General features: G+C 38.4%; 1 protein-coding gene and 1 pseudogene across 4 annotated transcripts; one reads left to right on the top strand and one right to left on the bottom strand.

Annotated features, from left to right (window-relative positions):
- Nucleotides 1-64235: 64235 nt before the first annotated feature.
- Nucleotides 64236-135420, top strand: HECTD2 (HECT domain E3 ubiquitin protein ligase 2; the record flags this gene model as incomplete). 3 transcript variants are annotated; one of them, XM_080823526.1, is made up of 21 exons in its annotated part: nt 64236-64373; nt 83479-83608; nt 100004-100142; nt 100836-100938; nt 101409-101498; nt 103312-103376; nt 107267-107312; nt 109012-109121; nt 110552-110700; nt 111456-111579; nt 113978-114074; nt 117244-117351; nt 118192-118324; nt 119209-119297; nt 122389-122547; nt 125773-125847; nt 126523-126610; nt 126696-126802; nt 128091-128206; nt 129305-129448; nt 132903-135420. In XM_080823526.1, the coding sequence occupies 21 exons, from the start codon at nt 64236-64238 to the stop codon at nt 133021-133023; spliced, it is 2331 nt and encodes a 776-aa protein (XP_080679652.1). In that variant the 3' UTR covers nt 133024-135420. The 3 variants fall into 3 exon arrangements, with proteins under 3 accessions (XP_080679652.1, XP_080679651.1, XP_080679650.1); XM_080823525.1 differs by having other exon boundaries at nt 113975-114074; XM_080823524.1 differs by having other exon boundaries at nt 83479-83632.
- Nucleotides 93844-95875, bottom strand: LOC308355454 (large ribosomal subunit protein eL21-like; annotated as a pseudogene). Its single transcript has 2 exons — nt 95813-95875; nt 93844-94311 (listed from the first exon to the last, which is right to left on the bottom strand). The product of its transcript is annotated as a large ribosomal subunit protein eL21-like (transcript).
- Nucleotides 135421-144179: the final 8759 nt, after the last annotated feature.

Below are 144179 nucleotides of genomic sequence, written 5' to 3'. Positions count from 1 at the left end.
CAGTGGGTTAAAGCCTCTGCCTTTGGTTCAGGTCATGATCTCAGGGCCCTGGGATTGAGTCCTGCATTGGACGCTCTGCTTGGCGGGGAGCCTGCTTCCCTTCCTCTCTCTGCCTGCCTCTCTGCCTGCTTGTGATCTCTGTCTGTCAAATAAATAAGTAAAATCTTAAAAAAAACAAAAAAAAGAAGGAATTTTAAAAGCCTATGTATGTGGAAAGCCCACATGGAGAAGGAACTGGAAACATGCCTCTAGTGAAAAAAGCTGGAAATTTGATAAAGCTATCATGAAAATGAGGCTAGAAAAACCCCTATCCAGCTAGCCTGGGAAAGTGTCGATAGGTGTTGAAGGTAACCAGGAAACGAGGTGGAAAATTTTACGTCATGAGAAATCAAAGTTCATACACATACCTAAGGATATAAGGTCCAAATTTTCACTACATTGCAGGAAACCATGGTTTAACATTACATGTTAATAATAATAATATAAATAATAATATTTGTGAAACCACTGGAACTGAGGCATAAGCAAACTCAAACTCGTTCTGTAGGAAAACTCTTACAATTCAGAGCATTCAGGAATCACCACCTCCAAACAAACTGAGGTAACTTCACAGTAAAGACATTACAAACTATACAAGGAAACAATCTGCCATGAGGGAGAATTGACAGATGTGACTAACTGATTCCAAATCAAGATGGTCAAGGTCTGGAGAACATACAGATCTTCCTCAACTTATGATGAGTTATACCCCAAAAAACCATCGTAAGTTGAAAATATCCAAGTCATAAATGCATTTAGTATGCCTCACCTACCAAACATCATAGCTTAGCTGAACCCACCTTACATGCGTTCAGAACACTTACATTAGCCTACAGTCAGGCAAAATTATCTAACACAAAGCTTATTTCATAATAAAGTGTTGGGTGCCTCATGTGATTTATTGAATTCTATACTGTAAGTGATTTTTTAAAAAGGCTATATGGATGCAGAATGTTTCTAAGCATATCAGTTGTTTACCCTCATGATTGAGAGACTGACTGGAGCTGTTTCCTTTCCCTACCCAGCATCACAAGAATCATACAGCATAGCGCCAGCCCAGGAAAAGATCCAAATTCTGAATTCAAAGTACAGTTTCTACTGAATGCATATCATTTTGTGTCATCACAAAGTCAAAAAATCATTAAGCTAAATGATCTTAAGTTGGAAACCATCTGTAGAGCCATCTATAAGACTAAGATAGAAGTATGTTTAAAACAAAGACATCATAATGAAAGAACACAATAGAATGTGAAAAGAATAGGCAGAGAACTCTTAGAAACAAAAACCTGTTTAAATAGCAGATTAGGCACTGTATAAAGGATTAGCGAATTAGTGGATAGATTTGAACAAATTACTAACAATGCAGCACAAAGAAATAAAGAGGTGGAGATTATGAAATAGATGTAGAAATACAAAGAGATGAGTAAGAACATTAACCCTACATACATTTAACTTATCGAAAACAAAGTGAACTGGAAAATTGGGGTGATGATTTCAAATAGAATGTTGCAATAATGAATGTTCATTGATTGGGGATGTCTCAGTGAAAAGGAAGAAGACCTGAGGATTTAAAGAGGCAGGTAAATAAGAGAGTCATGGAAAGTCTTGTAGGAATCATGGAGATAAGAGAGTCATGGAAAGTCTTGTAGGAATCATCAGGAGGAACAGAGGGGCGCCTGGGTGGCTCAGTGGGTTAAGCCTCTGATCCTGGGATCGAGCCCCGCATCCATCACCCCCCCCACCCCCGCCTGTCTCTCTACTTGTGATCTCTGTCAAATAAGTAAAAAAAAGAAATAAAATCTTTAAAAAAAGGAATCATCAGGAAGAACAGCAACAGGTCTCATATCAGAGGATACAAGGGCAGGGTCGTCCTTCAAGGTTAGCTATTTCCAGAACACAAAAGAACAGGGAAAGGATGGTTCTTAACCATCCTGCTTTCCAGAAACACAGATCTCAGATAAAGTTCAACAATGCCAAAAAGGAGTTTCAGGAGGACAAAGTAGAAAGAATAGAGATAAAGAGGGAATTCGCAAATAAAAATTAAAATAAAGCCCAAGAAGTTTTCAGAATGGAAAAAAGACTTGTAAGTTCTCAGAATCACGAAGCATGGAGTCCCAAATAAAGATAAACAAAACAAAAGCCATACCTAGACACACGGTAGCAAAACTGCAAATATGAAGAAATGCTGTTAATTAGCAACATTTTTCTTGTTCTTTATTTTTTTCCATCTTCCCTCATTTTGGTATGACTGGTTTTATCCAGCGGAAATTATACTTTCTATTATTGCTTTCCAAAGTTGAGAATGCAAGCAAGATCTACATCAGTTATTAAAATAGGAAGATTTTGTGCACCCCAAGACTGTCCTTCTCTGTCACATGGAATTCCTCTTTAGGACTTAGTTCTCCACTGCTTTGGGCCTCTTCCCTTCTCTCCTTACACTCACTTTCCCTCTCAGAGACAGCTCCGGAGAACCCCACAATTTCCTTAATTTATTTTGCAAAGCAGAGGAGACTTCTCACTCTCTCTCTCTCTCTCTCTCTCAGTCTCTTTTTCTCTGCTCTCTCCCTCCTTTCAGACCAAACCCATTCCCAAACAGAGCTTCGATATATTTTCCTAAACAAAACGTCTCCCCTCATACAAATTACATCACTACTCAGGTAGATGGAAGTTGCTGTTTTTGTCTTTTTGTAATAAATAGCAATTCCCCTTGCCCTCAAAATCATTTTCCCCCTTAATTTTCAAGTCCTGTCTGTAGTACATGCCCTAGTCTTTTAAGTCACCTTTGATTCCTAATCTTCCATGCTAGGCCAGGCTTGGAGTGGGACGCAGGAATGGGATAAAGTTCTCATATACACGTGAAAAAAAAAAAAAAAAAAGGTAAGTGTAAATGATTTGTTACTTTTTAATAATGGCCACATGGAAATGGCTAAGCCAAAACAGCTACCTCAAAACTCTTCAGTCAAAATGTCATGTACACACACTATAGTAATATCCCTATCTTACAGATGAGTAAACTGAGGCTCCAAGCCTTCAAACTGACTTCTGCAAACTCACATAGCCGGTAAGTGGTGGAGCTGGGCCTTCAGCCCACATGTTCTAACTCAAAATACCCTTCTCTGTTCATGACACTTAGCAGCCTAGAGAGTTTCCTTCTCGATTTAATAAGTTTCATTTTAGCCCAAGGAAAAAATTGAAGGTTATTGCAACTACATCTACTTTATATTTTCTGCTAAGTATCATGATTAGGGAGCTCAATTCCTCCTCACAATGGAAGCTCCCAGAGGGCGAACAGGGAAAGAACTGATGCAATTCTTCCAGCAGAGCTTTACTTTTTCCCCATATAAATCAGCATGCAAAATCCCAGAGCAGTGTTGTGACTTTAATACTTATGGAAATCAGATTGGCCTCCTCCACTCCAAATAAAGCGGGTATCTTGATGGCTTGTATTATTTCCTGCACGTAGTGTTTCAGCTCTGCTTTCAGCCAACAGCACCACCTTATCAGGAGAGAAGAGTGACTTTCTAAAGCATTGCCTTAAAAGCTGCTGCTATGAGACCCACCATCCCCCAAATCATCAAATCTTCCAATACACCCTGCAGAACTTGGGCAACGGGACAAAGAAGCATTGTCTTCCAGACTCCAGCTGGAGACCAGAAGTTGTATGGAGCCATCAAGTGGAGTCACTCATATGTATATTCATTCATCCAAAAAATATTTGAACACCTATTATGTGCCAACGTTGTGCTAGGCGCTGGGGATATGCCAAGAGGAGACACGATTCCTGTCTTCTTGGAGCTTGTAGATGAAGCAGGGAAACAGGCATTTAAAAAAAAAAATACTATAATTACACAAATAACTCAAATACTGCTGTCCCCAGAAGCAGACTCTCTTTTGGTCTCCTGCTAACCTTGATCCTAGACAGAGCGTTGCTCTCCTTTTTAGTAAATAAGTAGAAAATCCTCTCTGCACTGAAAGCATTACTGAGCAATGTAAATGTTGACCAAGACTCTGTAAGGAGACGAAGGATGAAGGATGGGGTTTGGTTTCTGTGGTTACACACCTCAGTTGAATACTTCAAATTCTCTTAGGAAGTGTCTGATCTCCATCCTGCATTTTTTCCTCTGTTCTTTGCAAAGCAGTTTTCGACCTTGCTGTCTTGTGATCTCTATCTGCCTGTATATTCCCCCTGTGGAACTTCCTTTTCTGCCCCCGACTCCCACCCCCAACACGGTGAGCAATTCAATTCTGCTTCTGAGTTTGCCTCCAGCCTCTCCTATTGGCAGCGTCTCAGGGTACAGCAAAGAAAATGCCCTCCACTGGCTGGAATCCACTTCCTCAAAAGAGAGTATGTGTGTTAGGCTGGGGCGGCTCTAACATCAAAAATAACCGGTCGGGCCACTCTTAAATAGGTAGTACTTCTAATGGGGATAATTGGCTACAGGGAGAAATACAGGTGTGAGGAGACTGAGTAAGAGGCCAGCCTGGCGTGATAGCCAGAAACAGCTGTGCAATAGTGCCCTGCTTCCCAGTCCCCTCTCACCGTCTCAGGACCCTGCCTCCTGAGTCAGTCTGCGTCTAATTGGGAACAGCCACAATCACTGTCTGAATAATTCTCTGGAATAGACTTTCTTCCTGAATGACTGGATTCACACGGGATGAGAAACTGTCTCTCTCCACCAGGAAGTGGAATAAAACAACTGACTCACATTTCACACTTCTGTTTTTGCCAAGCATAGATGATAATGTCTGTTATTCAGATGTGGGCTGGAGCGGAATGTGCTTTGAATAACTGACTGATCTGGCTAGGAAGTTAAAATCCAGGTAGCAGGCAGCCAAGGGAGGCATCTGGGTTAAGTTCCTGGGTCCTAGATTCCAGGCAAGTCCTTGGAGTGTGGCCATTCTTCTGTCTGGTGATCTGGACACGTCTTGCATGGTGGACAAGGCCTGAGGTGATCCTGTCCATTCAGAAGTTTCCCCCCACCAAGCCATCCTCCCTGGATGACTCCTGGAGAAGGTACAAATCCCAGATACTCTTTGAACATGTCTGATATCCTAGACCTAAAGGATGGAGTATCAGGCTTCAGGGACCAATGGTGGATGCCACTTATAGAAACTAGGGAAGTCAGTGTTGAGGACATAAGACAGAGACCAAGCCAAGGGACTAAGCAGGGAGTAAACATGAACCCCATGGCCAAAAACAGGAACAATCCCCAGATTTTTATTTATTTTTTTAATTTCTTTTCAGTGTACCAGGATTCATTGTTTATGTACCACACCCAGTGCTCCATGCAATACGTGCCCTCCATAATACCCACCATCAGGCTCACCCAACCTCCCACCCCCAGCCCCTCCAAAACCCTCAGATTGTTTCTCAGAGTCCACAGTCTCTCATGGTTCGTCTCCCCTTCCAATTTCCCCCAACTCCCTTCTCCTCTCCATCTCCCCATGTCCTCCATGTTATTTCTTATGCTCCACAAGTAAGTGAAACCATATGATAACTGACTCTGCTTGACTTATTTCACTCAGCATAATCTCTTCCAGTCCCGTCCATGTTGCTACAAAAGTTGGGTATTCATCCTTTCTGATGGAGGCATAATACTCCATAGTATATATGGACCACACCTTCCTTATCCATTCGTCCGTTGAAGGGCATCTTGGTTCTTTCCACAGTTTGGCGACTGTGGTCATTGCTGCTATGAACACTGGGGGTACAGATGGCCCTTCTTTTCACTACATCTGTATCTTTGGGGTAAATACCCGGTAGTGCAATTGCAGGGTCGTAGGGAAGCTCTATTTTTAATTTCTTAAGGAATTTCCACACTGTTTTCCAAAGTGGCTGCACCAACTTGCATTCCCACCAACAGTGTAAGAGGGTTCCCCTTTCTCCACATCCTCTCCAACACACGTTATTTATTGTCTTGTTAATTTTGGCCATTCTAACTGGTGTAAGGTGGTATCTCAATGTGGTTTTGATTTGAATCTCCCTGATGGCTAGTGATAATGAACATTTTTTCATGTGTCTGTTAGCCATTTGTATATCTTCATTGGAGAAGTGTCTGTTCATGTCTTCTGCCCATTTTTTAATGTGATTATCTGTTTTGTGTGTGTTGAGTTTGAGGAGTTCTTTATAGATCCTGGATATCAGCCTTTTGTTTGTACTGTCATTTGCGAATATCTTCTCCCATTCCCTGGGTTGCCTCTTTGTTTTGTTGACTATTTCCTTAGCTGTGCAGAAGCTTTTGATCTTGATGAAGTCCCCAAAATTCATTTTCACTTTTGTTACCTTTGCCTTTGGTGACATATCTTGAAAGAAGTTGCTGTGGCCGATATCAAAGAGGTTACTGCCTATGTTCTCCTTTATGATTCTGATGGATTCCTGCCTCACGTTGAGGTCTTTTATCCATTTTGAGTTTATCTTTGTGTATGGTGTAAGAGAATGGTCGAGCTACATATAGCTGTCCAATTTTCCCAGCACCATTTATTGAAGAGACTGTCTTTTTTCCACTGGATATTTTTTCATGCTTTGTCGAAGATTATTTGACCATAGAGTTGAGGGTCCATATCTGGGCTCTCTACTCTGTTCCACTGGTCTATGTGTCTGTTTGTATGCCAGTACCAAGCTGTCTTGGTGATCACAGCTTTGTAGTAAAGCTTGAAATCAGGCAACATGATGCCCCCAGTTTTGTTTTTCTTTTTCAACATTTCCTTAGCAATTCGGGTTCTCTTCTGATTCCATACAAATTTTAGGATTGTTTGCTCCAGTTCTTTGAAAAATGCCGGTGGAATTTTGATCAGAATGGCGTTAAAAGTATAGATTGCTCTAAGCAGTATAGACATTTTAACAATGTTCATTTTTCCAATCCAAGAGCATGGAATGGTCTTCCATCTTTTTGTGTCTTCTTCAATTTCTTTCATGAATGTTCTGTAGTTCCTCAAGTATAGATCCTTTACCTCTTTGGTTAGGTTTATTCCCAGGTATCTTATGGTTCTTGGTGCTATAGTAAATGGAGTTGATTCTCTAATTTCCCTTTCTGTATTTTCATTGTTAGTGTATAAGAAAGCAACTGATTTCTGTACATTGACTTTGTGTCCTGCCACATTACTGAATTGCTATGTGAGTTCTAGTAGTTTGGGGGTGGAGTGTTTTGGGTTTTCCATATAAAGTATCATGTCACCTGTGAAGGGAGAGTATAGTCCCCAGATTTAGAGTAGTGGACAGACACCAGCTCTATAGGCCCAGTGCCCATGGGCTGCACTTTATTTGGAGGGAGGCAGGAGCTCTGACCTGAATTTATGTGCCTCCTGATTACTGTTAGTGATTAAGGGAGTCAGCCACGAGGACCCTGATTTTTCCCTTTTAATATCATTTCTTAATCATTTCCCTATGTAATCATATATTGGAGACATGATAGTTCTACCAACTATTGCAAAAAAAAGGCCTGTGATTTATATACACATAATTATACCACAGTGGGTGTTGCTCATTGTGTTCTGGGATATGTCCACACAATATATAATATCACAGTAAATCCATTGTACTATACTGGGTGCAAAAGTGTCTTCAGCTGTACCCCCATCACCACCAGGGAGTTCATACATTTTCTCCACCCATATGGTTACAAGTCATGATCCTATTGTTTTAAAAACCACCTTGCCAATTAAAGAGCAATCACTTTTGATGCTTTCTCTTGCTACTCAAAAAACTAAGAATTGATCAATTAAGCTCTTTATTGGATAGACTCTGTAAAGTTATAGCCGGGTGACATTTACTGAGCTTGACACACATTAATAAATCTTCACAATAACCATGTGATATAAGCACCTTTGTCATCCCTATTTTTTTAAAAGATTTTATTTATTTATTTCACAGAGAGAGAGAGAGAGATCACAAGCAGGCAGGCAGAGAGAGGGGGGAAGGAGGCTCCCTTCTGAGCAGAGAGCCTGATGCAGGCCCCATCCCAGGACTCTGAGATCATGACCTGAGCCAAAGGCAGAGGCTTAATCCACAGAGCCACTGAGGTGCCCCTGTCATCCCTATTTTATAGAGAAAAAAACTAAGTCTTAAAAAAAAATTAAATAACTTAGCCAATCATTTAATAAATAGATCATTGAAGGTCAGTCAATCAACACGGTCATTCAACAAACCAGGACTCAAATAAAACTCTTCTGGTGCCAAGCCCACGTGTATAACCACTCTGCTCATTCTGGGAATGCATGTCAGATACTTTTAAGAACTTTTTCTTGTGTTTCTTGGGTTCATAGTTGATACTGCTCCTTGGCTATCCCCTCCTCCAAAGGATGTTCTTATCCTGCCTATTGTTCCCATAGTTGAGAGACTCCATCAAACTAATTTCATCATGACTGCTCTCTTCCCTGACCCTTCGGTCCTTGGTCAAGTCAAGCTAGATTACCAAATGGTGGATTCTGATTTTAAATAGATCATTTCCAGAAAGTGCAAAACTACTGATCAGTTTAGATGCTACTTCAGAAAATTCAGTTCTGCCCAAGGCTGACTCAACCTGAACCTGAGATAGGTAGAAGTGTAGCCAGTCAGCTTCCTGAGGTAGAAATCACTAACCGTCACTAAAACACCACTAGAGTCAATCAGAAGTCTGTGTGAGGTTTGCCCCTGAAGTCAAAGTGCCCTCATGTGGGAAAAAAAGAGAAACATTTACCACACAAGAGGTTTGGTTACTTTGTGATATTCTCTGGAACTGAATAATCATAGCAATGCCACCAACGCTGGGATCTGCCAGGAAATAATCCTGAAATTCTTAAACAAAATGGTGGTTTATTTTATTATCTAAATTGTAAACCTTTTATATACAATATAAAACTTTTATATTCCAATAAGTTGTCCCTCCCCTCTCAAAAAAAATTTAAAAATAAAATGGAAAGTAACAATAGAGAAAAGTGGAAAATTTTCTAGGCAACATAAAAGTCCAAAAAAGAAACTTTAAACATAATTTGAAGGGGATCTGTGATTCTGTATATCCATTAGGACTATGAATGACTTATGACACTAAGTTGTAAGTAATGGAAAACAGTGCTAGGAAAGACCATTTCAAATAGGTTAAAATATCATGTTAGATCAGGGAAACCAGATTTCTCAATATTTAAAGAAGGGAGTTAAAAAATTGGAAGGAAAGAAGGCTAGAATCAGCACGGTGGTTCATGAAGTTGAGAAGCAATCTCACTCAAAGTATCCTGCTACAGATGACTTATTCATTACACAGGGGGACACAGTAGCTGGACAGAGGACTCGCATCATCAACAATGAGCTGACTCTGTGCTTCCTGATAAGATACACAGATGAGGACACAATATCACATTTGTGGTGTTTCTGCCCCAAAATGAGTGACTCAAATTGAGTCACAAGGAAACCTCAGACAAAGTAAAATAGAAAAAAATCCTATAAAATAACAAGCTTGTACTTTTCACAATTGTCAAAAACATGAAAGACAAGGGAAGACGAAGGAATGTTCCTGGATTACAAGAGACCAAAGCGACATGACCACTAACTGTCACACGTGCTTCTGGATTGGATCCTGGACCAGGGAAAACAGTCACCACCAGAACAGCGCTGGGGCCACCAGAGCAATGTAGATACGAACTTTAGGTTCTAGTATTACTCCAAAGTTCCAGTTTATTATCTCGAAGTCCCTGCTTTTAGGAAATACACAGTAAAGAACTGATGGATAGAGAATCACAGTATCTGTAAGGTGTTTTCAAATGTTTTTTTAATAGGGAAAGAATGAAAGCAAATAATAAGCAAACGGAGCAAAATATTAACCATAGACAAATCTGGGTAAAGGAAAGACAGGTGTTTCTTATACTAATCTTCTGATTTCTGTGAAAGCTTGAAATTGTATTAAAATAAACATGTTTAAATGCCATATTCTATTTAGAGCATTTAATTATACTTCTTAGAAGCATAGATAAAGAGTGTACCACCTTCCTATGGATTTCCTATTATTTTCCTATTGAAGCAAATTACCACAAGCATAGTGGCTTGAAACCACACTAATTTATCATCTCATATGTCTGTTCTGGCTTCTAGAGGTCCCTGCATTCCACACCATCCCAATCTCTGTTTTCATCATCATGTCTGGTGCTGTTGCCACTTCCTAAAAACCTACTGCCATTATTTTGGGCCCCCTAGATAGTCCAGGATAATCTCCACATCTCAGATCCTTAATCACATCTACAAATTCCTCTTATCATCGATCCCAGGGCTTAGGATGTCTTTGGGGGGGGGGGGGCGTTATTCTGTCCACCACAGAGTAATTCAGTTTTTAATATGAAAAGAAACAATTCTATCCCCCTCCCAAATAAATGTTAAGCAATAATCGAAGACTTTGGTTTGAAGAGGAAAACTCACGCCTAGGAAGGGGAGATACAATAAAAGATGAGAACACAGGGTACCAAAGGCACTCTAATGTTCTAGATCTTAAGTTGGGGAACAGATTTAAGAATGTCTGTCTTGGGTCACCTGGGTGGCTCAGTGGGTTGGGCCTCTGCCTTCACCTCGGGTCATGATCTTGGGGTCCTGGGATCGAGTCCCAGATCGGGCTCTCTGCTTGGCAGGGAGACTGCTTCTCCCTCTCTATCTGCCTGCCTCTCTGCCTACTTGTAATCTCTGTCTGTCAAATAAATAAATAAAATCTTAAAAAAAAAATGTCTGTCTTATCATTCTTATCTAGACTGTGCTTACACATCAATCTATTTATGATTTGGTTCATAGTTGTTTTAAAAAACACACAGAATTAATTAAAATGATAGAATACTTTAAACTGATAAGGTAAGGCTTACCTTTATTAAGGCCTGGAGTATATTGAAAACTATTATACTTAAATGTTTTTGGAAAAAAAAAAACCTTTTTTTAAGTTTATCTTCTCATTAGGGGTAATTGTAGGGAAACATGATCTTAGCAGACCTAGCAACTAATGCCTTGAACCTTTTTATGACAGAGTAGCCATTACTTCGTCAATCAATCAGAATGAACAAACACAAGTTGTTACCATTAAAAATTGTGCAGGAGCAAGTCAGTGGTTGTCAGGTGTTCTGGGTGGGAGGAGGGGAGTAAATATAAAGAGACACCACAACAAAGTTTTTTGGCATGATGGATTGATCTGTATCCTGATTATAGCAGTGATATAGACAAGAATCTTTAAAATTCATAGAACTGTACACCAAAATAAAAATGTCAATTTTACTTTATGATAATGTAACAAGCAAAAGCTTAGTGTATAATGCTCAAGAAAAAAAAATTGTGCTAACCTATTTTGATCCAACAGTTTTAAACCTAGGAATTTAGCCCATGAAACATATCCATACCCTCACTCACATGTTCACAAAAACAATGAGTATATTCATGGCAGCAGTACCAAGAAGCCTGGGCCCTACCCAAATGTTCATCAGCGGAGAACTAGTTAAACACATTATAATGCTTTCATGCATGCAAGTCATTAAAATAGACTCTAAGTAAACTGACATGTAAGAGGATGTTGTTCCAAAATTGGCTAGAGATTGGGATGATAAGCAACCCACATATTAAAGGGAGGCTAAAGTACTTGGAGGTCATGTGCCTCTTCAGGGCAGATAAAAAACAGCTAGATTGGGGCGCCTGGGTGGCTCAGTGGGTTAAAGCCTCTGCCTTCGGCTCAGGTCATGATCCCAGGGTCCTGGGATTGAGCCCCACATCGGGCTCTCTGCTCCGTGGAGAGCCTGCTTCCTCCTCTCTCTCCCTGCCTGCCTCTCTTGCCTACTTGTAATCTGTCTGTCAAATAAATAAATAAAATCTTTAAAAAAAAAAAAAAACAGCTAGATTGGCTGAGCTACTCAGCTGTCAGTACATAATTGCCTCCAATCTATACATATACGTGCAGACCTCTTCGGGAGATGAATTCGAGGAGAATTTTCTGTCTTCAGATGACAGCCTTGTGGTGAGTGTTCTGGTTTCTCTCTTTCCTCATGAGGGGGCTGTCCCTCAAAAGAATTAAGTAAGGGGAACAGAGATTAGAGGTGCAGGCAAGACAGGGATCCTCACATTTACTCTGTGCTCACATATCTCCTTCTTCAGTGGAATTGCTCATCTGTCCTCTGTGTCTATCTGAGAAGGATATAGAAAGAAACAGAGCTGGGCAAAGAGGCCACGGCCACAGGGCAGTCTATCTGTCCATTCTTGGGTGTGACAAAGACATGGGGGCTTCCTGAGAGTGAAATGATCTTTGGAATGTAGCTTCCTGGGTACCCTATCCAAGAGGCTTGGTCACCAGGAGAGAGGACCCCGTTCCCCCACCCCCTTGAACATGGGACTGTCACATGAACTGTTCTGGGTAAGAGCTGAGAGGGAATTGGAGAAAGTTAAACTCCTGTGTACTTTTCATACCACAGAACTGTGCCCTGGGGAGAACTTTCTGGAATCTTCCTGAAGAAGCCACACGTGTGACCCATGAACAAGGCAGTCTTTAGAATACAGTGAGCACCCTCTGAACACCCCAGCAATCATCACCATATTCCCCCGTGTGGGCTACCATAACAAAATACCACAGAAATGTATTTTCTTACAGTTCTGGAGGCTGGAAGTCTGAGATCAAGGTGCCTGAAGGTTTGGTTTCTCTGAGGCCACTCTCCTTGGCTTCACATGGTCATCCCTCTGTGCATGTGAGCCGCTGGTGTCTGTATGTCCAAATTTCCTCTTCTTATAAAGACACCAGTGAGACTAGATCAGGGCCCACCCTAATGGCCTCATTTTAAATTAATCACCTCTCTCAGGGCTTTGTTCTCCAAATACAGTCACATTCTGAGGTATCGGGGTTAGGGCTTCAACATAAGATTTTTGAGGAAGGACACAGTTCAGCCTATAACAATCCTATAAATAAGAGACACTTGCCTCTCTGCTTCTTCCTCCTTCTCATCCCAATGAAAGAAGTAAAAGGGCAGAAACAGTGAAGGGTGACCCACACCCTTCTCTACTCCAAATTCTCTCACTGAGGCCTGCCCTGCACTGACAGCTTTGAGGAAGAGAATGAACATTAAACTGAATGTGAAGGGCAGTCGGGTGAGTGTAGGACTCTTGGTTTCAGGTCAGGTCATGATCCAGGGTCATGAGATCAAGCCCCGTGTCAGGCTCTGTGCTCAGTGGGGAGTCTGTTCAGGATTCTCTCTCTCCCTCTGCTTCTGCCCCTCTTCCCCCACTTGCATACACTCTCTTAAATCTCTCTCTAAAAAAACAATCTTTAAAAAAAAAAATGGATGTGAAAAAAAGTTGGATGTGAAATTTAGTTTCAGACTATTCTAGATATTTTAATAATAAAAAGTGGCCAGAGGGACACCTGGGTGGCTCAGTCAGTTAAGCATCTGCCTTTGACAAATAAATAAATTCTTAAAGAAAAAAAAAAGGTGGCCAGAAAGCTATCAGATCTGCCGAAAATATCATGAAGGGTCAGGAAGGGAGATTTCATGCAATATGATGGAAAGACATGATTGGAAAGAAAACCAAAACAGTTTCCTGTTCCTGGTCTATTGAATGTAGCCTATTTGATAAGCTGATCATAATATACATTGATATGGAAAGAAATCCATGATATATAATTCACTGACTGAAACAGACTGGAGAACAATATGTGTGCTTTGCCCCTACTTGAATTAAGACAAAACATGACAGATGTCCATTGTTCTTGGCTGCCCAGCATCCTTTCCCTTGACTTTTCCAGTAACAGACATTTTGCCCAGCAATGGATTGAGCACGTGACTCCATCTGAGCCTCTCGTAATACCTCATGCCCTGCTTACAGTGACTGAGGAATAACAGATTGAACCAAGTAGAAACATGTCCTGGGATTTTTCAGGCCAGAAGAGCAAGGTCCCTTTCTTCTCTGGTCACAGAGTTGTAAGGCGCAGAGGTGGGAGCTGCTAGTGGTCATGTCGACAGACTCATGGAGAACCCAGTGTGGAAGATTAAGCTAACATGCAGAAAGATGTAGAAATGAAAGACAAAAACAGTGATTCCTGGTGATTTTCAATCATCCTGAAGGCCATTTCTACTCTACAAATACCCCAGATTTTCAAAATCTGGGGTATTTGTGCCAGTTAGGCCTTTCCTCTTGCTTAAGCCAGTTTGCTTTTGTTCTTATCCCTTGAAACCAAAGAATCTCAAAAATAAAAATATGTGTTTATGTAGTATAGTTAATATTCCATGGAATATATCTAGAAAGATATACATAAAACTGTTAACAGTTGTTAATTCTGGTAAGTGGCATACCTCTTCTTTATGCCTTCTTATATTATTTTAATTTCTTTATATCAATTATTTGTTACTTTTGCAATAAAACACATTGGTGGGGGGGGGGGCACCTGTGTGGCTCAGTTGGTTAAATGTCTGCCTTTGGCTTGAGTCCTGATCCCAGGTCCTGGGATCAAGCTCTGGGTCAGACTCCCTGCTCATCAGGGAGTCCGTTTCTCCCTTTCCCTCTTTCTCTGCCCCTCCCCACCTCAGGCGCTTTCACTCTCTCTCTCTCTCTCAAATAAATAAATAAAATCTTTAAAAACTAAAAAAAAAAATTAAACAAATTTTAAAAAATACATTTAGGAGATGGACAACACAAAATAATATAACACTGATGATAACCAAGAAAAATGTATGAATATACGTTGACTAAAATTGGGAGATGGATTTAGAATAACGGACATTTAGTTGAACATTCTCTTTCCATGTAAAGTTGCTTAAACTCTTCATACAATTTTAAAAGGGTAATCCTTTTTAAGGTTCAAGGTAAGATCATAGAGAGAGAGTGTGTGTGCTACATGTGTTCAGGACAACCAAGCAATACATATGGAAAGAACCTAATGCGATGGGTGTGGCTGTGGAAAAGAAAAGAGAAGAAAAACCACAGACACCTTCAGACCTGCCCTGTGGGGTCACATCTGAGTTATGCCTCCTTGCTGAGCAGAGACGACTCCTCACTCACCTGCTTCCCAGAGCAACACCCAATACACAACTTGATACCTTACATAACTAAGACAAGGACATTGCTGGTCCTTGTCTTGGTTACCTCTCAGGACCTAACAAATTACCACAAAGCTTAGCAGCTTCAAAGAACAGCACTTAGTGTCTCAGAGTTTCTGTGGGGTGCAGGAATCTGGGCAAGGCCGAGCTGGGTGCCTCTGACTCAGGGTTACCCACAAAGCCATGGTCCGGGTATCACCTAGCGTCAGCTGAGGTCGATCCTCTTCCGAGTTCACTCACTCGGCTTCAGGCTGGCCTCAGGTTCTTGCTGGCTATTTGCTGGAGACATTAGTTTCTTGCCATGTGGGCTTTTGATGACGGGGCAGTTTCCTTTTCCAAACTGAGAGGGTCAGGGAGCAAAGGAGGGAAGGGGAGAGGAGTGGAGAGGGAGAGAAAGAGAGAAAGGAGAGCAGGATAGAAGTCCCGGTCAACCAAGAGGGTAAGATCCTACTGACATCTAGTTTGTAGAGACAAGGAATCGTGCTAAGCATCCTGAAATTCACCAGACAGCCTCCCACAACAGACGCTTATCTGGCCAAAATACCAATAGTGCTGAGGTTGAGAACCCCTGACCTTGAGTGTTGAATGCTTGCAAAGCATTTTATGTGCATTTCCTCAATCCTCACACAACCCTACGAGGTAAAGAGGTACTATCTTTCTATTTTATTGCTGAAGAGACTGAGGCTTTGAGAAGTTCAGTGGTTTGCCATCTAGCAAGCAAGTAGGGGGGCTGGATTGGAACATAGGTCCATCTCACTCCATCACCAGGCTCCTCTCCTGGGAAATAGGAGCGGGGAGAGGCAGGAAAGAGAAAACGAGGTCTGGGAGTGGGGAGGGGGGCAGCACCCTCTCTGCCAGGAAATGTTCCAGACACTACTCTTAACACCTCGTCTGAAATTTGCAATGAGGTAGGAACATAAACCTGAGCAGACTCTGTTCTCTGAGAAGAGAACAGCTTAGCAAGGTGCTGGTTTGAGTCAGCGTCGAGCTGGAGCTGGGGATATCTGTGGTCTTGAGAACCCACAGTGCTCACACTGACTGCATCCTCTGCTTTCCTGCTCTGGGCCCCAGCTGTGCCTCCAGATGAATCACTGGTGACTGCTCAGGGAGCCACGCCAAGCTCCCCTTCATTCTGCTTTCAATATGGCAGGCCCGGTTTCTTTCGTGCCCAGGGACATGCCACCAATTAGATCACATAATGAAACATCTGATAAATACATTGTACATTTCTTATCACTGCTCTCTGAACATGTTCCCCAACCCAGTCCCCTTTTCAGACTTCGGGATTTATTTCCTCCTGAGCCCCTCAGACGAAGTGGGAACATTTCATTTTCCAAAGGATCATGTCATCATGAGATAGATCCTCTGGCCTTAATTATGCCCTCTCAACACACCTTTCCATTTGGAGAGTCACCCCTTTATCGGTGGTGCTCTTTATTTTAATACGACATGCTCTTTCTGGGATGGAAACACTCAAATCCAGTTTTCAGTGGCTCTCCGACACCACTGAGAGCCTGTGAGTACCGCAAGCCCTTTGGAGTGTTTGAATTAAAAATTTCTAGTTGTGGGGAACCTGGGTGGCTCAGTGGGTTAAAGCCTCTGCTTTCAGCTCAGGTCATGATCCCAAGGTCCTGGGATCGAGTCCCACATTGGGCTCTCTGCTCGGCAGAGAGCCTGCTTCCTCCTCTCTCTCTGCCTGCCTTTCTGCCTACTTGTGATCTCTGTCTGTCAAATAAATAAATAAAATCTTAAAAAAAAAAAAAATTTCTAGTTGTGTGAGCATTATGAAAGCTTGTAGTTCTTCTTGGAAGTTTCTATAAAAGATCAATTTGGCAAGGAGAAGATTGTCTTCTTCATCCTGGGCCTGCAAGAACAGACAAACCTTCATCCGCTGATAATCTGGAGGAGCTGGCCTGCTGGGATTTCAAAGGGCACACATTCTTTGGCTAAATATGGCCTTGGCACACGAGCCAGCCTTGTAGGAGCCTCAATTGTGACCGCTTCAGTCTGTGACTGAGTGACTAATGTCATTTTACCTTGTGCATATCATGGCCTGAACAATTGGGTGGGGGAGGAGAGGAAGGGAATGGAATTCTCCATTTGGTCCCTTGGTAGACCAGCTGCAAGGCTGTATGGCCTTACTCATTGTACTACTTAGCTCTATCATACCAGCTACGGCTGGAGACAAACTCCAGGCTGGAAATGGCAACTACCAAGTAACAAAAATGCGCAGGGCCCTTAAGAATCAATAGAAAAACATAGTAAGCAGAACTAATGAGGGAACAAAAGGCAAGAGAAATCTGGTTTAAATTAAACTTCCTTGGGGTGCCTGGGGGGCTCAGTCAGTTGAGCATCTGACTCTTGGATTCAGCTCAGGTCATGGTCTCAGGGTTGTGAGATCAAGCCCCATAGTGGGGGGCTCTACTCTCAGTGGGGCGTCTGCTTGAGATTCTCTCTCTCTTTCCATCTGCCCATCCCCCTACTCACACTCACTCTCTCTCTCTAATAAATAAATAAATCTTTAAAAAATTTCCTTACAACTTGCAGCCCACTGAGAGATACCTGAAACATGCAGAGTGTGACCATCCACAAGGAACTCAAGGCTGCCGTATGCGTTTGTTATGTTTTATTAAAGACTAAAAGTAACCTTATCTTCATAGAAGCTAGCCCCTCAAGGTCCTGAAAGCCTTGCTTCCAAATTCCTTAGAGATTGAGCTAGCAAGCCCTAATCCCCACTAATTAAATATACAATGAGTCACTCCTCACAATCCCCCAGGGTCTTGTCCCCATGCTATAATAAAATCACCTTTTTGCACCAAAACCATCTCAAGAATTCTTTCTTAGCCGTTTGCTCATGAACCTGAGACTTCAAGTCACATCACTGCATCAGAACCACACAAAAAGAACCACAGATCAGGTGACACTGAGGAGCCTCTTCTTTCTGTTGGGTTATTTCTGATTTTTGGACTGGATGGCAGTTTAGCTTTAGTGATCTGATTCAGGTGACCAGTTATTGGAAATTGATTGGAAAGAAATTTTCATTGAGTGATCTTGTTTTTTCCCCTTGGGTTTTTTTTAAATTATTATTTATATATCATATGTAGAAATTTCATTATCTAGGGGTTTTCAAACTTTTTAAGCAATGGCCACAGTAAGAAATTGTTACGTTGTCGACACAGCGCATACACACACACGCACACACACGCACACACGCACCCACACGCAAAACAAAAAGTTCTACAAGAAAGAGTCACTCTTACTATGTATGATTCCTTTTAATATTTTCATTCTATTCTATTCCAATCTAGTCTAGTCTATTAAAAATTCATTTTGCTGCCCATTAAGTTAATTTCACAATGCATCAAAGGAAGATGACCTGCAGCTTTAAACTATGTATTACTTAAACTGTGCTTTAAAGAACACCAATTTATAGCATTCTGATGAAATACAAACTGTAACTAGAAAGTGAATTTAATTAGCATTTTTCAGGATTGTTTTCTGGACGATCAGTAACATTGCTCATCCAACTCTTTGGTGGAATTGTAATGTACCCATAATTTCACACTTTTCCAATTCTGATGATCTGTAAAAACGACATAATTAAATCACTCTTTTCTACATTGTAAGGCAGGGTCTTTGGGAGCTCCTTTCAAAGTGTTACACCCATGAGGGTTGCTAAGATGGGGGGCCATGGTGTCTGTCACTGAACTCTGGTCATCGTGCGTGTCGACATAAAGGAGTCCATCCTGGAAACAGCATGCCAAGGAAGAGCCAGATTTAACCAGATCCACCTGGATTCAGCACCAGGGGAAGAGGGATCCAGGGAGAAGGCCAAGTAAGATGGAAGCTGTGAAAATTATGGACAGACAGAGAAGGGAGCAGGGCATAAGGCAATCCCAAACTAAAGAGTAAAAACCTGTAGGGTTTCCTTACCCTCTTCTTGTGGCCTTGGTTAGAAGCATTCCAAAGCGGCTTATTTCATTTCATCCATAAATACATCAGTATGTGTTTAAAAGCAAAACCAAATTCCATTATCATGCTTAAATTTTTTAATGATTTCTTAATATTACTCAATATCCAACTACTCACAATTGCTCTAACTGTTACAAATTTTTTTTATTGCTTTTACATTTTGTTCTCTCTCTTCAGGGTCTAAATAATTAGAGTCATACATTTTAATTGGTTGATTCGTCTCATAATTCTTTTCATTTGTAAGTCCCCCCCACTTTTTTTTGAATGGTAACGAAGCAAAATCTAAGACCTCTTTATAATTGAGTCTTCCCAAGAAAATATAAATTGTTTATTTTAACTTGTTTGTTGGCGGAGAAAAGTAGCTGCAGGCTGGGGTGGGGTGGGGGGTAGAAAAGCTTGCTTCAGGTGATATGGTACCAAGGGTGATGAAAACTAATCCCACCTCACTGTCTCCCATCATTGCTGATATCTCCTCCTTTAGGCTCACTCCCTTATATTTCTGAAAGACCTCCTCTAAAACACGACTGCATTAAATCTCCTTGTATGTTACATTCTATAAACAGGAAATCTGTTAACCTCTGATACTCATCTCTGAGTTCTTTGAAAGCACAATGTTTTGAAATCAGGGCCCAGAGGAGGAGAAGCCTAGTGAGCTATCAAAGACCCAACTCTCATTAGCAGAGTTTGAGCACTGAGTACACTTAGAGGCCTCCTAATTTTTAGAAAATTGACAGTCCCTGTACTTACTAGTTTTTGTGTGATGATACATACCGGGATACAATGCTAGTTTTTCCATTTCCAAAATGAGTTTTCTTACACTCACTTGAATAAACTAACTTCTCCACAGCCACTGAATGGCCATTTCCTACCCTTCAAAGATTATAAGACATATCTTTGTATTTTTAAGCTAGCCAGCATTTAGAAACCACAGACTTAATTTTTCTTTTTTTCTTTTTCCTTTGTTGTGTTACTATACCTTTACCTTTGCCTGGATTTGTGGGCGACATGAGTACTAGAGAAATTATCCAAGAGTAGAAGTGCCACGTGACAGCAGCCCACAATACAGTGACCCTGTCAACTGCTAAATCACTCACTACCTTTATTGAGGGAATAATTTACATGACATCAACTGCTTGCATAGTAAGGGCACATTTCAATGAGATCTGTTAAATGCACATGCTTGTGTAACTCCACCCTAGTCAAGACAGATAATAGAACATTTTCATCATCCCCCAAAGTGCCCTTATGTCACTTTGTTGTCATCTTCCCCTTCTCCATTTCCAGGCAAACTCTCTGTTTCCCATCAGTAGAGGTTAATCTATTTCGTATAGATGGAATACGCAGGATACGTCTTTCGGCTTCTTTAGCTTCTTGAGCTCATCCTAAGTTTTCGAGATTCACCCATGTTCTTCCAAACTTCAATGATATGGATACACCATAATTGTTTATCCATTCACCTTTTGATAAACATTTGAATTATTTCCTGTTTTTGGCTATTTCAAATAAAGCTGCTAAAACGAATGTGTACAAGTCTGTGTGGACATATGCTTTCAGTTCTCTTGGTAAATACCTAGAAGAGGAATTGCTGGTAAGTGTAAGAATAACTTTATGAGAAGCTGCCAAAGTGTTTCCCAAGGAGATTGTGTCATCTTATACTCTCACCAGCAATGGGTGAGAATTCTAGTTGCTCCAACTCCTCACCAACATTTGTTGTTGTCAGTCTTCTTAATTATAGTCCTGCCAGTAGTGCATTTGTAAAAGGATCTCACTGTAGCTGTGGTTTGCATTTCCCTCCTAACGGAAAATTTGGAGCATCTTCCCATATGCCTGTTGGCTTATTTGTATATCTTCTTTTGTGAAGTATCCAAATCTTTTGCTCACTTTTATTGAGTTGTTTTCTTATTATTGACCTGTAGGAGTTCTTTCTATAGTCTTTCTATAGTCTCGATATAATCCTTTGCCAGATATACATATTATGAATTATTTCTCTAAGTCTATGACTTGCCTTTTTATTTTCTTAATGGAATCTTTCAAAGGGAGAATTTTTAATTTTTTAATGAAATCCAATGTAGCATTTTCTTAAAATTTTACAATTTATTCTTTTTATATCCTATCTAAGAAATCTTTCTCTATACTAAAATCAGAAAGATAGTCTATGTTTTCTGTGAAAAGCTCCATAGTTTTAGCCTTTATGTTCAGATATGTGATTCATTTAAAATAAATATTTATGTGTGGTATGAAGTAACAGTAGAGGTTCACTTTTGCCCATATGAATACCCCAAATTTTTCAGTATCATTTGTTGAAAAGAATATCCTTTTTTCTACCTTCATTGAAAATCAGTACATGTGTGGGTCTGTTCTTGGGATCTCAATTCTATTCCGTTTATCAAAATGTTTATCTTTGTGCCAATACCATGCTCTCTTGATCACTATAGCTTTGTAAATAAGTTTTGAAATTGAATAATGTAAGTCCTAAAACTTTACCGTCTAAAAAAAATAGACTATTCCAGCTCATTTGCATTTCCATGTAAATTCTAGAGTAGCTGTGCACAATAGAAAGCTTCCCAATAATACAAAGAAATGAAATATTGATACAATGAAATGAGAATATGGGTAACTCTAAATAATTATGCTGAGAGAAACCAAGCAAAAAAGAATACATGCTATTTGAATCCATTTATATGAAATTCTAAAAACTGCAAAAGAATCTATACTGATAGACAGCAGGTAAGTGGTTTTCTGGAGATGAGTCATAGAAGGGAGGTAGCAAAGAGAGACAGAAATGAGAGATGCTACAAGGACAGGACAAAATTTTGTATGTTCCAATCTGATGTACCCAAACCGATAGATACATCCTTGAGTGTGGTGATAGCATCATGAGTATACATAAGTAATAACTTATCAGTTTCTACACCTTTTTTTAAAGATTTTATTTATTTATTAGAGAGAGAGAGAGGTTGTGAGAGAGAACATGAGAGGGGAGAAGCAGACTCCTCATGGAGCTGGGAGACCAATGTGGGACTCGATCCCGCAACTCCAGGATCATGACCTGAGCCGAAGGCAGTCGCTTAACCAACTGAGCCACCCAGGCGCCTAGTTTCTACATTTTTAATTTTTACAGTTCATTGCCTGTCAATTATACTTCAATAAAGCTTGAGGTTTTTTTTTTTAAGTAGATATTGCCAAAAAATGGAGCTTTCAAAAAAAGCTTTCAAAGAATATAAACAGGATGAAAATTAGAAGGGTTAGGAGCTTCTCAACAGCAACACTGGAGACTAGAATACAATAAAGAAATGCCTTCAAAAGTCCAAACAAAAATGACTTCTAACCTAATATTCTATATCCTGCTAAGCAATAAAGCAAGAAGATGCAATAAAATTTACATATATGCACAATGCAAAGAAAGTTACTTATGATTTGTTCTTTCTCAGGAAGACTCTGTAGTGTCCACAACCATCAAAACAACAAAGCAAATGAAGGAAGAGTATTTCACGAGATTTTAATTTCAGAGGATCCAACACACAACAGAGGGAAGAGGAGTTCTCTGGATCATGGGAAAGAGAAAGCCCAGAACAGCAGTAGGGAGTGCAGCATTCTATAGAACAGGAGTTGTAATAAAACAAGTAAAAAATAAATAAATCAGAGCACCTGGGTGGCTCAGTATTTAAGTGTCTGCCTTCAGTTTAGGTCATAATCCTGGGGTCCTGGGATCAAGCCTCACATTGGGCTCCCCACTCAGTGGGAAGCCTGCTTCTTCCTATCCCACTCCCTCCACTTGTGTTCCCTCTATCAAATAAATAAATAAAATCTTTAAATAAATATATATATATATATGTGGATTAAAGTAATAATAATAATAAATAAAAAGCAGGAGTTGCAAATAAATAGAAGCTTCAAGGGAGTTTCCGTTTTTAAAAAACAGGAGACTATCTCCATGTTCTATAATGTAGGAAATTGTTTTGAGAGGCGGGTGGGGCAAGTCAGAAGCATTAGCAATAGATACAAATAAAACAAAACCCATGATTTTCTTTCTGTGCTTCAGATTAGAGAAGTTATGTACTTTTCAATTCTAGAATTTCTATGTGAATATCTATGTATCATTTTCTCTGCTGAAATTCCCTAGCAATTTACTCATTAAGACATAATTTTCTTTAACTCTTCCATATTTTTCACTTTTTCTCTCAAGATATTTATAATAGCTGCTCTAAAGTTTGGTCTGGTAAATCCCACATCTGAGCCATCTTGGAGTTGATAATCATTGGCCTCTTTTGTTCTTAACTATAGACCATGTTTTCCTGTTTCTTGCATATCTGGTAATTTTTTACTGTGTATTAGGTATCATTCATGATACTTTGTAGAGACTCTGGATTTTGTTATCACTCTTAAAAGAGAGTTTGTTTTTGTCCTAGTAGGCAGATCAACTAGTGGCTGATCATCTTGAACTTGTTTAAGTTGGCTTTTCCTTATATTGGAGTGGACCTGTGAATATCTGCTCAACTTAGCTTGTTGTGGAGGATTGGTATTAGGTTTGTGGTTTTTTGTTTGTTTGTTTGTTTGTTTTTAGATCAGGTTGAGAAACTAGGCTTTACTCTAAATTTCAGTGCTTAGCTCTAAGGCATGGCCTTTCTGGTCTTAAAGCTGGATACTTGAAATATTAACAAGATGTTAATGCTGTCTTTCAACTCTTGTAGGATCTCCAACATCCCCCAGTCCTCCTCAACCTTTATTATTTCTGTTTTATTATCAGTTGTGCAGCATATGTTCTCTAATAAGCCTTGTATAGTCTTGCACTCCATATATACAGAGCAGTCCTCAGCCAAAAATTCAGGAAGAACTCCTTCCAAAACCTCCTGCCCACTCTATACAGCTTCTCCTCTCTGGTGTCCTGCTTTACAGATTCCAGCTGCTTCAGATACCCCAAATTCCAATCTGTTTCCTCAGCTCAACAGTACGGCTGTGAGATCTAAGTTTGATTTTGATCCCAGCTTTCTGTACCATAATCGGAAACACATCTCCAGGCAGAAAACTGCAAGGAGGTGAGGCTTACCTCATCCTTTGCAAGGATTGTTTTTCAATGTTTAACAATAGTTGCTTCACATATTTTTTCTAGTTTTATGGTTGTTTACCATGGGAGGCATAACCCAATACCAGTTATTCCTTTATAGCTACCAGCAAAAGCTAACCAGGATTTAAATCAACGACCAAAAATGAAAATGTTTTCTGAATTTCTTGCATATTCTACATCCAGTTTTCCAACTCTATAATACTCATTTTTATGGCCCTTAACATGAATATAAGTTTTTTAGTCCCTTAGGAAATTTAATACATTAAACTTGGAAAACTAAGCCAATTAGACCAACTTGGCCATTGCAAACACTGTACTGCTCTGAGATTGGCCATTAAGGCTGAATAAGTAGTCAAAGCCCTCCTCTACCACCGCTGTTCATACAGCACATTTGACTTTGGACCTTAGCTTACTGGATAGCTAATAGGGTCTGTTTGAACTTTGTATAATGGAGGAGTCTAAATAGAAAAAGAAAATATATCTGAGTCTATAAGAGGATGCACCTAGAATTGCACAGCCTCAAACAGCCTACTATTTGTGTAGAACAGGATAGTTAATGTTCTACCAAAATGTCAAGGAGAATAAACAAAATAAAATATAAATATTTTATATTTATTTATTAATATATATAAATATATTTATATTTTATATAAATATATTTATATTTATGTAAAAAATAAAAAAATACTTCATATTTGAATAGTGAATATCTTAATTGGATCCAACACTAACCCTCTGAAAAAAAGGCAATAAGCTCTTGTCATTTGCATTTTACAAATGAGGAAACTATGACTCAAATAAGTTCATTGGCTTGTCCAACATCACATACGTAGATGATGACAGAATTCAAAAGGGCAAAATTACTGTGAGTAAATTTATTGCTTATGCCCTATCATAAGCACCTTTGGCCAGCCCTGCAAATGGACGGAAATCATAGCCAACTATGAGGTATAATTTGAGAGATGCCAAATCGTTCACCCCCTAATTTATCAGAGCCTAAAATTTTAGCATGAGTCATTAATTTTAGCTTAAGCCATCAACGGCCTGCTAAAATGGAAATCTAATTATCTTGTATTTCTACAGCAATTCACAATTTTCCAAATGTAATTTACCTTCAAAAATAAAACCTAACATTTATTATGAACCCTTTCTCATGGTAGGCACTATTTTAAGTGTTTTGTGCATTTTGACTATTCTTTTAATCTATACAATAATTGTAAGAGAAGAGTACTATAAGTATCTCCATTTTAAATATGAGGAAACTAGAGCTGCCTGGGTGGTTCAGTCAGTTAAGCACCTGACTCTTGGTTTTGGCTCAGATCATCCATTAGGTCATGATCTCATGGTCGTGAGATGGAGCCCTGTGTTGGACTCCATGCTCAGTGAGGAGTTTGCTTGAGATTCTTTCTCTCTCTCTGCCCCTTCCCCTTTAAAATAAATAAATAAACTTAAATAAATAAATAAATATGAAGAAACTAAAGTATAAGGAGATTAAATGTCTTGCCTAAGTTCAGACAATTGGAAAGTAGCAAAGTTAGGATTTGAGTCTAGATTCAGAGTTCTTGCTTTTAACCATTAAACTATTTGTTATGTTATGGCATCCAAGCCAAAGTCTTGCAAGATAAAGGCATTATTAAACCACCTTTTATAGATGAACCAATGGAGACCTAGAAAATTTAAATGATTTACCCAAGTTTTCCTAACCAATTATTATTCTATTCCTGACTAAATTCTGGTAATTCTGGTAATCACTATTCCTAATCAACTCTTAGAGTAAGACAGAGAATTACTGGCCAATTCCTTATCAGCAAAAAGAGAGTTTGGGGCAAAGAAAATTCCATTTTGATGAAATCTAAAGTAAGATATTCTGAGAAGCTAAAAAAAGCAGCCTTGAGAATTTTTGAACCCCCAGATGGTGACGAGAAATATTCCTTTATTCTACAAATACTTAAAGATTCTCTAACTACATTAGGCACTGTTCTTGGTACAGGAGACTACCTATGAACAAAACAAACAAAAATCCCTACTTTCATAGAATTTACATTTTATTGTAATATAAGAAAATATTGATGAGAATACAGAAAAAATTGCTTTGAAAATAAAGAGGAACAATATAAAGCAGAATTTTAAATGAATTCAACTGAATTTTTTTCAAATCTACTCCTTCTTCGGTAACTCATTTATTTCCCACATGCTTCTTCCCAGAAACAGCCCACTGATATGTAAAATTTTGGTAACTTGAGATTTTTCAAAATACAACATCAGCTTGTTGTTGGTATGAATTATAGACAGACTATGAAAGGAAGTGAGAAGCCCACCCCACCCCCCTCCCAAATAATGAGAGGATCAGATGGAGCTGTAAAGACAGATTTTACAGCATATTAGAACATATGAAATCTTTGAGAAAGTTGCCCCACCTTAAAAAAAAAAAAATCTTCTAAGATTCTTTCTTTTTAAAGTCCTCTTTTAGGGATGCCCAGCTGGCTGAGTTGGTACATCACGTGACTCTTGATCTCGGGTTTGTAAATTCAAGCCCCATGTTGAGTATAGAGATTACTTAAATATAAAATCTTTAAAATAAATAAAGTCTTCTTTTAGGTTACTGGGAATTCTTACTACTAAAAAGTGGAACGGTGGCAGCTAGAACAAGTGAGGACCACTGAGGGGGAGGAAGGCTGAGAGACTGACTCTGGTCTTGTACAAACTCTCTTCACTTTAACAGAAGCCTATCTTCTCCAATTCCCTACTTGGGTTTACTTCAACAAACTCATCAGAACTGACGAGGGATGGATTCTGAGTTCAGGGTGGAAAACCCTCTGCTTTGATTCTTTAGCCCTAGTTGCTAGGCAGCGGCTATTCCCACGCTGAGGGAGCCAGCTCTTGCTTTTATCAGTAGTTGTCAATCATGTGCACCAAGCAAGCGCCTCCATGAAAAGCTTATTTTTCTCCTCTCTTTTGCTGGCCACGTCCACCTCAATTTTGTGGGATCTCTTCAGGACCATTTTTAACTTTCAAGGCTCCATGACTACCAAAACCGTATCATTCCTGTAGTTCAGGAAGGTGCTCTCCTCTCCCCAAACAATGCCTCTGCTCCATAAAACAGCTTGAAATTTTCAGAGGTCTTCCCTCTTTGGGGCCAAAGATTCTACTTCACATTGAAATGCAAATCCAGGCCCTGTCATTGACAGGTTTGGGTGAATGAATTTCTCAATTCACTTCCACTGGAAAGGTGAGTGTGGTAGAGGTGAGAGGAGGTGAGCGGAAGAGTAACAGTAAGGGAGGAGCAGGGAGAGGAAGAGGCATTGGCAAAAGGAGCAAAGAATCCAGAAAGGGAAGCTGGGACCACAGACGACAAATCCTGTCAGCTCCTTGGTTTCCCCAAGGGCTGGTCTTGTACTTGGCTGCTAAGCCATAGTATCTCACTAAACAGAGCCTGAGCAGCATCCTTCTGTCCAGCTATGTAAATCAGAAATGGAAACTACTGGTCAAGATGGAAGTGTGTAGGGGAGGTGCTGGGATGTGCTGCCAAGATCTCCAATTACTCCCAGCAGCTGGGACTCTGCCCTCAACCATCAACCCCCCTCAGGGACCTTGGCTGAAGGAAACTGCCTGACCAAGATCACCTCTCCTTCTCAAGGAAGCCTACATCTAGTGACTGATTAACATCCTACATCTAGTGACTGATTAACATGATAAAGACCCCACCCATGACATGTCTGCAGTTTCATTCCATCTTCATAACTCCCCTTTTGGCTGGTTGAGGAGGCATCTGTTAAGACTACATCACAGCTCAACTTCTCCCTGCGCCCAGTCCTATTTCCTTTCCTTCCTTTTCAAAAGAGTAGATTTCAAAAGTATGCCCTAAAAAATTTGCATGCCAATCTCCATCTCAGGGTCTGCTTCCTGGAAACCCCAAACTACAATAACCAGGGTGAGCGGCTTCAATTTCCCAGATGAAGATAACCACATACTACACTGTTACATAAATGAAAAGAGTAGGATGACTTGGGCTGCGGTACATAGCAGCCTACCACACTGTTTCGGCTGAAACTGGGTAATTTGGCTCAGTGACATCAAGTAACCTAAATGGGCCCAGAGAAGTCTTCTCTATTCCCTGAGGGAGGTCCTGGAAGCTTAGCTTCTCAGACATTAGACAACAACAAAAAACAGGTTATCCATTTCATTCAATAAACATTCACTGAGTATGAACTCTTCATGGAGCACAAAATTATTGCTGCCATCTTTGTCACTGTCATCACCATAAGTCATTGTCATCTGTCCTTGTTGTTGTCACTAACTGGTTATTTCGAGTGAATCTCCTGACCTGGTATTTCGGAAACTGGAAAACAAATCACTATCCATTCATGCTCCTATTAGGGCTTCACAGACAAAGATGACACACCCTTTTAGTCTCTATATTTGCTGATAGACGTATACTTTGTTTCCAAGCTGTCCACTTGTAGTCATTTCCCCTCTTCTTGGTCATCCCAATTGCCTTTCTTTAGAATTGCTTCACTTCTGCTGGGAATTTTTGAGTCTTAGTGATTCCATATATTTCCTATGGCTGAACTAGAATTTCGAACCCAGGTAAGATTATTTCTTTCCGTTTGCTTCCAGGGGTCTCTCGGAAGATATCCAGCCAGCCTCCATGGCTATTCACTGAGTCAGAGTGACTTGAGGGCTTCTCTGAGCATATCTGACAGTTCATGGTCCACTCCCATAAGCAAAATTTGAACCATGATATTTTCTCACACACTGCCCTACATTTGTCTTCACTGATACTCAGCTACTCATTTTCTTGTGAGATCTCTATGATTACTTTTGCTGGCCAACACTTCACTCCCTCCAACAATGTGATAGCTCCTGTAAACTTTGAAACTTGACTGCAGATGGTTTTTGCTAGTAATTTTCCTCACCATGGAAAATAACTGCTTCTGCTGTGATCCCTCAGATTCCATTACTTAGACCTCCATTATGTGCGACATTCCTACCTTTTGTTTCTTGCCTTTAATTTGTGTTATTTTTCCTTCACCAAATAATCCCACAGATTCCATGATGATGCATACTGGGGACTGACAGTGCGGTGGCAATCACAGGGCTGCCTTAAGATAGGCACCGAATTGGACATTTCATGGAAGTACATGCCACTCGTTGGTTGGTTGGTCCTTGGCCAAAAGAAGCTGGGAAGGCCTGGGTAATAACATGGCTAAAGCAAAGTTCATGGTCTTTCTGAGTCCAGACTTAGGCTTTGTCCACATCTTCCTTTAGACCTGAGGTGGGTTCTGAAGGCCTTCATTGGTTCTAATCCTGCTTCACTTTCTGGTTGTGGTCTGACCAATTTCAGTGTCCTGGGTATGAACTCTTTAGCCTTCCTCAGGTTGAATTCACTCCCTAGTGATTCCAAATAGACTCAGAATAACCAGACTACAAAGGTTCTTGAGAAATTACCATCTTTGGGATGTGGGTAAGTTCTCTTTGGAACAATGAGATCAATAACTTCCACTGTAGACAGGAATAACACTGCAAAGGTCATCACTGCCTTAAGATGTGATGAGTTAGCAACAGTGTTACTTCTCAAACATACTTTGGACACAATCTTGGAATCTTACTACTTATTAGAGACTGTGTGCAATAATCTGTTCCTTCATATTGATCCATGAAGAACTGGGAAAGGGGGCATTTTAGAAGGTATGAATATAAAATCTCCATTCTTCCTGACTGTGAATCATATCTCTAAATATAGACTTGCATGTATGTGCATGCACACAATTACAGCATCTTCCCCGTTGACTCAAAGGATTTTATTTCCACTTTTCATTTCTGGGATGTCACTGTTCTTTCTTATTCCCACATGCCTGAGTCACACACCTCTCTATTACCCCCTATAAGGTAACAGGGACAAATTTACACAACCAAAGTACAGGGTATTTTTAGGAATAAGCTACTAAAGTTAGCACTCTTGAATCAAAACCAATCATATCATATTTCAGAATGAACCTTCTCATCCAATGACTGCCTATAAGGCAGCTGGCAATTCTGCATCTTGAAGCATAGGTATTGAAAACTGGGATTCAATGCTTTGTTCTTGTAAGTTTCTAGATATATTATAAATTCTTTCAAGCCATTGGGAACAATAAGTAGAGAGGTAGATAGGTAAGTAGATAAATAAATGGACAGATATAGACAGATAAGCTCTTGTGTTTATATGTTTGGGTGCTTTCTCTTCAGTCATTTGACTTGATAATCTACCTGTGATTGAAATAGACTGAGTGTCACCTACTTTTGTTTTTTTAGAGAAAGAGATGGAAAGAGAGCATGCACAAGTGGAAGGGAGGGGTGGAGTAGGAGGGGAAAAGGGAGATGGAGAGAGAGAATCTTAAGCAGGCTCCATGCTCAGTGCGGAGTCCAACTCAGGGCTCAATCTCATGACCCTGAGATTATGACCTGAGCAGAAATAGAGTCAGACACTTAACCGAACTGAACTTAACTGAACCACCCAGGCACCTCCATCTATCTTTATTTTATTGTTGATACTATTCTATAAGACATATAATGTTCCATCACTCAGCCACGTGGTTGCATGGTGAAAAGCTGGCAGTTCAATTACTTGGCACATAGCAATATATATGGTAGTAGTATAATAGTAGTATAATAGGGAAAGTTTTATAAAGTTTAATAGTAGTATAATAGGGAAAGTTTTTAACTTAACAAATCTACAGACAAGGAGCATTTGGATCTATGAGTAAAAAGGACGTCCTGCTGGTCTATGAGATTAACTTCACTACTGAGACTAAGTAATGAACACTTACAAGAACCAGGCATTAACACCCTGTTACAGATGGTAGCACTAAGTCTTCTCTACTCTAGGCAAATCCCGTCCTACTCCACCCACATTCTGGCAAAATAATAAGCAGCACAGACTCATAAGGTTATATTGGTGAGTGAGTGGTAGGATTAAAAAACAGAACTTGGGTCTGGGAATGCTTAATTTTCTATTTAAGTACAGAGGTCATAAGTTTTTCCTTGTTCTTCCCCAGGAAATAAAATTTCAAAGAAATGGCAATGAATTAGGATTGAATCTATGATTATTCACTATCAGTAATATTATAATGGGATTGTGCCATTAATATTCCATTCCACTTCATGCCATTTAGAAGTTCTCAATGATCATTTCTAATATTTTCCAGTGTCTTATCCATGAAATGATGAGTTTTTTTTTTACCTTTTTCTTCCTCCCTTTCTACGGCAACTTAAGTAATTTTTATATGATTTTCATTGCTAATTCTCTATAAGTAAAGAGAGCTACAAAGAGAAAACTTTGTTCCAACATGAACATTTTTGTTACACTCAGAGCTGTTTGTTCTTTTGGCATTTTCTGAATACAGCTGAAGAGACAGTGTGTCTATCAGCATGTGGTCTGTAACCAACTGCCAGACTACAATGTTATTCCAAGCATTTGGAGATTCAAGTGAATGGAAGAGTTTTCCCTTTTTAGTTTCCTGTATTACCTTAATTATGTAGAAGGACGGAAGGAAGGGAGAACGCATTTGCCATACACCGGTCACTTTCACATGCAGTAAGACTCTCTTTATCACCTGTGTCTGCTGTTTGGCTATTTATAGGCTCTTGCTTTGAGAACTGAAAACTGATTTGTGAAAGCCAAATATTATTCAATTATTTCAAACTTCCAAAGTTATCCTAACCATTGAAACAATAATACCCCTAAACACAGTCACAAGAACCTTTTCTCTCACACACAATTTTTGAGACTCATTCTATATATGCAGTTAATTTTTAAAAAGTCACTTAAGTGTCCTGCTTTAGATAGGGGCGGGGGGCTGTGGTACATGTTTCATTGTATAGGTATGAGGAGCTGGGACCAGGAGGGCACTGTGTACCGAGCACATATGCCAGGGAAAGAAATCTGTTTTGTTGAGGCTCAAAGAGCTCAGACCAGTGGTCAAGAGATCTAGGTTCGATGCTTGACTCTGCCGTTCTCTTGTGCAAGTAAATTCCCTGACCAAGTTTCACTTGTTTCATCGTATATTAAAGACTGTTAGATCTACAGTGGTTTTGTAAACTTCTGTTTGTATTCATTCAAATTTGTATTGTAAATATTCATTGAATGTCATTTGGTTCATAAAGACCAATGACTATATCTTCATTGAGGAAATTACATATGATCAAAATAAAAGTACTCAGTGGATTTTTTTCTTACCATTCATTGCACTTTCTCTGGAATTCTACATTAATAATACAATCACTCTTTTCTTTTTCTTAACCATTTTGATTGAGGCTTATTGATGTATTGAGGGTATAAACATGGAACAGCTTTATTATACAAATAACTCTTGTCAGCTAAGCTCAGTAGACTCTTTCTAATATTTCAGTCTGATCTCATAACTTTCATTGTTCACTAGATTAACGAAGTTCCCTAGTCATAATATTAATCTCCTCTCCTCCTCTAGACTCAGGGTAGAGTTGTACTTGTAGTAGGTTGGTGAGAAAGGGTCCATGAAAATGGAAGAAGAAGGAGCGGAGGTCCACAAAACAAGTAATGCTCTCATGCCCTTTTCCTCATTCCTGGGGGTGTTCTTCAGCTGATAGAAGGAGAAAGATATTCTCTTGCGTGACTGTGCAAGAGAAAGTGGAGGCCTCTGATTTGTTGACTGTAAACCTGATTCTCTTTCCTGAGCAACGACCAACCAGTGATGACAAGGCAGCTGACTCTTCATTGTCTGTCACCCTGGCTAAACCAGTTCATTAACTATTGACTTGGTGGGTGTGCCCACTGGTGACAGTTTGGATACCAAGGACCTCCCCTAGGCACAAGTGAGCCCTTGTAGATTCAAATGCACTTTCTCCTAGCCCCCAGAAGGTACCCCACATCCTGTGACACTTTTCTGATGTATGTTTCTCTTTGACCCAAGCTGTGCCGTCTCTAGCAAGCTGCAGCTCCCACACTCATCTGCAGTCTTCACCCCCAGCTCTGGGGATAAGTAGATGTATATTCTGGATTCTTGGGATCTCAAGGGGAGGCCTCCCTGGAGAAACCTCTTGTCCCCTCTCAGTTTGGCTCTTTTACTACCTGAGGCAGGTCAGCAATCACTATAGCTTTCTGGATTTCCACCTGGAGAGCAAAATATATCTCCCTTTCATTCAAAAAAGAGAAATCTCAAACCTTCTAAATAATTCTACCTTGGGCTTCTCTTCTTTGCCTTTGGAAAGAGGAACTAGGTAAGTACGCCCTGCCTTTACAAACACCAGGCACTCCTAAAAGTAAACCTTTTAATACCCCTCCTCCACTTCACAGTCCTTTTTGTTTGGGGTGTGGGTAGGGGATGGGGAAGCTGGAGTGTCAGTTCTAGTGAAATGGAATTTCTCGGCAAGCCTTGTTGGGAGATGGTGGTGCTTTACTGTTGGTGCTCTTACACTAGAATGAGGAGCTATGGGTCCTAGACCTACTTACAAAGAAAACAGGAATTATTATCAAACCCACATGTTTCTTTTAACTTCTTTCTTAAATTTTGTTTTAGAACTGCCTCTAATAAACACACATATATATCTTAATTAATCTGAAAGTGTTTACTATTTAACAAGAGAATTTAACTCTCTTATATTTATTGTCATAATTAGCATGGTTGGTCTCACTTTCACTGTCTTTTTAGAATGGTTCCTTATGGGACACCTGGTTGGCTCAGTTGGTTAAGCATCTGCCTTCAGCTCAGGTCATGATCCCAGGGTCCTGGGATTGAGCCCTGCATGGGACTCCTTGCTCAGCAGGGAGCCTGCTTCTCTCTCTGCCCACCACCCATCTCCACCCCACTTATGCTCTCTCTCTCTGACAAATAAATAAATAAAAGCTTAAAAAATAAACTAAATAAGCCTCTTGCCAGCTTTATAAAAAAAACAGAATGTTTCCTTAGCATTTCCTTTGTTTTCCATGTTTTCTATGGTTTATTTTTGCTTCTTTTATGACCTGAAACACAGATATCATGGCTTTATTTTTTTAATTTTTACTAGTAACTGTCACTATGCTTAATAACACAAGTAGTTAAACCCATATAAAAGTTTTAACTAGTGGTTTGAAATATCAAAACAAAAAGCACCAATCAATAGAAATAGTTGGAAGAATCTAAGATAATTCTGATTTTTTACTCTTTCCTTAATAAACTTGTTGTTTTATCTAGAGAAGTATTGAATTCTTTCTTTATATCTAAATTTTTCAAATGTCACCAGCCTCAACAGGTAAGCAACAAACTGTGGTACATATATACCAGAGAATATTACTCAGTAACAAAAGGGAAGAAATTACTGATACACAACAACTTGGAAGAATCTCTAAGGAATTATGCTGAATGAATAAAGCCACTCCCAAGAGGTTACATACTATATGATTCCATTTATACAACATTCTTGAAAAATTTTTATTTTTTTAAAGATTTTATTTATTTATTTATTTGAGGGAGAGAGAGATAGTGAGAGAAAGCATGAGCAGGGGGGAGAGGGAGAAGCAGGCTCCCCACTGAGCAGGGAGCCCCATTCAGGGCTCGATGCAGGGTCTCGATACAGGACAGATATAGGATCCTGGGATCAGGACCTAAACCAAAGGCAGATGATTAACTGACTGATCCACCCAGGAGCCCCTTGAAAAAATTTTAGACATGGAGAAAGGATTTCCAGGAGTTAGAGATAGAACTAGCAGGATATGGGGGTAGGAAGGATGTTGGTGTGGTTATAATAGGGATAAACCCTTTATTATAAAGGGTTACTAGAGGTGATAGAAATGCTCAACATCTTTACTGTGGTGATAGATATACAAATCTTCACATGTGATAAAATTGTACAAAATAGACACACAAACAAATTGAGCAAAACACATACATATACAAATCATTGCATGTAAAACAGAAGGAATTTGAATAAGATTGGTGGGTTGTACCAATGTCAATACACTGGTTACGGTATTATACTACAATTCTGCACATTGTTACTGCGGGAAAGCTGGGTAAAGGGTATATGGGATCTCTCTGTATTACTTATTGCAACTGCATATGAATTTATAATTTTCTCAGTAAAAATTTCAGTTAAAAAGGATTTGCTAGGATCTGTATAGGTTGTGGTGACTTTACATAACACTTCCCTTACACTACTGTGAATGAGTCACTTTCACTTTCAAATTCTAGTCGAGCTTGAGGTTATATATGTTTGAGATTGTTGTTTCAGTTCCACTAGTTCTTTTTTTTTTTTTTCTTGTCTGTTTTTTCAGATCTCTCTTCTTTACCCTCCACATCTGACATTCTTTTTTTTAAATCATGTTCTTCTCTGAGTATTTTAAGTCCTCCTTATCCTGGAAGACTTTTGACAATGACCCTTTAGTGCCTACAACATGGATTTGATTTTCTGTAGTGCTAACTCTTTGTTATTGATTCTGATTATTTTGTATTTTATATTTATATTTTTACTTCCTTTGGATTTTTTTAAATCCAAGGCCTTTTCTGTTTATTATTCAATCAGCTCCTTTTCCATTTTAATGTTTTAATGTCTCATCTTTGATCTTTGCTTTGTGTAACCCACTGTTTTCACATTTTTAAGAGTATAATATAAATGATGTCTAAAATTAACTAGCTCCTTGAAGTAAATCTTTATCAAAAGTAAGCTCTTTTTCAGAAAGTAGAGGGTTAGGTTATCATCTTTCATGCTAGAGAAACATTTGTTTTGTTTTGTGTTATTTTAACCTTACTCATCCCTAAAAAAGGAGAGTTTCTTTTGAGTCCCAGCATTCATCCATAAACAATGTATGTAGTTTCTCCTTGTCTCTTTTTAGTAAACACCTAGCTACCATCAAAATCATTCCCTTTGTTCATAACCTAGAAGGCCATTTCTATATAACTTTCTAGATTTCTGTGCCTTTTACTTGGTATAAAGTTTACAATCCTTAGGAAATGTCTTTTGATCTTTATGCTTGATTATCTTTCCATGAGGAGTAGAGCTTATTCCAGAATTCTTTGAAACCCTCTATGTTTCGTTTCCTTCCAGAAACCACTCTTTCAGATTCAGTCCCTTGCCACTACTAAATTCACAACCCAAGTGCAAGTGGTCTTGGCCATCTTACATTACCCAAAACTGTAGCTCTGCATTGAGGAGAAAGGGGAATATGTATGAGTCTAGTAATCCTGGAAAGCACCTCTGGTATAATAATCTCTCACTCTCTCACTCTCCACTCCTCCTCCCCATCTTCCTCCTCCTCCATTGTTGAATACTTCTGTCTGTGAGGTAAGAGTTGTAGCACCATGCTTCTGACTCAGAGCTTCTTTCCAAATAATATTAATTGATAAATGTATAGTGCTATTAATTTATCTGAATCACTATGTTTTCCAAAACAGTGGTGAATAATAACCCAGAAATTCCCACTAAGCATTTTAAACAAGGGAATAACATGACTAGATTCATATTTTTAAAAGACTTCTCAGACAACGTTGTGGAAAAGAAGTTTAAAATGAGTTAGAAGTGAAAGCAGGAAGTCAAATCAGGAGGATATTGTAAGAGTCCAAGAGAACAATGGTAACACTTGGGCCAGGGAAGCAGCAGAGACAGCAAGGAAGCAGAGATCCATGAGAGGTTTATGAGGTAGAATTGACCTGAATGACTCCTCTGTCGTATCGTAAGCAAGTTAGTTCAAGGTAAACAATGGTAACTGTGCTAAATGGAGAAATTGGGAGCTCTTATGTGACTTCTGATGAGTACATTAAAATATTAAACTGTTTAATTTATTGGGGAAGAGATACTAATAGAGTAGAAAACCAACAATCCTTCCTGAAGGTGTTTAGGGGGAATTTTCCCATTTGTTATCAATCCCGGAATATTCTGTTTATTTAATTCTGTCTCAGCCAGGTAACTTTTTAGGAAATTTCTGTGTGATACAAAGAGTCAATAGCATTAATTGCCTTATGGGTAATCAAAACCAGAAAAATTGCAGGATCTTTTGGTGCTGTTGTCTGGGGTGCCATCTAGTGACCAAAATTCTACACAGCCGACAATGGGCTCTGAAGAAGTCACAACTAGGAATGATCCTGCTGTGAAATTCATGTGGATTGATATCCTCACATCACCAGTCCGCAAGGACAATGCCTGCCAAATACAACCCAATTAACCAGCTGTGTGATTTTAGGCAAGTCACTTCACCTCAGTTGGTCTCAATTTCCAAACCCATAAAATGTAAGGCAAATGCTAGCTCATTTCTAAGGCACTAAAAAAGTTTAATAGTTCAAAGTCTTGTCTCTTTTTTTTTTTTCAAATAGGTCAAAACAACAATGCAGGATGACACATGTGTCTTTTTGTTTTAACTTAGTCACCAAAGTAACATATTGTATAGTTAGCTGAGAGTCCTCCGAATGACTTCAAATTTTGAGAGCTCATGTTCAGCCATTTCCTCTTATTTCAGGTCCTTCATTGCCTCAAGTATTTGCCCATATTGCTAACCCTAATGATTTTTCTAAGAGCCAAGTCAAATAATAAAATAATAAATCACCATTTGAAACACTCCAATCGGTCTTTGTAAGTCACAGCAATCATCTCCAAGATTTTAATCATTCATCCTTATCTGAAAATAAATGAGCATGCAACTCTTACGTATCATATATATTAGTGAAATAGTACTATCTTTTCATTTGAGTGATAAAGATTATACATGCCTGCTACACTAATATAAACCCAGAGATGTTCAAAGGATAAGATAAAGGTGAAATAAAATGTTATTTATTGATTTCAGAAAAAAACTGTTCTTCTAAAATATCCTGGCACTTTTAATAGAGATTTTTAAATAGGCAAAAAAGCATCTTCTGTATTAGTCAACTTATTTCCCATTTCAGGTGTTCTTCATTCCTTTGCGTAAATCCAGATTTCTATTTGGCTCCATTTCCTTCTACATCAAGGGCTACCTTTGAGATTTCTTGTAGTACTGGTCTGCTGCCGGTGAACTTCTTCAGCTTTCATATGCCTGGAAAAAATCTTTGTGTTGCTTTCATTTTTGAAAGTTATTTTTGCTGGGTATAGAATTCCAAATCCACAGAGGTGTCTTTCTTTCAATAATTAAAAGATGTTGCTCCACTTTGGTTTTGTTTTTTGTTTTTGTTGTTGTTGTTGTTGTTTGCTTTATTTGGTGTGGTTTTTTGTTGTTGTTGCCTTTTTTTTTTCTTTTTTGGTTTTGGGGGTTTTTTTTGGTTGTTTTCTTATTCACATTGTTTCCAACAAGAAGTCTGTTGTCGTTCTTATCTTTGTTCCTCTGTATTTAATTTGTGTTTTTACTCTAGTTCCTTTAAAATATTTTTCCCTTTATCACTTACTTTCCCTTTCATCAGTTTGATTAGACTGTGCCTTGGTGTAGTATTCATTTTTCATCCACTTATAGTTCATTGAGACTCTTGAATCTGTAGATATATAGTTTTTGCCAGATTTGAAAGTTTTTCAAACATTATTTCTTCAAAATTTTTTACCCGCAGCCTTTCACTCCTTTTGAAACTCCAATTATAGGCATATTAAGCCACTTGACATTGTTCCAAAACTTTCTGATATTCTTTAGTGTTTTAATGGAATAATTTCCATACTGTTTTCAAGTTTATTAACTTTTTCTTCTGAAGTATCCAATCCACTATTAATCTCATTTAGTGTATTTTTCATCTTAGACATTGTATTCTTCATCTTCAGAAGTTCAGTATGGGTCTTTTTTATATCATCTCAATCTCTCCTAAAACTGTTCTTGTTATCATGTTCATGGTTGAACATATGGAATATATTAATCATAGCTACTTTAACATTCTTCTCTCTTAATTCTATCATCTGTGCTATTTCTGAATCTGTTTCTAATTGGTTGTTTTCCTCCTCATTGTGGTTTTTCTTTTCTGCTTCTTTACATGTCTGGAATTTTTTTATTGGATGCCAGACATGATGAAATTTATATTTTGGCATGCTAGATTGTTTGTGTTTTCAGTATTCCTAAACTTTCCTCTAGAAAGCAGCAGAGTTTCTTAGAAACAATTTAATCCTTTCGCAGCTTGCTGTGAAGCTCTGTTAAGCAGAACCAGAGCCACTTTTCATCTCAGCAACTGATCTCAACCAGGGATGATTCTGACCTTAAGGGAAGGGCATATTGGGAATGCATGGAGACACTTTTCAGTTGTCACGACTAGAGGAGTAGATGTGTTACTGGTATCTAGCAGGTAGAGGCCAGGGATGCTGCTGAACATCCTATATGATATGATACCAGGACAGCCCTCCATACTAAACAATCATTTGGCCCAAAATATCAATAGTGCCAAGACTGAGAAACCATCATCTAGGCTTTTTGGGCTCCACTACTGAAATAGTACCCTTGACTCTCTATGTGATGCCTCATTTACTAAGAAATTTCTCCATTCTGGCTGTTGGGAAAGTGAACTATTCCAAGTTCTTTGGGATGTCCAAAAATTGTTTTCCCTACTCCTTTCTGGTGGCCTGGTATTGTTTCTCCATATATACATGCCAATCAGTTTTTCAGCTGAGAGTCAGAGGACTCCTGTCTCTATGACTGCTTCTCCTCTCTGGTACTTTGCCTGGTGGCTTCTAGCCACTTTGGCCTCTCTAAATTCCCAGCCCTGTGTCCTTGAACACAGGGACCTGCCAGCATCAGTTTGGGATTGCCTTCCCTGCACTTTGGCCTAGAAACTCTCTGTGAGTAGTAAACGGGGGTAATTATAGGGCTCACTTCATTTCCCTTCTTTCAGGAATCACTGTTCTGCACTGCCTGTCATCCAATACCTAAAAGCCACTCTTTCATATTTTCTGGCTGTTTTTTAGTCAAATGATTTTAAAAAACAGGTGAATTATGTGAAACAGTGGCTTTGATCTTTGAGTAGTGGTTAATATGCTAAGGCATAATATGCAGTTAGATCAGGATTCACCTCTAAACATATTTCAACTTAGAAGATTTTTCCCAGCTTCTTGTCAACTGCAATTAGATTATCATTGTTTTATCTCATTAGATGGTTGATAAAAGGCTCATACCAGGAGGAATATGTCAGCTCTGCTATTTTGCTGTTGGTGTTTGCAGTATTTGTATTCTCTTCAATCTGTTTTATCTGTAAAAATCTATTTCATTCTTATGATAGAAAAATTCAATCATACACAAAGGCAGAGAGGATGGGATAATGAATCTTGACCTGCCCTCCACTCAGCTTCGGCAATTATCAACTGACAGCCAACCTTGTTTCATCTATATTCCCACCCACTTACAACATTCTTCTAACACTGGATTACTTGGAAATGGATCCCAGGTATCATATCATTTTATCTATAATTATTTCAGGGTATGTATCTAAAAAGTAAACCATAGTTTCATTACTGTACCTAAAAACATAACAAGAACTCTTTAATATCATGAATATATAATCCAGACTCAAACTTTCCTGATTATTTCAAACTTCTTGTTTTTTGTGTGTTTGTTTATTTGAATCAGCATCCAAATAAAACTTATACATTGTGACTAGTTATATGTCTCTAAAGTTTCTTTTCATTTATAATCTCTTCTTCATCTTCTTTACCCACTTCCTCAATTCATATGTTAAAGAACAGTCATTTGTCCCGTAGAGTGTCAGGTGTCATTTAACAAACTCCTCAGTTCCCTGTATTTCCCACAAATCGGTAATTATATATAGAGATTTGATCCAATTCAGTTTCAATTTATTTAGCTAAACTACTTCATGGGTGGTGTGTGATTCTACCAAGAAGCACATTTGGGGATGCTAGCTGCCCTGGATAATCACTGCATAAATCCATTAATTCATTAGGGATACAGTATTAGTCTAATTTTATCATTCTTCATTTATTAGCTGGAATATGTGTATATAAGCAATCTTCTCTTCATGGTTATATTTTAATTCTACCATGCCTTCTTCACTTAGTGAAGATACTTCTACAAAGTTAATATTTCTTAATTTCAACCATTTCTTTTCACAAGGAATAGAAATTATATAGGCAAAGAATACATGCTAATCCTTTCCCTTTTTCACTAGTTTTTAAAATAATATTTGCTTCCCTATCATCCTCCAAAGGTCACCAAAGTTTTTTGTATCATTATGAACTCATGGATTTAAACATATTTGATGTATATCAATTCATTGCACTTATTATTCTTGGTAAAGCTTGATTCTCTCATCTTTCACCAATGGGAGCTTATTCAATTTAACTCTTGTGGTCTTTTGACATGACCCCAGTATTTTCCTGGCTTCCTTACTACTTGGCTTCACAAGATATTTCAGGCTTATGTGATTTTGCTAAATAGTATCAAGTCCTCTCCATAGGAATGGTGCCATTTTGCATCTCCCCCACCCTCTTCCTGCAATGTAATCGTGCTGGTTTCCCTACAGTCTCACCAGTTGAGTATTGAATCAAACTTGGATAATCTGATAGGTAACAAATTATATCCCTGTATAGTTTTAATTTCCATTTATTGCCGTGAGTTAGACTGATCATGTTTAACTCGGTTGAAAGCCATTTGCTCCGAATTCCAGTCCATTTTGCAGAAAGCTTCTTAGTATCTATAGTTTCTTTGTAAGACTATCTTAAGCCATGCATCTGTCCATTTTATAAAGTCAGTTTAGTCAAAATGTAATATAATCTATCAGTCAATTTAACCAGGCAATATAAATCGAAATATGTGATACATGCTAAAAGGAAACAAACACTGAAGGCCCAAGTGATAAACTTTGAACTAGAGAGCTCCCATCTCACTCTGTCCTCCTGACACTTCATGTCCCATATGTGACACACTGGATAGATGGACCAAGTGAAGGGACCACGATCATTCCATATATTATAGCTTAGAAACATTTATTTTTAAAATTTACACTAAAAATATAATTCAAGATTCCTCAATAAAGTTAATTTTTTGATGAACATAAAAAGGTCTAGATTTTCTTTTCACCCTTCAGTAGCTTACTTTGTACCTCCTCAGTGAGTGGAGAGAACCCAGTTCGGAGAGCACTGACTGCAAGATAAAGTTTAAACCTTTTGGCTTGGCAGAACACAAAGACCATCAGAATGTGGCCCCTGCCTGCATTTCAGCCTGCCACATGCCTCCCCGGTCCCGTTGCTCTAGGTAGACCTATGTCCTTGTAGTTCCCCGCACTGCTCTCTGTTTCAGGCTCACTGCATCCTTCTCCCCTCTAACCACCAAGCTCCTACCACGGGCTGTCACATAACCTGCACAAATATACCAGGGGCTCTGCTCCTATTCCACTGTGGAGAGAAAGTTCCTCTGTGAGACCATCCTGACTTTCACAGGCTGATTTAGGTCCTATTGTCCTCTAGGCTCACCATGAACACTGTGACAAGACCACAGACATCTTTATGAAGAATCTAGCAAGCAAGCACTACTGGGCCTCTTCCCTTGACTTAAGAATCACCCTCCAACTCTTCTCCATTGGTAAGGCAGCTTCAGAGGAGACATAAAAAGAGGTGACTGAGAACGAGGTGAGCCTGCACCTGACTTCCTCTGCAACTCCCCTAGTTGCTAGTGATCTTCCCAGAGAATTGGCTGAGGGGTCAAAACCTGAGTATAGTGACTTGAAGACAGGCCAGAGGCAGAAATCCTCACTGAACACAAAAGGAGAAATCAAGCTGGAAGGAAAAACTAAGCCAAAAACTGGGCTTGATATGTGAGGTTGAAGTTCATGGAGAGGTCCAGTGGAATCCAATTGAGAGTAGCTCAGGGAAACAGAACATCAGTGTAATTCTGGAAGGGAACTCTTCTATCAGCATCTGCCTTCTTGGGGACAGTAGGGAAGAGAGAGGGACTCACAAGTTCACACCTGTCTACCAGGCAGAGTTACCATTTACCAGCATAGCCCTACCTACCTCTTATCCTCCCGACCTGCCCAATAGTACCTGACCCCTCCCCAGTCTCCACAAATAAAGCCCTCCTTGTCAGGGCCTCCCTGCCATTCTCCAATTCAGGCTTCTAACCACCCCCCCCCCCAATCTAAGATCTAATCGAGAGTTGGTAGGCCCCAGCACATTTGTCCACCTAAGCCTGACCAGAGAGTGCTAAATAAAATCAACACGTAGATCCCCATTTGACTTCTTACTTTGATTATTCATGAATTAGAACCCAGAAGGGAGGTGGGATGAGCTCCTGGCTCCCTAGACATCACACAAGAAGTTCAGCTGGGCAAACCCAATCAACCGAGTGGACTTCACTTGAAGAAAGACTGGGAGGAAAGTGAGTGATCAACCTGAAACTATGTTAGGTTTCAGACATCCTGTGGAGTATTTATAAAATGCAGATTCCAGGGCCCTTCCCTTGTGATCTTGATTCTGAGAAGTCTCAGATGACACCTGAGAATCTGAATATTTACGTTCCCCAGTGAATTTGGAGCCAGGTGGTTTCAGACCAGACCTAGAAAGTGGTCTTGCTGACAACGGGGGGGGGGGGGGGGGGGGCGCGGGAGGCGTGTACTATAAAGCTTCTAAAGTTTCTAGGGCCATCTAAGCGCTGCGGAGGGGCTAGTCACTCCAAATGTCAGCTGCTTCCAGGTCGTGAATGAGGTAGCAAACTACCCTTGTTCGGGGTGTGGGCTCATCTCTAACCTTTTGGCCATAATTCGACCTCCCTAGCCGCGTGCCCGCAGGGAGATAACCTACGGATCTGCGGCCGTGAACATCTCTGTCCACAGCCGTCTTTCTCGTTATAAATCAATACACTGGCATTCGCTTCTATTTTCCTTTCCCGGGTGTTGCTTACTACAGGTCCCTCCTGGAAAGCAGAGCTTTCCTCACGGTGCGGACAGGAAACCACTGTCTGCCAGTCCGGAAGCTGAGCCTGACCGTGCGCGGGCTCAGCAGTCTCACACCCGACACGTCCGGAAGGAGGCTCCGCACACTCACTTCCCGCGGGAGCCATCTGCTCCGCTCCCAGCAGCGACGGCCGCGCTCGGAGCGCCGCCCCCACCCGGCCTTTGTTCGCCACTCCAGGGCCACCCACACCGTCGCTCGGCTCCCAGGGCTCGGGGGAGCCCCCTCCCCCCTTTCCCGAGGGCTTCCAGCTCCCCACCGCCTCTCGTCTTTGAAATCCCTCGGTTCCTGGCTCTCTGATCTTCTCTCTTCCCCTCCTCGGCTTTTGGTCTGTGCTGTCAATCATTCCGTTCCCTCCGCTTTTTGTTCTTTGCTTTCCCCTAGGACGGAGCTGCGGACCTTCCAGTCCCCGCTGGCGGCGGAAGTTCTGGCGCAACAAAAGCCCCCTTTCTGTTGTCTTTGCCGGGTGCACGCACGCCTGACCCCAGAGCCCGGGGCGGGGGCGGGGGGTGGTGCCGCGCCCCAGGCCTAGGGGAAGAGGAGGGGGAAACTCCTCTACCAGCAGGGTTCAACCAGACCCACGGCTGCGCTCGATTCATTAGAGCCAATGTCACCCTGTGCTGGGTGTTGGCAGCCAGCTGGCTTTCCTGGGCGGTACCCCCTGTGAGCTGCCTGAACGGCACCCATTAGCATTCACACTGCATCACCACTCAAGGAAAAGAACAGAAGAAAAGCTCCGCTAGATGAGCCCAATCTTCCTTCCCAGGCACTTCGCGGCTCCTAATAGCGGCCGTGACTGACAGGCTGCCCTCCAAGCTATTTACCTCAAAAGAGGAGGGCCAGCCTCACACAGCTTCTCTCCTTTGGTAACCTGTTATTTAAGCCTCTCCCTGATTCCCTCTATCAAATTTGTCATCATACCCTGCCAATTTCTATTGCCACCATCGTCGTTCTAATCCTCATTCTCTCACATCCTGGCTGCGAAGACGGTCTGATTTCTGTGATGTCTTTCCACACCCCCACCCAAGCGATCTTCAGGACCTTCATCATCTCACTTGGTGGCTCAGAGTCCTACTGGGATAGTTGGATCAGACTCCCCTTCGCAGATCTCTACCCCTCTTCCCAGCACACATTCCCCTCAGCACTCCAGCCACTACTGGTCCAGCATCCCAAGACTTCCCATTCCTGTCTGCCTGCAGTGCCCTCCCCTGTCTTTCTTTGAAATTCTACCACTTTGGGGGGCACCTGGGTGGCTCAGTCAGTTAAGCATCTTCCTTGGGCTGGGGTCATCATCCCAGGGTCCTGGGATAGAGCCCCGCATTGGGCTCCCTGCTCCTGGAGAGTCTGGTTCTCCCCCTCCCTCTGCCTGCCTCTCTGACTACTTGTGCTCTTTCTCTCTGCCAAATAAATAAAATCAGAAAGAAAGAAAGAAAGGGTGCATGGCAGAGGCGGGGGAAGGATTCACCCAAGGCAGAACAAAAGAGAAGTTTATTGAATACATCCCAAGGGAGGAGTGGGCAGGACAGCAAAGAAGAGACCCTCTTCAAGGAGGGTGTGGTGAGGGGCCACAGTTTACAGGGTGGAGTGAGGGAGTATGGGAAATGTATGGAATTTTCCCTTTTTGGTAATCTTAGGAACTGTGCCTGGTTGTAACTGGACAGGGCCTGTGGCTATTTCGAGGTGGGTCCTCCATGAGCCTGTTTGCATTCAGCTCCATGGAAGTCGCTTTGGGCCCTTTAGTCTCGATCAAGTTTCCATGGTTCCAGCCTGTTGCCTAAACCTGGCCTCTGCGGGCAGGTCATTTAATGTCTCTGAACTGCGGCACCATCAGACAATAATCCTACTCCACAGGGGTTTTGTACTCTTTGCTAACCACCTCAGCTTGATGAAGGCTAAACAGGACATGGTTCTCCTCCAGCTTCTTGCCTTCTGCGAGGTTCTATCAGCTCTCCCTTCCTGGTCCTTGACCAACAGGTTTCTGGAAACTTTGGGTTATAAGAGCAAATCTCACTTCCAAATACTAAAAAGTCCAGTCCAATCCAAACACAAACATAAAAGCTTTTCCCTTGCCCCAACTTTCTCCCCTCCCCACCAACTCAGCTTCACTCATGGCTCAGGGACCTGCTGGCATCCACCCTTTTTATTCCTTCTTGCTCTTCCACTCCTCTCCTGCTTCTGGATCTTCCAAGGTCAGGGCAGGAGGAGGCAGAAACCAAAGAAAGGTGGCAGGCTCTCTACTTCGCTGGTGCTGTTTTAACCAAGGATGCCCTCTGTCAGGGCAGAAAACTGAAGCTTGGTTCCTGTGTGTGGATTTCTTGGAGGCCCCCCAAGGACCTGTGCCTTGCATAGCTCGGTGATCTTTTAGGTGGACCATCTAAGCATCTTTTCCATTATGGTAAGCGCAGTGTTATACATCATCGGCACAAGATGTTGAAGGGACTGGAGGAGAAAGAGGCTTCTCTTCCTACTTCCGGTATATTTCCATTTGCTTCTTTTTGATCCTACAGCAAAACTGTAGGCGCTATGCAGCAATGAACATCTGGTGATGCTCCCCAGCAGACTAGCCAAGTGCCCAGACATGCAATGACTTGGAAATTCACACCCCTAGCCTGGTGACAACCTTACTGTGGCCCTCCAGATGGAGTAACATAACGTATGTTTTACACACACTTGCATGTGCACAGAATGTGTGCACCTGTTAGCAACCACCATCTGTCTGCTGTGGGGGAATGGGTTGTTTTTATTTTATTGTTACATAGACATCAAGAATCGAGGCCAAAGAAAAGAGATAGGAATTCTCGAATTTTACAAGATAATCAACTTTCTGTCTTTTAGAAAGAAAAATTTCTCCAAGTGAGACTGGTATTTATCAGGAGCTTAACTTTCCTCATGTAAGTGCACAGAACCATTACCTGGAGCTCTTTTATTGGTTTGGACTCTATAGAAATATGCAGAAATAGAGCAATCACTTCAAGCCTATTTGCCTGCTACCAAAGACAATAGCAGCCCACCTGGGAGGATATTGTACCTAGAAAAATATGTCTTGTATTTCTTTCTTGAAACTTGGGAGGTAGGAGGAGAAATTAAAAAGAATAAGGACTGCAAGCAAATATGAGTAATTATATGTGCAAATGTGTGGTTAGTTATTCATTTGGGGTGTTTCATTTTGCCCTTGCAAAGTGTATATTCGGAAACCACACAGATGAGTAGTACATACCCTGAAACTCTACCTTAATTGCTTTGATTTTTGGTGTTCCATGAAGAAAAGCCCCAGGAAAGACAGGGGGGTGGTATGCTGGGGAGGGGGTTGCATTTGCAATGGTAATTCTGCTGTAATACTTGTGAACCCCAACCTCTCTGCCCTCTTCTCTGTGGGTTAGAAATGTTTGTCTCTAATGTCAAAGTCAATCTTTTCCTTGGCATTTAGAAGAAATACTCAAGTAACATAATCTCAATGTGTTAAATCAATTTCAACTTCTGGGAAGTGAAGTCGTGTGTGTGTGTGTGTGTGTGTGTGTGCGTGTGCGCGTATAAATTCTTTTCCAAGTCTCTTGGATTGTGCTCACACCATTGTTATTTCTTGAGAATAGATCCTTCCTAAGTCACCCACTCGTATTTTGAAATTTGCCAGGATCTGAAATAATTTGATGCATTTTCAGGGCTAAAATTATCCTTGGAGGAAAAGTTCTACACACCAAACATTCACCCAGAAAAAGGGCTCTAAAAATGTTAATTTGGGGTTGTTCATGCCAGGAATCAAGGCTGGAGAAGTGAATTCATCCCTGCCCAAGTTAGGGAGGGAAAAAAAATATCTGCGGTGCCTCTCGAAGTACATCTTTTTCACCATCACGGCTTGGAATCCTGTTCACCATGCTGCTGTGTGTGCTCCCTCATCTCACTGTTGGCATTCTGATTTTTTAGCTCAACAAAATGAGGAGTGAATCCAAGATGTCCACATCTGGTGAGTAGCTGGGGTACAGGGATGGAATGGACAGAGTGAATAAATCATATTGTTGGCTGAGAAACTTTTCCGTCTTTTTAAAGCAGTTGTTGTAGTCTAGAAAATGCAAGAGTTTCTTTGAGGAAAAATAGATCACAGAAATAGTCATGTATATGAAATAAGACTGACACCATGACTTCATGAATAATCATCGCTACTCCGATTAGGATTAGAGATGCTGTGGTTTAACTAATAACTTTGATCTGGCGTTAACTAGCCTCTGGCTGAGTTATTTTAGGTACAGGTAACTGTTTTTCTAAGAAGCTTCTGTTACCTGGGCTGCAAAACCCACTCCTTTCACAACATCACATCTGCCAGGCATGTAAATAAAAGACCAAAATATGGAGATCTAGAAGATTCATTTGATCACAAATATGGATTTTGTCTTCTAGCCTCAATAACCTGTGTTTCCTCTTTCTCGAAAAGTCCTCTTTCTCTATCTTCACCACTCTGCCCCCTACCTCACCTTCCTCCTCTCCCCATCCCCCCAGTCCCCATGCATACTTTCTTTCATTTCCCACAAGAGAAACACTGATCCTTCCTGATTCACTTTCCGTGCCCACTTCACTTCAAAGACCAACTTAAATTAGGTGCCCTTCCTCTGTGCTCCTTCGGCATCACAGCACTTACTAAGCTGAATTGTAGCTGGTTTTCTCATCTGCCTCCTCGCACCTGACTGGAGGGCTTCTGGAGGGCAGTGATTGATGCTTTGATCCCAGCATTTTATTTAGCACAGAGTAGACTCTCAGTAAATGATGGGCAAGCACAATGCCGTGCTTCACAGGGTTGGCTGAAGAGCCAATGAAGTAAGGCAAAGGAGACTGAGTTTCAAGTGGCAAGTCCCTTTTTAGGTGTTAGTTTTGACAAAATGGAATACACAAAAAAACTGTTCTATTGTGCTCATATTTACGTAGAAGTTTAGAACAGCTGTTGCTTGTTACAATGAATAAAAGGTAGTTAGGAAGACAACGAATCTTTACTGATCATTTTCTCTGTGCCAGACTCTTTTCACATATTCTTATTAATCCCTCCAGCAATCCTGGAGGTAGATATTAACATCTCCATTTTAGAGAAGAAGATAGTGGAGCTCAGAAAGGCCCTTGTCAACATCGCACAGCTAGTAAGTGGCAGAGCCAGGATTTGATCCTGATCTGTCTGCCTTCAGAACCCATGTTTGCTCCCCTACCGGATGCTACTTTCGCAAAGCAAAGAATCTTGGGTCATAGATAATTACCTTGCTCATACCTGTTCTGCCCATCCCCCATTCCACAGATCTGGGGTGGTGGGGAGTTGGGGGTGCTCCAGGAGAAATTGCCTATGGCATGCAGCCCAGTGGTGGCTGAGTTGGGGATGGCCCAGGAACCTGCCCTAGTGCTGACCAGATGCCCAGAAGCCAGGAAGGTGCTGCATTTTTTTTTACATAACCAAAGGGAAAGATATTGACCCACAGAGGAAGTCAGCAAACCCACAAACCACTGGAGTCTGATAGTTAACTAAGTGTATTTTTCAAGCTGTTTTTATATCACAAATTAAGCAACATAGGACTTTTAAAAAGGATGGTGAAACAAAGTCAGTATTATACATCCAAGAAGGGGTAGGTGAGAACCAACCATAGCATGTGTTATAAAGTAGTCTGGATTATTATTAAGAACAAAATCATTTACATATTATTATATAAGTTGTATTATATATATGTTATATATACTGTTATAATCATAATAGATAAAATCATGGTAAAACAAAATCTTGACTATGATATGAAGGCCTATTTAATCAGTTTGTCCCAACCTTTCCAATATAAAACCTGCAGGAAGTTTGCAAAGTGTTTTGTGGGTACACCTGGGGAGGTGGGATTATAACATCAGGCTGAAGCACATTTAAATCTCACATGGAAGGCACATAGCCATCACGAGAACACAGTATGTATTTTAAGAGTTAATAAAGGACTAGCTTCCTTTACTCAGGCTGCTCCTTCAGTCGTGAAGCAATACACACATGTGCACGTGCGCGCGCGCACACACACACAGCTGGAAAACTATGCATTTTTCAAGGTGCTGCTCAACCGTGATGCGTTTGGAAAGCCCTTCCAGATATGCTTAGGGAGAATTAATTATTTTCTCCTCTGCATGCTCATTGATCTTTGTACGTACTTCCGCTGTAGTTCCTTTTCACACTATGCTGTGGCTAATGCCTCCACTGCTGGACCAAGAAATCAACAAGGGGAAGAACCAGCTCTTAACATCTCACTATTCTCAGAGGCTATCTCGGTGCTAGACAATAGATGCTCAATAAACCTGAAGACTACCTGAAAGGAAATGTTCACTGCACCTTATACCCTCTTGATACCACTAGAGGGCAATATAATCAAGATTACTGAACACCACTGACGTAGTTCCAGATGAATAAATAGCTTTTAAAAAAAATCTATCTTCTTTTTCAGATGTTCTTTGTATTTTTTTTTTTTTTGGCCATGCCTGTTGATAAATTCTGTAGTTTGGTTTGAGCAAACATCCCACAAATATAAAAAGAACACTTCAAATAGAGACTAAGTGCCAGAGCGCCAAGGCGTCTAGGGATTAAGTCCCTGGACTGGAGAGAAGAAACCAGCCACTACAAATGGGATTAGAGATGCTCCTTATTCCTCTCAGACATGAAGCAGGGATCTGAAACATCGGTGCTCCATCTTTTCATGTTTTAAGAGGCTTGATCCTCCACATTCTTCCAACGGTGAAGTTAAACATCACCGCATTTAAAGACAGGCGGCGGGACGGGCGAATTACATCTCAAGGGCGTGGGCTGCAGGGGCACAAAGCCGGCTCAACTTTCCTCTAAATAGTTTCCGTGTATCTCTCCCTGAGGCGTAGCAGTTCCACAGCTGGTTTTCCTTACTGTTCACATTTCAGGCCCCTGGCAGGACAAGCATTCAGGGGACAAGTTTCTAATGAGACATCTCCTCTGTAAAATGTAATAAACCTCCGAGAAAACGCCCCTCAGGGACCATTGTCTCCATGCCAGGGGGCACCTCCGTGAAACCCTTGCAGCCCTTCCAGGCACAAGGAAGCGCTGTGCCCGTTTAGCTTCCCTAGTTCTTCGTCCCCCCCACCCCCAGTAGCCACTCCCTTTCCCGCTTCTCCTCCCCCTGCCCCTCCCCCCCTTCCACCTCCTGTATTTTTGCAGGTACTTGCCTCTGTTCCCCTCCTAGGTGGTTACTCTTGTGGGGTCGAGGCAGGTTTCTGCATTGTTGTAGTCCAAAGAGTATCTATTAATACCTTTCATATAGCTGGTGCTCCCTAAATTTTGTTTCATGAAACCAAATGGAAAGGAGTTCCTGTTCCACTAATTGTGAATCTAATACCTGCTTTTTAAATTTTTTTTTATTTCTTTAAAGCCTGCTTTTTTTTTTTTAGTCTATTTCCACTTTTTCACACAGCTGATTGAGCAGCAGCACTTACCAGTTTTAAACTTGGATAGACTCTCGTTTGATTAAAAAGCTTTCTATCATAAACATTTAGAACTGTTGCCACGATTTAGCTATCAGTTATCTAATTGTTTAGCCTAACTAGTTCCCTCATCTGTGTCTTTAGAGTGGGGTGTGGACAAAAATAATAGTTTTTTTTAGATTTTTAAAATTTATTTTTGTGAGAGCAAGAAACCACGAGCATGAGTGGGAGTGAGGGGCTGAAGGAGAAGCAGACTCCCCGCTGAGCAGGAAGCCCAATGCAGGACTTGATCCCAAGACCCTGGGATCATGACCTGAGCGGATGGCAGCTGCTTAACAACTGAGCCAAGCAGGCACCCAGTAACAGTTTTTTTTTAAACAAATTAATAACTAATATCTTTTTTGTTACTGTCCCCTGCCCAACGAGCCCGTGTTTTGAATGATTTGGCTGATCTAATTTCATTTCTACATACAAACAAGTTTATTATTATCTAATGAATTCAAAACACAATTGGCAACCGATGAACAGCTGTGGTTATAATACAGGCTTAGTATAATTCTAGCCCAAATCTTTTAGCATTTATCATTTATTTGTTCTACATTCTGTTCTTAATATTGGGCATAATGGGGATAATGTCTGTTCCAGTGGGGCTGAAAACAGAGAAGTGTGATGGTTATCAAGATCAAGTAAATCCATTTAGCAGTATTTAATAATAAATGTATGACTTAATGTAGGGTTTTTAAAGTTGGAAACCGCTTGTAGTTTCTGTTTCCTATGTCTAGAGACCCTCTTTGTCTAGGAAACCAGTGCGCTAGAAGCATTCTGAGGTCTCCCTACCTTAAATATTCTGCTTGCATTTGTCTCAACCATACCTATTTTCTGTTACAATGTAAAAAGTTACCACAAAATTAGTTGCTTAAGATAATACCCACTTATGATCTTACAGTTCTGTAGGTCAGAAGTCCAGGCAGGCTTTGGGTGGGTTCTCGGCTTAGGGTCTCACAAGGCTGGGGTCCAGGTGTCGGCCAGCTGGCTCATGTGGGGAGGTTCTGGAACACTGAACCTGTTGAAGTTACTTGAGCTGTGACTTCCTGGCTGACAGTCACTGAGGCCTCTCTCTCAGATCCTTAAGGCCACTTAACCTTCCTTCTTGTGGCCTCCTCCATCATCAAAGCCATGATGGCACAAGAAGTCCTTCTCACACTTTGAATCTTTCTGATTTCGCTGGCCGGGGGGAAAGCACGCCACTTTTCAGGACTCCTGTGATTAGATGAGACCCACCTGAATAATCGCCCCATCTTAAAGTCAGCTGCGCCACATAACCCAATCACGAGAGAGATCTCATCAGATTCGCAATGGCTGGATATTAGGTCAGGACGTCTTTTAGGATCACTGCAGAAATTCTGTCTCCGATTTTGACCAACGGAATTTCTGCCTCAAGCGGTCAGTCATTAGGAGAACTCTGTTGCCACACAAGAAGATTTCACCCAAACCACAGATAAGGTTTTCAGAATCATATAAGGTTATCTTATTTAATTGAATGGAGGTCTTTTAAAAGTGTATGTTGCGGGGCACCTGGTTGGCTCAGTCAGGTAAGCCTCCGACTTTTTTTTTTTTTTTTTTAAGATTTTATTTATTTATTTGACAGACAGAGACCACAAGTAGGCAGAGAGGCAGAGCGGGGCGGGGGGGGGGGGGAGTGGGTGGGGGGGGCGGGGAAGCAGGCTCCCTGCTGAGCAGAGAGCCTGATGCGGAGCTTGATCCCAGGACCCTGGGATCACGACCTGAGCCGAAGGCAGAGGCTTAACCCACTGAGCCACCCAGGCGCCCCAGCCTCTGACTCTTGATTTCAGCTCAGGTCATCATGATCTCAGGGTTCTGAGATGGAGCCTGGCATGGGGCTCTGCCCTCAGCGCGGAGTCTGAGATTCCCTCTCTGCCCGGACATCCCCATCCCCCACTCAGGCACACACACTCTCCCTCTATGAAGAAATAAAAAGATAGATAAGATAGATAACTAGATAAATAGATAAATAAATAGATGGATAAATAGATAAAAAGATCAATCAATCAATCTTAAAAAAAAAAAAAGCCACAGTGCATGTTGCAATTTTATAGAAAACATTCTAAGATTGTTTTGGTCCACTCTTCTTCCTATCATTTCCTCAGAAAAAGATTATCTTTTTAGGAAAGTAAAAGGTTAACTACAAATACAATGAGCACCTCCAAGTAGAAAGAATATTAATATTAATGAGGTGTCATTTACGGAAATCTTTTTATGCCTAATCTTCTAAGATATGGGTTAATAAACAGTACAATTTTCTTTCGGCTGTTTTAATCTGCCACTCATTAAATTTTAGCATTTCACTATCTTATCAGCGGAGTATAGATATGACGAGCTAATATCTGAAAGAGGAAGATGGCAATAAATGTGTATATCAACTTTATGTAACATTTTTTACTTTTGTGAAGTTGAAGAGTAAAAGAGTTCTCAGTTTTACTTAAATTTTCTGTTCTGACTGTTGACTGTTTGAGGTGACAGTTCAATTTTCACTAAGTAATGATTACATAAAACCCATTTTCTCCACTTCACCACATAAAAGGTATAACAGTTGTCATAATTGTGGTTGCAATGGAATCATTTCTTAGAATAGCAAAGCAGAAAATGTATGATTTTAAGTTTCAAGAGCATTTATCTTTGGCGGATGTATTAGGAACAGATGACTTAAACCTTTAAAATAAAATTCATTAGATATGATTTAGTTAAACTTTTAACATTTAACCTACATATTTTCCTTAGGAGTTTTTCAAACTGTTTATGAGGCAAACACCTCTACTCTCTGAAAATGAGATCTATCTAAACATATTGACTGGGTCATTTGTCACCTACTTCAAAATCACCTGGAGTATCTTTTCTAACACAAAGATTCTGGGGCCCATCTCAAAGTTAGTTTTAATTTTAGAAGGTCTTCCTGGGACCACCATTATCTGGTTTATAAAATCAATAATTCAGTCACCAATTAGCCAACATGATTGATCTGTTACTATACAGCAGGCAACATACTGCCACGGGTGTTTAGGATACAAAAATTACCAAACTATCTCCAGGAAGTTTAGAGTATAGTGAATGGTCTTCCAAACGCAACAGCTAGGACTTATATTGTTGCAAGTAACACACACACACACACACACACACACACCCCAAACAACAAACTTTTTCTCAAAAGAAGCAGGAGTTAATGAGTCAGACGAGTTGAGGGGCTCATCACTGTCATTGGACACACTAAACAACTGGTTCCTTTTATCCCTTTCCTTTCTGCCCTCCATAGTGTCAGGGTAATTCTGAAAAAAAGGTGTTCCTAGCTCCCAGGGAGATTGCTTCCTCTATTACATCTTGGAAGAGAGAGGAGGCTGTTCCTGCAAGTTCTCTGTGTAAGGAAGCATGCTCTCCTAAAAGTTCCCAGAAAACACCTTTTTACCTCTTGTTAATGTGAGTTGGGTCATGTGCCCATTCCTGAGCCAAATACTGTGGTCAAGAGAAGGGATTGTGCTGACTGGCTCTGAGCCATGTGCCTACTCCTTCAACCAGACATAGAGACATAGTCTCCTAAAATACAGTGGGTAAAGATGGGAAGTGCGTATTTACCAAAAGCAAGGGAAACAGATACTGGGAAGACACTACAATGCCCACTGTACATCCCAGACCCTGCAGTCACCCCAGGGGTATGCTCGCATACCAGCAGGTACATTCCCATAGACTCTAACATGAAGACCAAACCTTTCCTCATCTCCCTACCTGATGATTCCTGCAACTTGGCAGCTCTAATCTTGGAGGGAGGCTGAAAGTCTTCATTTTAATAAGTTTCAAGAGAGTCAGTCTACTGCATATAAAAGTTTGAAGACCATTGCACTACACTGTAAACTTCTTGGGGATAGTTTCATAATTCTTGTATCCTAAACATAATTCTTGTATGTTGCCTGCTGTATAGTAACTGATCAATAATGTCAGTTAATTGGTCATTGAATTACTGACTTTATCAACCAGATAAGAATGGTCCAGGAAGGCCTCCTGAAATTAAAACTTTCAAGGGGTGCCTGGGTGGTTCAGTCGGTTAAGCATCCAACTCTTGATTTTGGCTCAGGTCATGATCTAAGGGTTGTGGGCTCAAGTCCCAAGTCAGGCTCTGCACTCAAGAGTCTGCTTGTCCCTCTCTCTCTGCTCCTCCTCTCGCTTGCATTAGCTCTCTTTCTGTCTCTATGTTTAAAATAAATAAATACAATCTTTAAAAAAATTAAAACTTTCAGTGGCACAACATCTATAGTGATGGATAACTGAGGATACTGACGTTCAACCTGGCTTTTCTGGATTTTGAGACTAGTGTCTCATCAGCAACCATGGAAATTATATTAGGGGCCATCACTAAGAATCCAGATTTGTCCCTGGAAATGGGTTTCCAAAAGAGGTTTGTAATGAGCATAATTATAAAAGCCTATAAGTATCATGGTAGTTATAGAACTTCTTGACTTTCGCCATGAGCTTCTTTACCAATGTATTACAACTTCTATGTTGAAAGCATTTTTTTTTCAAGTAGATGTTCTAGTGCCATTTAGCATTTTGTCACTAAGCCAAGCTCCTGCATGATGAAAAGAAGGACCAGATAAAAGAAACCGTGGTCCTTGATCATCAGAATGCATTAACACGGACCCTGAAGCCAGGAACTTCTTGAAATTCTGGAACGCATCCTCTTGTTGGCAATCCTCATGTCACAGAATAACTTTACTTGTGGCTGATGAAGTCACTCAGCTTCAGTTCCCTGTGAAGAAAAATATGGCAGGAACTGTGTTGACCTAGGAAGGTTTAATGCATCTGCTTTGTTTTTAGAGATTAACCGTGTGAGTGCTAATGTCTCCACCAAAACAGTGATACGAGGAACCCCAATTTCATATATGTCTGCCTTTTCAAAATGAACCCTTATACCTCGTGTTTAAATAACACAGTTTACTAAAAATCTTTCCAAAATGTCCTCTGCCACTTTCCTGATCAAAGCATGATTGTAACATAGTAACATCTGCAGAGCCTACAAAGGCAGAGTCTCTGTGAAGCATTTAACATTCATCTGTTCAATATTTGTTATTCCTGTGGGCGAGGAGGTTGCAAAAGGTTGGGGATTCTCTGTATCTGTCTTCAAAAAACTCCAGAGGCAATAGGAATTATTAGCCAAAATGCTTAACGAAGATTGTCACCTCATAAGGGTTGATTATTTTAGTACCTCTAGGAGAAATTGTTCCTTTAGGATGTTAGGCAACAGAGAGGTGCTGGATAGGCCTTCAGTAGCAGTTTCACTGTGGCCAAATCTGAGTTTACAACATCCTAAATGGTAAATAATTCAGGATTTCAAAAGAAATAAAATATAACTAGGGACGCCTGGTGGCTCAGTGGGTTAAGCCTCTGCCTTCAGCTTAGGTCATGATCTCAGGGTCCTGGGATCGAGTCCCACATCGGGCTCTCTGCTCAGTGGGGAGCCTGCTTCCCCCTCTCTCTCTGCTTGCCTCTCTGCCTACTTGTGATCTCTCTCTCTGTGTCAAATAAATAAATAAAATCTTAAAAAATAAAAAAGAAATAAAATATAACTCTATTCCTGCCATGAACATTTTTCGAACTATTCTATGTTGTGGAGTATAAAGAGATGAATTTGCACACTTTACTAGATATGATTCTTTAATTCCCCCATCTGTACAATGGGGTTTAGTTCCGTGAATCCAAATAAAGCAAACCTTATTTAAAATGCAGTTTGTGGCCACCTGGGTGGCTCACTCAATTAAGTGTCTGTCTTCGGCTCAGGTCATGATCCCAGCGTCCTGAGATCGAGGCCCACTTGTGGCTCCCTGCTCAGTGGGGAGCCTGCTTCTCCCTTTCCTTCTGCCACTCCCCGTGCTTGTGCTCTCTCACTCTGTCAAATAAATAAAATCTTAAAAAAAAGGTGGGGGGATCTGGAGGCCAAAAGGGGGAGCTCTCACACTCTACCATTTAGTCAAGCATAGACACAGACTAGGAAGAATCCTAGTTTACTACTCCTGCATGAGGGGGTAGGAAGAATTTCTCCTTGCCTAGCCAGCAAGCTCAGCCAGTGAGAAACCATCATCAGCCTGAACTGTCCATTTCCTCCAATGACCTTCAGTTCAGAGCAGTCGCTCCCAACTTCCTCCTTTTCTCTATAAAAGCTCCTCTCCTTTGGTCTCCAGACTTGCTTGTTTTCCCACAGCTTGCATGTCCTGAATTGCAATTCCTCTGCTATTTCCAAATAAACCTATCTGCTGTTCTACTTTTTTTTCTAAGTAGGCTCCATACCCAGAATGAAACCCAACATGGGGCTTGAACTCACAACCCTGAGATCAACACCTGAGCTCAAATCAAAAGTCAGGCGATTAACCATCTAAGCCACCCAGGTGCCCCTGCTGTTTTTCTTTTAAGGTCAACAGTTCCTATTCCATAACAATATTAAAAAGTAAGGTTCCTGAAGAGAATACTTGGAGAGCTCTTAGCACAAACTTGTTACCAGAAAGTACTCATTAAATTAGATTTATTAAAATGTATCACAATTCACACACCTTGGTGGTTCAGTCAGTTAAATGTCTGACTTCAGCTCAGGTAGTGATCTTAGAGTCCTGGGATCCAGCCCCACATTGAGCCCTGCCTCATGCTCTGAGCTAAGTGGAGAATCTGCCTCCTCTTCCTCCCCTCCCCTTTTTCATGCTCATTCTCTCAAATAAATAAAAAAATCTTTTTTTCTAAAATGCATTGCAATTCACAAAGCACTTTGTGTGTTTTCTCATTTTGTCTCATACCAATGCAAGGATAGAGAAACTAACTCAAAGAGTGGTTTTGCCAAAGCCACATAATTAGTCAAAAACTGGAAGAACCAGAACTAAAAGCCAATGTTCAAAACTCCTAATTTTACCCTTTCCAATACTTTGAGTTGAAATACGTACAGTCATCTTTTCTAACTCTGATGGGAAATGCTTGTACAATAGCTTGTACAAAGCTTATTGCAATTTCCAAACTATTACTCTTAGAATTAAGATGACATGCTTTACTTGATTAAAATTGTGTTTTCATAACTGAAACAAAAGTTTAAGCCAGTAGAAATTTAATCAATTTACTAGTTTTGGCATCAACTAAGACCAAAAAAAAACCCAACCAAACAAACAAACAAATCCAAAACCCTCTGTGTGTGTGTGTGTGTCCATACATGGACACACACTTAGCTGCAGATGACAGAATTATCAATTAACACTAACTTAAGCAAGATAGGGATTTGTCTCACAAAACAAGAAATTCAGATTTGGCAGTCCAAGCTGATGTGTCAATTCCACAATTTCAGGAATATTCCAGATGTCTTCTCTCACTCTACCATATTGTCCTTAGTGTTTTGGCATTCATCCTCATACTTCACCCTCATAGCTACAAGATTGTAGCACCATGTCCACACATCATACACTAATTTCAGGCAGGAAAAAGGTAGCAAAAATTTGCCTAAAACACTCAGCTTACCCCTCATTGGCCAGAATTCTCACATGGCCGCAAGAAGCTATAAGGAACAGAAAAGAAGTCACCTTTAACTGGGCTTAGTGCAGTCTCACACTGAATTAGCAAGAGAAAGGGGAAGAATGAATAACAGTGTCTGCCATTTTGACTTGTATTGATGTCTTCAGCAACCTTAGAACATATCATCCCTTTTATTCCTTTTTTTTTTTAAGTTTCATTTATTCAAATAACCTCTACCCCTCATGTGGGGCTCAAACTCATGACCCCAAGATTAAGAGTTGCACCCGCTTCCGACTGAGCCAGCCAGGTGCCCCTGTATAGATTCTTTTAACTTAGCTTCATGAAAATTTTCAAATGGGTGCATCATGAAGGGGACATTTTTGTTGTTTTGTACAAACAAATATAAAATTGGGGTTAAGATTTAAGGCAACATTTATCTACCTATATTGAGGTATCTAGGCACATGCACGTATGTATGTGTGTGTGTGTTTGTGTGTTGATACATTGATAGTCCTTCGGAAATATCTAAAGAAGCCATCCTAAACCAACTTAAATCACTTACAGACATCTTCATTTTACTGCCAGTCATATTTCCTTCTACATCACACTGGGCTAAGATAAGATGTTTGTTTTATCCACAAGTGCAAAGTCCTGTGAAAACAGAATAAGAAAAAAAATAATTTAAAAAAGGAAGGTATCATTGAGGCTTTTAGGCTTGTTATCAGAACTCTTTTAGATCTGCCCTCATTCTTTGGGGAAGGTTTGCTTGCATATGTTCTAAAGAAAGAAGTTAAGATACAGTAAAGTTCTTTAATGAAGATGACACTAAGTTTGGGTACCTCAAAAAGACTTTTAAAAAGTTGATATGGGACTCTAGAGCTCTGCTGTGCTCTAGGACAGCATGAGTTACATTTGGCTACTCAAATATAAATCAACTAAAAGGAACACTTCAGTTCCTCAGACACAAGAGCCACATTTCAAGTGCTCAGTGGCCACATGTGGCTAGTGGCTATTGTATAGGACAGTACAGATAGAGAACACTTTCACCACTGCAGGGAGTTCTAACAGACAGCACTGCCCTGGAAGATCCAGGCTTTGAGGAAGTAATATCAGACCAAACTATCTGAATGAGGGCAGCCCAACACTTGGAGCATTTTTGTAATTCCTCTTTGGAAATTGTCCTCAGAGCCCTTACAAGCCATGCCAAGAAAACATCTTATTTCATTTATTCTGAGCATATCAAGTGCCTCCTTAATAGTACACCCCAGGGATTCAAGGAGAAATTAGACATGCCCTTTCCTCTCTATGCCATGATCTACTGGGAGAATAAAAAACTAAGATGTAAGGTAATAGGTGTATAAATGGAAGTGTATACATTATGCTCTTGGAGCAGAGAGAAAGAAAAATAGATTCTAATTAAGAAAATGTCTGCTTTGTAAAGAATTCAGATAGATGCTAAATGAGGGGTTTCAAAGCTTTGCCTTGAAAGATCACTGACGCATTTTTTAAACAAAGGACTGACACGAAGTTACATATTTTGAAAAGATCATTCCTGTAGGAATTGGAGCAGGTAAAACACTGAAGGTGAGATCAAGTGGCAAGCTAGGGAAGTAATTTGGGTTGGAGATGCTGAGGGCCTTGACTAGGTCAATGGCCTTGGGAATCCAGAGCGAAAGAACAGAGGTCTGATTCAGAATTCAAAGCTTGATGATCACCCACTCTATTCTTCAGTTTTGCCTCTACATAACATTGCACAAATTAAAAAAAAAAAAAAAAAACTCAAACTGAGGGTATTCTGAAGAATAAGTTGCACAGATTCCAACAGTATTTCAGTATGTTCTGTTTTTATAAAAACAAATCAAGAAACAGTATGTGTGTGTGTAGAGAGATGGATAGATTTTGTAAAGAAACAGACCAAGGTCGTGGCAATGATCTGAAGTTGGGTAGGACCCAGAATTTAATATTTCCTTCATTTTGCTAATTTGTATTTTCTGTCTTTTTCTGTAATGAATGACAATGTATTGTTTATTAATAAAGAAAAGCTGTTTTTTAAATAATAATTTTTAAAAGCCACGGTCATTAAACCTAAGGAAGAGTTCTAACAATGTTTTTAACAATGCCAACATGGCTAAAATCATTTCCTTCGGCAAATTTACTACTACTTTAGGACAACACTCAGTTGGAATGTGAAAAGGATGTTTCCTTTAAAAAAAAAAAGTTTACTTGGGGATATGGACATTGGGGAGGGTATGTGCTATGATGAGTGCTGTGAAATGTGTAAACCTGGCGATTCACAGACCGGTAGCCCTGGGGATAAAATTTTATCCCTGGGGATAAAAATACATTATATGTTTATTAAAATAAATAAATAAAAAAACAAGTTTACTATTTCACAGCCATACCTGCTATACTTAAGATATTAGTTATAAAACACTCTTAAATGATCTGCCAGAACTTACTTTGCTATTGTTCACTGGATTAGTATTATTCTATGTAATTATAATAGAATGTTATCTATAATTAGAACTTCCATTACCTTGTAATTTGCTTCTTCCCCTTCTTCCATGGAAACAACCAGCTCTCTAACCTCCCCACCCCTCAAACTCCTATTCCCCATAGGTATAATTAATGAGCTTGGTTTTCCATCTGGATTTAGGAAAGTGAAATGTTCTTCGGCCTCACTCCCAGTTTTTCCCAGGCTAATGAGTTTATATTTGGATGCCATCACTGTAGCACTTTTGGCTGACACTTACATAGCTGAAAAGCAGCTTCACCACACCTTCATGCAGGCCGGCCAGAGCTCTCAACATATCCAGCTCCACAACCCTCTCTCCCCACCTGAGCCCCAGAGGCATGTTTGCGGCGGTTGGGAATGTGCCTCTCAAGGTCACTAGTTCCCCAGGGGCCAACACCCTGCAGTTTTCTAGCACCCCCATCTGGACTCCAACCCCCACCCTGGAGTTCATGTGCATGAAGGAGGGATGGTGTGTGCCTGGAGAGCAATGCATTTAATAGGAAGTAAAAGAAAACATCAGTGGATTATAATTGGGGGCATGTAACTCACAGGTGAATTAATCAGTGGACTTCTTTGGAAATGGGTTATCTATACCGGTGCAGTAGCAGAAATTAAAATTTTTGACTTGCGTTGTTTTGCCAATATTTAGCCATTTTGTTCTATTGAATGTGACTACATGTACAGACACACTTTTATTTAGTCTCACACATGAAAAGAGAAAGCAGAAGGCATGTAATTCAAGTGGTTTCTCATCCAAGCATTTTTATCACAAATTACTAAATCTAGTTGAAAACAGTCAGAAAAAGGATACTTCCCCCTCCCCCCAGTATTTGTTCCACCAACCTAGCTTGGCAGCACAGAATATTTTGAATTATAGTTAAAATAAAGGTTTCCCTTTCTAAAACAACATTTGAGTTGTTGCCATATTAAAAGATCAGCAAGCCGACCTGCTAAAAATAGGATGTGATTGTAGATTCCTCTCTATAGGATGAATATTTCAGAGGTTTAAGAAGGAAAGTAAATCCTGAAAAAGAATTCAAGAAAAAAAGAAAGGAGAATGCTTTGAAGTAATGTCTGTATACATCATTTCCCTCCAAGGCTGTTTAGCACAGAAATACTTTTTCCTGACTGTATGGCACTTCCTCCATACCTTTTACTAATTAACATTTAAATAGGTGATGACAGCAACTATATTAAAACTCGAAAGCCTGTCTATAAATCAAAGTCAGAATTTTTAACTTAGAAATTAACTGAACACTAATTGTTATATTCATTACATTGGTTGCTTCAGATCTGCTTGCTACAAATTCTGGGTTTGAAAAATAGGCAACCTCGTCTCAAGGTGCACTTTAACTAGTACTTAGTTATGCTAATAATTCTGAATTATGTAAAACAGATAACCCAAACATCATCTTCGGCTTTGTTTCAGATATATTTTTGGTTCTTACATTTGGATCTGGGCATGCTCCATCTGAAAATTCACTCAACCTCAAACAAAAAAAAGCCACAGCCTAAAAATCTGAACACTTGAAATGTCGAGAAGGTCCCTATTTTTAATAAGCTATACAGCGCATTCTTACTCTCTCCCTTCTCTTCTGCAGGTGTCTCCGCCGCTCCAGTAGACTGAGAAAAGGAAAAGGAGGGGGCGACAAGAGAGGAAAGGAAATTGTCTGTGTGGCTTGGTGGGGTGGGATGGGGGGGTGGTGTTAATATTATGATTAAAAGCTTTCCTCTTCAGTTTGAAAGTTCTTACCCATATTAATGATCTGACATTAAGGAATATGAGTCTGAGCAACAGCGGAGTTTGAGTCCGTCCATCTGTAACTTATAAAAGGAAAGGAACAAAGCAAGGATAGGAGACAGGAAAGATGCAGGGAGAGAGCGAGATGTAGGCGCGTGGGGACGGGAAGGGAGAGGCGGATTTGGCAGTCAAAGGGGGGACGAAAGGAACAGGAATGGAAAGTGTGGCCTGGCCGTGCAGCCCTGTGGTGGGGAAGGTGGAGCCCACGACGTCTCACTTCCCCCCACCCCCAGGTTTTTCCTTTGTAGGTGGGGGCTCTCGGCATCTGGAAAGAATTGGTCTGCTAAGAAAGGAAAGGCTGTCGCCTGAGGATGCGCAGGCTCGAGACCGCCTCTCTTGGAGCAGGCGGGCGGGCAGGGATAGCATGGACAATCAGTGACCCTAAGGCAGACGGTTTTGTGGGCGCTGGGGGGAAAAGGCCACCAGCCCAGTCCCACGGGTCTGGAAGCCCCAGGCCAGGGCCGTCCGCGCAGGCGACGTTGCCGCGTCCACCCCGTGCCAACCAGCGCCACTGGGGCGCTCTCACTCCCGGCCGGACCCTCTACGGGCCTCTCCTTGTCCCCTCAGTCCGGACCCTCTAGTGCAGACCCCTCCTCGCCGGGGCTGGCGACCGTCGGCAAACATGGCCGCCAGACGTCGGCCGCGGCGCCTCCTCTTCCAGACCTCGGGGGCCGAGGCTGGCAGCGGAGGGTAGCCCGACCCGCCGCCCGCGAGCGCGCGGCGGGGCGGGGGCGGCCGTGGCGAGAAGAGGGCGGGGGCCGCGGGGAGCGGCGGTCGCGGGCCTGGCGCGCGCGGGGGCGACGACAGGGCGGGGCTTTCGGGCTCGCGCGCGGGGCCGAGCGCGGGCGCGGGCGCGGGCGCGAGCGCGGGCGCGGGCGCGGGCGCGGGCGGGGGCGGTGCGGCGGCGGCGGTTGGAAGCGGCGGCCCAGAGCCCTCTCGCGGCCGCGGCGGCAGCAGCGCCAGCCCCAGCAGCCTCCCGGCCGCCGCCGCCGCCGCCTCGCGCTCCCGCCGCCCGGCCCGACATGAGTGAAACGGATCGGGTGCCCTCGCCCGCCGCGCCGCCGGAGGTGGCAGCGGCAGCTCCGGACGAGAGGAAGGGGAAGGAGACTGAGCGCGACAAGCTGCCGCCCATCGTGTCGGCAGGCGCCGGAGCTGCTGCGGTAGGTGCCGGGCGGGGGCAGCGGGGCGCCCCGACGGCGGGCGTCGGGAGGGAAGGCAGGGGGCGCCCGGCGACCCCCGAGACCGCCCGCTGAGATGCGCGGGTCCATCCTTCCCCGAGCCGCAGTGGAGTGTGTGGACAGCCGCGAACACTTCTTGAGAATCGGGAAATGTTGGGGTGGTCGCGTCCGCCGCCTGTTCTCGGTTATTGTCTGGCTTGGGGGCGGGGGGAGCACTTTCTCTAAGGAAATGACCGGCTTTTTGGAGTCCACGTTATCATCTGTTGGGTCAGGGCAAGGTAGCATGCAGGGGGGAGTGGGTTTTCCACCGAGGTGCCTGCCTGCTTTGGGGGCGCGGAGATTCCCCTCTTGTCTTCGATTTTCTTTCCCTTCCCCCCTCGGATTGAACAGACTGTGCGGCGAGTTCCACTTAATTGTGACCTTTCCGTTGCTGTCAGGATAGTGGGAGGTAGATGCCTCAGTGACGGTTTTATTTTTCATATGGTACAGACATGTGACGTAAGGTGGGGAGGCTTTTTTAACCTTTTATTTAAACTCAATTTATCTAAGCTTGACAGGGATGATTTCCCAGCTGGATTTTCTTAAGGATTAATTGGAGAGCGCTCTAAGGCTTCAAACTACATATTGCCAGATGATGTAATGGGACAGCCCCCCTTCCCTGTTTTTACTGGTGGTTATGATTCTGGTTACTTTGGCGCGCGCGCGCACACACACACAAATTAATCTGATTTTTGAGATTTTTATTTGACATAACATTTAAATACTTTTTGAAAGTTTGCTTGGGTACATTTGAAGGCCATGACTTGTCATGCATCTGTGCTTGACAAAATAGTAAAAGTTTAGAGAACATGATACATTTGCTTTATTCCTACTTGCAACTCATTTCTTAAAACCTCCCTCTTAAATGACTAAGAAGTTACTAAAATAGCTCACTCTTTAAAGTGTTAGGAATAATGTTTTGATTCTGTAGGTTTTTAAAAAATATCTAGGGACTGTGATAACTGGAAATTGTTAAAACAAGCTCTGATCATTAAATCACTGCAGCGAAGTGTGGACAGTAATAAAATGACACACATATTAAAATATCGCTAGAATTGAGTGGTAAATTGAAGTAGTGTGTGGTTAGAAAACACTTCGGGAGATGCTTTGAAGGAATTTGTAACCCAACTGCTTGCAGACCCAGTTCTTGTGTTGGTAACCTAGGCTTTCAGAGTTTATCCAAGACATTCTTTTTTTTTTTTTTTTTTTTTTTTTTTTTTTTTTTTTTATCCAAGACATTCTTAACTTGCAAAAAGACAGTGTTTTAAAAGTTCTTTAAATCAGTTTAAAACAATTAATGCATATGCTTATAAGAAACAATTATATGAATGAGTTTTTGTCCTCAACTGAGCACCCTCCCCAAAACATATTTATCTCAGTTTAACTGAAAAATTGAAGGTTTGGAATAAAAACTTGGAGAAACTGATATACTGTGGACCCAGGTCTACAGACTATTTCCTGAAAAACTTGGAGTTTGGAGTTTGGGAATTTAGAGTTTTTCAGATTTTAGAAAGGCAATTTGGTACCTATGTCATCATATGTAATATCTGCAGTGAGGTCCTGGCCAATTCTTCATAATCAAGCATGTCAGTAGTTCTGCAGTGAAATGTATGTGTATTCACAGTACGAGAGGTAAAGTCAGACTTAAGTATAAATAGCTTCATATCCTTTCAGATCAGGTTGGATTGTCAGAGTTCAGGTCAGGTACATGTTTTGTCACTGTATGAGGTACAAAAACCTTTCAGTTTTAATAGCTTATAGGATTTCAAAAGTGTGAATAAAGGATTATGGACTTTTACTACTAGTCAAACAAGAATAGAGTTCAATAAGTTTTTTAAAACCTTGAATTGAAGAAAATACGTGTCTGGTCCTCCAGAGGGCAGGAGAGCTGGGATGATGTCTGAGATCACCAGCAGGTGGGGAAAGCCTTGGTGTGGAGGGACAGAGAAAAACGGTTTGTGGCCTGTTGGTTGTTTTTCAGCCTCCACTGTGGACTAGATGAAGCTTCTGGAGGTTTGCTTAGGAAACTGATTGCCGAAAAAACAACTTTTTCTTTGGGACACTTTAGTGATTCTTTTTGCCCTAGGTGAACAGTTCTATGTACACTGAGTTTATGACTCAATTAATGTAACCCTATATTACTGGCTTTTTCTGAAAACCATTCTGTTATATTTTTACGGGAGTTTGGAAATAATTTAGAGTGACGGCTCCCTAGAATAAATAGAAGGCCAGGTTATGATGCCCTAAGAAAGCTTGAAGAGTTGGGACTATATCCTGGAAGTGTAAAAAAATATACAGGGGTGGGATTGAGGGTGCTGGAAAAAGCAGCCCTGAAGTGATTGATCCTAAGACCACCTAAGTGTGAAGGAAGCCCCTTCTAGCCAGAAAGTCCCTAACACAGTGGTATCAAACCTGACTAACCAGAGTTTCCCTGGTAGCATGTTAAAATCCTGATTCCCAGATCTCACCTCAGAGCTCCGGTTTTCAAACTTCGAAGCAGAGTAAAATCACCTGGGAACTTTTAGAGCCATCATTGTCCAGTTTCAATTGCAAACCAGTTAAATCCATTTCTGTGGATGGCCCTCAGACTTCTTTTAAATTCTCAGATGTAGCTAAGATTGAAAATTCATGCTTTATGTACTAAATTAAGAGCTCCGTGAAATCTGTGTTTTAACTACATTTCTTCAACTCTACTTAGTTTATGGAGCAGCATTTGAAATGGACTGGTGAAAGGTATGGATTGAGTCAATGAGGCACAGCAGAAATCAAGGGTGGTGCGGGAACTGAGAGAAATGTTGGTTAAAGTGGTTCTAGTTGGAGATGCTCAAAAGGGTCAAGATATAGACCTCAGAAAACCATCAGGGTGATGGTTTGGCCTTGCTGTTGTGGAGAGGTGATGCAAGTCCCCAGAGCTGAGGAGACTAATGGAAGCAGGACATAGATGCAATAGGGGTGGTGGTGTGAACATTGAATTTACTGAGTTTGACAAATTGGAGTGGAGGAGAATATTGTAAATTAGTTGTTGATATAATACAGAAGTTAGAAAAAAATGGTGAATAGGGTAGAAGAAAATGGCCAAAGTAAGAGCAGAAATAATAGTGGCAGAGCACATGTGTGGCTCAGTCGGTTAAGTGACTCTTGGTTTCGGCTCAGGTCATGATCTCAGGATTGTGAGATCAAGCCCTGCATTGGGGCTCTATGTTCAGCGTGGAGTCTACTTGAGATTCTCTGTCTCCCTCTCTCTCCCCCAGCTCATGCGAGCATTCAGGCTGTCTCTCTCTCAAATAAAATAAATAAATGAAATCTTAAAAAAAATAATAGTGGCACATAAGGCTGAGTTTGACTGTCTACTTCAATATTTAAATTCGGTGAGCAGGAAAACGGAGGAAGTTCTCCACAGGATAGGATAGCAAGGAATGAAATGTACGAAATGGGTTCTAGCAAAGAATGAAATGTCTTCAAGCAAGAGCTAGATTTAATTAAGTCAGAGAGGTGAAGGGAAATGGAGGAAACCAGTTTAGGATTTCAAAGGGAAGTTTGGCCACAATGAAGGCGAGAAGACTTGTCAAGTAGTTGGAAGGTGAGGGGAAGGTTTTGAGGGAAATTTCGAAGTTTATAGAGAGGATTCGATAGGAAGTCAGTATCAAGAATAAGTTCATATACATTGTGTCAGGTGTGTATAAATGGGCTTGGTGAAGCCACTAGCTAAAACGTAACTACCAGTTATGGAACATCTATTATGTTTAGCTTTGGACTAGATGCTACAGAAAACACAAAAACATGGTTTTAAAAAAAATGCCTGCCTCAGAGGAGGCAATGCTTACACATGGAAACATAACAAAGCAAAGCAATGTGTATAAGTCACAATGAACCATAGAAACAATTTGCACTATAGGAAACCAGAGAAAGGAAATCAGTGTGTGCAGAACTGTGAAGAAAGGCCTTGAAGTAAAGGTAATTATTTAAGCCGACTGGCCATTGAAGGATGATAGGATTTGGATGGGCAAAAGAAAGTGGGTAAGTAATCCAGTGGGGAAAACAACATGAGCAAGGCTTAAGGAAAAGCATTAGGGAGTAATACAGTGAGCCCAATGGAAGCATGCTGGGAACTTGTGGGAGGTAAGTAAGATTGCTTGGGGGCTGGAGCAAGTATGGACTTTCTCCCCCGCTGTGGTTAGTGGGAAGCCACTGGAGTTGCTTAAATAGAGAAACCAATGAAGTTTTAGAATATAAGTGAGGTTCAGTGGGGTAGAGTCCAGAGCCAACAACCAAGAAAGAATTCTTGAGACGTCTTTGGTACAAATGGTGGCTTATTAAAGCACAGGGGCAGGACCCGTGGGCAGAAAGAGCTGCTGCCGCCCTGGAGCTGTGAGGAATGGTCCATTATATACTTTTAAGTTAGAAGGGGGTCAGGGATGGCTTAAGTCTCTAAGGAATTTTGGCGGCAAGGTTTCCAGGACCTTGAGGGGCTAGCTGTTGGGAAAAGGTCACTTATTACCATCTAATAAAACCTTAATCATGAGACCCTTCACATATATATTGGTGGGCCCTATGTTTGGGGATGATTGCCAGCATGTATCTTGGAGGGTTTAGAGATAAAGGAAGTTTCCAAAGGAATTTCTATATGTTAATGTAGACTTACAGAATCCTGGTTGGGATGGGGGCGGGGGGGTTGCTGTCTGGCTGAGACTGCCTTTTGCCCGTAGCACAGTATTAAGGTGGAAGTAGTTGAGTCCCTAGAGGAATGTCACTCTGCCTGTTTCAAGGACTTGTCAGTGGGCTCTGGATAGTAAGGAAATTTAATAACTTTTCTTCTGCCTCTGTTTTCCACATCAGAATGACATAATGAAATCCATGGTAGTGATTAGTGGTAGTTAGCCTGGAGGGGGAGAAGGAAGAGTACAAAGAAGGAGCTTTGAAGTTGGTACCCAAGGTAAACAGGTGCATCTGCTCAGGTGGTGGCCAGGAAGCAGGAAGGGATGGAAGAATCCACATGATGTGGAACCTTATTAGGCAACAGAATGGAAAAGAGGGAAGATTGATATAAAAAAGGATTCTGCAGTTTCCAGATAAGTTATCTCAGAGAAAAATGTTTACATCGAAAGGCAATCCAGCCAGTAACATTCCAAATAAACATATGTGTGTGTGAACCCACATAAACCCTGTCCATCTAGGTGTTTGGAACAATCTCATACATGGAGACTCTTATGCCCTTTGTCCATTGTGTCCTAAACAAGAGGTGAGACAGGAAAGAGTGAAGGCTCTGGTGCCAGAGGTATTTTAAGCAATTTAATAAACCCCAGATATTATAAAAAATATATATGTATATGTTTAATATATATAAGTAATATAAATAATAGCTAGTATTTGAGTACCTACTCTATGCTAAGCATCTTCCCTGTATGTCTTACTTAGTCAGATTGCAACCAAAACCAATCACAACAACCACTATGATGGTGAGGAAGGTAGTGTCATTTCATAGAACAGGAATCTGAAAGTCAGAGAGGTTAGCTGTTCCTTGCCAAAGGGTAAAATAGCAAGTAAGAAGCAGAGCTTCATTTAAAATTGAGACATTTCTGGCTCAGAAACCCATGCACTTTCCATATACTGTATCTATGGTCTGGACAGTGTGGTTCAAAGAACCTGCACCTGTAGCAATATTTGTTCTTTTTGAAAAGAGGATATGGTCTAGTGACAAGTGACAAGTTCAAAATTTTGTTAACCAGAGATAGAGTTGTTATGGAGGACAAAATGTGTTCTAGGATAGCTGATAGTGTCAGTTTTAATGATGGCATGAATGAATGAATTTTCTATATAAAATAAAGCAATTTCATTAAAGAAAAACAATCTGAAAGTTTTGAGACATAAAAAGCAGGGTGATAGCTATATAAATACATATCCAGGGTGTCTCTAATTTTGAGTGGGTTGTAAAGTCTGTTTGTCAATTTTTTTTTTTAACTGCACAGCCATTATGTCATTGCCTGCTTATTCTCTCATTCATAACTAATTCAGAACGTTAGAACACAAGTGCTTTGACTAAATGTAACAATTGGAGAAAAGTGGTCATTGTAAGTTGTGAGCGGGACACCTCCAAAAGTGCCCTGTATGATACTGAACGCTCCTCATAGGGTAAGTGAAAGACTAAATTAATACACACAGAACATTTAGGAAAGAGCCTTGACAAAGTGAGCACTCAATAAATGTTGGATGATGATATTTGTATTATGTTGTTGTTGTTATTGTTATTTACAAACCAACATCTGTAGCTGGGGAGCTGTTTTTAAGCCAGCCCACCCTTTCTAAGTCTGTTCTATGGCTTTGGTACTTTCCTTCATAACCTTTTATATCAAGCCTCCCATCCTGTACCACCCCATCTTCCTTCTCCTTTCCTTCAGTGTGCGTGCACACTGGTGCATTCACGCACGTGCACACACACACGCACACTGAATTAAAGGACATTATGCATTCTCTGAACTTTTTAGGGCTGGTGTATGCCAAGGTTCATATGAAAAAAAATTTTTTTAAGGATTATTTATTTATTTATTTGACAGAGAGAGAGAGTGATCACAAGTAAGTAGGCAGAGAGGCAGGCAGAGAGAGAGGGGGAAGCATGCTCCCTGCTGAGCAGAGAACCCGATGCGGGGCTCGATCCCAGGACCCTGGGATCATGACCTGAGCCAAAGGCAGAGGCTTTAACCCACTGAGCCACCCAGGTGCCCCGAAAAAAAATTTTTTTAAGAGGAAAAGAAATAGAAGTAAATAGGGTACAGCCAGTGTTGCCAGAGTGGCGGTTATTTAGGCATAGTATTTGGAAATTAACTTGTTTATTTTTAGTGTGAGTTGAGGAAGAGAGAGAAAGATTAACAGAAGACAAGTGAGGAAGTGGGTGGAGCTGAGAAAGCTCTGGGAAGCTTTGGTTTCCCTACTTTTTTTCTCCTGTTTTTGTTTTTTGTTTTGTTTTTTCTGGTATGAGTTTACTCTGTGGGTGAAGGATTCCTTCTTGCATTGCAAAAATGTTAGACTGCTAAGCCTTTCATGAAGGATTAGTTGTTCCTAAGTTGATATTTGTAACTTAGTGACATTTTGGTAAGCAGACAAAAAACATGTTTTGGGGAATGATTGTAGTAGACAAATATGCCTTTGAAAAATAGAAATTATTGAAATTTTACTAATTCAGCTAGGTTGAAAAGTCTATCTGAAGTCTGAGCCTAGTCGTTAAAGAAAGCTCTATTCCAAATTAACTTGTTTTTTATCCACTTGTTTTTATTAAAGAACAGCAAATTGGTTGAGGAATTGTGACTGCATTAATCATACAATTTAAATGTGGTATTTTATGGTATAATAGTAATTTATTGATGCCATTTTTTTTTCTTTTTCTATGTTGTAAAATAAGTGAATAAAATCTCCTATGCCACCTTGCCTTCCTGTTGAGTGAACACTGAATTTTCTGTTTCAGGACTTTTTTTTTTATATTAAGTAGGGTTAGTTTTCAGTAATTTATAAGATTAATTGCATTGTGACTTTTTTGGTGTTAGAATTTTGTTTCAGAATCCCAATCCTTATTTCCTATTCTCCTTTGAAAGAGGTGGTTTATATCACTTAAAGAAAGCAATTCCACTTGGACTGGTGCTACATTGTTTGGGAGGGAAGTTCACACCTTGCAAGTAGCTAACTTTTCACATCTTCCTAGACGTCTGTCCAGCAGAGTTAACACTTCTGATTTTATAACCCAGCATCCTAATAGGAACTGTGAAAAAACATACAAAAAAGAAAAACAAAGTATCTTTACTCAGTAACAGGGCCTAAAAATAGTCTCCTTTGTAGACTAAACACAGTTGAGGCCTCTCAGCTGATATGGCCCTCCCTGGTAATTTAGGTCAGTTTCTATAAAAAGTTGGTATAGGAGACTATCTTAAATGTTTTTTATTTTAACTTAAAACATATAAATGTACATTTGTTCACCTGTCTTTTGACACAGTAGCCTTTGCTCAATACCACAGGAAGCCACTCAATCTTTGTAGTTTTCTATGCATTATAGGTAGTTTCTTGACTCATTGATACTGAATGATACATACATTGTGCATTATATTAGGAGCACTTAACCTGTTGCTGAAATATTTATCTTTGGATTTGAAAAATACATTTCAGTGAGGTATGGCCCAAAGTATAGATTGCTGTGAGATATAGATATATATCAATCTGTATGTATATAGATCTATATGTATATCAGAAATTACCAAATCAAGACACTCAGTCTTTATTCATTCAGATATCTTTTATTCTTTGTCTATAGAGTATTTTATACCATATTTAAATTCACTACCTTTCCAGCAAATCCCTTCTTCCAAAAATGATGTAGGGATACTCTCAATCAGAGTAATAATTCTGTTCTTTTTCCTAAGATTGTATGCTGTATTGGATCTAGTTTAGGAAAATATGTTTTCATCTGTCTAGATCAGCTCTGCCAGGAGAAATATAATGTAAATAATATGTAATTTAAAATTTTCTAATAGCTACATCATCTAATCTACAACATCTAATAGCTACATTTACCATTTCAATATTTAATCAGTATAGACACTGGCTGAACTTCTCTACCTCTTTTTCATAGTATGTCTTTGAAAATTGTGTATTTTATACTTACTAGATATCTGTTTGGATTAGCACATTTCAAGTGCTCCATGGCCCCTTTAGCAAATGGCCATATTAGTGCAGATCTGGATGATACTTCCTTTCCTCCCAAAATTTCTTAAATCCATTCTTAGTTTTAATTATTGTTTATCCCTATTGTAGCAGTCCTCAAAGTGTTATCTTCCACATCCTTATAAAGGTCCATGAGGTTGAAACTACTTTTAGGGTACTAAGATGTTATTTGTCTTATTTCCTCTCATTCTCCTGAGTATAGAGTGTGGTTTTCTAAAGCATACATGACTTGCTATTCCAACAAATTGAATGCAGAAGCAGAAGAATCCAGCTGTCTTCTGTGAAACCAGATGTTAAAATAGATTTGCAAAATGTTAATGCCCTTCTTCTCACTAAGATTTTTGTTGTTGTTGTTTGAGAAAATGTATTTTCCATTATGCGTTTATTGTTATCTTAAAAGAAATTGATACATGCAATAATTTTTAAGAGCGTGAAGGGATCCTGAGTCCAGAAAGTTTGAGAACCACTACTGTATATTGAATTTTGTTTGTTTGCTTTATATTTGGCATTATTGATGACAAGTTTTCTACATTTGTGTATTTTCCAACTAACCAAGTATTATCGAACATCTTAGAATGCCGAATCGTTATTTATTGTATGGAGCATTTTCTAAAATACATTACATACCTCTCAAATAGAAGATACTGAACACAATTTAGCATGTCCTGTTGACTGGATCCCTGTGACAGCTTTGCATCCAGAACTGGCCTCACCACAGAGCTCTGTGCAGAGTCCATTTCTAGTGTTTGTCTCTTCAGTGAGTAAAACTTCTGCCAGTTGGCCTAAATAGCTAGACTATAATATTAATTTTCACTTGATGTAGTTTAAAATGCAAGCATTTCCCAGCTTGTTCACAAAACTAGTTAAATATGTTTAAAATATGTTATGAATAATGAATTTTATAGATATAGGAATTCAATTTAAAATATTTTTATTCAAAGACCCTAAGGTAGTGAGATATTATGGTTTTAAAAGGTGTTTCATGATGGAACAGAGCCAGCATATTATTCTTTTATCAGTGATTGGTTTAGGATGTGAACAAAAATGCTTTATCTTCTACAGCAGATTTTGGGGAATAGAGGATTAGCAAGGTAAATTTTATCAGAATTTTGAATATGATAGAACTTAGCATTAAGTACAAAAGATATCATGGATATCCTTCTTATTAGCACCTGATTAAAAATATGATAAAGAAATCAGAAATTTAACTCAGGTGTAGTTTGTTCCTCAGGAATTTATATAAAAATTTAAAATAAGGTCAACAATATCATATGTTAACAATAGCAGAGCAGATAACCCAAGTATTTATTCACATTTTTTGAAATTATTTGTGATTATATATAGTCAAAGAGACCATTGAGGTCCATGGTAGGTATTTGTAAAATATGATTTTTGATTAGTTATGTAATTACTACATTAAATTTTTTGCTATTTATTGAATCTGTGGTAGCCTCTGCCTAGAGTTAAGTCTACTATTTATTATGCCAGGTTTAAATATTTTGAGTTTTTTCCTCAATGAATTCCCGGTGTTTTTTTCCCTGTGTTCCCTGTTTGTGCTGATCTTCAATCTGTAACAGCTGGTTGGGTATCCTGCTACTCTCTATTCTTCAACACATCCAGCCCACTGCTTGTGGGCTGGCCACATTCCAGGGCTTCATCTTTAGTGTTCTCCTTCTGAAGGACTCCTAGATTGCATTTCCAAAACTCCTCAGAAAACCAGATGTAATAATTGTGGTAGATCCAATTCTTAGAAGACTCATAAAGAAATGTTCTCTAACCTTTAATTTAGTCTGATGTTTGATGTCAATACCCAATAGCTTTTTGAGTTGATTCTCTAATTTTTAGTTTACCATGGCACAACATGCTGCCCTGTTTTTTCTTGTGAAAGTATTAGGTTATGTGGAAGATTTCTATTGTACAAGCTAGTGTAGGGCAATGGCTATTTTGTGAGTTTCCTTTTATTGATCTGTGGTGTACTGTCAGCCTCTGAAATTGCCGATGATTTGTATCAGGTCATTTCAAGTATTAATTATCAAGAACATAGCCATCTTAAAACAAGAGACTTAGTAGACCAAGGATTTTTTTCCAAGTCATTTAAATTTTTTTTACTATTATTACAAGCAACAGAAAGCTGGGCCATGTATGCTTCCCTTAGGAAAAAGGGAGACTTATTGGAATGATGCATATACATAGATCAGAACCAAAAAGCAAACTAGAACAGAGATTGACTGCTCTCTGTGCTCCTGCTATTCTCTCACTCTCGGCTGGCACTCCTTTCCGTATTCCTTCATCTAAAATCTGGAAAGACCTCCTTCTGATTACATACTAGGAAGCATCAATGCCCTTTATGCCAGACCACCCTAATGGGTAGCCACTCAGGCTACAGATGGACAGATGGCTGCCCCTTTGTTGAGTTCCTGTCTCTGCTCCCACCCATGGCCATTCCTGCACAAAAAATAGGAACAATGCTCTGGGGACTACAGAGGCCAACATTGGGTATGGCAGCCATGAAACAGGCTCAGTGTATCTTCCCTCAAACCTTTACACCCTTCCAGCCACTGGCCTTTCTCCCCTTCTGTTAAGCTTCTGGACAGAGCAATCCCTGCTCATTGCCTCCATTTCCTAACTTCCCACTCATTCACTAGTCCAGTTCATATAGTTTCTGCCACCACCATTCCCCTGAATCTGTTGTCTGTAGTGTCCCCAAGATTTCACAGTTGTTCATTCTAGTAGGCATACTTTTGATCTAACCATTCTCCATTGTTTAACATCATTGACCACATTTTTTTCTTGAAACTTGATCCTCCCTTCATTTTTAACACATTACCTTTTCTTGGATTTCATATCTCCTTGGCTATTGGTCCTTTATCTTTTTTGTCAGCTCATATCATGCAGGCCTCAGAGATACTGCAGATTTAGTTCAGACCCCTGCAATAAAGCAAAGATTACAATAAAGCAAGTCAAATCAAAATTTTTTTATATCCCACTGCATATAAAATTATGCTGACACTATACTGTAGCTTATTAAGTGTATAAAAGCATAATATCTAAAAAAATGTACATGCCTTAATTTAAAATTACTTCATTGCTAAGAAATGCTAACCACCATCGGAGCATTTAGTGAGTGATAATTTTTTTGCTGGTGGAGAATCTGGCCTTGATGTTGATAACTGCTGACTGGTGAGCGAGGTTGGTGGCTGATGAAGGTTGGGGTGGCTATGGCAGTTTCTTCAAATAAGACAGTGCAGTGTGCTTCATCAGTTGACTCTCCCTTTCACAAATGATTTCTCTGCAGCATATGATGTTGTTTGATAGCATTTAACCCACAATGGAACTTCTTTCCAAATTGAAGTCAATCGTCTAAAACCCTGCCTCTGTTTTCTCAACTATGTTTATGTATTAATCTACATCCTCTCTTGACATTTCAACAGTCTTCACCAGGATTAGAGTCCATCTCAAGAAACCACTTTCTTTGGTCATCCATAAGAAGTAACGCCTCATCTGTTAAAGTTTTATCATGTGATTGCAGTTCAGGCACTTCTTAGGCTCCACTTCTAATTCTGGTTCTCTTGCTATTTCTACCACATTAGCAGATACTTCCTCCACAGTCTTGAACCCTTAAAGTCATCCATGAGGGTTGGAATCCACTTCTTCCAAACTACTGTGAATATTGCTATTTTGACCTCTTCCCATGAGTCACAGATGTTCTGAATGGCATGTAGAATGGTGAATCCTTTCCAGAAGTTTTCATTTGACTTTGCCCAGATCCATGAGAGGAATTCCTATGTAGGGCAGCTACGGCCTCATGAAACACATTTTTAAAATATGACTGAGAATTCAAAATGAATCCTTGATCCATGAGCTGCGGGCATGAAGATAGTGCTCAATTCATTCTCCATCAGAGTTCCTGAGTGACCAGGTGCATTGTCAATGAGCAGTAATATTTTGAAAGATATCTTTTTTCTGAGCAGTAGCTCTCCACATTGGGCTTAAAATACTCAGTAAACCATGTTGTAAACAGATGTGCTGTCACCCAGGCTTTATTATTCCATTTATAGAGCATCGGCAGAGTAGATCTAGCATAATTTTTAAGGGCCCTAAAATTTCAGAATGGTCAACAAGCATCAGCCTCAACTTAGAATCACCAGCTACATTAGCCCCTAGAAAGGGAATCAGCCTATGTTTTGAAACCAGATATTTACTTCTTCTTTCTATGAAAGTTTTAGATGATTATTCCTCCAGTAGAAGGCTATTTCATCTGAAATAACACTGAAAAGCCTGTTGCTTAGTGCATCCACCTTCTTGAATTAACATACCTAAATCTTCTGGATAACGTGCTACAGCTTCTACATTAACATTCGCTGCTTCCCTTGCACTTTCAGGTTATGGAGATGGCTTCTTTCTTTAAACCTCATGATGCAACCTCTGCTGGCTTCCTACATGTCTGTAACTTCCTCACTTCTCCCAGCCTTTATAGAATTGCAGAGAGTTAGGGTCTCGCTCTGGATTAGGTTTTGGCTTAAGGAAATGTTGTGGCTGGTTTGATCCTCTATCCAGATCTCTAAAACTTTCTCTATATCAGCAGTAAGGCTGTTTCGTTTTCTTATCATTTGTGTGTTCACTGGAATAGCACTTTTAATTTCCCTCAAGAACTTTTCCTTTGTATTCACAACTTGGCTCTTTGGTGCAAGAGGCCTAGTTTTCAGCTTATTTCATACATCAGTGTATCTTCTTCCCTAAGCCGAATCACTTCTAACTTTTGATATAAAGTGAGAGGTGTAACTCTTGCTTTCACTTGAATACTTAGAAGCCATTATAGGGTTATTAGTTGGCCTAATTTCAGTATCGTTGTGTCTCAGGGAGTAGAGATGCCCATGGAGAAGGAGAGACATGGGAGAACAGTCGGTCCATGAAGCAGTCAGAACACACACATTTATCAATTAAGTTTGCCATTATTTATGGGTGTGGTTCGTGGTGTCCCGAAAACAATTATAGTTGTAACTTCAAAGATCATTGATTATAGATCACCATAGTAATAATGATGAAAAAGTTTGAAATATTGCATGAATTATCAAAATGTGACACAGAGACACATAGTAAGCAAATGCTTTGGAAAAGTAGTGTTGATAGACTTCTTGATCCAGGTTTTCCAAAACCTTCACAATTTGTAAAAATGCAGTATCTGCAAAATGCGATAGAGTGATAAAAGGAGGTACGCCTCTCTTTCCCACAGATCTGTCCTTCTATTAGTTTTGCACAACAGTTACAACATAACAGTGACATAATGATAACCCTGTCAGTTAGGGAAAAATCCATTATTTTGGCATGAGAAACATGCTTTTGCCTAGTGAGTGCTGATTCCTTTTCTGGTCACTCACAAATCATATAAAACCCAGTCTAGAATTTTCAAGTTTTTACATATTCTTAAATCATATACCCTCTGTTTATGGTGAGATGTCAAAGTTTGCCTGTTCTTCTGAACTTGGAAATAAAGCATTTTACGTTGTTTATTTTGTAGTCTATGGGAGGATTCTGTGATTCCCATTATGCTTCACATTTAGAGCGAAAGTTGTCGTTACATTTTGCCATTGTTTTGGCCCAGCCTTCCATGACTCTTCGTTCCCCATTCCTGTTGTTGTCTTGGTTCAGACTTTGTTTCCTCTGATATAAAGGTCCTCCAAGGCCTGGTTTCACTTCTAGTTTCCCTCCCTCTAGCCTCTCCTCTACACTGCTGACAGAGTAATCTTGTGAACATACAGATGTGATCATGTCGCTCCCTGCTTAGAAGTCCTCAGTGATTTTTCCCTTCTCCTTCCACCTAGCACATCAGCTCTGCTCCATAGCTTGAGGGCTTCGTGATATGGCTCCTGCCTATCTTTCCAGTCTCGTCTAAACTGGGCCATTCTCCATTTCTGATTTTGGTTCAACTACACTGCTCCCTAAATCCTATGTTGCTCAGTCTGAGGTACCAGTTAGCTGTCTTTGACAGTTACCAGTGAAAAAACAAAACCCGCCCTTAGTATGTTAAATTATTGAAGATATTTAAAGCTAAGTCAACATAGCTTCATTCCTGGGAGGCCATTCTTTGATCTCATTTTATAAATTTGTTATTTTTATTAATTGCTGTGTATAAACGAAATATATATATATATATGAAATATATATATATATACGAAATATATAGTGATCAAATTCGACATTTGTTCCCACTAGTATTTAAGGTGTTCTATAGCACAAAACATACAAGTAGCAAACTTGGCCTGAGTATTTAATAAAATTCTTATTTAAGTATCCTAATATTTATAGTAAGGAATGATTTACTTTTATAAATATATAGTTTATTTTGATTTTATTTTCCTAAATCAACGTACTAGTTCTGTGAATTTGAGTGTATTGCTACAATTTACCAAGATTTTGCAACTATTAGAGATTTGAATTGATAGCTGCAAAATGGACTTGTTGATTGAATCAGTTACTCATTATTATTTATTATTCAGAGATTCCACAAGTGAGCCAAACAATGTTCTTTGGACCTTCTTTTATTGAGAAGGGGTAGAGGAAGAAGTAGGAAAATAAACTATTGAGTCTTTCCTAGATTGCTAGGACACCATTTCCTTAGAATACACTTAGTTTCTCTCCTTATGTTGATTTCCTCTACTTACATGAGTTGTTCCTAAAGCTATCAAATTTCATTCAGCATATATCTGTGAAAGACAAGAAGGTAATAGTCACAAAGGGTTGTTGTGGAAACAAGCTGATATGTGTAACATACCTACTGTCACAGGATAAATTCTTAATAAGTGATGGCTACTATATCGAGAGACTTTGATATATGGTGGTTTAAGGATACAGACTTCAGGGTCATTCATAGTTTGAATTCCTACTTACCATCTCTGTGAACTTGGGCTTCGTACTTCAGTTTCCTTATTCATAAAGTGGGGTGTAAATACATATCTCATAGAAATGGTATATGAAGGTACTTAATATAGCACCAAGCCTGTAGCAAGTACGCAGTAATTGACTTGTTTTACTATGCTGCTGTCATAGGAATAGTCATTTGTTGAGCCACTCATCGCGTTGTAGGTTTTGTACAAGACCCTAGATGATACGGTTTATGATTCTGAAACCGGATTCGTATCCTACACATATAAGATGATTTTAATTAGGCAATATATATAATAGGCTGGATCACGCAGACTAATCCTAGCAGAAATATTAATCAGTCTTCACTGAGCCTAAATCTAGTCAGTACACAAGCAAAATTTCTACTTGTGGCCCTATGAGAATGAATCAGTTGGCCCCATTTATCTCTAGGAGAGTAGGAAATGTGGGAGAGTCAGTTCTTGGTAATTGTGAATGTTTTTGCTACATGGTGTATGAGCTGATTCTGAAAAGGCAAATGGAAATCAATTCAGTGGATTAGGAAGGAGAAGAGGAAAAGGAAACTATTGTGAAAGCAAAGAAATTACCTTTAGAGTAAAGGAGTGAATATTAAGGAAGAAGTTGTATTCTATTAAGCATCAGTAAGATGGAAAGAGAGCTGAGAATAAACCCTGAGGTAGCTCTATAACTAAATATTGGCCTGGTAATATTTTATTTATAATTATAAAATACAGATGAATTACATATTACGGACTGTATGGTTATTATTTTGTGGAAAGTGTGTTAATGGATAGATTCTGTGCTATAGGAAGATTGCACTGTTAGATGCACCTGTGGATTCCTAAGGGCTTAGTGTTATCTTTTTCTCCCCTATCACGTATTTAACCCAAACTCATCACCTCACCCATCTCCCTTCTGCTAACCGTCAGTTTGTTCTCTATAGTTAAGAGTATTTCTTGGTTTGCCTCTCTCTCCCTTTTTCCCTTTGCTCATTTGTTTTCCTTCTAAAATTCCACATGAGTGAAATCAAATGATGTTTGTCTTTCTTTGACTTCTTTCACTTAGGATAATATTCTTGAGCTCTATCCACATGGTTGAAAATGGCAAGATTTCACACTTTTTGTGGCTGAGTAATATTCCAGTGTGTACTTATGCCACATCTTCTTTATCCATTTACCAGTCAGTGGGCATTTGAGCTCTTTCCATAATTTGGCTGTAGTAGATAATGCTGCTGTAAACATAAGGGTGTATGTATCCCTTTGAATTAGTATTTTTGTCTTCTTTGGGTAAATACCTAGTAGTGTGATTCATGGGTGGGGTAGCTCCATTCTGAACTTTTTGCGGAGCCTCCATACTGTTTTCCAGAGTGGCTCTAACAATTTACATTCCCACCAACAGTATAAGAGAGTTCCCCTTTCTCCACATCCTCTCCAACACTTATTGTTTCTTGTGTTGTTGTTAGCCATTCTGACAGGTAAAAGGGGATAGCTCATTGTAGTTTTGCTTTGCATTTTGTTCATAAGTGATGTTGAGCATCTTTTCATATGTCCGTTGGCCATCTGTACGTCTTCTTTGGAAAAATGTCTGTTCATGTCTTCTGTCCATTTTTAATTGGATTATTCATTTTGGGGTGTTGAGTTTTATAAGTTCTTTATAGATTGGGGTACTCACCCTTTATCAGATATGTCATTTGCAGATATCTTTTCCTATTCCATAGGTTACCTTTTAGTTTTGTTGATTGTTTCCTTTGCTGTGCAGAAGCTTTTAATGTTATTGAAGTCTTAGTAGTTCACTTTTGCTTTTGTTTCCCTTGCCTCCTGAGACATGTTTATTAAGAAGTTTCTGCCGAGGCCAGAGGTTCCTGCCTGTGTTTTCAAGGATCTTTCATTCATTTTTAATTTATTTTTGTGTGTGGTGTAAGAAAGTGTTCCAGTTTCATTCATTCTTCTGCATGTGGCTGTCCAAATTTCCCAACACCATTTGTTGAACCGACTGTCTTTTTTCCATTGGATATTCTTTCCTGCTTTGTTGCAAGTTAGTTAACCATACAGTTGTGGGTTTATTTCTCGGTTCTCGATTCTGTTCACATTGATCTATGTGTCTGTTTTCATGCCAGCACCATACTGTCTTGATCACTACAGGTTTGTAATATAACTTGAAGTCTGAAATTTTGATGCCTCCAGGTTTGCTTTGCTTTTTCAAGATTGCTTTGGGTATTCAAGGTCTTTGGTATTTCCATACAAATTTTAAGATTGTTCTAGCTCTTTAGAGAAAAAAAATGCTGTTGATATTTTGATAGGGATTGCATTAAATATGTAGGTTGCTTTGGGTAGTATAGATATTTTAACAACATTTGTTGTTCCAGTCCATGTGCATAGAATATCTTTCTATTTCTTTGTGTCACCTTCAATTTCTTTCATTGGTGTTTTATAATTTTCAGAGTACAGGCTTTCACTTCTTTGGTTAGGTTTATGCCTAGATAGCTTATTACTTTTGGTGCAATTCTAAATGGAATTGATTCCTGAATTTCTCTTTCTGCTGCTTCATTAGTGGTATATGGAAATGCAGCAGATTGCTGTACATTGATTTTGTGTCCTGCGACTTTACTGAATCGTTTTTCAGTTCTAGCAGTTTTTTGGTGGAGTCGTTCAGGTTTTTTTATGTTTACTATCATGTCATGTGCAAAGAGTGAAAGTGTTACTTCTTTGCTGATTTGGATGTCTTTTATTTCTTTGTGTTGTCTGACTGCTGTGGCTAGGGCTTCCATTACTATGTTAAATAACAGTGGTGAGAGTGGACATTCCTGTCTTGTTCCTGACCATAGAGGAAAAGCTCTCCATTTTTCCCCATTTAGGATGATATTAGCTGTGGGTTTTTCACCTATCACCTTTTATTATATTAGCATTATCTTTTTTAATCCTGGCACACCCAAAGTATAGTCATGGTGCATAGAAAGAAATGAGCTCTAAAGGGTTTATCTTTTTACCTGAACTGTTAAAGTTGCATCAAAAGAAAAGAAAACCTTCAATGAATCAAAATATGAAATTTCACATGCATGTTAACTATTGAAAATAATATTTGTGGAGCTTATAAAAATAGTGTTACCTAAACACAAAGGTAAAAGAGCCATTAACATGAGTGGAGCATGTACAGTGTACTAGAGGCCATGCCAGTTACTTGATAGCCATTATCTCAGAGAGACCTCATAGTAACCCCATAAGGAAGATACTATTTATATCCCTGTTTCCAAACTTTATCAGTTTGTAGGCATGATACAACTATTTTCATTTTATATTTAAAACAATTTGGTCCTAAAACAGGTAAGTCAGTGTTATATATTTTATCTGTATATCATGTATCTATCATCAAATTAAAATCTCTAAGTGTTTATGATTTCTGCAATAAAATAGTTTAAATATAGCTAGTGGGAATTATACTGCAATGTTAACTTCTCTGTTTTTAGGGTTTGGACAGAGGATCCAAAGGCCAAATTTCCACTTTTAGCAGTTTTATTTCAACTGTTAACCAGAAGAAAGAAGCCGCTGAAAACAGAAGTTCACCTACACATCTTGTTTTCCCTAACATCAAGAATGGTAAAATAATAATGACTATTGAAAGTACATATAGTCTTTATATTTTGGCTGAAAAAATATTATCAAACTATTAAAAAGTAGTTTTTGGTAGGTGAAATTAATTAATACAATATGAAAAAGAAATAAGTTGTATAAATATTTACACAGAGGAGCAAAATTGTAAGAAAGGTGACTTTAGGTGACTGTTACCTAGGGTAAGGTATGAATGACATACAAAGCTTGTGAATAATAGGATTTGGTTAGGCAGCCAGACCCCATACAAATATATGAAAATTCAGTAGATTTCCTTTATTTGAAGAATAATCAATTAGAAGACTTGATGGAAAATAATGAAATACTTAGAAATAAACCTAAAAGAAAGTGAGCTAAACTTGTATGAAAAACTTTATCAAAAGACTAAAAGGTCATGGGTTGGAAAAACATGAAGGTGTCAGGTATACCCAGTTTACTCTCAACATTTAATACATTTTTCAGCAGTTTGGGGGGGGGGGTAGGATCTTAAGACAATGATGGCCTATGTGATGTATAAGAATCAGTGTCTAAGAAGATGCAAGCAAATGTAATGAGGAAGCCCATTCCTCTGTAGTACATACATTATAAAGCTATTATATTTGCAGTGCTGCCACAAAGACAGCCAAATAGATCAGTAAAAAATGTAGTATATAAGTGGTATTCAATTATTCAAAAGTGGAATTAGGATGACTAGTTAACCTATTAAAAATAAACTTGAGATTTTTTTAAACTACAGAAGTACTAGAAGAAAACACAAGAGGTTGTTTATATAAATATAAAAAATCTCTTGGCATGATAATGCCAAAAGCCATAAAACAAAAAATTGACAAGTTTGAGTATATAAGAAAATTTAAAACTTCCATGGGAACTTTTTAAAATCATAAAGTATAAACATCTACAAATGTCATAGTCTGTGAAAAACATATCCTTGATCATAAAGACTATTAATAAAACAATAAAATGAACATCCCAATGAAGAAAAGGCAAGGGATCTGAACAAACTAATCAAAAGAGGAAATGTGAGCAATAACTACACATGTGAAAGGTTGCCCGATCTCACTTGTATTTAAAGAAGTACAAGTTACAATAAGAAGTTAACATTTTCCTCTGCAGTTGCAGAGAATGAAAGGATTTATATCTGTGATGTTGTCTAAGGAATGTGAAAATTGGCACTTTTATGAATGGGTGGCTTGGAGTACTATGCCTCTATTAAGAAAAATGTGATATGTGTATAAAGTGCCTAGAAGTGCCCACAGTACACTATAAAATGAAAAACACAAGTTACATATAATAGGTAGACTATGACTCCAGGTTTTTAAGAGTAGGGAAACATTTTATACTTCTTCGAGCACAGAAAGAGGTATGGAAGGATGCCCACCAGTCAGTTTAATGGTTTCCTCAGGAAAGTAGAACTGGCCGTATATTATAAATATGCTTTATTTCTTTATACAACTCTGTATTGTTTTGTCACAGGGAATATCCATTACTTGCATAATTTTAAGTTCTCCTGGCCTATAACAAAAAAATTCTGTGAAGGTTTAAATGTCCCTATACCCAAACAACACAAAATAAACCTAGAAATGTTTAAGGACATAGTTTTTGGTAAATTGCTTGTGTCCATAGCTGTGTGTGACATAAATTATTCTCACACAGATTTTCAGTTGACACTCCATGCTCATGCTAGACCCATATTCTACACTTTTGCAGGTCAGTATTTACCTTATTTCATTTATCAACCTTTGCCTTTGATGACTTCTTTCTTCTTTTATTTATGCACTCACGGTGCACGCGCGCACACACGCGCGCGCGCACACACACACACACACACACACACACATATTCTTTCACCTCAGGCTCACTCCAAGGAACCACTAGTCAGTCCCCCAACCCACAACAAAACAAAGCAGAGCTGTAATTACGGTACCATTAAAGAAATAAAGAAAATGAGCCTATTTGATGGGAGAGGAGTTGAGAGAAATGATACATATTTTAGACTTGTTATCTAGATAACAACTATAAATTATATTTGTGTATTATTTGTGTATACATTACTTTATTTGAGCCTCACAACAATCACATAAAATAGAATAGATATTACAATTCCTGTTATATTCGTTTTCTATTTATGTATAACAAATTACCACAAACCTAATGGTTTAAAAGCAACACCCATTTATTAGCTGATGGCTCTTTAAGTCAGAGGTCTTGGTGAGTATGGCTGGGTTTTCGGCTCAGGGTCTCACAGGGTGTTGGCTGGGCTGGACTCTGTGGGAAGAATCCTCCTCCAAGACTCTTCAGGTTGCGGGCGGAATCCCTGCAGACTATCAGCCCGGCTGCTCTCAGCTCCTAAACAGACCATTTACACAGTCTGCCACCTCCACCCACAGACCTCTCTGAGTGCTGTAGCTTCCTGTTTGAAGGCCGGCAGCAGGAGCCCTCGTGTTGAATCCCCTTCATGTTTCCAGTCTCTCTGACTTTGTCTTTTGCAGCCAGTAGGAGAAAATTCTGTGCTTCTAAAGGTCTCATGTCATTAGGTTTTGCCTACCTGGATAATCTCCCTATTTTAACATCAACCAGTTATTTATAGCTGCACAGTCCCTTTTGTCATGTAATATAATGTAATCCTGACAGAACACCAGAAAGCTGAGACTCATGGGGGCCATCTTAGTTTCTATTTATCACACCATGTTATAAGTATGGAAACAGGCTGAGAGAGGTAAATGACTTGGCTTGGGTCACACTGTTAAGTGTTAGAACCAAAATCCAGTCCACATTTTGTGATAACAAAACTCTTGTTCCTCTATCTGACAGGTAGAGGAAATTCCTGATTGACTTGATTCTCTTTCCTGGATTAATCATATCACATTAATCATACAACTCTAATTACATCATCTTCATACTCCCTAATGCTTCCAAAATTAAATAAAAAATTTTTACCCTGACACTCAAGGACATTAAAAATATGACAGCTTTTCAATGTTAGCTCCCACTTTTCTCCTACATATAACTACATTTTAGCTATTCTCCTGGATGCCTCATACCTTACCTCAGAGATTTTGCCAGCTTGTTCCCACTGCCTGGAATGCACTCTTCCTTCTTTTCTACCTGACACATCCTATCTATCCTTCAAAGCTACTTCTTTATTAAACCTTTGCTGATTCTCTCCAACCAGATATAGTTCTTCCCTTCTTTGACTTTCCAATTAGGTTTCCTTTTGTTATTACCTTTTATCAAGTCACCCAGTCTTATGTATTATCATTTGAATACTATAATCTCAGACAGTATGTTCCTTAAAGGAATAAATACCTTTGTAATCCCCTCAGGCCCTAGGCAGTTCCCTTGTCCAATAAGGATTCTTAGAAGTATAGTTGACCAGTTAGCTGACTCTTGAATGACATAGGTTTGAACTGAATAGGTCCACTTATATGCAGATTTTTTTTCAATAAATACTGTACAGTACAGTGAATGTATTTTCCTTGTGATTTTCTTAACATTTTATTTTCTCTAGCTTATTATTTTAAGACTTTGTTACATATAACATATAAAATATGTGTTAACCAACAGTTTATGTTATCAGGAAGGCTTCTAGTCAATAGTAGGCTATTAGTAGTTAAGTTTTGGGGGCGTCGAAAGTTATATATGGATTTTCAACTGCATGAGGGGTTGGTGCCCCTGACCCCCCACATTGTTAAAGGGTCAACTCTGTTGCATAGAGTCAAACAAGAGAGAACCCAGGACAGAGGAAATAGCTCTCAGAGTGAATGTGCCAAAGCAGTGACAGCAGCCACAACAGCAGCTTCATACAGTGCTTACTCTGTGCCACTCATGGTTCTAAGTGTGGTACATATAGGAATTCATTTAGTCCTTACAACCACCGAAGGTTGGAATCTTTTTCCTATTTCAAAGGTAAGGAAACTTAAGCCACAGAGAGTTTTAAGTGGCTTGCCCCGAGTGAACCTACCTAGCTAATGAAATGGCAGACATAGAAAAAGGAAGAGAGCCAAGGGTAGTTTTAGATAATACCTTCATTAAAAGAAGAGTTGGTGAAAGAAAAGAAAGTGAGTCCTGAAGGAGGGAAAAGAACAACATTGGGCTGTAACTTAGAAATCCAGGAAAAAGCAGGGCACTGGGTGTCTCAGTCAGTTAAGCATCCAACTCTTGGTTTTCGGCTCAGGTCATGATCTCATGGGTTGTGAGATCAAGCCCCACGTGGAGCCCTGCGTCAGGCTCCAGGTTCAGTGGGGAGTGTACTTGAGATTCTCTCCCTCTGTCTATCCGCCAACTTGCACTCATGCATTCTCTCTCTCTCTCTAAAATAAATAAATCTTAAAAAAAGGGGGGGGGGAGGAGAGAGAGAAATCAAGGGAAAAGAAAATTTAAAGAAGATGATACAGTGTCATTGCTAAGTGAGAACAAGAAGAGTAAGCACTGAGACAACAAAACAAAGGATTTGTTGTTTAATGTGTTTATTGATGACTTTTAAGAGAACAGTTTCAGTAGGATGGTATGAGGAGAATTCAAACTGTAGAAAGTTAAGAGGCAGATTAATAGCAAGGCTATAGGGGCCATGTCGACTGCCCAGATTGAACTGAAGTTTAGCTTGTACTGAAAGAAAAGCAGGGTCTTGCAGAGCAGTGTGGTCAAGGAAAGGATCTCATACAGAGAGAGAGACTAAAGCTGCAGTAGGAAAATAGAATAATAAAATGAACTAGTAGAATAGAGAAGTATGGTATGAGGATAGGATCAAAGAAAAATGCAAAGCATAGGGGTTGGGATGTCAGCACCAGCAAGGTCACAAGAGCTCTCATTACTCACACTACAGAATTGAGGGAAGAGAGGAAGTAGGAAGAGGAAATGGAAGTAGAAAACTCAGTTCTTCTCACCTTGAATTCACTAATCTCCTTGGAGGGTGTATCAGTTTCTTCCTGCTGCTGTAACATAGAACACAAACTTGATAGCTTAAAACAACAGAATTTTTTCTCTCATGGTTCTGGAGGCTAAAGATCTGAAATCCAGGCATTGGAAGAATTGGTTCCTTTTGAAGGTTCTCAGAATCTGTTCCATGCCTCTGTCCTAGCCTCTGGTAATTACCAGCAAAACTTGCTGTCCCTTGGCTTGTAGATGCATCTCTCCAATCTTTGCCTCTCCCTTCATGTGGCATTTTCTCCTGTATGTCTTTCTGTGTCCAAATTTCCCTTTTTTTTTAAGGATACCAGTCATTGGATTTGGACCTACCCTAATCCAATATGTCTCTGTCTTAATTTGTTTGCATCTACAAATTGCCAAATAAGGTCACATTCACAGGTCATAGGAGTTAGGACTTCAAAATATCTTCAAACATATCTATTTTACAGACACAGTTCAGCCCACAACAGTGTTAAGAATCTTAAGAACATTGAAATGACTCCTATGGAGAATGATAGTCAAAAAGAAAGTCATGAATAGCTCTAACCTTTTTTGTTTGGACTGTTTGTTCAGATTCGATAGCCTTTGCTTCCACGCTGATTCCTTTATTCCATTTTGTCTCTACTGAAATCCTGTTGTCTGAGCCAACTTCTTTGCTCACAACTTACCTGCCTCCTATTAGGTAGATGTGTTGACTCTGAATGAGTCCCCACCACTTATCTGTTTCCCTCTCATCTGTGCCAGTCTTATGGAATCTAGACTCAGCCCCAACCTGAACTTGGAGTATTTGTATACACCACTCTAGAGGAATAGCCCTCTTAGCAGACTTCTTTTCCTTTATTAGAACTCCTAGTGCTGACTTCTCCTAGCTGTTCTGTCTGGATGTCCCCGGAGTGTGACTTGGAGTTCTTATCTCAGAGCTGCTGCATAAAGAATTCCTTTACTGAATAGGAAGTTAGACTAAGTCTTCCCAATGTAAGCATGTTTATAATTCCTTGATCTTTCGGGAAGCCTCTCTTACTTGCCAGTAAGATTGTTTCCTCAAAGATGCATCATTCTTGGCAGTTATTACAGTTTCCTCCCTCTTCTCTGGTAGCAGGACCTATGCTGGGTATTCTCTAACAGCTTGTCTTCCCATCTGATCTTCAAGTGGTATTAGAGAAGCTGCAAAAGCCCAGCGTGGGTTTACCTAACAGCTGAGGGATGCCTTTCCTCCCTGTAGATCACATGACTAGGTCTGCCTGTTGAGTTGGCTGTCCTTTTGGAGATCAGAGAAGTGTAGGAGTTTTACCTACTACAACAGCTGTTAGGGATGATACATCTTCAGAGAAACAATATAAATGGTAAGTAATGGTGGAGGGGGGATTAGCACTACGTTCTCTCTTACTCTTTTGTATCTTCTTTCTAAAGTGATTATGCCCCCGTCAGACTTCTTTAAAACATCTTTAAACAGCACAGAACAGCTTTAAAAGAGATGAAGCAGTTTCTCCCCATCTCTTGTATAATGTCTTTGCACTCTTGGTAATTCAGAAAAGAGTAGACAGTAACTCTGGGGTTTATCTCGAGGGCACTGTTTCTCTCCCAGCTCAGTGCCTTTCATGAGTTTACTCTAGAAGAGCCCTGATAGGACATAGTGAGCCCTGCAGTTTTCTGCCTAATTCTGGAGAAATACGTCCCATGATCTTTGCCACTCTGAAATAGCTCATGGAAAAACAAAGTGGTCTTTAGCTCAAATGGGCGATTGGATCGGTGTGTGTGGTGTCCTGTGATTTCTACACAGGTGAAGTACCACAGAGTTTTCACAGTTCCTCCAAGAGCAACTTTAGAGGCAGACAGAGAAACAAGCTGTTAGAAAAAAACCCAGCGCAGGATTTGCCATCTGGGGAGAGAAAAAGACTTGAAATAGCTGCTTTAGGAATCTTACCCTAGAAGAAGTATCTCCAAAGCCTCAAATGACCCCATCTCCAGGTTTCTGTGGAGAATGAACTGATTTTAGACTAAATCTCCAAAATCCTTCTCTGAGTCAGAGTGAGTACCTTGGACTTGACTTTCCTAACTGTGCCAGCAGGAGAATATCTATCGAGAACTTAGAGTACCCTGCTGCATTTATTTGTTCACTTATCTGTCTCTTTACTAGTCTGGAGTAAATTCTTAAGCTTCTGTTTTAAAGAGGGCAAGCGCTCTTCTTTTTATTTTTTATATTGAAGTTAATTTTTTGAATAGGTAACATTTGTGTGTCTCAAAGAATCAAAACTATAAAAATAGTATGTTTCAGATGTCTCATTTTTATATTCTTCCCTGCTGTCTTACTATATTCTTTCTTGTGTTTCTTTATCTAGAGGAAAGCAAAAATAAATGTACATACATTCTCATTTCCTGTCTCTTCTTAAAGAAAAGGTAACCGCATATACATTGTCCAGCACCTTGTTTTTAGTGTACCCTGGATATTTTTCTATATTGGTACACAAAGAGCTCCCTTATTCTTTTTTATAATTATTCTCCACTCATAGGATGTATTATAAATTATTTAATAAAGATCCTATTAAAAGAAATGAATTGTGTCCATTCTTTTACTAAACAATACCACAGTGAATGAATCTGTACATACGTCTTTTTGTGTTTCTGAGATATTCCTGGAAGTGGGATTGTTGGGTCTGAGAGTAAATGCATCTACATCTCCTTGAATTTTTAATTCATTTGTATATCTCCAGGATCCAGCCTCTATGGTACATAGAGTCTTTACTCAGGAAATAGTTTGCTGAATGAGGAAATATATGGGAGACAGTTTTTCTGAACTTCTGGTCAGTTTTCTCTCCTGGAATGTCAGACCCATCTCTGTAATAAATTCTCCAGTATAAGGCATCTGTTCCACTAGAGGTAACCTTCTGGAAAAAGGACTTTTGAATATTTTTATAACTAGGCCCATAAAAGAACATTTCACCTGTGTTTTTGTTGCAGTTTTACAAACATAAACATCACTGAACTTAGTAAAAAGTACATCTCCCAAAACTAATGAATATATTACAATATATTTAGCTCTGGTGGCTAAAGTCCTGTGAGTCAGAGTTTTTTCCCCCTCTTTCTTCCTTTCTCTCTCCCACCTTCTATTTTATTTTTTGCCAAATGTTCAGAAAAGTCGCCCTATAGACAATGATGTAAACACCACCTGTTATGACTAATCCACTCTGGTCTCCTTGTTTCAGTTGCTGCCACTACCGACGTAGTGAGGCATCCTTCAGTTTGTAGCTCATTTATTTCCTGCCTGGCACCCACACAGTGTAAATTGTGATATTAAATAAGAACTGAACATTTGAGTTAATTACCACCAGCAAGTGTCATTGTGACCTTAGACATTACACTTAGCCCTCATGAGCCTTCATTTGCTCATTTATAGAATGAGGAATTGGGGCATTATGTGTTGTAAAATATCCTCTACACCAAAGTTTTATGATTTAAAGTGTTTATTTTCAAACCTGTTGATTTTGTTTGATCCTTGTTGAGTTTTGTTTTGACATTTCATAATTTACCAGGTCCTACTTCCATGTAAATTTAGGATTCAGTTTTGCTACTTGTTTTTGTACATGGTAGAAGGTTTGGCATTATTCAATAGTGGAAAAAACATGGGTGTTGTAACTTATCTGGATGGGTTTGAATCCTGGCTCCATAACTTACGATCCTGGAAAAGTTATTTAGCCTCTCTGTGCTCATTTTTTCCATCTGTAAAATAGCATAATAAAGAAGCTGCCTCATGGGGTTGTAAGGATTAATGAAAAAAAGCATTTAAAAACATTCAGTTCCATGCCTTATGAAATTCAGTAAATGTGAGTGATAATATTATAGGCAGCTAAGTTGTAGGGAAGGGATTGTGATGAGCATGAGTTTCTATTACTCTTATTTCGTGGGTAACTGCACAAATTTTTAAAAATTGGACACATCACATATATGGAATGTAATCAACAGTAATATATGGTTTTAGTAGGAATAAATGGAAAGCACAAGAACTTGGTGCTAAAATTAAGAAAAAGAACATTATAAGCTCCTGTGAACCCACCCAGTTGCATTGCCCTTTCTGTCCAGAGGTAACTCCTATTCCTTTGATTTTTAAAAAATATTAGTTTTGTTGTCTTTAAACGTCCCTATAACAATATACCACTTAAATTATATGTGTAATTATAAACACACATACTGCCTAGTTTTGAAAAACAGAATGGCAAGCACAAACCTTGGATGTATAAGGGACAGTGCCACAATTAGGTGAAAAGATGATGGTCTGAATAGAGTCTCTGAATCAGATCTGCCTTCAGCTTTCGCAAGAATGTATGAGTTCTTTCTGGGGAAGTCAGTGAGCCAAGGTCATGAGTGAGTCCTGGGAAACAAAGGACAACTACTGGCATATCTGACAGAGCTGTGATTTGTTGGACTATGTATGCATTAGATGTCTGGCAGAAATATGACTTCTCCAGCTGTCAGGAGTAGCCCAGGTTAAAGCAGTGAGGTGAACTAAGCACCCTCAGCTAATTCAAGTAGCACAGCAAGAAATGGAGAACACTCATCACCCCACTGGCTAGACAAGCCAAAGTATGGAGAATAGTCTGGGCTGGGCTCACCTGTTCCTTCTATCTTCGGTTAAAAAAGAAGAGTAGAAAGGTAGTCAGGATCTTGGTGATGGCAGGCATCAAAATTACTCACTCTTAGGCCACTCTGTTCTAGTGTGTGCAGAGTATTGCCCTCACCTTCCTGTCGTTTGTATAAGGTATCTGTCTCTCTGGAAGCTTGTAGAACCATCTCTTTGTCTTGGACCTTCTGAAATTGTGCAGAGCTGTGCTTGGTGTGGGTCTAGTTTCAACCCTTTTGCTACATGTTTCATAGGCCCTTTTCATCTAGCAGTTCATGTCCTTGAACTTCAAGAAATTTCCTAGAAACTTTTTATTGAGGTTTCCTCCCATCTGTTTCTTTTATCCTTTCTTTCTGAATCTCTTATTATTCAAAAGCCAGACCTTCTGAATGTCTAGTTTTCTTTTTTTTTTTTTTTTTTCACTTTTGTTTTCCATTTCTTTACCTTTTGACTATATATTTTTGGGCATTTCCTCAAAACCCTTCTACTAAGTATTTTGTTTCTGCTAATATGGTCTTAATGAACAAGAATTCTTTTTTCCCCTCTCTGAATATCTCTTTATTGATAGAACCCTCTTGTTTCCTGCTTGTACTATCTTTTATCCCTCTAACTAAATTAGTGATAGGTTTTATTTTTATGTATGTATGCATGTATTTTAGTCTTGAGGGTTTTGGGGGTTATTGTTGTTGTTGTTTTATGCTTATCATGCCATGAATTCATAGGGAATGGGTTCCAGCAGCTCAGGCTCCTTTCCAGTGGTTCTTACAAAATGTGCTTTGCTGAGTGGGACAGGCTGACACTTCAGTTGGACCCAAGTACTTTTCTCTTTGACGTCCTTCTCTCTCTGATCATTTTCCTTCATGAGCTTCAAGAAGCTATCTCGGCTCTTCGAGTGCTTAATATGCTCAATATATACATTAATTCTCTTGGCAAGAATCTTGCCTTTAACTTGGTTCTTTACAACAATGCCAACAGCAAGCTGGGTAACACTGTAGACTCTTCCGGTTTTGCCATCATAACATCTGTGGGGCATTCCTTTTTGAACAGTGCCCGTTTCCTTGATGGCGACAATATCGTCTTTCTTGTAGATTGGCATTTATGTGGCCAAAGGAACAACTGCATGTTTTCTAAAAGGCCTAGAGAACATACAGTGGGTGCCTTCCCCCTTCCCCTATGAGTTGATGATTTTGGCAAATTACTGGAAGATGGTATTTCCAGTGAAAGGCTAGTGATAGGTTTTTACATTTTTCCCCCTTCCCTGCATGATTTCTGACTCTTCCAGGCTGCTCTTGTTTATTTGCTTTGGTTTCTACAAAATTGGAATCCCTTGAAGGCTTGTTCATTCATATGCTGGTGATTGATGCTGGCTTGAGGCTTGGACTTTAAATAGGTTCTAGCTGGAACACCTGCTCCTGGCCTTTTCATGGACTGCTTGGCTTCCTCACAGCGTGACGACTGGATTCCAAGGTCGAGCACCCCAAAAAGAGACACCCAAGCAGAAGTTGTATTGCCTTTTGTGACCTAGTCCTATAATACCACTCTGTCACGATTTTTCATTAGTGGGGATCCACTACGGCTGGCCCACATTCCAAGGGAGAATAGTTAGACTCCATCTTCTCATGGAGGAATATAAAAGAATTTATGGACTTATTTTAAAACAACCACATCATGTGAATGTAAAATCCTGAAAGAGAATCCAGATCTTTTGACTCTTATTTTAGAACTTTCCCTTCTATCCTGTCATAAGACAGGAAGTCATAACTAAAATCAGGTGTTTAGATGACATATGCATGGTGAGCTTCCATGCTGCTTCAATTTCTTGATTAGATGTCCCCATATAGTTCACTCTTGGAATTTTTTTTTAACTTTTTGTTCGGTTTTTAAGTCCTATCCATTTTGTTCTTAAATAGTTGTAGAGATGGAAGTTAGAAATTATTAAACTAGTGATTTTCAAGCCTATTTTTATTTTTTATTTTCATAGCAAAATACTTTTTTGAATAGTAAAATTTTTCTTAGAGTGTCATTATATTAAGCAGAGAAAACTGAGCTGCTCTGAGTAAACCCATCCACCAGCGCCAGTCCCATGAGGCGGCCCTTGAAGTTCTTTGGAACTTTGGGAACAGCTGACTAAGGTTACCTCTTTTATTTTATAATGTCAAAATTGAGGTTTAAGGAGTTTCAGTGACATGTCTAAAGTTATGAATGTTAGTAACTGAGCCAACAACAGGAACCAACAATAAAACCAAGCCCCTTATTTCCAAGGCTGGTGCTTTTTGTTGTTGTTGTTGTTACCTATCTGTTATTTACTTAATTACAAATTATTCATGATGAAGCTTAGAGTATAGCATTTGGCAATAGTGTATCACCAACAGCAAACCTTTTATTTATTTTTTTTAAAGATTTTATTTATTTATTTGACAGACAGAGATCACAAGTAGGCAGAGAGGCAGGCAGAGAGAGAGGCAGAGCAGAGAGCCCGATGTGGGGCTCGATTCCAGGACCCTGAGATCATGACCTGAGCCGAAGGCAGAGGCTTTAACCCACTGAGCCACCCAGGCGCCCCAAGCAGCAAACCTTTTAAAACAGTAATTCCTTTCCAGCAGTAGAGAGACAAGGAATAGGCCCAGGGTCCTCCCACTGAACACCCAACCTCCACAGAGACTCCTGTTTACCTTTGATGCTGTCGCTGCCATCTGTGCTGGATGGCCAGGAACAACCTTCAGTGACCTAATCATGCAGCCTATTTAAAATGTCAATCTTAATTTTGGTGGCTACAGTTGTGGAAAACCACATATTACTAGGTTCCAACTAGAGTCAGCTTATGATAGCTTCTTGAAAACAATGAGTAAGCTGGCAAATTTGGCTGATAATCTCACACCATTCTACATAGTTGTATTCTGATCTTCACAGTTTTTTTCAATGTACTTCCAGCCCCCACCAGAACCCTTATTCTTCTTGCACTAGTTTCAAGTGTTTTACTTAATGTTTCTAAGCAACCAACTCAAATTGGCAGCACTATATTAAAAGCAAGGGAAAATGATTACTGCTCATCAGTTTAGCACAGTGTTCCCAAGTATTGGCTGAATGAAACCAAAATGACAGGTTTTCACTGATAAATATATTTTGGCTTTTTTCAGTGTATTTACGGTATTCTATATTGCAGAAACCCTGCATGTGATAGAACAAAGAATTGACTGTTCTATTTATAATATCCGTTTGAGATTTAATTAATCTCTCATCACCACATTTATTGATTTTCTCTTTTGAATTAGATTTTAATAACCATCTGTGAGAACAGACTGAAAGTCTGTCTCTGGAAACAATGCCTTGATATTTAGGGACATGAGAGCAGCTGTGAGCTGTTGTTCTTCCTTTCTTAATAGCTGAATGTCACATCCTGTAGTTTGGCTTTCATTCACTAATGTAAGCAAAGGATCTGCCTTTCTTTCTGACTCAAGTTCCATTTACATAGTATGTTAACATTCTGTGTTACTTTTCAGTCCAAGTTACCTTGTGATCTAAAAATAAATCCTTTCTGGGCCTCTGGTTCTAATCTCGCCCTATAATCCTCTTGGCCTTAGCATTACTATTTCTCTTATATAAGATCTTCCCACTCTCAGACTTTGCCAAAATCCAGGTTTCTTACTAACTAAAATTCACTCTTCTTCCACCTCAGCATGGTATTAATAAAAATGAGTGGGTATAAAAATGTGTATATATGCTCTGTGAGTGAATAAGTTAATTTATATTTGAATGAGTCTGTGTGTATCTAATAGTGGGTGTTTATAGCCAGGTTGGGAAAGGTGTGTGGGAAGAGATAGGAAAGGGTAAGCCTGGTGAAGAGGAAGAGAGACTGTAGAGGAGCCTCAAGACAAAAGTAACAAGACTAGTGTTGGAGAGAGGAGACTATCATCTGTTTCTTTGCTGCTGAGACACCCATTTCTTAAAAGATTTCCAAACATAGTAAGAAATCATATGTAGAGACATCTAATTTTACTTGCTAATGAATGGAACCACTGTCCAATAGGTAACTAAAGTAAAAATGACTAGAAATGGGATATTTCCATATTTAATTAAAGGGTATAAAAATCAATTATAGCAGTGAATTAAAGAAATATAATGTTTTATACTTTCCACACCATTGTTCTCTCCTAATACTAAACAATGTTTCTCAGTGTGACCCTCAGACTGGCAGCATCGACATCATCTGGTAACATGTTAGATATACAGATTGTTGGGCCCCACCACAGACCTACTGAATCACAAACTTTGGGGATAGGCTTAGTAATCTGTGTTTTAACAAGCTCTACAGGTGCTTCTGATATACAGTAAAGTTCGAAAATCATTGCTGTTAATTATAAGAAATTGGCATCTCTGTAGTATCTTCTAATATGAAAGATAATTTACTGTAAAATAACCCTAATACTAATGAAATTTATCTTAGTTTATTGAAGTTAGTGATAGATCCAAGGATAGATATTTGATGGGAAGAGTGGAAAGAAAAGACCTTATAGCTATGTTCCTACTTTGATGATTGATATAGTTATGTTTGCTTAGTTGAAAGTAATATCCTGATTACATAAAAGTAGAATTAAATTCTACATATGTACATTTGACATTGTAGAATTTAGAATATATAAAATATTCACCTATTCTATTGGTTTGGAAGTATTAATAATTGAGAAAATACAATGGCCAAATAAAATGCCTAGTGGATAGGCTCAATAGCAGAATTGAGGAGACAGAAATAAATGAACTGAAATATGGAGCACCTGGGTGGCTCAGTTGTTAAGTGGCTGCCTTCAGCTCTGTTCGTGATCCCAAGGTCCTGGGATCAAACCCCACATTGGGCTCCCTGCTCAGCGGGAACCCTGCTACTCCCTCTCCCACTCCCCCTGCTTGTGTTCCCTCTCTCACTGTGTCTCTGTCTGTCAAATAAATTAATAAAATCTTTAAAAAAATTTTTAAAAATGAGCTGGAATATAGTACAATAGAAATTACCCAGTTTGAGCAATAGACAGAAATTAGACTCAAAAGAAAACTTGAATTATCTCAGAGACCTGTGGGACTGTAACAAAAGAGGTTACCTTGTCATTGTGTCTTGGAAAGACGAGAGAAAGAGGGTAGGCTGAAAGAATACTCAGAAATGACTGAAAGCTTCCTGTATTTAGCAAGAGACATAAACCTACAGGTTCAAGAAACTGAGCAAACCACATACAGGATAAACTCAGAGAAATATATGTCAAGACATATGATAATTAAACCTCTGAAAACCAGCCACAGAAATACAACACCTTACCTTATAGAATAAGATAATCATATACCGAGAACAGTGAAGAGATACAAAAGGTACAATTTCTATACTTCACTCCAACTGATAAAATGATAACACCAGTAGACTATGATAAGTTATGTGTATATAATATAATATTTAGAGCAACCTTTCAGAAACACTACAGATGAATCAAAATGGAATTCTAAAAAATGTTCAAGTAACCCACAAGAAGATAGGAAAAATTAAAAGAATAGAAAACAAAAAATAAAATGACAAACTTAAGCCCTAATGGATCAATAATTACATTAAATGTAAATGGTCTGAAATACATCAGTTAAAAAAGATTGGCAGGGTAGGGGCGCCTGGGTGGCTCAGTGGCTTAAAGCCTCTCCCTTCGGCTCAGGTCATGATCTCAGGGTCCTGGGATTGAGCCCCGCATCGGGCTCTCTGCTCCGCAGGGAGCCTGCTTCCTCCTCTCTCTCTGCCTGCCTCTCTGCCTAGTTGTGATTTCTCTCTGTCAAATACATAAAATATTTAAAAAAAAAAAAGATTGGCAGGGTAGATTAAAAATATGACCTAACTGTATACTATCTACAAGAAACTCAGCTCAAATATAACAATATAGGCAGATTGAAAGTAAAACAATGGGATAAGATATATAGTAGTGGCTATTATTAATATCAGATAAAGTAGACTCAAAGAAATTACTGGAGAGAGAAACAGGGATATTATATAGTGAAAAAATTGGAATTATAAGGGAATAATTAGAAATATTTTTTTAAACTTTAGAAATAAAACAGGAGGAGCACAAAAGCAAACGTACATACCAAATAATGACTCAAGAGAACTAGAAGATGAAAAGAAGGAAATGTTTAAAATTTTAAAAGAAATGAAAAAAGAGCTAAAAAATTGAGAGAAATTAAAATTGAAATAGGTAGGGTCTAATATCTGGGTAACTGGAGCAAGGAGGGACTTGGTAAGAGTCTATTCCTCAACTGGTTAATGGTTTCAGAGGTCTTTATCTTATAATAACTCATTAAGCCATATATTCCTTTTATAAGATTTTTCTGTATTTGTTTTGTTTTCTAGTTAAAAGATTATGAAATGCAACAAAAAGGCAAACAGTGAACTGGCAAATATTTGAAAAAAAAATAGAAAAATGTCATGAAAATTGATTTTTAAAAACTAAAACTATGATAAATTACAGAGGATGTAAATAAATGGTTTGCATATATTCAAAAAGGTAATAAACACTAAAATATTTGAGTCTCACTGAAATACTTCCTGGAAGACAACTATCAGGAAAGAAAGAAAAGAAAGAAACTTTATATTACAGCTGTGGATAACTTATAATTTAAGATATGGCCCAGTATATGTTGTGGGTGAAGTTGGGTTTAGAAGGGGCTGGTGGCAATAGAGCCTTCAGTCCGTGCCCTTTACTGTGGTAGGTTTTCTGTTGTATGATCTCAAGGTGAATGCAATACAAAATAATTCCCTTGTTTTCTGTTCATGTTGAGTAAGCCTGACATTTTATAATTTGGAAAATTTTTACTATTAATTATATTGAATGCTTTTTTATACTTCACAGTGAGAGACCTACCACCGATTTGCCTTGATGTTAGACAAAAACAGCGTGTTTCTATAGATGCATTACCATCTGAAGTGAAGGCCCCAGTTCTTCCAGAATCTGTCCTTCCTAACCAGCCCAAAACTATGAAAGACTTTCAGTAAGTTTCAGCTCGCTGTTATGGGAAGACATACAGTCATCTGCATGCCAGTACTCTATATAATTTATTATTTTTGTGTGAGAAATTGGTTGAACTTGTGGCTCTTTATAAGGCATTGGTCAAGAGTGAAGACATAAGACTAGATGTCTCAAGTTCAAGGTGAAAACAAATGTCTAAATAACAGGTAAGGGGTGGATAATGTTGCAGCAAAAGAAACACTAAATAAGAGAATATGAATTAAAACGGACAAAAGGAGATAAAGATGGTGATAAAATAATAAAATGTTTCCTGTTTTAAAAATATGATTTCCTCTACTATGTGACACATAAACCATTAAAGCTATGTCACTACTGAAAATGAATACTTGAAGGACTAAGTGTTAATGAGAAAGTAGAGACAGAGAATGTAAACAAAATCTCTCAAGTTTGGCTAGTAAGGGAAAAAGTGTTAATTGTAAGGAGCATGTCAAGAATGACTTTTTTAAAAAGCAGGTAAATGGAAAGCTGAATTAATATCGTGATCCACTTAAGAATTATAGTTTCATAAACTATATTTATATTAACTGGAACATATTGTATTCAGCTTCAGTATTCCAAATTACATGTTTGGTGACATTTATTTTTAAAGAAGTCATGCTATTTTATCTGAATAATATTTCTATTTGCTACAATTAAAGTTTGTTTTCATTTTTAGGGAAGATATAGAAAAAGTTAAGTCATCAGGAGATTGGAAAGCAGTACATGATTTTTATCTAGCAACATTTGATTCTTTCCCAGAACTAAATGCTGCATTTAAGGTAATGACACATAAAACACATTTTTCACTATCAGTTTTAAATTTTCCTAAAAAGATACAATAACTTAGCTCTTTTTCTACATGACATTGACTTAAGCAGCTGTTTAAACAAACATGTATATATTAATTTCAGAAAGTATGCATATCACAAATAAGTGTTACTTAAGTGATATCTTGAAGATTGTTTGCATTTGTACTAATGATGATGTTTGACTCCACTCTTTCAGTTTTAAAAACCAAGTGATTATGCTGGCTAGTTGAACATGATAATAAAAATAAATAAATATAAAAAACAAAGTGATTAAAATAATTCTTATACATTCATTTTTATTTCTACCAACTTTGCCCAAAAGTTCTTTTTCCTCACCCTACTAAAAATATTAGAAATTATGAAAGAATAGTTATGGTTCAAAATTACTAAGAACAGTCCTTAAATGTTATATACACTTAAACCATTAACTGAATTTGCAGAAAGATGCCACCGCCTCCTTTAATACCATTGAAGATTCTGGGATTAATGCTAAATTTGTGAATGCTGTATATGATGCCTTACTTAATACTGTAAGTATTATTAATGAACAGATGGAAACAGTATAATTCTTTGTTTCTTTTGTATTTCAAAAGCAGCCACACAAATATTGTAATAATCAGCTTGTAATTATATAATTGTATAGTAAATTTAATTGGAATTCTCAGAAAGTTAGATATTTTTTATTTTTTTAATTAAATGAGGATTAAGCAGAAAATACTTTTTTGTCCAGTCCTTTAGAACGGCTCACTGAAATAAAATCATGCTTCACTTAGGCAGCAAAAGGAGATAAATTATTTGATTGTTTTGGCATTGCGCTGAATCTATAGTGGTTCTCAAATTTTACTATGTATCAGAATCACAGGAAGGGCTTCTTAGAATACAGAGTTTCAGATTCAGTAGGTCTGGGGTAGAGCCCAAGCATTTGTGTTTCTAACAAGTGTCCAGGGACCACATTTTGAGAACCACTAGTGCTATAGATGAATTTGTGAGGAGTTGACATTTTTTTTAATCCATGAGCATGGTATATCCCTCCAATTACTTAGATCTTCTTTAGTTTTTCTTGGTGATACTTAGTAGTTTTCTGGATAAATGTCTTACACATATCTTGTTACATTTAGTACTAGTACTTGATTTTTTGATGTTATTGTGGTTTTCATTTTCTAATTACTAGTATATAGAAATACTCTCATATATTTATCTTTATTTACCCTGCCAAATTCACTCAATTCTAATAGTGCATCAATAGATTTATTTGGATTTTCTGTATAGACAGTGCTGTCGTTTGTGAAAAATGAGACTTTTCACCTCTTCAGTCCTTTTATCTTGCATGTATGGATGGATAGATGTAAGTATTTGCCTTATTGCTCAGGCTAGGACCTCTTGTAAAATTTTAAATAAAAGAAGAAATAGCAAATATCTTTGTCTTTTTCCTAATCTTGGTACTTTACTATTAAATACATGAAAAGGTACCTAATAATAATTGTCATGAGAGAAATGTAAATAACATTACACATCTGTTCAAAAGGAGTAAAAAGTTTTTAAGTTCTGAATTGGCAGTATTGTGGAGCAACTGGAACTTTCATACCCTAATGAGGTAAGTATAAACTAGTACAACTGCTTTGGAAAATTGCTGGCATTATTTACTAATACTAAGCATATACATATACTGTGACCCAAAATGTTCCACTCCTAGGACATTTGTCTGACCTCTTTTGACTTGGAATGATGTCAGTGTTTTATAGACACTAAAAAATTAAATCTATAACATAAGGGGAAAACTCTGTAAAATGGAAATAAGATTTTTTTTTAAGTAATTGAATTGTTAAACTATATAGGAATGTTACTTTATACCTTTTCCAAATCCAGTAATGAAAAAAAAAAACTTATTTTTTTACTGAACATAATTTCATTGTACTTAATAATGAATTGTGGATCTACCTGCTAATTATAACTTGTTACCAGTAGTAATAAGTATATTTAAATATATGCAGTCATTTTATATTGTTAAACATGCTACTGTCTGACTCATGTTCATGATTTTATCCTGCCAATCCAGGGAAAGGAAATTTTTTTCAGTTATATAAAACTGATGGTGGTCATCAAAGGGCCACCATATACGTTTGTGTGGTTTGTGTGCACGGCACATCCTGGGGGCATTCTAATTGTAATCTATGTCATTGGTGCTCTGGCCCTCTCAGATGTGAAAATCATACCACCATAAGTGGCAGTCCTCAGTCAGCAAGTCTGATTTCACTATTGAAACACATCTATAAATATAATTAACATGTAAAAGTGACCTAAGAACATAATCCTAATTATTTTATGGTTTTCTTTTCCCTGTAGCCTCCAGATATTCAGAAGACAGTATTGAAGGGAATCATTAATAGCCTATTACAAGAATGGAAAGGGTAATTTTAACTAATATTTAGCTAATTAATATAGATATTAATTTCTACATCCCATACATCTTTAATATATATGCATGCATTTTACTCTCAGAAAAGATGTTAGTTGTTTTAAAAACAGAGATCTGAAATTATAAACTATTCATGGCAAAAAAAAAAAACACTTATGACAAAGCTTTTTAATGAGATTTCTGACTTCTCAGGAGGGTCTATATGTGGGCCTCACAGGATCTGTAAATCCTTTAAAATTATATATAAAAGTTGTTATGTACAGATATATGTATGTCATAAAAATGGAATGGGTAGTTATATTAGTAACCTAGAATTAAATCTATGGACGTTAAATTTAGCTTTGGATTTCTTGGTAGCTAGAGCAAAATCTTTCTTCTTTCTAATATAAGGAAATGTAAGTTTGGCTACTGAAATATTTTTTTCCTGGAACTAAATCTTGAATCATTATATAAGGAATGATGGGCAATGTAACTTATAATATTAGAATATTCCTGGATATGCAGAATACAACAATATACTTTGAAAAGTCCATATTATTTAAATTGGTATTATTTAAGTAGCATATAACTTAAATAATAGCTTCTACTAAAGCCAAAGGAATAACATTAAATTATAATTCAAATGTTTATATTAAACCCCATTTAAAAATAATAACAAAATTATTAAATGTTAAGGGATACCTGGGTGGCTCTGGCAGTTGAGCATCTGACTCTTGGTTTCGGCACAGGTCATGGGATCCAGCCCCACATCAGGCTCCATACCAGTGAGGATCTGCTTGAGATTCTCTCCCTCTGCCCCCCTCCCATTCATGTGTGCTCTCTCTCAAATAAATAAATAAATCTTTTAAAAAATTATTAAATGTTAAACATACCCCATATTTTTAAATAACATTGCTCTGATTTTCAAAGAAATTCATGGTTATTACAGAAAACTTAGAAAAGGCACAGCTAGTATTATAAAAAAAGTAAACTTGTTAGCGTTTTGACATCTTTATTTTTCTGGTCATCTTTTTGAAACAACTGAAATCATACTGTATAGTTTGATATGATTTTTAACAGTATTTTTCCCAGTTTGTCGTTACAGTAATAAATTTGCATTTTCCTTAAATTGTGTGATTTTGGTTGAACCCGTAGTGCTTCACTGAAAATGAAGAGAGATTTAGAGTGTGGGAGAGCTCCTGAGAGGAGGAAGCCCAGTGGCCTAACCTCGCCCGGGTCTGAGTCGCCTCCCACAAGCACACTCCAACCGCTTTCCAACCCTGCTCCTCAGAAGTGTGCCTGAGACAGATTAAATGATAGTTCAGTGTGATTTATCTATCAAAGGAGCATGTGGTCTTTACCCAAAAATCTTGTTTTATTTTGGATTTTTTTTATAACAACAAGATCTAAAGTTTACTGACTGTTTATTATTAAGAGCTAGGCTCCTTTCTAACAATCTTTTGTGTATTTCTCATTGAATCTTCACTGCAATTTTATGAAATATGTAATAATGATTATTTTCATTTCACAATGAAGGAAACTAATTTACAGAATAGTTAAAGAAATTGCCCCAGTTAACACAGTAAGTGCCTGGGTCAGGATTAGAACCTAAGCAGTCTGGCGAACAGCCTGTGATCTCAACCACAACTTCAATGCCCAGAGCTACATGCTTCATTAAAATAGTAGTACATGGGACAGGAACTTGGAAATTGTTATGGTATTGTTATGAAATGGAAAAAATAGGGCTCGCCTATCACCAGGAATTTTAATATTTATGAATTGCCTTGAGTGTTGTACAATATTTTCAAATTGGGGTACCTGGATGGCGCAGATGCTTAAGTGTCTGCCTTTGGCTCAGATCATGATCTCTGGGTCCTGGGACAGAGCCCCATGTTGGGTTCTCTGCTCAGTGGGAAGCCTTCTTCTCCCTCTCCCTCTGCCTCTCCCCCTGCTTGTTCTCTCTCTATGTCCCTATCTCTCTCTCTCATAAATAAAATCTTGAAAATAAATAAATAAAAGTATTCAAATATAATTTCTAAAACATAACAGTAATCCCATTTAGAAAATGATCTGACAATTATGTAGAAATTATAGACAGAAATAGTTTAGATTTTATTTAAACCTGAACAGTTTAAGTCATTATTTGATCAAGATAATTCTTCCACAAAGAAATGTCACTAAATATTTTTATATATATGTGTGTATACAAATGTCAAATTTTAACACATGTTATCTATTTATATTTCAGACTATGTAGCTTTACATTTTGTAAAGCTTTTTTTTTTTTTTTTTGTACATTTGGGGCAGTGGTTTATGTTTTCAGATTTATTTTGTAACTATAACAGAAAAATAAGTAATCATTTGGTCATTTTATTTTCTTAAAGGAAATAAGGAGATACTAGGAGGTGAACCTTTTTTTCCCCAGCATTTAATTTTGAAAAATTAAGCCACAGAAAAGTTAATGAGAACTCATATACCTTTCACTGAAATTCACCAGTTGTTAATTTTATGCCACATTTGCTTTTTCTTTTTCTCCCTGTGCGTGTGAATGTGTGCATAATTATTTCTTTTAGTAAATGGAAGACATCATGACACTTAACCTCTAATTGCTTCAGCGTATATTTCTTAATAATCTTTTCCTACATAACCATAACACAGTATCACACCCAAACAAATGTTTTTTCTTATAGTACTCTCTAAAATGCAGTCCACATTTAAATTACCCCAGTTTTCTTAAAAGTGTTCTTTAATATCTGGATTTTGGACCCAGTCAAGGATCATGAATTGAATCTGGTAATCATATAGGTGAACCACTATTAATTTAAGAAGTTTCTTCAGAGTATTTGTGAGAGTCCATTCAGTAGATCCTGAAAGGGCAAGAAAGAAACAATCATCAGCTTTGGGAATAGCAAAAACCCTTGGTCAAATCTGACAATGTGAAAATCCAGATTTATATGGGGTAAAATTACAAATCAGTTACTTCTCAAAGGTATTCAAATATGAATTTAATTTCAAATTTAATTAGACACATACTGGATGCATTTACCATGTGATTTGATTTGCAGACATTTCTATATCATTTCAGAAATAGATAAATACAAGCATATTTTCTTTCTTTAGTGCATCAGTATTTTCAAGTGAGATACAACTATCCTTTATTAAAACAAAAATGTAAGTACTCTAAAATTGTTGATTTTTTTAAAAGATTTTATTTATTTATTTGATAAACAGAGATTACAAGTAGAGAGTCAGGCAGAGAGAGAGGAGGAAGGAGGTTCCCTGCTGAGCAGAAAGCCCTAAGTGGGGCTCGATCCCAGGACCCTGAGATCATGACCTCAGCCGAAGGCAGAGGCTTTAACCCACTGAACCACCCAGGTGCCCCAAAATTGTTGATTATTTATCAGGCTCTTAACTCTTTCCCGAGTTAGTCATGATATTTACCTCATAAAATATTATGGCCTATTTAATTTACCTTTCTCTTTTAAGATTTTATTTGTTTATTTGAGAGAGAGAAATCATGTGAGAGCATGAGTTGGGGGGAGGGGCAGAGAGAGAATCTCAAGCAGACCCCATGCTGAGTTCGGAGCCTGACACAGGGCTCCATCTCACAACCTGAGACTGTGACCCGAGCTGAAATCAAGAGTCATGCTTAACTGAGTGAGCCACCCACGCGCCCCTACTTAACTCATCTTTTAGGTGTCTTCAGAACCAGCCAAGAGTAAGCACAGAAGAACCTATATTCCCAGCATACTATGAATACGTTACTGTCTAAGTAATCATACATATTAAGTCTCATTTTTGGCTTTTACCAGCTCAGTTCTCACAAAAACATGTATCATTTTTTGTTAGCTGCTATAAGATTAAATACTAATCTGTAATCAATTATGCATATTTGTTTTACAGTCCACGAACAAAAGATGACCTTAGAGCATATTTTATACTTTTACAGGTAAGAAAGTGAGAACTGAAGTTGTCTAATTCAGATCTCTGTCTATGCATGTGTTAAGGGAAATGATATCAAGTACTAAGTATTGTTTTGTGCAACATTATTGATAGTTTTTAGATTATAGTGTAGCCAGAGCATTAAGGTTATACCAGATAAACAGTGGGAAGCTAAATTATCTTTTGGATTAAAATTTTAATGTAGTTCTTGCCTTTCTGCTGTAGTATTCAGGATCAAGCAGAATGGAAGCATCTCTGCTTCATTCAGTCAGCCTCCTATAACTAGCTTTAATGCGCTTCAGAACTTTCTTTTATTTTCCAACTAGTAGGATTCTAACTTCTCTAGGTATTTTAAATAAATGCTTCCATTAGAATTCTAATGGAGAAATCAAGGTGGTTGCTTATGTTTGCTAAAGCAAAGGTGATAGACTTTTTCCTCTTGAGAGATATAGATTCGTAGATACAAAAAAATAAGGTCCAGACAAATGATAAGCAATTTTTAGTTTGTATTATTTTCTGAGAAAGAAGTATGTTATTACATAGCTAGCATACTGCTTTTGTATTAGTCTTTAAATTTACAAAAGGTGTTTGTGTATATTATTATCTCATTTAAAGGTAAAACATTATGTTAAGTAAGATGAAGTGTTTAGTTAAATATTATGTCCAATAAAAGGAAACATGCACATTAGGAATAAAAAGGGAAGAAAGGAAAAAAGTAAAAGTGAGAAAAACACCAAGTAGACAAGAGGTAGTGGAAAGATACAAGAACGGAAAGTAGAGAGGTAGGAAGGACAAAAGCAAAACGAGAAGAAAGGGAGGAAGTGTATGTAGATAATAAAAGCTGAGAAATGACAAGTGAAGTTCAGATTTTTTGAGTAAGTCTGTGTGTCAGCCAAAAGCTCTGCCCTTGACACTGTCTCAGGAGCACCACCAGGTGAGGCTGTCTGCCAGAGGCACTCTCTGGGTTTGAATTTGCCCTTGTCAGTAAGTCAGTTTCAAAGAATACATGGTGCTCTCTTAGCTGCCACAATTTCAGTTCATTTTTCAGTAATACTTATTTTTTCTGTGAAGCTCTGAAATGCACATAGTGATAAGAGTTTAGGTTGTAGAGATGTAACTAGAGGCTTCAAGCACTCCTTCAGTGTCCCTTTGACATTTGAAAGTTGTCAGACGCTGTGTTGTGGCTCTCTCCTTATTCTTTGTGAGACATGCCACTAATTCATTTCACAGTGGCAGAGGTTTCACAACCAGCTCTTACTTCCTTTTTCTAGAATTCTTTTTTTCTTTAATCAAGGAAGAACAGGTTTTTTGTTTAATTGGATAATAGTGATTACCATGGAGCTAGGAGCCTTACATACATTTTCTTTTTTACTACTTAAGTAAGATAGATACTATCATTCCTGTTTTAGAGATGGGGAAATTGAGACTCAAAGTTTAAGGAACATGCCCAAGTGGTAGAATCAGCCCTCAGGCCCAGATCTGTCTTAATTTCAAAGCCCATGCTCTTTCTGCTATACCACAACCAAAAATCAAAGTTTCTGTTAATTAAACAATTAAACAAATAGATTATTGTTTTACAGGTTTTCACCCAGTATTTCATAATCTCAAATTTAGTTTCCTAATTTACCACTTAGCTCATTAAGCTTAGTGTCTTTCCTTTCATGTTAACAAAATTTTAACACACTTATCTTTAATATCTTTTTCAGAATCCTCAATTTAATAATACATCTACGTATGTCATCTATGCTCACTTGCTACGACAGATAGCTACCTTAGTGGAAGCTGATCATCATTTCCTAGTTCACTGGTTTAAAAAGTAAATCATTCTATCATATTAATAAGAACTCGTATAATCGTACAGTTTCAAGTTTGATATTAGTGATTTTATAATAAACTATATTTAAATGTTTTCAGGTCTCTAGAAATGATCTTCTAATTAACAGTACTTCAAGGCCAATTATAAACATATCCTTTAGTACCACCGAGAGGGTAATTAAAAATCTATGTTTAAAGCAAGTAACCATTTTGCTGGTGCAAGCTGTTGTTGAGGTTTCTATCCACTGCTTTCTCTTATTACACAGCACCTGCCTGTCAGTGGTTTTCTTATATCTGAAAGTGGTGACTGGATTTTCTCAGATACTGTTTCAATTTGTGTCTTTTTATTTCCTATTTTTGTCAGTCAGTCTCACCATTACTTACATAGTGCCTTTTCCTTATCTAATAATGTCATCATAAACCATAGCTTAGCCATCAGTATCAATTTATAAAATAATACAGTCTGATTTTTCATAGAGCTGTACTCACATAAACAATGACTTTTCTCTATGATTGAGAAAATGTTAGAGGCAAAATATTTTCAGAATTAATTTTAAATACAGTCGGTTCTCATTATTCATGATATTTATGTTCTATAAAGTTACTGTTAACACTGAATTAACAGATACTGAATCATTGATCCTTTAGGACATAATAGGGTTAGGCTCCTATGAGCTGCTGGTCATAGTATTCCCATCAACCGATGAATACATGATCTTATTTTTAAAGCATTGTATGTAAAGACATCTTATTTGATAGAAGTTGTGGATTCATTAGCCTTGAACTTGCGACCAATAGCACTATGACTAATGTTTGAACCAATTTTATCTGACACAAGTTTATTCTCCATAAGGTACCTCACATGCCTCTCATATTTGAGAACAATAGACAGAACTTTAGCACTACATTTTGGGAGCCATTTTAAAACACCAGAATTACTAACAAAAAAGCACAAAAATATGGAAAACATGACACTAAGTAAACTGTGTAAGGAATACTCATTTACGGTATGGGAACTAAAATAAGAAGGCAGAGTGTTTCTTTGTTCGACCTCAGCTGGGAATATGCACATCTGCAAATGACCATGACTGAAAGCTCCACTAATACTGATTTTGGGGTTGCAATGAAATTTTAGCAAGTAGGCAAATTTGCAAATACTGAGTCTAAATATAACCAGGATTGACTGAATATTGAAAGCCTTAAGAATGAAATGCTTAATGCTAATGTTACAGTAATTTTGGTGTTTATTTCTTATTTAAGAAACAATACTCCAGGTAAGATTTTGCATCTTTTCAAATATTTGGCAACTTAAGAAGTAGAGTTTGGGGGGATATTCTAAAATTTTATGTGTACAAGGTACACTTTGATATCTAACATATTACCAAAATAGAAAATGTGATTTGATTGGAATTGTTTCAAAATCTTTACCAGATTATCCCAGAAGAGGTTCAAACAATTGGTAGAGAGATTGCTGCAATTTATTTCTCTGCGCCTGTTTCCTGCAAAGCCTGAAGAATTTCCACCTATAACAAAGTGTTCCTGGTGGATCCCATCAGCATCCAAAGTGTTGGCTTTACTTAGTAGGTTTTATTACTCTATCTTCTCTTTTCTTAGATATTAGGGACATTTCTATAAGGATCTCAGAGTACTGTAGAGGCTTTCTTAAATTTTAAAACCTTCCTTTGAAGTAAAGAGTTGTAATTTATTTCCTGTTTTGATAATGAATTTCACATTTACTGTATACGCATGAAAAAGCTTTATGTATTTTATTGGGCAGTATTCTGTGTTCTGGCCGTCTTCTGCATGTGACCTACTAAGTAGAGACTCCTAAGAAAGCTGGAACTTGTGTTGATTCCCAAGAACTTCTAGGAGAGAACACACTGATGGGAAAGTATGTGAGGCGGTGTTCACCTGTATACTCCCTTTACTATACTCTTCTAATCCCCACCACAAGTTTTTTATAAAAGTAAGAAATGATTGGCTGTATCTGAACCACCATTTTTTTTTAAAGATTTTATTTATTTGAGAGAGAGAGAAAGAACATGAGTGGGGGAAGGGGCAGAGGGAAGGCTCCCCGCTATGCAGAGAGCCCAGGTTGCAGGCTAGATCCCAGGACTCTGAGATCATGACCTGAGCTGAAGGCAGGCACTTAACCTACTGAGCCACCCAGGCATTCCCCTGAACCACAATTTAAAACTACTTTTTAAATTTGGAGCTATAGTTGCTTAAAATGGGAATTTCTAGATAAAGGCTATCTGGTGAGCATTAAAATGTTCTTGTTAGAATGAATCATGCACATGTTAGAAAAGATCATTGTTAGAATTTATCTTTACAGATACTGCAAACAGTTTGGTTCATCCTCCCCTTATTCCTTATACTGATTTCTATAATTCAACATTGGATCACATTGATCTCATGGAAGAATACCACACCTGGCAGAGCTTTGGAAACTCTCACAGGTACAATCAGAAGCTCATTTTGATTACTTACCTAAATGAAATACTATTCAAAAGAATGAGTGGATGTTTGTATAAATAAATTTAAGTATGCACATAACTTTGTATATAAACTTATAGTTTATATACATACATTTATATTATATTATATACATACATTACATACATTTATAGTTTAGATACCCAGCCTTGAAACGTCATTATATTTCTTAAAGCATTTTCTTTTTCTTACATTTTGAATTTATGTACATGTTAATTTGGTTTTAGTTTAACAACATCTTTTTTAGAAGGGAAAATTTCTATCTTAGTGTGCAAGTTTCTTATATCTTCTTCTTCTATATGCTACCATCCAGTACAGGGGTCACAAACTTTCTCTGTAAAGTACTAGATGGTAAATATTTTTGGCTCTTTGGACTATACGAACTCTGGTATACCACTGTAACACAGAAACAACGTTAGACAATATGTAAATAAACAAGTGTGTCTGTCCCAGAAAACTTTCTGTACACAGGTGGTAGACCATATTTGTCCCATGGGCCATAGTTCGCCAGTGCCTGTTCTAAAACAGTAATTATACACATGCATATATACACACGTACAGTTCTCTCCTTTTCTCCTTCATTCTGTCCCTTATACACAATATAAAAAGAATGGGAGTTATAGCAAAAGGGCTCCACCTCAAATCATTTATTATAGCAGTGTAATAGGTTTTCAAAAAGCTTGACCAAATTCTTTAATATACTGCACCTATATCCACACTCACAGTTTGGATTAAACCAGCATGACTAACCCAAGCATAATTTATTCCCAGACCATGTGATACCTTGGAGAGTGTGTCTGTTCTAAAGGAGACTTAAGAGCTATGGTAGGGATATAAGTAATCTCAAAACCCCAGATCAGTTTATAAACTGGTTCAATCTGCCAGGGACCCTTTTTATCAGAATTGGCCAAAACCATAGACTGGCCTTCGGGACATATCTCCGTCCACATCTGAATACTCAGAACTAAACAAGAATTGTTTCTCAGACTTTGTTCTGTCCAATGGGTATTTTCTTGAGAAAGTATTTATTTTACAAACACACTTTTTTCTCCAACTTTAATATAATTGTAATGTTGTAGACAAAACCACAAAACAACTGTGGTTACTGTGCATATTTCAGTGACATCTTTTAATACAGAGCTCTTCTAACCACTGTGCCACAGCACTGGGTACCAAGAAGGGCTTTCAGAGGACTGTTGATCCTATGATCCTTTCAGTTTAGGGGAAGCCAGCCTGGACTTAGAGGGGGACCTGGAGCCCAAGGGCAAGTCACCTCTGGCAATGAGCAGCCACAACTGTTTATTTCAGTGTGTCACACACATAGTATTACGTGCATGACGAGGGAAGGCTTAAGACACACTGTTTGAAAATATGTAATAAGACCAAGATACATATAGATATAGATAGACCTCATTTCCAAGCTTTTAGTTAGCACTTAGTGATATTAAAACTGTTACACATTAGTACTGAACAACTTTTATTAACAGTTGCATTCAGGAGAAAGTGGTTTTATTTGTGGTTCGCACTAGGGCAATCTCCTTTTTCCTCATCACGCCTTCTTTGCACCCAGTACTTGACTATACTTGGATGGATTCCAGCTGTAACTCATGGATTCACTGCAGCCACTTCTGATGGAGTCTGTCTCCTGAAGTGTCACTGTCACCTACTAGTTCCCCCTAAATGCATTTCTCTCTGGGTAGTTTGTGGCTTTTTTATATATCACAGGATCAGCTCTGAAGGGATAAAGTTAGTTATTTTCTTGACCTTTGATCATAATGTCCTGTCTTTACAAATACATACCATTTCATACTACTAACCATTAAATACAATTCCAGCAGCAACATACTTTTATTTTATTGATCTTAAATTTATTACTTTGCTTTTTACTACCATAGTTATTGCTAGATTTCCTATTTCTGAAGCTTGCACATGAGAAATATCCATGTAGTAATGGATTTTTATAGTAATTTCTGTGCATGAACTTTCTGTCCTAATCCTCCTTCATGAGCACTTCTGCCTCTGGGTTCTGGTGTTGGCCATATTTTCACAGGTAATAATCTATAGGCGACTGTACATAAACTGAAATGATTTGTGTGAACCATATAAGTGGTTAGTACATTTCCAAGTGCTAGATGTAGATTCCTCTAGAGAATGAACACACAGCACGTCTAGTAATGATACGGACTTCACAAGGCTGTGGGGACTAAAAGAAATGATGCACATAAAATCATTTTGTAAATGGTAAAACACAATACAAAAGTGATGTTTTATATTGTTAGGAGGGGTACCTTAGATATTCCCTTAGTATAATTTTGCTAAAAATACACCATTTTGCTTTTTCTGTTTTCACTTGTTGAGCAGGTTTTCCTTCTGTCAGTACCCATTCGTTATTTCTATAGCTGCAAAAAAAATCATTATTCAAAGAGACTCAGAACAACAGATGATAAGCATCGCAAGGGTAAGCCAGCTACAAAAACATTTATGCTGACTATAATCAATACAGTAAATAATTTAATAAATAAATCAAATGTCTTGTGAATTGTTCTAGCATAATCAGGAAATGTTAAAAGTAAAATTCTTTTTATAACTCCCTCCAAAAGTGCTTAAACCTGTTCACGATATAGGAAAGAGATAACCCCTCATCAGGTTCTCATTATATTATAAATAGAGCAGAAAGATGAAATACCTCTCACAGACCAAAGTACTGGGAACCTGTTGGACATCATTCTGTGGATCCCATATTCGAACTCGATGGTAGCCGGCAGAGCACTAGGGAAAACTGCAGTGAGGGCAAGGGGTGTCCTTAAGAGTACACCACTCAAACCACAGCAGCGTGTTCTAGGTTTTAAGAAAATCAAATAGGAAAAACCAAAAAATCAGAGGATATGTATAATCTTGGGAAACAGAAATATGTCCCAAAGAAGTAAAAGATGTTTTATGGATTACTAGGAAACCAAAAGGCATGGAGACCTACAGAAACTGGGGTAGGAGTCTGACTGGCTGTAGGCAGACCATGCAGCAGGAGGAAGTTTATCTCTGGTCCTGTCTTTATCCCCCTTCTCTGCCCACCAGCCCTTGTGTCTCAGCACAGCTCAGTAAAGTTAGGTATGTTTTCTAAGAGATACAGACTGAGTGAGCAGTTTTTCTTTTATTAGAGGGCTAGACTATACATTTCAATGCTCATATATTTTGAGTATCTGCTTTCGGGACACTCACTATTTTAAAGAGGGAAGGTTGTCAGTAATCTTAAACAGATCCTCAGAGTAAAAAGAAATGATTTCCATGTCTTGTCCAAGAATATAAAAACATTCCTAAAGTGTAAATTATAATACTTTAAAATGCTTTAAAAAATAAGAAAAGTTTATTCTTCGGTAATTCAGTTCCCAGAAGGTGAGTATTTTTTTCTATCACAGAGCAGGACAAAAGATGTGAGTGACTGGTGACATCCCAGAGTCAGCTTACACTGACTATGAGAATACTAGAAGAAATGTTATTGCCTGTGTGTACCAAGGGAGTTCCAAAGCCACTCTACCCCCCTGAAAAGTAAATTTAAACAGGTATATTTGGCATCAGAATTACTACTAAATCTCGGGTAGATATTGGCTCAAAGATTAGTCTATATTGGCATTTTGGCAGTTTCTCTTAGTTGCATTTGTGCAATTTCATGTGCCTTTTTAGAACTTTTTTACTTTGGGCTGTAACTTTTTTATATTTGTAAAAAAAAAAAAAAAAAAAAAAAAAAATCTGAAGAGCTAGAAGTTTATCTCAGTTCCCCTGAGCAGTTTTCTGCCATGTCACTCACACTTAAAACAGCAAATATCTTCTTTAATGAAATTTTCTTCTAATTAAAAGGAGAATGGCAGCTGTAGACTCTGTCACAGGCTGTCTTCCACAGAGCATGGACACAAATGAGTAGAGACTGAAGAGTTAAGTGCCATTATCTGTTCTTCTGCTTGTTGCCCAACATCTTGAGTTGTAAACTGCCACACCACTTGGAATTAATGGCTGGTGGTTATTTTGACAAAGGGACAGACAGCCTTATAGGTAGTTAATGTAAACAAGAGTTTATATGGTATCTGAAGCTGTGAAAGAGATTCCCCAACCTAAAATAAACTTCCTCATCAGACTGTATCTAACTTCTACCTTTTAGCGATTATTTCATTCATTCCAAGCATTTTCTATTAAATATTCCTGATGGAAGGAGTAGCCACTAAGTCTTGGCTACCATTAGCATCTTAGTATAAATTTGTTTGCTGGATATTTCCAGTGTGGTGGCTTTCCAGGAGTTAGACTATGAGTACAACATAGGAAATAAGGTTAGGACAGTAAGTCCATGACATAGGAATATAGAGCAGTCTGAGCATCAGAGGGAGGACCCAGAGAAGAAGGGAGAAAAAATGCAAAACTATTAAAAGCCTTTAGAAGTGGAAATTAGAGAAACGAAGTGCTCTGAATTAGAGTGTTTTATTGTAGTAATCTACAAAATCATGGACATAGCCTTATACAGATTTGTAGTATTAAAAATTTATTTAGTTAAGTCCTTTGCTGCATTATTTAAAATGTCTGAAATGTCATCTCTAGTCTACAATAATTTTTCTTTGCTACCAAAGAAGATGAAGTAGTCTGGTAAAAATTATTTAATTATATAAATTGGAATAAATTGTACAAGCATGTAGACTTCCTATGATACTTATATATTTCTAATAGGTGTTTTTAATATGTTTTTTACATACTCATTACTTATATTTTGAAAAACCATAGATTTTTTAAATTACCCACATTTCCATTATCCAGACATTTCCATTACCCAAACATAACATACCCAAACTGTTAATATTTTAGTAAATTTTCTTTTGATATTTCTTCTCTATGATATCTTTAAAAGGCAACAGAATTGAAACAGTTTTACATATATACTTTTGTTCCCTGCTTTTTTCACTTGTACCTTTCTTAAATACTTTCCGTATTATTTACATAATTACAACCATCCATTTTAATAGTTGTATTATATTCCATTAGATACGTATATTATATATTTCTAAAGTTTTGCTTTTATAGCTAGTGCTGTGATGAACATCTCACTGTATATTTTTTGTGTTTAGAATTCCCAGAAGTGGAATTATTGAGACAAAGGGTATGAACATTGTTAATATTTCTAAATGTTGACAGATTACTTTCTAAAAGTAGACTGACTGTGCTTTTCCAGTAAATGCAATATCTAAAAAGCTTAAGCCAGGTTTATCATAAGTAGTATATACCTCATTTCAAGTGTTCCCACTTTATGTTTATACTTATTAAACAAAAAGCCTTGCTATTTGAGCAATGAGTCATCTGGAAACTTGTAATGCAACTTTCTTTACTATAGAAGGTGAATTATTTTTGGTCCTCCATTTTGGACCCCCTTTTGTTACGGTTGCTTCAAAATGAAAAGATGCATATAATAAGTATATAATAATAGTAATTTGTATAATTGAGTGTATGAAAATATTTATATGAGAGATGGTATAGAGAAGGATATAAATGATTTTTATTATAGTGCTTAAATGTTTTAATTGAAATTAAAATAAAAGCAAAAGTGAGTATAAATATAAGTAAAGGTAAAAATATTTGCTTTCTTTTTTAAATAGCAAAGTCTGGTGGATAAAGTATCTCGAAGACAGAGACCTGATATGAACATGTTATTTCTAAATATGAAAGTAAGACGGACACATCTGGTTAGTGATTCGCTTGATGAGGTATAGATCATTTATTCCAAAATGGGACTAATTGATTAAAGCTTTAAATAAATTCTACAATGTGGTATATTACTAAAGTCTTGGTAATCTGTTTTTCATTTTTGTATGTCAGTAAGGGTACTTCCTTATACTCTGGTACCATTTTTAAAATTAGTTGTGTATTCACAATTAAGCCTTATGTTCATTATTTACTTTTATTAATGGTTTGTTGTTAACTCTGCAGAAAAAGATTTTATGTAGAACACTTAAGTGAGCATTTTTGTGTTTCTGAATATGTAACTTAGATTCTGGACCCACCTTTGTCACTTGTTGGGTGTGTAATGAGTCATTTTAACTTCTCCAGGCCTGAGATTACTCATCTTTAAACTTAGAGGTCTGACCTCCAGGGGATGTTGAGCGTACTCAGGCCCAAACATACTTTGGTTGTACGGAGCTTCATGTAGGTGCAGTGCTTCAGCCAGATCTTCTTGTGGCTATTATAAGATAATGGCTAATTTCATTATGTGCTTTTTAAATCAGGAATGAAAATTAAAGAAAAGGAAATTAACTATTTTATTATATAAACTGCTAAATTAAAATCTTGGAGGCAACATGATACCAGGAGACAGTAACTTTGAGCAGGGTTCTTGACCCTCTAATTCTTTCTCTTGATCTCTACAACAAACATAATAATGCTTAATTCACATAGTAACTGACAAATTATTAGATGAACAGATGGAGTGAGTTTTGTGACATTGCAAATAAAAATAAAGATTGCCTAATGCATTTTCCAGAATTGAAAAAGTTAATTTCCTGTTTACTGCCCTTTGTTCATCTCTACCATATAAATTTTTCAAATAGTTAACCCGGAAAAGAGCAGACTTAAAAAAGAAGCTGAAAGTTACATTTGTAGGAGAAGCTGGTTTGGACATGGGTGGTTTGACTAAAGAATGGTTCCTTCTTCTAATTCGCCAAATTTTTCATCCAGATTATGGTGAGTATTCAATTTTTATGAACAGTGTTTCTTCATAATTGTTAGATTAAGTAGGCACTGTTATTTTTAACCAGCCATATGAGTTTATAGATTTTTTTTTGTCAACCATAAATGTTGAATAATTTAAGGATGGTTATTTACATTTTTAAAAGTGAGCAAACTGATGATTGAAATGTTCATTATCTTACTGGGAATCCTACACAATAAAGACTGAAAGTATATATTTGCAAGACTGCATCCCCATCTTTCCTGAATAAACCAAATGCATGAAAATTTGTCATTGAAATGAAGAACATGCAGAATTTAAAAACAAGACTGTATCTTGCTCTATATGAATACTGAAGCCTCTTTCATTAGATTTTGAGCCATTTTGATAAATAAGAATTCATTAATTAACTTTTAAGACAAAAGTAAGCTTTGAAATTTTATCTTATTAGAGAAAATACCTATATAATCCTTAGTGTCTAATCCTTAGTGTCTATAACAGATTTTTCTTCAAAGTGAGTTTTAAGTATTTTTCTTACTTTTTATTTTGTATATGTGTAAATATAACCTCTTTCTGGCAATGGAAAATAGAGATGACATGGATAAACTAAAATTAATTTTGATCATAATTTTAAAACTATCATTTTTATAAAATAAAATCAACTGATTTAGTTTTCTCTTTTTAACCCATTTATACCATTGGTTCAGAATGCCAATAAATAGTAAAATGCTCTTACACATCATTGTGCATAGATTTTATGTATTTTAACATGAAGATGGTTTGTAATGGAACTATTGCTAAAATGTCTTATTTCTAAAAGAGGAGATGGTATCTACATTTTTAGTACTTTGATTTTTTTAATCAGTCATGTTAATAAAATCATGTTTCTTTTTTTCAGGCATGTTTACATATCACAAGGATTCAAACTGCCATTGGTTTAGCAGTTTTAAATGTGATAACTATTCTGAATTCCGATTGGTTGGAATTGTATCCTTTAAATGTTCCACTAGGAGGTGCTAGTACACTAGAGATTTTGAATTTTATCTGAATTTTGGAAAGCTGTTCACATTAAGCCTTTTATTCAGATTTAACAATCTTGTGTGAGGTTGGGGGAGCCAGGTGGAGGGTATTAAGGAGGGCACGTTTTGCATGGAGCACTGGGAGTGGTGCAAAATCAATGAATTCTGTTATGCTGAAAAGAAATTAATAAAAAAAAAAAAAGTTTACCATCTAGGGGGCACCTGGGTGGCTCAGTGGGTTAAGCCTCTGCCTTCAGCTCAGGTCATGATCTCAGGGTCCTGGGATTGAGCCCCACATCAGGCTCTCTGCTCGGTGGGGAGCCTGCTTCCCCCTCTCTCTCTCTGCCTGCCTCTCTGCCTACTTGTGATCTCTCTCTCTCTCTGTCAAATAAATAAATAAAATCTTTGGGAAAAAAAATTTACCATCTAGCTGGGCAGATGACCACCAATTGAAGGTCCCCAGTTCCCAGAGACTCATAACTCTGACATTAAATGCTAAGGAGTTCTGAGAAGGAAAAGAGTCAGTGTATTCTTCCCAGAAAAGGTAGAGGTTTAAAAATGGAACCATTCTATCTGATTAGCACAAGGCTAGAGAGAGTAGGACACAGACTGGGAGAATGGCTAGAAACCAGGCTGCATTGTCCTGGATGTGGTACAAAGGAGTGTGCAGGCCCCTTGATTGAAACAGAGGTCATCCTGGGAGTTACAGAGGACATCTTCAGCAAAGGAATCAGGAGTGATCTCAGAGAGGGCTTGGAATGTTCAGCTGCATTTGTTGGAATAAATCCTGAGGAAGGTATAGTAAAATTGAGAAAGTGGATAGAAAAGTTAGCAGGGAGAAAACAGCACATTAAGATAGTAAACCTAATTTGAAATTATACATATGTCGTCATGTCCAAAGGTCCAAAGCACCAAGTTCCATAATATGGAGTGCTCATCAATTCTTAAATGTCTGTTTTTATAGTGTTATCTACAGGAATCGTTTGTTGAATGTTTCAGTTTCATTGAAGGCCTGAGTCACCAACACTTTTCACTACCCTTTGAGCTTTTTGAATTCCCTGATACATGTTTGTCATACTTTACATTCTTATCACAGCTTAGATTTGGATGATTATTTTGACTTTTTAATATTTATAATGCAGTATTAAATCTTACTTAGCTTAAATCACATTTTTAGAATGGTGTTATCCATAGAATCACAAGTTTACTTATTGGCTTCCTTTGCGGTAGTCATTAGTTCCTATTCAAGGATTACCCGAAAGAGCAAGCACATTCAGCATATTTACATATGCTGCATATTTCAAGTTAATTAATTAAATTTAAAATTAACTGATTATAACTACTATCTCATTATTATGTGTATTTATCTCACATGCACACTCACAAAAAAAACTATAGAAAGTGAGATTGATGCTGAAAAATCATGATAATTCACAGGAAAAATAGGATATGGTAATGGATTATGATCATGTAAGTAGGTGATAGATCTATCAAAAGTGAGAAATAAAAATTGAGAACACGCATTCTCTATTGAGACAATATAGTTAGTTCTGTATATATTTTCACTTTCAGTTTCAGGACTAAAGATTTGTTGTTCTAGTAGTTCTGCCAGCATTGCATTCCTAATGCTTCAGTTTTAAATATAGTAAGACTTTGGAGTTTACAAGAAATGTTATGGTGAAACCTGTAATAATAATTATAAAATGTTTTGAAGATTGCATGAAGAGCTATAATATAACAATTTTTTAAAAGTAGAACTGCTTTTACCAAAAGGGGGATTTGAAAGAAGGTTTTCAAAATCTACTCTGTTTGTACCACCTGACGCATCCTCCGTCTCGTCCTTGCTTCAGCCAGCACGGGCTGACTTAGTGTGAAATAAAACCTTGTAGTCTGCATATAAAACTGCTCTGTGGCAAATATTATGGGCCTGCTTCCTCATCTGCAAAAAACCCGCCTTTAGAGTTATAATTTTTTTTTAAATTTTTAATGAAAAATGCTTAGAACTTGTCACTGTGGTAGATGATCATAAATGGTAACCATCATAGTATTATGGTCACTGTCATTGTAGCTATTATTACAAGTATGGAAGCATATTAGATCTCCTTTTTGGTATCTTTCCCTTGAATACACTACTTAGTCTCTGTTGATATAGTTACCTGTAAAATAATGTATCTGTTTATTCCTTAAGTTACTATTAACTTTCATTCTGCCTTGGCAAATTGAAATACTCATTGTCTTCCAATTTTTAAAAATAATTTTCAGTAATTTATCCAGCCCATATGTTTAGATTTCCTTTTGACCCTATAAACTTAATGACTTTCTTAATAACTTGATATAATAATCTTTATTTCACAGCTGAAATAAGATATTTAAAACCCCTCTTTCAGCAAGTGGATGACTTACATTCTGCCATATAAGTAATAAATAAAATATAACTGGGCAGGGTTTATATAGACAACATCTGTAGCTTTTAACCTGAACACTTTGTGTACACTCCAAGTAGTAAAGGCCTTTCAAGTATTTCCGTAAGAGAGTAATTGTCATGTTAGCCTATCAATAGCATGTGTGTGTGTGTGTCCGTGTCCGTGTCCGTATGTTTATTCAGTTCAGCTCTCTTTATATAGTCTGTATTTAGTTTTAAAATAGTTAAAATGATCGCCAAAATTAGGAGTGTGTTCTGCATTGAGTTCTGAATAAATTGCTTCTACTACTTACAAAATCACCATCATCATTTAAACTTAGAATAAATTTAGAAGATGTTTTCTTGTATGTCACATAATTTATGAAATGTTTGAAATTGCTGTCTGCTGTGATCTTAGATAAATTTTGCTGGAGAAATCATCAAATACTATCAACCAACACCCCCCCTTTTCACATGACTCTTGGTAATCAAGGAATTACATTGTGTAAAATAAAGGGAAGATAAAAGGAAGTATGTGGGATTAATTCAAGTCTGTGTTAGATCTGAAAGAAGTATGCAAGAAATAGACTGATGCATAATTCAAAACTCATTTGTTGTCATGGATTTTATGTTAATGCTTAACATTCAGTATGCATAGCTTATGGGACTAGCTGTTTATAACAGCATTACCTTGGATATTCGTTTCCCCCCCTGCTGTTACAAGAAATTATTGAGCCCTCCCATCATTCCTAGTGATCAAAATATACCAGTAGGCATCTGCAGTGTGACCACTGACGACTTGTGTCAAATTATGCCTGTAAGTATAATGTTATTAGCTTATTCCTTAATGCTTACTCCTTAATGATAAATCATCTCTCTTACACCTGAAGTCTTTCTCCGCCTAATGCTGTTCTTATTTTTAAGTATAGTTTCTCTCTATCTATGTAACCCACCTCCTTTTTCATCTAGCTTTCTTCTTCCTCACAGAGAGATATCACCCACTTTGCTGCCCTCCTAAGCTCTTACAGCACTTTGAAGGAGAGAGAAACAGATTAGAATCCAGGCTCTGCCACTTAACTAGCTCTGTGAACTTGGCTAAGTTATTTAACCTTTGTTGAGCTCTAGTTTCCTTATGTGATCAATGGGATAGCAAAACTTATATATGGGGCAATTAAATGAGATAATAAAGCCCTTAGTAATTGATTACGTCTGTGTATTCTTATTAAGATCATACTGTGCAGTATCAGTAACAGTGTCTGCAAAAAAATCTCTAAAATAAATGCAACAAATGAATTTCATGGTGCTGTCTCTTATAACATTCTTCCCCTCAGAAATTAGATTTCTCATCATCAAATATAATCAAAGATTAAAATTTAGTAGAGGAGTGGATTCTATACATAGTCTTCTGACAGTCCCCTAAAATAATGTTTTTTACAGCTCAGTTTGATAACTGTTGCTCAGCAGAAATTCTCAGTGATATCTTTAGCAAATAGCCTAGATGGGGAGAATCTCTGTTGCTAAGTAGTCCTACCTAAATATCCCTGTGTTTTAATGATCCAATGACTTTGGTGTAGGGTTGGTGACTTCTTGTCGAGTTGAGAAATCTCTCCAGAACATATTTGGTTAGAAAACTCTTCTTCATACTCCCCAGAGGTTTGATATCAGACACATTTTGGAAGTTGGTTTAGGATATTTTCAATTAAGGGCATAAATCTACATTTTTTAAGACGTAATAGTGGGGTGCCTAGGTGGCTCAGTCAGTTGGGCATCTGGCCCTTAATTTTGGCTCAGGTCATGATCTCAGGGTCATGAGATTGAGCCCCAAGTGGGGCTCTGTGCTGGGTGTGGAACCAGCTTAAGATTCTCTCTCTCCCTCTGCCTGCACCCCCACCCCCACCCCACTCCCCCCACCCCCCTACCCCCCCGCTGCTGGAGCATGCACACTCTCAAAAAAACAAAATAAAACAAAACAAAAATGACTTAATAGTTAAAAAAAATAGTATGATATGAGAGTGCACAAGTTAATAGAGCAGGCTCCGATTAAGAAACTGAAAGTTCAGGGCGCTGGGGTGGCTCAGTCAGTTAAGCATCCGTCAGGTCACAATCCCAGGATCCTGGAATCGCCCTGCAGTCAGGCTCCCTTCTCAGTGGGGAAACTGCTTCTCCCTTTCTCACTGACCCCAGCTCAAGCTCTCACTCTCTATATCAAATAAATAAGTAAATAAAATATTTTAAAAAAAAACCAACAACATTCTCTTTTCTATAGTCTTATATCTGTACATACTAGCTATGACTCTGGATTATTCACTTAATTTTCCTACGTGTAAAATGTAAGGAATACACTAGTCTCTGAGTTACCATCTCATTTTAGATTTTTTAATTTTTTAATTGCATATATTAAATTTCTGTCATTTTTTACCAATTTTCTAATTTTATTACCGGTTTTTGCCAATAAATTAGGCATGATTAAAACTATTCAAATTTGGCTCATTTAGAGCCAGCTTTTTTTTTTTTTTTAGTTAATAATGGATATTTTATGAATGACTACACTGAAATATTGTTTTATATTATGAAGCTGAAGATTTCACTGTGTTAATTTCATATTCTTATGTTGGCCCTTCAGTAATGAATCAAGATTCCTATAGTGTGATGCTAATAAATGCAGTAATATTCCACTGTTTCCTTAGACAAACCACTGGGATTGTCCTGTGGCAACAATAAGAAATCTTCCCAACCACAGCTTTGTGAAAATTACACTTGAGGGTTTTAGATGAGAACAGAGGAGCCTTGAGCATATCCTTGAAGCAGCGACTATGATATATCTCTTCTGCTTAAGTCACTCCCAGATATATTGTATTAAATAAGACTGGGCAGAGTACTCAAATGCTGTGTAAAAACTGTATTCAGTATATTCACATACTCTTTATCTAATTACAGGTTTACAAAATCATAAAAAGTTTATACGGGTGATTAATAGTATTTTAGAACTAGCATATTATGGTTAAGAGTCTAAGATTGACAGTATAGGTAAACAAAAAAAAATCTCAATAAGAATAGGGGCTTGAAAATACAAAGTCTGGAAATAAAGGACCTATAGTCCCAAATAAAACCAGATCTGAATATATAACTTCATAACCTATTGACTTTGTATTTTGTCTTTAAAAATTTCATCTCTGAAAGATGATGGTAAGTCTATTCCCCTGGGTTCACCTGCTAGTCTGTGAAATTCTTAAAAACTGCAAACTCCCAATTATAATTTTCAGTGCTCATGATTTTTATTAATAATTGAAGCATTATGCCAACTGTGCCAGCCTAGATTTATATAAAAATTTCTGGTTTTAACAGAACAAAAAATTTATTATGTTTTTAAGTATGTAAATATATAAGTATATAACATTTTGTGCTGTTTACCTTTTCCTCTACTAATTTAAAATAAATAAAAACTTTAATTTTTTTCATAAAACCTGAAAAATATTTTTAAATATTGGGTCAGTTTTTCTGTTTGTAAATCTTTGTTCATGGATAACATGAGTTATAGGAAAATACTACTTCCGCTGTTCCCAACTTTTGGGGGAAAGAGACGGGCACTGTAACTGAAATGTAGAAACCACTTAACATGTATGAACTGTGTGTTTTTATACTTAAAAGATGAATCCTAAGACAACAGATTTTTGAAGAATATACATTGAGAAATACTAGAAATTCATAAATAATAATGTTGCTGATAGCAGTGAATTATGATGGAGACTGTGCTCTTCTCTTGCTGCATCAGAACAGATCCCAGAGTTATGCCTCTCTCATTTGAACGGGATGTTTTCCTCTTACATGACTTTTTCCAGTGAGTTTTTCAAGACTTTCACATGGTAGAAATCATTAACAAACATTTTGTGCCCTGGAAAAAAAATCCCAAATATTATCTTTAGTTTAAAATCTGAAAGAGCGTATCTACTCTATTTCACATGTGAGTTCACTATGGTAGATCTCAACTATTTTAGGTAGTAGTATTTAATTAAAAACACAGGTAATGGATATCTTTTTACAGGAGTTGGCCCATGGGTTAAGTGAACTCCTATCCTATGAAGGCAATGTTGAAGAAGATTTCTACTCAACGTTCCAGGTACTGTTCAGGGCAAATAGCTTCCTGTTAACCATGTATTTCATATGTGAAAAATACCACTTGTTATTCAACAGCTATCATTAGAACAGATGAACAAGGATTAATCTGGGGTGTGTTAATCACACACCCCAGATTAATCCTTGATTAACACACACCATCCCTTATCATAAGGGCTCTTAACCTGATCAAGCAGAGACAGTGCAGCAGACCCATGTAGATGACCAGTCAAGGAAAGTGCCTAAAGAAGCTCCCCAGGGTGCAGGTACTCTGCTAGGCACCTGGCATATGCCCTTGGCTCAGCTACTTCCTCGAAGCTTTTCAGCTTCTAAAAATAAGCCTCTCCTGTAGCTTCAGCGCAAGAAGTTAGGAGCAGGAACTGGTGGATCAGACCAAAATGGTCTCATTTCCTCTCCCCTAACAGTAATTGGGAGATGGAAGTCAGTAATGCACACAGCTCCGAAGTCCTGAGTGTTATCTAAATGGCCATACAAGTTGACGAACAGCAGTAAGGTATTCAACTGTGCTCAACACAGAGGGTTAAGTCCCGGTAGTTTGTAGATCCGGCGGGGGGGGGGGGGGGGGGGGCGGTTCTTAAATTTATACAAACCTGTTCGTTGAAGCCTATTATTATATTAACCATACCAATAAATATCTTGTGTTGGAATATCCCAACAGGTTTTTCAAGAAGAATTTGGAATCATTAAATCCTACAATTTAAAGCCAGGTGGTGATAAAATTCCAGTTACGAATCAAAATAGGAAAGGTAAGGAGACAGCATTTCTTAATTGAAATGCATGAACGTTTACCATTTGCTTTTACTATTTAATGGATGTAAAATTGCCTTCCAGAATATGTGCAGCTTTATATTGACTTTCTTCTCAACAAATCCATCTATAAGCAATTTGCTGCCTTTTATTATGGATTTCATAGTGTGTGTGCTTCAAATGCCCTGATGGTGAGTTTAAAACTAAATTATGCTTTCGGTTAGATTTTGTAATACTGTAATATTGACAAATAAGTCCTTAAATAGATAAGCTTCTAAAATAGAATTTTTTTTTACTTTTTGAAGGTAGAGCTAGAAATAAAAAGTTTTCTCCTTCGGCCTTAATTCTCTAATGGGAGAAAAGACCAGTCAACTCCCTTTTTCTTTCCTTGGGCTCTGTCTTATACTATGTCTTTTGGGGTTTTAAGAACTTTCCTTAAGATTAGATGACGAGATCCCCATAGGCTCAAGGAACAAAGCACAGAAAACAGTTATACGTAAGCTGCCCGGTGGAAGCCACAACTTCTGACTAAGGAACGTATCTATAACTGCTTCCTGCTGCAACTCGGAGTTACCTTTCACCCATAGGAAGTAGTTTGTCCTCAGAGTCGTGATGTACCCTGGTTGGTTGGACATGCCTTAGCCATGTGAAGGTGGGTCAGCTGCCATTCAGAACACCGTGTCAGAGAAGTCAGGCAAAGTCTTCTAATGAAGCCCTGCTCTCCGCACCGGCTCCGCAGGGTGCGCTCTGTCAGGCCACGAGTATCTCCCCCTCAGTTTTAGTAAGAACATTTGGAGTAAGGTCTTCCATTTGAGATATTATTACAGGAGAGAACTGGTTTTAAGGTAACCTCTGTCCGGTATTTGTTGTTAAAAGCACTGCTGAAAAAGGAGCACTTTATTGAGCTCTAACTGGGTTTTGTCTGGGACGCGCTGCTAGTTGTGGGGGTGGAGGAGGGAAAATAAGAATTAAATGCAACAGCGTGGTCTCTACTCTTAAATCTTAATCTCTTTAGGCAAGAGACAACCTACATAGGCGAAAAACCCAGTGAACTACACCAGGAGGACTATAACCAAGTACCCAGACTCTGCAGTGCACCTAGGAGGCGTGTGGGATATTGGAAGGAGGCTGGAATAGCTTAGAGTTTCAAGCAGGCTTGGGGGGTGGGGGGGGGCAGGGGCAGGAAAGAGTTGTCATTTGAATTCATGCTTAGTCATCTGCTTGTTTTTCTGGCAAACTGCTAATTACTGTTTGCAAAAGGGAGAGCCTAATAGTTTGACAAGATTTATAAACTTTCAGAAGCAAAAATATCTTAACCTCAGTAGAAAATTAAAATGGAGATTTTTTCCTTAATAAAAATGACTTGATTTACTATAAAGAAGTCATGTGTCTTATAATTCGAGTCAGTGAAGACAGTTCCACTTTCCTTTATTTAATCATCACTTTTTATTATCATTTTTGGAAAATAATTCTTGGCAGCTGCTTCGCCCAGAAGAAGTTGAAATTCTGGTCTGTGGAAGTCCGGAACTGGACATGCACGCTCTGCAGAGAAGTACTCAGTATGATGGCTACGCAAAAACAGACCTAACGATAAGGTCAGCACATCCTGCTGCTGAAACCGAGATTGCCAGAGGGGGAATGAGAGAGAGTGGGGCCTGTTTGTATAAGTTAGCTGAAATATTGTAGTCCCACCCTGTCTTATTTTATCTTTAGAAAGTAACATGAGAATATTAAATATGAGAAAGCACTTGGCAATCCCCTTGGGAGAAAGTGATATAAATAAGTCTCTACAAAAGTATAAATATTTTTTTAAAATCTATTTTTAGAAAGAGATGGCGGGGAGCTGGGGTGGGGCAGGGACGGAGAGAGCGAAGAGAGAGAATCTTAAGCAGGCTCCACACCCAGTGCAGAGCCCAACATGGGGCTTGATCTCATGACCCTGAGATCATGACCTGAACTGAAATTAAGAGTTAGATACTTACCCTACTGAGCTACCCAGGTGCCCCAAGATTTTGCTTTTTTAAAAAATGACTTTGGTTCTAGAATTTCAGGGATGCTCTACTTACAAATAGCATTTTACTAGCACTGTGCTGAAAAAAATAAAAATAAAACTTGTAAATTATATAGGAGAAAAAGGCTTTTGTACCATCTACTGTTGAACTACTTTTATAATTCTATAAAGATGTTACCTTTGGAGTGCCTAGGTGGCTCAGTTGGTTAAGCATCTGACTCTTCATCTCAGCTCAGGTCCTGATTTCAGGGTCGTGAGCTCAAGCATCACACTGGGCTCCACGGTGGGCACTGAGCCTACTTTTAAAAAAGGTTACTGACTGTGGACTCTGAGAAACAAACTGAGGGTTTGGGAAGGGAGGGTTGTGGAGGGGTGAGCCTGGTGGTGGGTATTAAGGAGGGCATGGATTGCATGGAGTACTGGGTGTGGTGCATAAACAATGAATCTTGGAACACTGAAAAAAATAAAATTAAGATGTTAAAAAAAATAGGTTACTTTCATAATAATATTAGTCAGGAATCAGATTCATATATTGAAGCTTGCCATTCCTTAACTTCACATTAAGGGCTATTACATATGTTTAAGGGAGTTTTTTCCTTAGAGCTTACTTTATGTTACTTTATTCTGATCTGCAGAATTTTTGACAAGACATTTTATATAAATTTCCTTTGGTGTTCTCTAGATATTTCTGGGATGTTGTGCTTGGATTTCCTCTAGATCTTCAAAAGAAGTTGCTACATTTTACTACAGGAAGTGACAGAGTACCAGTAGGAGGAATGGCTGACTTGAACTTTAAAATCTCAAAGAATGAAACTTCCACTAACTGGTAAATTTCCAGATTGTAATTTTATTTTTTAATCTGCAAGCTTTGCTAATAATAATAACAACAACAACATATTTGTTTGGAATTAGAGGATTCTTTCCATGAGAAGTCATTTTTGTAGCAAAAAAATCTTGGGAGTAAATACAACCTTGAAATGAGAGAGTAGAAAGTATATGTATTAAAGTTCTCTATTCATTTTTGAGACTTACCAATAGTAATAATTCCTTTCTATCAACTTTTTACTTTGCTAAGTCAATTACTTTGTAGTCTCTTTTAGAATCTAGCTGGATTTTAGTAGTACATTGTGTAATGTTCATTTTTATTTAAAGGTGTTTTTTATTAAAAATATTAAGGTGAGGGGCACCTGGGTGGCTCAGTGGGTTAAAGCCTCTGCCTTCGGCTCGGGTGGTGATCCCAGCGTCCTGGGATCGAGTCCCACATCGGGCTCCCTGCTCAGTGGGGAGTCTGCTTCTCTCTCTGCCTGCCATTCTCTGTCTCTGACAAATAAATAAATAAAATATTTTTTAAAAAATATTAAGGTGAGTTTTTTGGCTTGAGTTACGATTAGTACAAGAAATCCTCTAGTAGTAGTCCTTTTTTTAATCTAGTACACTTTGCATATGAAAGTAATAATGATGGCTTTGTTTTCTAATATTATTGATGGGTTAATGCTGATCTACTTGTTTTCCCAAACATCTTATAATTTTTAAAGCTGATTTGAGTAGACGCTGCTTTTATTAAAATCAGTTTTTTCTCCCACCCAATTTACTCCCTGAGCTTTGTCAGCTCTTCCTTTCATTTTAGACCTGGACTCGGCCCTTTCCTTTTCCATGGCCACCACCCTGCTGGAGTTGTTTTTTGTCTCCTTCCTAACTTATTGAAATAGCCTTCTTCCTGGTCTACTTGCTCAGATTCTTCCTTTTTAATTATTTTATCTATTAAATTCATTTTCGTTTAATTATTAATTATTAATTTAATTAATTTACTGATATTAATTAAATTAATTTTATTAATTATTAATTATTAATTTAATTATTAAATTCCTTTAATTATTTTATCTATTAAACTCATTTTCCTTAACACTGCTTTGTTCATGGTATTTCCTTGGGCCATAATACTGTTCTCCTTCAGTGGAGGCTCTAGAATCTAGAGCCTGTCTGATAAAGCTCTACAGTCTTCTCCCCAAGATTACATAGCAGTGTTCCTTTCTTGTCCCAGGCTCTAGGCAGCAGGCTATCTTGCTATTCCTTCAACACATTTTGTCCTTTCCTTTTTTCATACTTTTAAGTGGTTCTCTTAATACATGACATTCAGTTGGGGTCTCTCTACCCAAGAAAGTTCTACCCCTCCTTAAAGACCCATTTTCACATCAGCTTCCTCAGTAAAGTAAAAAATCATTGTTCCTTTGATGTATTCCTCAAATATTTTATAGAAATCATATGTCACTTAGCATCTTGCACCTTTATCTTAGTCATTTAGCCCCTCAAGGCGAGGTCATGCCTAATACATCTTTATATTTTTCAAATAGCCACATGTATATTAGGTGTTCAATTAATGTTTCTTGAATGAATATTTCAGTCAACATCAACATTATATTAAAATACAAAACAAATATTTATATACATACACACACACACACACACACACACACATTAAGAAATGTCTAAATAAAATTTATAATTAAAGACCAAAAATGAAAAAAATTCAAAAGAAGCTTTTTTGGGGGGTGCCTGGGTGGCTCAGTCAGTTAAGCGGCTGCCTTCAGCTCAGGTAATGATCCCAGGGTCCTGGGATCGAGCCCTGCATCAGGCTGCCTGCTCAGCGGGGAGCCTGCTTCTTCCTCTGCATCTGCTGCTCCTTCTGCTTGTGTTCTCTCACTTGCACTCTCTCTCTCTCATGGATAAATAAAATCTTTTAAAAAAAGAAGAAGAAGTTTTTTAAAGGTTATAGACTTATTTACATAACAGAAATTAATTTTTCAGGATATTGAGTAACAAAAATATTATCAATTTAAGAAGAGTAACCTGGGGGATGCCTGAGTGACTCAGTCAGTTAAACGCCCAACTCTTGATTTTGGCTCAGGTCTTGATCTCAGTGTCAGGAGTTCAACCCCCACATTGGGCTATGGAGCCTACCTCACCCAACATGAAGTCTACCTTAAAAATAAGTAAATAAATATATAGAGTAATGTGAGTAATGTAATTTAATACAAAAGTGATATCACACCTAAACTTTTCCTATTGCTATTTCAGAGAGTATTTTTTGTAAGCATCCATGGTTTAGTCATGAATCTTCCACAATTCTAGGATTTGCAGTAGGACATTCACATATATGAAATATAGTTGTCCATCAAAGATGTGTACATCACCATTGTAGATCCACTAGATTTTTGTTAAATAAGAATGTTAAATTTTTACATGGTAACAGTATTGATGTGAGGTCTGACTGATCTGGGTTTGATTATCAAAGGTCTGCAACTTTACCAGCTCCGTAGTGTTGAACGGATTACTTAACCTGTATGTTCCCATGTTTAGTTTCCCTCATCAGTAAAATGAGGATAACAAAAATTACTTTTTAGGTTGCTTTGAGGCTTTAAATGAAACACTGCATATAAAAGCACTTTGCACAATGCTGGTTGTAGACCAAACAATAAATGCAAATTGATTATGACAGTTTTAAGTCTTTTAATCCTACAAACTTCTTTTTTCTTTTGAAAATGTTCTCCTTTTCCCTGGCACATTTCCTGTTTTCTTTTTCACTAACTTCTCTGATGGCCCTTCTGATGCCGTGAAGTTCATAAAGTCTGAAGGAAGGGCCTAGGTAAAGGGTAGCGGTCTAGAGTGAAGATAAACAGTGTCATCAGGGCCAAGACCGGGGCTGGTCCAGAAGATTTGGAGGACGAAGGCCGCGTTTGCCTGAGGGTGGCGGCACTGAAACCATGGGCGTCAGGTATCCAGGAATGTCCTTTTTTATTATTTTTGGACAGTCAAGACTGAAATAATAACAACAGTTGTATTATCCACCGTTCTGCTGGCCGTTTTATGCACATAGCTCTTTAAATCTTCTACTAAACAACCCACTTGGATAGTTTACCCTGCCGTGGTAACAAGGACTGAGATGTGGAGTCATGAAGCCACTCGGACAAGATCCCACGGCCAGTAAGTCAGGGACAGCATTCAAATTCAGATCTGCCTCCAACAGTAATGCCTCTAGGATGCAAGGTTCGCATGAGCGCAGGGACATTGACCATCTGGTCTGTAAACCCACCCCAGTGTCTAGAACAACGGTGCCGAAACATAGCAGGAGCTCTGTAAGTATCTGTTCAGTGAAGGAATTCATGAGCCACCTCTTGGCAATAGCGAGCTAGGTTTGACTTGGCCGTGTTTGACAGTAGCTTAGCACTTAAACTGTATGTGTTTTGAGACTTAGTATCTCTAAAAAAATTTTTTTTCCCTAGGTTGCCTGTGGCCCACACCTGCTTCAATCAACTTTGCCTTCCCCCCTACAAGAGCAAAAAGGACCTAAAACAGAAATTGATCATTGGAATTTCAAATTCAGAAGGTTTTGGACTTGAGTAACCTAGAAGACTTGAAATATATTTTATATGTAGCATTCACTTCCCTCTTATTGTGCCTTTAACCTTTTCATGTCTCTGTCTCACAACACCTTGACAAAGCTCACCAACTTTAAGATACTGATTTTTTTTAAATCAAATATAAAATATGTTTAGTGGGGGAGGCATGATTTTCTAAAAACACAGAAATTGCTTGAGTGAGGAAAAGACCAGATGGCAGAGACAGGTGTGGGTCTAGGCCCTCTTTTTTATAGCACTTTATGATTCTCCATAGGTTGTTACGCACAGGTGTTCCACTGGGAAAGCAAAGCCCAGTGAGGAATGCGCTGACCGCGTAGTGGAGCCCAGTGGGGCCCCATGGCAGATGTGCTGCTGGCTCACAGTGGCAAAGCACACAGCTCTGTTCTCATTCACGTGAGGCATGTAGCCATATTTTCATATAGAGGTAAATGACAACAGTATAAATGCAGTTTACAGGGTTTTGTTTTTTGTTTTTTGTTTTTTGTTTTTTTTGATATACTGGCTTTGGTCCTATAAGATTCTTTTCAACTGTTGCTGAAAAGCATGTAAATAACTACATAATAGCCTGAGAATAATGGGATTTTGATAGTGCCATTTATTGCTAAAAGATTTATTTTTACAAAATAAATTCAGGGTTTTAGATGTGTATACAGCTTTTACAAATCAATAAAGATGAATGTACAAGAGTGTTAACTATTTTCAGACTAACTGGATTCGAGGTTCCGTTCTTTTAAGTAATGTTAGTCTGCATGCACATTGGCAGTAAACTAGTTACTTTGAGTATTCTGTAATATTTGTATAATGCTCATTTTTTCTTAAGGGTCAGGACATTAGAGGGGATATCAGATCTAACTAACTGTTGATAAATTAAGTCAATTACAAGCACAAAAGAAAAGAACTGTTTTTATATATACTTTGATTGATGTACAAGGCTTACTTCTAATATTTTTTGATCACCAGTTTTACTGAAACACGAATTTTGGGGAAAGGCTAGGATAAGATATTTGACAAAAGTGAATACAATAATAACATCTGTGTCAAAATGATGTAGCCTGGTATCAAAATAAAGTTCAGCATTTTGGCCAAAATGTTTGTATTTCACTGGATTCTGAATGTAGTAAATTCAAAAGTATTCTTTTTGGAGTTTCTCAACAAGTAGCACGTAAAAAGAAACCACATTTTAAGTCAGACTGTAAATGGTTTTCTTTTTATTTACAGCAAATGAAGCAGTTTTATTGGCATGGTACAAATATTTCCAAATCAAGACTTCTCTATTATATTCTGATAGCTTTCCTTCAGGAAACTCTGGAGGTACATTTGCAATAATAACGAAGCCAGCATTTAGTACCAGCATATGGTTCACAGGCAAATAATACTGTCCCCCAGTTTTTTCTTAGTTCCGCTGTTTTCTTATTGCTATGCTTCCTACACCCAACCAGCAGAATTCTTTAGGGTGGAGGAACGGATCAGCTCGTTCTCCTGTAATGCTAGAGCCAATTCCGAATCCTCGAGGAACAGGAGTTACTGAGCTTACTGTTCTCTTTGCGATGATAGTGACTCTGCTTTTCCACTAGGTATACTATGGAAAGGATTTTTCTTCTTGAAAATCTTGGAAAAGCCTAAGAGAGTTAAAGGCCCGTTGGTTTTGTTTGCTCTGTTTTTAATCCATATGCAAATAAAACTGCTTCTCTGTTAAAACACTGCTAGAGCTAGAACGTAAGATGTTTAATGTAGGTTACTACTTACTAATAAGCACAAAAGAATCATGTATAAGAAATCAGATTTAAGTGTTTTAAATAAAATGTAAACAGAGTTTTTATTTGGTAGAGACGGAAAAATTGTGTTGGCTTGGTCTGCATGTTTAATGATGTGCTTGTATATCGGTAGCTCTGTCACTTTTAAATAAGTACACAAGCAAGCCAAATTTTTAAATGACAAAGTCCATAAGTAACTAGAAAATTATTGTTGTCTGTTGTTATTAAGTTGAAATTTGTAACCATTTATCACTTAATTACACATTGCCTTTATTTATTTATGTTGTTTTTGGTTTACAGTGTAATAATACCTCATTTTCTTAAAAAAAAAACAACCACTACTGTTCTATTTCCTTAATTTAAATAGCTAGAAAATTCATGTAGTTGCTTTTTTTAATATAATCTGTTAAGGAATTCTTGATTTTTATATCTGCAACAGTAAATTAAAGCATTGTGCTGTATTTATCAGTATTTACAAAATGTCCTGTCCCTTTTAAATCTTTGCTTAATCATATTTTTGTCTGTATGATCAAAAGTTTTTAACAGTCCGTCTTTTTTGTACAAATCTGTATTGTATTAAGTTGTTCATTTCTGGATAAAATTTTTCAAATATTAAAGTTATACAATCAGTCAGGCTTCAGCTCAATTTTTTAACCTTAGGCAATTAATTAAAACCATAAGTTTAAAATATTTTATAAAAGCACACTGTTCTCATTACACTGTCTCTTACACTAGTGCTTAGGAAAATTGCTAATACATAGAGCTTCAAAAGATATGTGTTGATATTGACACCAAATAAAACCAATTTCTTTCACATTATTTTTAGTGTGAAATAATGTCTATACAGTGTCTGGATGGTCACAGACCATTCTGTCAAATGAACGTTATAACGCCATGGAGGCCACCCAGAAAGGAACCAAGTATGACATTTCATTGGCCAACTTCAGATCTTAAGTATTCCTCCCCAAAACCATTAGTTTGGTCTTCTTCCCCTAGCCCACATCTCCCATGCTTAAGGAAAAGAGAGAAGAGATTATGAGAATGTAGGGGAGAATGGCATGAGTGATTCATGGAAGAGAGCTGACTGATTCATGGATGATAGGCAGCTGGGTGTGAGGAAGGAAGACCAGGATAGCAAATACACAATCAATCAATTCTCAGTGGCAAATACACAACCAATTCACCCAGATGGCCACACAGCCTCTGGTCCAGTGTGGTGGTTATGAACCGTGCCTTGGCGCCAGACTGCCTGGGTTTGGGTTTGCTATTCACTGGCTGTGTTTCCTTGGGCCAGTAACTTACTTTCCCCCCCTCCCCCGCCTCAATTACCACGTGAAAATAATTTGTAAATGGAAATAAAAAACCTCCGTATCTTGCAGGTAGGCTTGTAGGAGGATTAAGTGAGTCAATGTGTGTAAAGCAGTCACAGCACACAGCATATGGTAAACAATATGATGGGATGCAAGAGGGAGCGTGGTGCTAAGGTGACGACTTGTAAAACCACAGCTTCTGCAGCCTTCTGGAGGTCTTTGACTATCAGACACCGGGGACAACCTCAGATAAAAGACCACAAAGTGCTTCTGAGGCATTAAAATTACGCTAGGAGAATATTTCTTATTCTAGAAACAGTGCGTTAGAATTTATCTTTGTAGGTGTTTCACTGGGCAAGGGTTTCTTTTTTCTTTTTTTTTTTTGCATCAATTTCTCTGTATTTTATTTTTTATTTAAATTCAATTAATAAACGTATAGTGTATCATTAGTTTCAGAGGTTGAAGTCAGTGATTCATCAGTCTTATGTAACACCCAGTGCTCATTACATCACATGCCCTCTTTAATGTCCATCATCCAGTTATCCCATCCCCCAACACCGCTCCCCTCCAGCAACCCTCAGTTTGTTTCCTATGATTAAGAGTCTCTTATGGTTTGTTTCCCTCTCAATTTTGTCTTGTTTTATTTTTCCCTCTCTTCCTCTATGGTCCTCTGTTTTGTTTCTTAAATTCCACTTGAGTGAGATCAAATGATAATTGTCTTTCTGTGACTGACTTATTTTGTTTAGCATAATACCCTCTAGTTCTATCCAATGATAAGATTTCATCCTTTCTGATGGCTGAGTAATATTCCATTGTGTGTGTACACACACACACATATACACTACATATTCTTTATCATTCAGCTGTCAATGGACATCTGGGCTCTTTCCATAGTTTGGCTATTGTGGATATTGTTGCTATAAATATTGGGGTGCAGGTGCCCCTTCAGATCACTGCATTTGTATCTTTAGGGTAAATACGCAATAGTGCAATTGCTGGGTCGTAGGGTAGCTCTATTTTCAACTTTTTGAGGAACCTCCATGCTGTTTTCCAGAGTGACCACACCAGTTTGCATTCCCACCAACAGTGTAAGAGGGTTCCCCTTTCTCCACATCCTCTGGGCAAGGGTTTCTAATACTATTTTACAGATGTGTAAACGGCATAATTTTAAAACTACTAAGTGAGGAGATTATTTTTAATGAAACATTTCAAATACAGAGAAAATTTTTGGAGATTAATACAGTAAAAGCATTTCCCCACACTCAGATCTAATATGTTGACATTTTGCCTGACTTTACTTAAAAATAAAAAATTACAGATGGATGGGGCGCCTGGGTGGCTCAGTGGGTTCAAGCCTCTGCCTTCAGCTCGGGTCATGATCCCAAGGTCCTGGAATCGAGTCCCGCATCAGGCTCTCTGCGCAGCAGGGAGCCTGCTTCCCTTCCTCTCTCTCTGCCTGGCTCTCTGACTAATTGTGATCTCTGTCTGTCAAATAAATAAATAAAACCTTAAAAAAAAAATTAACAGATGGAGTTGAAGTCCCTTTTTGTGTCCTCCTCCAATCCCAAAGTACTCTATCCTTTCTCTATTAACCTGCGGTGGCCATGAACCCTTCCAGCAGAGTCTTACATCCCTCTCACCCACGCACCTGTCTGTAAACACTAGACAGCGCTGCCACGGTCACATACCCTAATAGACTCTACTATGGGGGCACAAGTGTCTACACCCAATATTGTCTTTCCAGGTTTAGCCCTGATTCTACATTTAGATATAATTCCCCTAGTTTAGTTGCAGAATGGAATCCTATTAACCGTCTAAACACCACAGTTTGCTGACCCGTCCTCCACAGATTAACATTTAGATGTTTTCACCAGTGTGAACTAGGCCATGATGGGCGCCCTCGCCCAGACTGAGTGAACATGGATAGTTTCCCTAGATTGTAAACCCAGATGTGGAATGGCCAGAATCACAGGCTGAAACGCAGATATTACTGTCCAGTTAGTCTCAGTATTAATCAGTATTAATTTCCATCACATTCTAAGAGTTGTCATTTCTCCACATTCTCCTTAACACTTGATTTTACCTTACCATTGTGTTTTTTACATTTCCACAATTACTAATGATGATGAGCACATTTTTGTATGTTGATAGAGTGTTCCTATTTCTTCTCGGAATGGCTAGTTCGATATGCTGGCCTGTTTTTTTCCCTCATTGGTTTTTAGGAGTTATTTCTTTACTCTCGATTCTGATCCTTTGTTAATCTGCCAGTGACCATGTGACTTTGGATGAATAACAACATCTCTTCACCTCAGTTTACTCTCAGTTCACCTCTGTAAAATAAAGAAAATAATAATACACAGCTCATAGAACTGTTAGATAAGCCCATGTATAAGCATGTATAAGTGTGTGTGTCTGTATATACTTATGTATATATGTATATATCCTAAATATATGTAATATGAAGTTAAATAAGCTTATAAGTATATGTATATATATCTAGTTAATATATACACAAAACATGTACTTATATATAAACCTATTTAACATATATATGTGTGTAAATAAATAAGTTCTTATATTTATGTCTGAGCCATAATCATGTTTGGTATTATCATTATAGCTTATGCATTGCAGAGATCTTCTAGTATAAGGCTTGACTTTCATAAAATGAATTTTTAAATTTTAATGTAGTCCATACAATAAAACATTATATAGTTAGTGTTTGTTTAGATTTAACCACGTATTTACAATTGCCCTGCACACCATTCCCTCATTTGTTGTTCCTCACACTTACCTATGGGATCAGTTTTCTATCTCCCAAATTAAAATTATTAGAAGCTCCTTGAATGTTTGTTGGTAGTAAATTCTTTTTTCACTCATCTGAGAATGACTTTCTTTCACTTTTATTCATGAAAGATAGCTTTACTGGGGTGCCTGGGTGGCTCAGTTTGTTAAGTGTCTGCTTCAGGCTCAGGTCATGGTCCCTGGGGTCCTGGGATCAAGCCCCACATGGGGCTCCCTCCTCAGCGGGGAGTCTGCTTCTCCCTCTGCCTCTGTTTCTCATTCTGCTTGTGCACTCTCTTTCTCTCTCAAATAAATAAAATCTTTTTTTAAAAAAGAGAAAGCTTTATTAAGCATGCATTTTTATGTTGATGGTTATTTTTCTCTTAGGACTTTTAATATATTAATCCACTACCTTTAAGTTTCATTATTGATATGAAGTTAGCTGTCAGTATAATCACCATTTGGTAGATAATCTCTTTTTCTCTACTTTTTATATTTTCTCATGATGCTACTGAACATCAAAGGTGATATATATTGTGTATTTTTTATCCCACTTAGAATTCATTATGGTTCTTGAATCTATGGATTTGTATCTTTCAATTCTAAAAAATGCGTCAGCCATTTCCTCTTTGAATAATGCTCCCTGTTCTCTCTAATCTCTTCTGTTAAACATATATTAGAACATCTCATTCAAACATTCCATCTCTCTGTATGCCCAATCTGTTGTTTAACCAACCCACTAATTTTTTTTTTAATTTTCAATGGCTCTATTTTTTTTTAATTTCTAGAGATTTTTTTGGTTCCTTTTCAAGCTCACCTGTCCTTTTTTCATACTGTTCTTTACTTCATATGGTTTTATTTCTTTAATAATTTTCAGCATACTTGGGGCACCTGTGTGGCTCAGTGGGTTAAGCCTCTGCCTTTGGCTCAGGTCATGATCTCAGGGTCCTGGGATCGAGCCCTGCATCAGGCTCTCTGCTCAGTGGGGAGTCTGCTTCCCGCCCCCCCCCCCGCCTGCCTACTTGTAATCTCTCTCTCTCTCTCTCTGTGTCAAATGAATAAATAAAATCTTTAAAAAATTTTTTTTCAACATAGTTGTTTGATACTCTCTTTTAGATGGTTCTACTCTTCAGTTCTTAAAGTACTAATTCTTGTATTTCTTTTTTATAAAGATTTGATTTTTTTAAAAGATTTTATTTATTCATGAGAAACAGAGGAAGAGAGCGAGAGGCAGAGGTAGAGGAAGAAACAGGCTTCCTGCCTAGCAGGGAGCCCCATGAGGGACTTAATCTCAGGACCCCAGGATCATGACCTGAGCTGAAGGCAGACTCTTAACTGACTGAATCACCCAGGCGCTCTATAAAGATTTAATTTTTTTATAAAGATTCAATTTTTTTTAAAGATTTTATTTATTTGCCAGAGAGAGAGAGTACACACAAGCAGGCAGAGAGGCAGGCAGAGGCAGCGAGAGAAGCAGGCTCCCTGCCGAGCAAGGAACCCCATGCAGGACTCGATCCCAGGACCCTGGGATCATGACCTGAGCTGAAGGCAGCGGCTTAACCAACTGAGCCACCCAGGCGTCCCATAAAGATTTAATTTTTAAGTAATCTCTATACCTGACGTGGGTCTCAAACCCACAACCCCAAGACAAAGAGTTGCATGCTCCATCAACCAAGCCAACCAGGTCCCCTAATTCTTGTATTTCTTCATCTTCTGGATCTCACAGTGATTTGTTTCCTTGTATGATTTGTGATTTTGTATTTTTGCATTTTCAGTTTACCTTAGGGTCCTGAGTCGTGCAAGTGCCCTAGGAGCGTAGTTCCATGTCGTTCTCAGCCAAGGCCCTCCAGGTTTCCCACACCAATTTTTATATTAACTTCTTGGACTAGACTTCCTTTCCCACTTGTGTAAATGTGTAAATAAACTTGTGTAAATAAACCCACCTCTAGTGGGTTATTGAGGAGAATTTTTCTATCCCCTTTTCATAAACATAGCAACCCTTTTATTCTTTTTTTTTTTTTTAAGATTTTTGTTTATTTTGACCGAGAGAGAGAGCATAAGCAGGGGTAGTGGCAGGCAGAAGGAGAAGCAGACTCCCTGCTGAGTGGGGAGTCAGATGCAGGACTTGATCCCAGCACCCTGGGACCATGAACTGAGCAGAAGGCAGAGGCTTAACTGACTGAGCCATTCAGGCAACCCTTTTAAACTCAAGGCTTTATGAAGTGGGATCAGTTTTGCTGCTCACCTTGAATAGGCCTAAGGCCTGTCTGCTGAACTCATGGGCACTGAAATCTCTTACAGAGCTCATCATCCCCATGAGTCACCTAATCCTGCTTACTGCTTTCAGCTTTTCATTTCTACCTCATTTCCTATAAGTGATCATTTCCCTTGCTCTCAATCTTGGACATTCATATTTTAAGATTTTTGTAGGTATGTTCCAAAAATTTATAAAATTCTGTTGTATTCAATGGCCTTTTCTGTTTCAGCTCAGCCTATATGAGCATGCCCCTTGGTTCTTTTTACCCCATTCTATTTGTGAAACTTTTAAATATACTGTTTCCTATAGATTATTTGCACCAAGGATTATTAATTTTTAACGTAATACTTTTTCTTTTTTCTTTTTTTTAAGAAGGCTCTGTGCTCAGTGTAGAGCCCAACACAGGTCTTAAACTCAAGACCCCAAGATCAAGACATGAGCTGAGATCGAGTCAGACACTTAACCAACTGAGCCACTCAGGTGCCCCATTAATTTAACACTTTTATTGAGTGACTATTATATCAGCTAGAGGCCAATGTTTAGCTCTATACACCGCTTGTTTATTCTTTACAAACATAGGAAGCAGATGTGATTCTGAATACTTATGAAGCATTAAAATGTGTGTTATAGCAGGGAAACTCCTCCAGGATTTTCATAGCAATTATACAACTCAATGTTTTCATGCCATTTAGGTATTATAACTGAACCCATGGGTAGACAGACAATAGGAGCATTAATCCCCATTGAGTTTAGCTGCTGGGTTTTCCAGCAACACAACTTGGCTTTTTCCATGTGCACACATACCCACAACACACCCACACAAACATACAGATCACAATAGAAAAAATCTAGAATTATTTCAGTAGGATTTCTCAAGGAACGCAGTCTTGTGCTGTGTTTCCACTTGTATATAATATAGGCCGCCTTTCAATCTGCCTTCCTTACTTGTCTCTGTCATAGACAAACTTACTCTCCTGACGGACTTGGAGTATAAATGGTGACCTCATTTCAACTTCTCTTCAACCTCCTATCAGCAAGCTTCACCTTTATGTTGTTTCTCTGATGTGACCCTTCTTTCTACTTCATTCCTACAGCCTCCTCCTTGGTTTAGACACTCAACCCTTGATAGTTAACCGGCTCCCTGACTGTAGACTCACTCTTCCCTGTTTATCCTAAGGCTCCTCGATTAATCTTTATAAACTTGTGTTCTTCTCATGTGTCTTGCTATCAAGTGTCTAAGATACAGCTGATGCTGACCTAACCACCTGCCAACTCAAGAGCCTCACATGGGTTCCGCTCTATTTTGCGTTTTCCCCAACACCAAATTCCGAGAGGATAGCTCCTTTACTGAACGCCCCATCCCTGCTCAGCTTCGCACTTCTGAGGTCCTCTTCCTGCTCCTCCCCCACCAACCAACTCCTCCCTCAGCTCTGCCCCAAATCAGCCCATGTCTCCTGCCCGTCATAGCCTCCCAGACCAGAATTTTCCCTCCCCTGCCAAACCTTGCTCTGAACCATTCCTACCCCTCAAACAAACAAACAAAACTAGCTGGAAGGCAAATCACACTGTTTTTCACACCATCCTACCTATCTTCATTTCTCAGGTGGTGCTCAGTGTTTTCAAACTGGTGTTTGATTCGATATACACGTATCAGCAGCTTGAGAACGGAGGTTAATTCCTGTGTCCCCACCTAGCACCTAGCACAGTGCTGGGTCAGTAAACTCAGATAAAATCCTACCTGACTTGTTGACTTTACTGGGCAGGTGAACAGGCATCCAGTCAGTGGAGTGAACCAGAGAACTTCTTAGCCCTGCTTGGGTAACATCGTTAATCATAGCCTATTGTCCTGACTCACACAAACCAGTTCCCACCCCGGCTGTCAGGACTCCAGTGTGTCAGCCTTCTGAACCCCACCTACTGCCATGTTCCCATCAGCCTGAGCCTACCCTTCCACTCCCAGCTCCATGGAGCCTGAGCTTGCCTGCCTCCAATGACCAAGTAGCTCATTCACCACACGAAACAAAATCAATGAGCAGTGATGGTCATCGTACATTAACTGTGAAAGGGAAAAATGGTTGCAGGATAGTTCTGGGGTACAATCCAAATTTTGGTTATGCGTGTATGTATATTTGTGAGTGTGTGTGTGTGGACATGAATATCTATATATGTGTGTGTATGTTCTGAAAGATTTATTGCCCTTTGTTAATAGTAGTTATCACTGGGATCATGCATGATTTTACATTGGTCTTTCTGCTTGTGTGTTTTTAATCTCTTCGCGATGAACACTTTGTAATAAGGAAAAACTCTTAATTTTTTAAACCTGCTACCTCATACTCTAAGCACCTACAGAAAAAGATGCATATTTATTGATCACCTATGGTGTATGAGACATTTTTATGTACAACATCTCACATTTCACTTAGTCTTTACAACAGTATAAAATTGGTAAGAAAACTGAAGCTCACAGAAGTCTAGACTTTTGCCCAAGGCCCACACAGGAACCAAGGCAGAATTTGAACTCCTATTTGTCTGACTCTAAATGTCATGATTTCTCATTTCAAATGCTCCCCCAAACTAGGGAGGCTTTCCAGAAATGCCTAAGCTTAAACTATGCTGCTAGAAGTGGACAAAATGTTTTCTCATTGATTGCCCCAGGAGTCAGTTAATCTGTATTCTCATCCTAAACTTGACACTTAATGGCTGTGTAACCTTAGATGATTTCTTTATTCACCTCCCTTTTGTCTTCAAAAAAAAAAAAAGACAAATATTCTTGGAACTTTAAAATATAGTAGAGAATAATAATTTCCTCTGGGTCAAGGAAGATATTATGTCTATAATAATGCCTCAGGAAACCATTATAGTGAAACCCTATACATCTGATCACCTGAAATATAGGCAAAGAGTATTTGCGGGGAAACTTACAGTTCTAAATATTTTTATTGTCAAAAGATAAAATCATTAATTCAACAAATAAAATATCTGTGGTGGGGGCAGGGAACAGAGAAAAAGATAAAAAACATCAATAAATAAGTAA

Source organism: Martes martes (genome assembly GCF_963455335.1).
Source record: "Martes martes genome assembly, chromosome: 14".
In the NCBI taxonomy this organism is placed as follows: Eukaryota; Metazoa; Chordata; class Mammalia; order Carnivora; family Mustelidae; genus Martes; species Martes martes.
The sequence above is the reverse complement of the archived record's forward strand: the minus strand, read 5'-3'. Positions and strand labels throughout refer to the sequence as shown.